At 37.3% G+C, this 144,179-nt stretch overlaps 1 protein-coding gene across 1 annotated transcript; it reads left to right on the top strand.

Moving 5' to 3' along the window:
- Nucleotides 1–25,780: 25,780 nt before the first annotated feature.
- On the top strand, nt 25,781–90,641 carry LOC128990303 (histone-lysine N-methyltransferase PRDM16-like). The gene is made up of 2 exons (XM_054412632.1): nt 25,781–25,996; nt 86,399–90,641. The coding sequence occupies exon 2, from the start codon at nt 86,421–86,423 to the stop codon at nt 87,870–87,872; it is 1,452 nt and encodes a 483-aa protein (XP_054268607.1). The 5' UTR covers nt 25,781–25,996; nt 86,399–86,420; the 3' UTR covers nt 87,873–90,641.
- The last annotated feature ends 53,538 nt before the right edge of the window (nt 90,642–144,179 follow it).

Raw genomic sequence — 144,179 nt, 5'->3', positions numbered from 1 at the left:
TCATCGCTGTCATCTGATTATCATTAGACCCAACTGGAATGCAAATAACAATACTCGGAAAAGGGGGACCTTAGAAGACGCACTTGGTTTGAAGACAATCTTTCCCCTAGGTAAGTGCACTCCTCTGGCATGTCTTGCATGTCGCTCCTCAAAATCTTTCCCAAGCAGCAATCAATCAACAAGGCCGCATCAATCTTTACACTCCGTTTATCAGGACTGCAAGCTCTAGGTGGTCATAAAGCACGGCACGGGCCCCGTGCATATATCAAGTTAAAGGGACCATATAAGGGTCTGTTATTGGAGTATGCACGAGCACCTCCTTATCGGCATTGTGTTGAGACAGCCACCCACGCGGGCGACCCCTGGTCTGAGATACTGCAGTATCTCTCAAATGAGCACGACCGGGGCTTCCCTACCGCAATCCCGGGCGAAATGCCTCTCTCTAGATTGGGTAATTAGGTGATTGGACTTGGGAATCTTCACTGCAAATACAGTAGATCATCTTCGTATGAAGTTAAAATCTTTCTTAAGCAAGAATTACGATTTTTCATACTAGGATGTTTTAGGCTGTATAAGAAATTGATGACCGAAAGAAGAGGTTTCGATCTCTGGAGAGAAATTGAGTTGGCCCTTAGTGTATTTCTATATCAGAGCGATGAGTATATTCTGCTCTTGGCATTTTAAGTTCTTAGTAAATAAAAAGTTTACACTCAAAAGTGAAAGTTCAGTCTCTTGAAAGTCGTCACTCGTTGTTTAAAGGTTCTTCAATTGGTGTTCACAAGGTTGCTTTTTAAAACTTGAAGCAAAAGGGATCAATTCAGAACACGATGTATTTCAATCCTTTTGTCTGGAAAACACATTGGTTTTCGAAACTATGCAGGCATGGTTAAACAGATTCAATGTAGATACTTCTATCCAACACAAGTAGACTTCCCACCCCATTGTAAATTTTGAAGCTCGTATTTCGTGCCTCGTTCATGTCCGGTGACAGTGGGGGCTAGTGTCAAAAATTTTGTTTCTATTATTTTAGAGCTTCTTAATTTAATGATGTATAATAGAGGATGAGTTATTGTTTATGATTATATCGTTTTATTTAGTTAAACGGGGTTTTAAATTATTGAAATAATAAGAAACAAATTGTAAACAAAACACGACCTCTACAGTGCACTGGACAGAACAGACGATGAAATTGGCTTCAGCTGTTCTATAAGAATGGGAAATCTACAAAGGGAGTATGTTTTATCTACTATGGTATCTACTATGTACTATGTTTTATGTTCTATTTACTATGAATTCTAATATCTCAGAAAGATAGAGGCAATTTTACTACCTATAGAAAATTCGAATAAAAACTGTATGCTTTCAAGGCATCTAGTCATTCCACGTAAGGTAACAGAAGGTTTTGAGGACGGCCCAACTCTTTTCGGTACACAAACTTCCAGCTGTCTTGAATTGCCTCATCCAACAATAATGCAGTTCTGATGAGGATGAGGAGCCTCCTTCCAAAATCTGGTCCGAAATCTCCACTTAACACTAACAATAGTATTATTACGAGCAAACTCTAAAACACAAATTTAATGTCCTTGTTTTATAGCAGTCAGTAAACAGGGTTTGTTAACTCAACTAAGCAACGGAGACAAAACATAACCTTGTCAAAACAAACTTATAAACTCCCCTTTCCAATTTTGTAACAAGCATTTGTATGAAATCACGGAAACAGACGTACCAACCGTTTAGTTTTGTACCATTCTTATTGAATAACCCTGTATCCAGTAACACACTAAACGAGTAGGCTAATATTATACTACTAGCGAGCAGGATCAGTTTCATACAACCTCTCACGTGGAGTTTGAGTGAAGAGAAGTATGAGTGATTGATGCACGACGCTCAAGCATCATCACACCATCTCGAGCTGCAATTATGCGAGACTTCATTAATAATTAAGTGCTAATTGTATGCAGATTAAATCTCATTGAAATATGCATCCTATCCTCATCAACAACCCTATTAGTTTTACGATGAGACGCAATATATCAAAGTATATGTCATAATACGTCATTACACCGTCATCCGATACCCGTAGAGAATGGGATGTGTTGAAAATGTTAAGTGTTTGAAACATGTTATAAAACCAAGGTGGGAGGGTTGAAAGTGCATTATTTTTACCAGGGAAACGTACTGAAGTCTTAAACGAGGTATGTACAATTATCTCAGCTAATACCTTTTGAATCAAAATGTCCTGATAAATAAAACGTCATGTAAACCGTAGTTGGCTTTGTTTTGTACAGTACCTAGGTCAGAGGAATATTTAAAAAGAATAAAAACCGATTTGCCAAAGTGGCTTAAGCCATTCAATTTATTTTTTTATTCTAGGCATCAAACCAGCCTTCTTGCACCTACGTCCGAGCCGCCAACCAATAGTCAACACACTAACGATTCCATTTCCAAAATATTTTATTATTACAAATGCTGCAATCGTACTAACAATTGAGTTCTGGACAAGTTCCAGCGTCTCCACCCACAGTGTGCTCTGGCAGGTGGACGATTAAGAAATAAAAGACATTGGTAGCACAGGAAGCTGAGAATGTGAGGTGGCGTCTGACTTGTGATGCGGGCACCCGCACACACAGACACATACACGAACACACACAAACACGCATGCACCTGTCCTGTGCGGTCACTTGGGCCGTCTGGACACAAGAAACTACGACCACAGTCCACAACATGAGGGTAAAGCTGAGAAGACACCTGCTGTAAGCTGTCCAGCAATCCTCTTTTCTGACTTACAACTAATGACGTGTGATTATTATGATTCACTAATGACTTTTGAACATTTGATTTTTGTTAGATGGATTATTTAAAAAAATCTGGTTGAACGGGAGTTGAAGCGGGACGTCCATTACTAAGGTTTCCAGAAAACCGCTGATTAATGTATCATTGATGAGGTAAAAGAACAGTCTGAATCATTCACAAGTCACTGCATGAGCTTACAAAATTAATTCAACTACCTTTTTACTCCATGTCTTTACAAATTTATCAATAGCGTTCATTGATTTGCTGTAAAAAGGTGGACTGACTACATTTCTAAACAATATTTCTTAAAACACGTATTTCTTTTGCACAATAGTCTATGATGAATTTTAATCTTTATTTCTTATATCATTGGTTTAAATTGCATATGCAATTGGAAAATATTTGATCTTCTCTTTCGTTGTATATGTATGTAATTTATATTTTTGCGTTCTTGTCTGGCTATAGTGTTGACTGTGTTATCTGGAGGTCAGGGTAAGAAAAAAACAATACCAGGTTTTGGTATGTTCCCTTACAATACAAATCTATAGCATTATAATTCTTGAATGAAGCAAAAAAAAACGTCAACTCTCACAACATCGAAGAAAAAACCTGGGTTCTAGAGTCTTTCCCACAGCGCCAAGACCTGTTATATGAAATATACAACATTGACAGGGAAAAGCCGCGAGAAAGCCACTCGTTAGGCCATGATAACCACGGTGTCCGCTGAAGATGTTCTTCGCGGGTACATCGCCGCATGTCCATAAACCAGATCCCATTAGAGGATGACGGTGACGTCGCCGCCCTAGAAGGCATGGCGAAGATGAGTTGCTTAGATTAGCAGTTGGCTCAGCAACAGGCGACACCGCTCTGACTAATAAATCGCAAGTAGTGAGCATTTCTACACCTTCGGACAATCGACAAGGGCTAAATGAAACATAAATCGGAGAGACGAGAGGGTACATTGTAGTGGTGAGATGACGCCGTTCGTCTCCCGCAACGAGGCCTAGATGGAGTTATTAGCTCGGCCTGCACTCTGCTGTCTGCTCAGTCTGCACTCAACGTGGGAAAGGAAATCTCTCCACACTGTTTACGCTTTGGTTTCAGTTTTGCTTCACATAGGATGTCCATGAGTCTGACATTGAAACAAAATATTGTGATGTCTTGACTTCATTTTGTGGGTCAAATTTTGATTAGGTGACAACAATCATTGAAATATATTAATTGATTCAGGTCTTTCTTTTTCGTGATGGAATTATCAATGTAATTCTTGGTTTGTCGGTTACTCAAAATTAAACCAATATACAAGTAATTATTTTTAGTAATTGTGTTTAATTTTTATTTAGTGATGAGTAACAAACGAACCAAGAATAACGTTAAAATATATTAAACGTAACCCACATTTTTCTGAATTTAAATTGTTTGTAAAATCTAAAAAAATACTTACTTATATTGGAGACATTGTCAAATTGATGTACTTTAAGGTAATTCTAAATTTACAAAAGAACAATTTCATATAATTTTTTTTTAATCTTACAAGCGCTTTTGAAAACTATGTTTTCATCTTCAGGGTGTGTTGAAAACTAATGAAATAAATATTTACTTTTTGTATTAGTTTCCAACACAGACCCAGATGGAAACATAGTTTTCGAAAGTACTTGTGAAATAAAAAAAAGATTACATTGGCCTTGTAGAATTACTTTAAGTACTTTAAAATTTAGAATCACATTAGGCCTACATAAAAAAATACTATAGTTAAATTATTATTGTAAATAGTTTTTTCAGGTTTAAAGGAGGTATTTTTTTTAGTAACACTCGATTGACTTATTTATTTATTACAAATAAAAACACCATAAGCACAATATGTTGAAAACAGGATGATCGTTAATATTATCAGGCTAAGGAAGTATTGTTTTATTTAATATTTATTGGAAACAACACACAATTTTACAAGAATCAAATTCCTAAACACACGTAAATGCAAAACTGTGTAATGAACATAGAAATTACAACTTGTGTTACATGCGAATACACGAATGACTCCATAAAATACTGAAAACCTTACAGATTGATAAAACTTTATATTAAAACTTTATATGAACTTTTTGAGGGAAAAACTAATACTATTAGCCACAGTTATGCATTGCGACATCAAAGACTAGTTAAAAAACAAATTCAATCAGGTAAACGAAATTGAAAAATAGACACTATTCAGCAGTATAGAAGGGACGCGGAACCTTTTAAGGTGTTCAGCGTGAATGCTAAATACTGTATTTTAAATATTTTCAACACCATAGCATCCAAATACATCTTAATCAATCCTAAATATTTTACTCAACCAAGAAAACAGACAAAATAACCTGTACACCGAACCTATTCAACATTTTAGAGACACCTGTGGCGGTAGCGGGTCCAAAGTGGCGTTTAAGCCGGGTGTGGGTAGAGATGGCACTCCTATATTTTATAAGCTGACAACTGAATGAGAAGCGCCCACTGCGCGCCGAAACACTCCGACTTTCATGTTTATGTATTGCGACTGGAAGGATGTTCTGCGCATGTGTGGACCGCGCAGCCGCAGCTTCTGCGTCGACTCTCTGTGCAAACCGACACCGACAGTATAAATAATTGTAATGTGTGGTACTCTTTATTTGTACTACAACAATTAATCAAGCACTACTTTTACTGGTCTACTTTTACTGGATAGGCCCATACACGAACACCTACCGTAATGAAAATGTTGAATCCTTAAATATTTCTTCTTGCAAAAAGGGGAAATGCAGTCTCTAGCTTGGAAATATAGAAAAAGATAATTTTTTTAGCTTTTACAAAAAGTTTAGTCAATCAATGTTTAGTCGGTAGCTCAGTATGACGATTCCATGTATCCATGTACAGTAGTAGTGTGTTCATGTGACGGTGCTTCCTCTAGTATTTATTTATTATTCTGGTCAGTTTTGTGATAAATCGGCTCACTCCTTACTTATCTTGATATTATGCATGCATAGGCAAGAGGCCTATATGAACAGGCAAATGAATCCCTCAAACCACCTGTACTTCTCAAGGCAGATGAACAACCTCTTTAAAAATCCTCATCATAACTGTCAATTTAACCAAATGCACAACAGTTAGTACTAATAAAAAGTGCCCCTCTGAAGTGTATCATTAGGATAAAAATGACTTGACAGTTTTATACTGTACTTGTATGTTGTTTATTTAACACTTTCGAATTCCAAATTCATCCGTAACTGATATTTTTCATACTTTATCTTGCTTTAATAATTATATTCTTTATTTAGCATGAAAATGAATTTAAATATAATGAAACAGTACCTAAGAAGAGTCTCCGATTGGGCCAAATGAAGACCGGCGGGACTGACTAAGATCAAACCCATTAAAACCTTTTATGTCTACCAATCTTATATTTTGAGGAATTTCTTTAAACGTACCTACATAAAAGAGTTAATTTGTTTGCAACTAAGGTAAAAATGTAACCATAAACTAAAATCGGAACCCAAAATCTTCACTCTTATCATTAGTGAGCTTCGTTCGGTACTTCGTTTGTTCAGCTGCGTATAACATCGTTTTTGGATGCGCAACCCAATTATATTCAAGACAAGTTACAAAAATACCCTAATGAGACTCGTTTGTTCGTGTAAAACACTATCAGTCTTCATAATGCATGCAATTTTTTATAAGTACGGCTTTTAAGCTGATTAATTAAGCTCTATAAGTGTGAAATCTATAATTTCTTAATGAATGTTATTAAGTGTTACATTATATGAATTCCATCTATAAACTGGTTTATATGTGATTAATTTAGGCTATTGATTGTATAAAAACAATCCTGAGAAAAACAAGATTGCGTCAGATCGGGAGGCAGAGTTTTGGGAGGGGCAACTCCTGCTTATCTGACGTTAATGGAGATTTCATTCGTATTAATTAGGTTTAGCTCCACAACCCAACCACAACGAGCCTCTTAATCATTCATCAAAAGTGGTTCGCCGACGATTGCCAACGTCGAACTGCGAACGAGGGAAAGGCTCGAGCACAAAAAAGATGGCAGATAACTTTTTATGTCCAAAAGTTTGTTGGAGAAACAGGCGATGCCTACAGATTTTATGGGAACCTTGCAAATATAATACCACCATCATGCACTGAACGAAAAAAGCACACATAATACTAACGTAAGTTTTCCCGTAGCAGGTTTTTTATTCAAAATCTCAATGCACATTTGAGTGGTAGGCTTACATCAGATCCTGATGTTCATTTTTTTTTTATCTTTCACCACTACACATTTCTATTAAATTACTGTGCGGATATCGTCCAGGTCTACGGTTATTTATTTAAGTGTTTGCAAGCTCTGATGATTATGCATCGCAACGTAAAATGGTACCCATAAATAATTGAATTGTTGTATAATTTGGACTACTGACCTAAGAAGCCATGGCATAAACAGTTATTAGAGTATTACTATTCAAAATGGGGGCGCAACTGCTTAAGCCTACCAAGATCCATATTCGGGTGTACATAAGTGTAGAATTGAGTGATATGCATTGAAGAGCTTTTTACTGACTCTGACGTGCTTTTTATTTAGTAGGGTGTTTTCTTGAGCAAAATTAGGCACTTAATCGATCAATACATGCTAGAAAAGACCAATAGTTCTGTTACTCCATGAGTGTACATCTTGCACTCTTATACACTTAAGCTTTCACTCATTGTGGTGATAAACCCGTCGAAGCACACGTCTAGTTAGCAGGTTATTGTAAGACCCGGAGGCTCCTTAGATCATAGGTCGTCCATTCATGCACGTTCTGATACTATCTGCGCCGAATTTGCGCAATCGCCGCCCCAGTTGCTCCACAAACCACAGGTCACTTCGCACGTGCCTGTTGCGCCCACAAAACTTGCGCACCTTCTTTGACTAATGTGGTGCGATTTGTTTTCAGAATTCCATTCATATCTGCCCACCAAAGGCCCGCCTGCTGGACTTGCGTTGGGCGATCTTGTGCCTGAGTTTAAACAGTTCATGTTTATGGATAAGATGCCGTGGGTCATGGTCTAGTTGCGGGACTGTATGTTTGGATATGCAAATCGTCGGGTTAATAAGTGTCGATGTTAAGTGGCGATTTAAATACTTGCGATAGAAAGCTAAATAAGCCTTCAGTTATCTGCTAATATTACGTTACCTTTCATTTATGTAATTAAAAGAGTTATTAGGATTTGAACGGAATGCATTTTTAAATAATAAATGTTAAATAGCTTCTTGATCAGCATAGTATGTGTTATTAATTACATGAAAGTACAAAAAAAATACGTCAAATAACACTTGTATAGTATATTTACACTTATACTGTTAACTCACAAGACGGAAAATACACAAAAATACAAATACAAAAAAAATGGTAAGTGGTGATCTATTTCGATTGAAAGTCCTACCTATTGGATCTGATGATGATTGGATTGCATCTTCCATTCAACAAGTGGTTAAATCCAACATGCAAATGACATTTCTACTTGTCTACATAGTTGAACTCAAAACTTCACTCTAAAACCGCAAGAAGTCCTATACGATTTCACTTGAGTGCTCTGGAAGATTGGAAGATTTCGCGTCTAAGGACCTCGAGGTTGTATCCAGGTTCATTAGGCAGCATCAACTCCGCGGCCGAGGTGTTAAATAACAATGATCTTGAGGCCGCTGCCGGCCAAACTAACCAGAACTACCAGGCGATTATTTAGAAATGCGCGAAACACGCGGGGGTGTAAGTAATGGTAGTCCGGCGGCGCTGGGCTCGGCTGCCGACATCGGATCATCACACAATGTTGAGATGGGCGGCATCATCACACTGTTGAGATGGCCGGCATCATCACACAATGTTGATATGGGCGACATCATCACATATCACTTGAGGACATTCAGCATATGCTTTGCGGCTAAAACCAGTTAAGTCAGGCTAAAGTACGAAACGTCCTGTTGTGAAGAAAGGTCTAAAATATCCTTTCACACGCATGGATGTAAACATGATGGCTACCAACGTCATTATATTGTACTGTACTTAGCACCGCACTTGTGTGAAAATACGAGCTAGGTTACCTCTACTTTAAAAGCCTTTGATTCCTTAGACGACTAACTGTTTGGCAGACAAAATCCAGAAATTTGGTGAGCCCACATGAGCAGAGCATAGAAGTCGGAGTCTTTAACTAATAAGCCGATGAGAGGTTTACATAAAGTAGAGTTTTAGATACCGTTTCTAATGGAATCTTGATTCAAATATTTGGGCCTCATCTAGAGCATTTTAGATCAGCCACAGAAATTAGTTACGGTACTTTCAAAAAAGTAATCTTCTAATCCAGGCGACGCTTTTCTGAAAATCAACCTAAACTGAAACTTGATTCCTCTAGACTAAGCTTGCTATAGGAGCTTGCTATGTGTCTCTTTCCGTTAACATTCTGGTACCAACTGATTGGGTAAATACTTAAATTTTGGAGGTTTGCTGGATACATTCTCCTTCAAAAACAATGTTCTGCAAATATTACCACAAATTACCCAACGTACAGAATATCTTTTTACAGAATACATAATTATAAATCTCTGAATCATTTCACTAGGAAAGACTGTTATCAATTGCCCTTCTAAAGCCCTCAATCAGCACTACCTGTTGAAAATTTACCACAGTACTTATTACCAATGAATCATTAGTACTTACACCATAATTCAAATCCACCAAAATTTAATCTTTATTCTGCTAAACTTTTAACTTACATGGATCTCTTTCAGTCTTTCAGATTTTGATTGCTAATTGGATTGTGAGTGAGCCAAAATATCTTCACTCCAAAACTTTACCATACTTAAGTCCAAAAAAACTTTCAAACACATCCAAAGACAACACATTTCACAGAGTAGAACAGTTGAGAACCCATCATCTTCCAAGGACGAACTGAAGACTGCAAAACCACCGCTCACCCTGCAAGTTGTTGAACGCTAGTACTTCCACGAGCCTACATCACGATACATTCCAGTTACTGGAGGCTCCAGAACACCCTGAGTCGTGACCGGTGGCTCACCAGTGGCTCAGAGGGCGGACGTCACTCCAGCCCATAGCGACTCCCATGGTGATTTATGTAAGTGCATTGTCTGCAACACACGAGCTGTATTAATTGGTGCGCCTAAAACATACCACGGTGGTCGTGGCTGCACACAATGGTTCTCGTGCTAGCCGTCCAGATGTCTTCACCATCCTTCCGGTCTTTTGTGCTACTCGATTGTTTTCTGTGTCGGCATCATTGAATCTGGAATAGCGGTGATAACTTATATATGTCTCCCACGAAGAAACCCATACCTGTGTAAGCAATGCACTAGGTGGGAGTTAGGATGTACCAGAGTATTGCATTGCAAAAGAAAGTTGTATACAATTTTCAAATAGGACGGGTGGGTTTATTTGGTTTATCCATGTTGGGTGTATTCATGATATTGGATTGTGCGAGTTTAACTTTTGTTTACTAAAACAATATTAGGAACGATTAAGCTCTAGTCTTGCCTAATGCTAATCAATAGTCCAATGGTGTCAGGGATTCATAGCGTTCCTAACACAAATGACATTTGGGTCTAGAATCGACCTCACTTACAATTTAACATGCAGCCATCAAATTTAAAGGCGTGATTCTATGTTCAAGATAATTTCGTAAGATACTCTTCTTTCCTTTCTTATTTTGGTGTAGTCTCGAATCACTTAACAAATGAATAAGAGGTTAATTTATCCTAAATTGTGTCTTGTGATTCTGGTACCACCTCAAAGGGTGGATGGCTTACGTTTTTGTGCTTATCTCACCTCCTTCTGTCTAAATAATGTTCGTTTGTGTGTTCGTGTTAAATGTGTTGACAACCTCGATATGAGTGAAAATTAATTGATATTTTACAGTAGACAAGGATCAGAAGAAACCGACAAAGAAGCCGAAACGATCCTCCACCCTTAGAGGAGGTATCAGAATTACAAGACGCAACAAAGGTAAAATAATATTTTATTTATACTTTACTGCAAAGAGATTTAGCAAATTGCTTTTGTACCCGACGATTTGCTTAGCCAAACATACAGTCACCCGCAACTAGACCATGACCCACGGAATCTTATCCAGAAGATAAACTAACCATTTAGCCATGAACAATTTCGTCACTTTTATAGTATTTGAGCTATGCAATAAACAAAACTTTCCAGAAGTATGTCATGCGGAATAGGTACACAAACATGAAAAATCACATCCATACACTAAAGGTAGAAGGAGTTTATGACTTTCAGTTTTGCGGCCAGGATTTTAGATATACAGTATGTTTGATCATTGAAGCGTTCTTACACTCAGTTACCTGCAAAAAGGATGTGTATTTGAAAACATTTAGATACATAGAATATTTTTGAATAGCTTGGTTGATAATTTCAATCGACGCGTTATTATCCTTTTTTTAGGTAGGAATTACGAAAACCTTTTAGTAATTCTCTCCAAATTGTGGTATCATCTTCCCCACAAGATCATTCCACATTCCCTGAAGATTACTCCGCGGGGAAATATATCGGAGACCATGATGAGAACTTCTGCGAGAACTAAATCTACTACACTCTAAAACATTTTCAAAGTATTTCTACCGGGAAAGTTTGGAAGAAACATTCTCTCATCCCCCAATTGAAAAATTCACTGTCTTCCCAACTTGTGAAACTACCTAAGCCTTCAGGGTTCACTCCTTGAACCCTGAAGTCCCTTCACCGATAGCCGCCCTGCACCTCCCACAGCGACCGGCCAATAACCAGGGCAGCTCGGCAGCAGGGTGACACCGGGGGGTCGACTGCTACATATTGTGACTCGCGATTTATAATTACCAGCAGCGTTTCATAATTTCACGCTCCGGCATCGCTCGTTGCTGCAGTAATCGTCCGGCTGGAACGTTGTCGTGGTCAACAGCGCGTCGGACTGTTACATTAGTAATTAGAAGGTAGATAACAGAACGTTTGCGAAATGAACTGCCGTCAAACGTGACAGTTTTGCTGTATCTGACCAGTATAATGGTACACCTAAAATTTCTTTAGAGTGGGCAAGCCTGTGTTTTTGGGGGAGTTAGAAAATATTTCAACCCTTAATCTTCAAGACGTTCTGCAAGTTACTGGAAACTTCACTTTTAATAAGCCAGTGGCTCAGTCCGTAACAACAAGTCCATTACAGCGATGTCTCGGTTCGTCCTTTGCTTTGCTTGGTTCATCCCACGCTTATGCCTGAGGCCTATGTGAATGGACAAACGCTAGGTAAAAAAAAACAACTAAAAAATGTAGATCCTAAGTACTATTTTGCATTATTTCCCAACATACTTATTTAATCCATATAATCAATTTAATACCCTATCCAACCTTCCAGCTCGAAAATGTCTAGTCTCCCCCGAGCAACAGTTACCATAAACTCCGGTTTCCAGTTAAGCGAAAAAACGTGAATATAATTACTGCAAGTTTCAGTTTCCAAACCACCTGGAATTGAATAGACAATAACAATAACGCAGCTATTATATCTTGGGCACTGTATATCTCATAGGGTCGCCGTGCGGTATGCGGTGTGCACAATATAGGCCAGCAACACTGGCATGTGTGAAGCAACCGCGCTATCCGTAGCATCGCCACGATCGCGGCTTATTTGTATCCTACATATATTGGCAAGCCTGATACCATCGCGCTACTATACCCGCTCGAATTATGTCAGTAATTAAAGATTCTATCCCGGTGCGCACTTTATGTCTTATTACGACTACTGTGCGGTAAATATCAAATCGTGAAATTCGTTAGCCGTTATTGCTGCTTGTAAATCATCGCAACGATATCGGCCTCGCCGACGTGACCTTTGGTGTTTATTTCCAGTCGTGGTTTGCGGCTTTCGGTTGGAGAAGACACGTGTTGATAAATTTTGTGAAGCGAGAGCAGGGCTCTGTGATAACTTGGACAAAAACATAATAGCATCTTTTTAACAAAACACGTGTATGAATCTGGTTAGAAACGTCAATTTTCAAACTCATAGCTGGGTAGCTGAGTAGTTGAACTCGCTTACTAATCAGAAGTTCGATCCTGTGAAAAGTCAGTAGCTTTGTTATGGTTTGAAACTAGAACCAGTTTTCCATTATCATTTATATTTAATGGTTTTAGATAACTTGATCAGCATCGTACGTGTTATTAAATTACCTGAAAGCACAAGAAATACGCCAAACAACACTTATGATAAAATATTTACAATACTGTTTACTCACAAGACGGTAAACATATAAAAGATTCAATAGGCGAATTATGACCAAATTAGCTTATTGATGATTGGAGTGTCCAATCGAAATCGATCACCACTTACCGTCTTTTATATGTATTAACCGTCTTGTGAGTAAACAGAATAAGTGTAAATATATTATTATAAGTTTTATTTGAGGTACATTTTTTGCTTTCAGGTGAATGATTTTGGCTAAAGAATCGTCTTAACGGTTTCAGTAACGAAACTATCATAATCACTCATTTAACATTACTCGTCTTTACAATAACCGCACAAAACTAATCTGATAGTAACCGTTCTATAATGAAAGTAAGCTCTTGCTCACACCAAGTGAAAATAATAAGAATGAAGGCATAAGGTGGTAAAACAGTAAGAATAACACGAACTATTTTCTCTGAAATGTAATCGTTGATAAATAAAGGAATTCGACTGATTTCGTGAATAGAGAGAACTTGAGGACCTTTATCTTTGAAGTACAGGTTCATGTCCGGCCAACCACTAATGGAGTCAACCCTTACACAACCAATTGATTCGATGGTTGGAAACCAATAACCAGTTATTAAAACCACACTTCAAACTCTTTTAACCTAATATTAATAAAATTCCAGAACTCCTAAAACTGTTTCAGGTTCTCAAAATCGTTAAAGCTTAGTGAGGAAGCCGTTGAGATACGATATTTCCAATCGGAATCTTGACCAGTCGATGGACCGAAGTCCTCGGGATAGGTTGTGCAACCTCCTGTTGGGCAAACTAGACCAGGATGTGATGACCGTCATCGGTGGTCGGATTTATGCCGTCAATAAAACCACTATTAACTAGAATTGGCCGGGGTAAGGTACAGCAATAAAGATGGTATCGGCGGCACGGGGGACAGAGTAGTCTCGAGTCGAATACAAGCAGGCAATTATACCTGGGATGTGCAATGGCTGGGATCGGTCATAATAAAATCACGCATCACCTGATAGCGGTCCAAGTGTGGAGTGTGTACAATGCTTACTCGATGCGGCTATGGCTTAGAGAATTGTGTTATAATAAAATCAGATAAAATTAATTATGGCCTCATCAATTTGCTTAATCCATCGAAACAACATGTTGAATACAATATCTAACATTGCATATGAATTGGGAGGTGATTTATTTTTTTAGATTTTTTGTTTTTTAACTTAAATGTTTATCCCTAAATTCCCTACAAGCAAGTTGACATGTTTGTGATCTTGATGGTGCCACATAGCATATAAATGATGTGGGTGAAAACTCATACACTTCCTCAAATATCTTTGATCTTCAGGAAAATATTGTTTGTTGGCACAGTTTTTAAAGGGATTCACTTGATGAAGTGAATCAAGCAAGTGAATTTGCTTTTTATTGTAAGCATATTTTGTCTTCTCTTTTTGTTATTCTTTATGTTTTCTAGTATGATGCTCCTTAAAATTGTTACTATCCCTCTATTTTTTCATGGATTTTCGTCACACCTGTAAAATAAGGTGTTGATTAGGAAACACCCAACAACCCTAACTGGTTCTCAGTTAAAACCACCTGTGAACAAAACCAAGCTCACTGACCTCCACGGCTGCTCTTGTAACGCAGCGAACTAAACAAACAATGTAATTTGGTGAAGAAGAGCATTAAACCGCGAAGATCCTAATGAAAGGGAAAGCGGCCACAGGCGATCACACTGTCTTGAAACGCACAAGGAAGATTACAATACAGGAACCGCAAATTATTCTGTTAGGAGGTCCCCGCTGGAAGCGACTGCGGGACAGCCATTTAGACAATAATTGGTGCAAAACGGTCTTGCGTAAGCTTCTAGGATCCCCAAGGTTTTATTTCTCAGTTCCCTTTCCTTTGGTCAGCAGGAAGCCCAGTTTGCACCGGGAAAAATCAGTGTTGAATGGGTAAAGTTTTTGTGGTCAGTGTTGGGTAATTGAATCGTTATAGAAAACTGCCTCGGTAATGATGATTATTGTGGTTTAGTCAATTGTCGACTGAAGATATTTGTTGTGAAATTTAATTTTAGTATTATGAGCATTTAAGAACTTTTATAAGGTCTAATTTTTTTATCTAATATTATTAAAATACGGATCTAGTTGACCAAGGACAAGTGGCTCCAGTTTCGTACCAGTGGCAGATTTAGAACAGCCACAAGGGGGGAGGCGAACCGGGGGGTCTGGAGGGTTCAGGGGTACCTCCCTGAAAAATTGGTTTAAACTTAGTCTCCAAAATGGCAGTTTTATAAAAAAAAATGTCCAAAAATAGTGTGACAAATTATTTTAGATAATGTATATATGCACTACTGTATTACATGCAGTTAAAAATATTCTAATGTATTTCTGAGGGGAGCGGTCGCCCCTTCGCACCCCTCTGGATCCGCCAATGTTTCGTACTATCAAAAAGCTCCTGACTTTTCTCAGGATCAATCCAGCAACTACTCTACTAGGCAAAATTAACCCAGCTTTATCTTCAACCCTCACCCAAAGTCTAATTCACTACAGCTAAATACACCGGCTATAATACCATCATAACCATGAATCTTCCATATTGAATGCTTCCCAAACCGGTCCATCCGATACTTCTCCTAAACAAATAGTCTTAAAAGTGTTAATAAAAGGGGATAAAGAGGCATTCACTGTGATGGGTGACACATGTCCGATGATTATGGGCATGACGTGGCAGAGGCAAGAAATCAACGTCAGGCAGAAGAATGGTGGTCGAAAATGGTAGCGGAGAGCGGCGTTGCGACGAGCGGCCCCTTGACCTGATGGTTCATTGTCCAATCACTGGGCATAGATCACCTGATCGACCGGTGGGTGCTGGGCACTGGGCACTGGTCAGTGACGACCTTGGGCAAGAGTGTGATGTGGGACGGATAGTGTTGGGAAAGGGAAAAAAATTTGTATACAAAATTAAGTTTCTCGAAGAGTTCAAGGGATGTTTAGTGAGACTTGAAATGCACAGAGGAAATATATTTCGAAATCAAAACTGCAAATCTTAGAACGTGTTAGTGTTAACTTGGTTTAATGGTGTACGAATCTATATGGACCACCTGGGTCGAGCATAGTCATTACTTTCTTTATTATTTTCCAATTATTTTATAATTTATTATGTACTTTTAATTTAGGTTGACTTGGTTATGAAGCAGTGTAAACTCCTTAATTAAAAAATATGTTAGTAATTGTTACTCTATTTTATCTTTGCAATTTACATTTGACTTTTTAGATCAATATTTAGAACTTTATGACTATACGTCTGTCGTATATACTGACTATATAAAATTAAATTTGATAATCCGGAAACGTTTCCTTAGTCTGTACTATATAATTGGGTTAAAGTACAGAAATTTGCCGTAAACGAGCAAAAAATGTAAAAATCTTTTTAGCACTTCAGTGAAAAAAACTTTATTTATATTTTGTTGTTTTCAAAGAACCTTCTTGGAGAATATCCTTTTTTTATAGCAGGGAAATTATAGGTACTGTATAGTATAGGGTCCTTAGCAAACTGAAACAAACCCAGACACGTTTTAATCGTTTCAGTAAAAACCATAATTCCCCGTTTGAAATCCCCATAAAAACACACTCACCAAGTATTCGTAACTAGCGTATTGAACAAAAGTGCTAGTTTAAAATAAATTCAACACTTCTGGAAAGTTGATGTATGTCCGCTCTATAGAACATGCGCAAACAAATCCTAGATGTCCCTTTGAATCAGAATCAGCTAACTGTCCGATATTGAAGAGTCCAGTTGAACCTCCTCGAACATCCTTGACCAGAGGCAGAGGTGACCCAGTGATCTATGTTGACGCATCACCTCTGCCTCCACCACCTCCACCCCCCGGGCCCGGCGGTCGTGAAAGTGGAGCTCCTGGCACAATTAAGCCATGGGTCAGGGGTCCCCACGATTGCGATGAGGCCCTTATTCAATAAGAACACAATACCCGTTGCGCAACCGGCTCTTTTTATGTCAAGTCCACATGATTTTAATTAGGCCTCAAATCGATGCGGTGGCCGCACTTTATTGATATTGTGGTGAGATAGCGAGGTGGGACTACGTGATCTATTAGTTTGGGCAGTAAGTAGGTCGCTGTTGTAAAGCTGAATTAAGTGTCGAGTGTTCGTCGAGTTAGCATCGTGGTTGCTACAAGTTAACAATTCATTATTAATTTGGTTTTCTTGTAATTGTAAATACACTGGGACACTGAATTAATTTAATTTACATCATTAGGTGATGAAACTCTTATCATTGCCACAATGTACTTCGCAGAATTCATAACTCTTCAAACAATAACCTTGATGAATTGTCGCTGTGCAATTACCATCTGTACTTTGCCTCACCATAATACTTATTAGGTTGGGGACGAACTGGGAGTACTTTAACCCACACGAGGCACACATTGTGTAGTTTTGTTACTGACCAACACCAGCTGTTACATTTTTAACCCAATTCCAAAAAGGCCAATGATCAAAGCATGCTGGGTATGGAGCCATCAAAAAGCTTTTGGCTTTTTTCAGGATCAAATTGACGATCTTCTGTTTAACAGGTGTCACAAAAACCACTATCCCAGGAATATGGGCACCATAGAACTACGCCAACACTCGGGACGTCATTATTTTGCTAAGCGTCAGTGACCTTTCGTATACATAAAACTCTTCCAACAATTTTCGTACAATGTCCAATTTACCATTGCCAGATTAATGGCGGGACAAATTCAATCTTACATTCAAGGCATCCATTCATATGGAATGTTATTACTCTGCTGTGTACACCATTACTGTACTACTTTTGTATACTATTTCATAGTCCCTAATAAAACATGTGATTCACTCTTGATTATATTGTCTACCATGCAACTTATTATTACATGCAACTAGTAAACATTTTAAGAAACCATGTTGAATCTCCAGTTAACATACCAAAACTTACTAATAATAAATTAAAAGAGAAAAAAATTATATAACGTTGGTTGGTTCGATTTCAAGCGAGATCGAATCCAGACCTAGTAGTTATTCGTCATACAATAATTCTGCCTTACAAAATATGAAGTACTAACCAGACCACTGTTTTATAAAGATCCCTAACGAAAAAAATTTAAATAATTAAATTACAATGCGTAGAAACCCACAAATTTAAAACAAAAAAAACAATAACTTCAAGATCACAAGAGGAGTGAGTACCTAGAGCACTTATAAAGATACCAACAGCACCTAAACTCCGTACCAAGCCGTTGTGGCATTGCACGTAAGTGCGTTCAGCTGCCCGGGCCCATAACCTAGCAAACTTATAGAAAGCGCATAATCCAAATTATTTACGGCTCGTACGAGCGCGTGGGCGTGACATCTTACTCGTACGAGCGTCTTCCAACTACTCGGGCAGTTTACAACGCGGCGCCCGTGAGATGTTCGCTTCGCCAGTTTGCATTTAAACAAGCTGTATTTGCGTTTCCAAATAAATTCGTGCCACGATCCTATGTGTTTCCCGGGCGTCTTGTCGGGCACCTAACGATCTGTCGTTTTTTAAATCGACTCCGTATAAACTAGAGACGAGTCCTTTCTAGAGGAATAGAAATCGGAGGGATGTTTACTGTAATTATGTTTGGTTTGATGTATATTTTTTATATGGTTTTATATTTAAAATCGCCCACAAACGTATTTAAATTTGGGGACTAACTGATTTTTTATTGGTTATTTTCTATGGTTACCGATAATTAGTCTTTAGAGTCCATTAAGAAAGTTGTTAAATTTGGGTTTCCATGATACATTTGCTAATTAGTTTTTACATGCACATTTTTTAACAATTATTTATTTACAATCTATTCTATACTACAACAATAAGTCAATTTCATCACAGTTTAACATGACCTAGTTACACTCCATCAAGTGCACTAACATACAAAAACTTATAAGAAATTTAACTAGAAACGATTTGGAAGGTCTATTGGATTAACCCTTTTGAGCCTATATGCTTCACTATTATCGAGGAGGTAAACTGCCAGGAAATTTTGATGGCTTTCTAATTTTCTTTGATATTTTTCGCTTCGTTTTTTCATTTCTTCTCTAATATAGGGTAATTTTGTATCTTGATAAATAGCTTAATTTGTGACAAACCTAGGTGCTTGTAAAATTTTTCTTATTGTTTTGGATTGAAATCTTGAACTATTTCTTTGTTTGAGTTTGAAGTTTTTTCCCAGAGTTGGATACCGTAAGTCCAAATAGGTTTCAATATAATTTTGTATAAAAGTAATTTGTTTTCAACAGATAGTTTTAACCAAAGCCAATAAGCCAAAGCAGATAATAAATTTCTACCAATAAGCCAATGAGCACATAAAAGAGATAGAACTGTAAATTAAAATCTCTGAGCAACTCTAAATTAAACGATTTTCGTATTTTGAGGAAAAACATTTTTTGATCAATTTTAAAGACTACATAAAGGTCAACTATATCAACTATAAAGGTGTACATTGAACCTTATACAATATTGAAAAAAGAAAATGACCGATTATGTTCGTCCTACTGTAGTGAAAACATGCGGTTGGAGCTCAGGTAGTTATTTGTTTGCTTTTAGTATAAAACAAAACAGTTGATGCGATTCCGATAAAAAATATATTGACTATTGTAGTTAATCATTAGTTATATTTGTTTATCGTCAAGGTATATAACATACTACAATTAGTGGTCACTGAACTATATTTTGACTAATGATATTATATAATATTATTTTAATTAAGGTTTCTCAAGTAGTTAGGCGGATAAATATTTATATTTAGTTTTTTTTTTTTTTTACGTAAAGAAGAGCTAGTTTCAAACATTCAAAACCTCGGTAACAGTGATTCATTAACAGTAGCAAAAACACGGAAAGCAATTTTAAAGATTATCTTATACAGGTAATACGACACTATTATTTTTAATTAGTTCGTCTAAAAGTTGGTTGCAGTGTGACAAAAAATATAATTCATCTCAAGAACCAACTGTGTCGTTTCAACCCTAGCTTTTTTTCCTAATAACTTTATGTAGTTTTAAAAACTATTCAACACTTCAGCCATAGTGATAAATATACAGCATGTTTCAGTAAAGCGTAGCGGGCTATGCAGATTTAGATTCTAATTGCAAAAATAAGTCGAAAATTTATAATAACTTTTTTCGATTTCGGCTTAGTTTAGCCGTAATCCACCATTTTGTATTTTTTTATAATATCTCAAAAACCCTTGGAGATATTTTTATGAAACTTGGTATAAACTTTGAGTCTACAGGTATAAACATTCTCCGAAAATATCTTTGACCAGGTTCATCAAATTTCAAAATGGCGGACCTAAAGTTTGTACCAAGTTTCATAAAAATACCTTCAAAGGGTTTTTGAGTTAATTATTATTTTCAAAAATTACTAAATGGCAGATTAGGGCTAAACTAAGCCGAAATAAAAAAGTTATTCTACATTTTCGACTTATTTCTGCATGCAAAATCTGAATCTGCATAGCTCGCTACGTTTTACTGAAACACCCTGACAATTGGTTGTTTTGCTACACGCTTGTTTCTCTATTTTATATCAAAATTGTATGCAGCTTTCGTTACATATTTTGATATTTTTCTAAAAAAAAACATCAACGTATCTTCCATTTCGAAATGAAATATGCTAATATATCAAATGCAGTTAATAGTGTGTATTGCAAAACAATGACGTACATCTATTGAGCTATCTTCATGGTATCGACTCTACTAGAGTACGTTGTGATAGAAAACGTCTCACAATCCTGGCACAGAGTCAGCAAACACGTTTATACGTCAGCAAAGACCACACAGCAAGGCATTGATACATACTAACACCTCTGTAGCCAAGAAGAGACAAAGCTTTAGAGGAAAAGATAATATTTCATTCAGAATAACAACGGCACACTAATAACACTAAATAAGACACTAAACAATTACACTAAACACTAATAAGGAAAATTGTCAAGTAGCTAGAGATCTAGAAGTAACTTTCTTGTCTGAGTGGGTGTTTAAAGTTGGTTGTATATTAGTAGAGTCCATAGACTTTAATATTGTGCAATTGTCATTTGGATAGATAATTAGAAGTACCTTTCTTGTGTAACTGATTATAGGTTATAGATAATATTGCGTACATTTATCCATTAGACTACGTTGGACCAAAGAAAATCATAACATAATGCACATCAGTGGAGAATCTATAGCAAGGGAATTCACAAATTATTTTCAAAGCAGTTCGCAATGAAGAGGACACAGGAATTGTACATTGAACATCTGATGGAACCAGAAGATGCTTAAAGAAGGCTCTTAGCATTTACTATTAAGATCTCAACGAAAAAATGTTTTGTCCTCAGACATTATTAACTTAATCTTGATATCCTATCTGTAATACTCAAATCAATTGTTTGACGAGATTCTAGCAACGCGTTGTTTAAATCCCCAACTCAGATATTTTCCAACCTACATTTATCCATACTATATTCTGTAATGTTTAACCTTATTGTGTGACGCAATTTTATTTATCAATAAAACTTTCTCTATTTATCAATTTATCTCTCATAATTGGACCTTAAACCCTATGTATGATCTTTAGAGCTGCAGGGATGTATAAATACAATCATTATCTAAAAATGAAAATATGTACAACATTACCTTTTAAAAATTATATCATTATAAATTATATCAATTATTTAAGATGGGGACACTACTAGGAGCGATTTTAACCAAAATATGAGTAAAGAATGACTAATGAGTTTAGGATGAGTGGCACGATCTTGTAGTCCTTAGTGACTAAGGCCGACATGTTCCTTAGAAGCTATTAATTAATAGCCCATACAGCCAATGGCAACTAAGGGACAACTAAACTAGGCAACTAATGCAAACTAACTTAAACTAGGCAAATTAGGGCAACTAATGGATCATAGTTTAGAGTGGAATCCGAACCACATTTTTGCCTTGTAATTAACGAATTGGTCTAATTATCTCGATGGCACTGTGGGTAGTCGTATTACTCACTAGTGCGGCCGTTAATCCACACCAGGGAGTACCGCATCCACAGCCCATACAGACATGATACGATCACCCTTATGGTGAAATAAAGGTGTAAACAGGGTAGTAAATAGAAGTCATAGATTTATTTATTATTTTGCTCATCACCTAAACTTGTTGTATGTTTTGTACATTATGCCTTTATTGCTAGCTGTTATCTCTTTTTGCGTGTTGTTTCTTGTTGCTTGTTGTTTCTCATTATTTAATTCTCTTTTATTCAATATCTAAGTTCCTGTTATTTTCTTGATATTTTTTTCTATTTTTCAATATCTAAATTATTGTTATCTTGTTAATATTGTATTCCCTGTTTTCAATATCAAAATAGTTCCTGTTATCTTCCAAGTTCCTGTTATCCTGTTAGAATGTTTACTTTTGTTATGGCCACTTAAGAGTTATCTATTGTTGTTTTTGTTGATTCTTGTAATGATCACTGTTCGTTTACTTTGTTATTTACACTGCCGCACCTTTGTTATGTGTTTTCTCTCTCAAGTAGTTTATTTTTGATACCTATCAATTGTTGCAGGTTTTTTTTCTTTTTCTCTTGTTAATTTTGTATTTTTTATTGCTCATGTTCCCGAGTTTTGCTTAATTCTTCTAATTTTGATTTCATCTCTGTTTGTTTTGCTCGAATATGCTACCTTAGAATTACTTTTGTTATTGCTTGCTTGCTAATGTACTGAATTGTAAAATGTATTGTTTGTAAAATGGTGTTTGCCGTTGAGAATAAATAAATAAAAGACACAGAGAAGGGTATGACAAGGTAATGTTGTCATTGGTACATTATCATCGATAATAACTGATTAATTCTCAAAAATAAACTTAAAAGGGTTTCTAATATGACATAATTTTGTTTATATAAATTTTTTTTCATAGTATTAATTATTAGATAATATTTCCCTCTTTAACCAAAACATTGGGCTCTTTTTTAATTCGTATAACATGAAAACTCATATCTAATTAGATTAAAATTAACCTGAATGAGATCACATTACTGTAAAAATATTATTACTTCCTCTAACATAATATTCATGTTATTATTATCATTAGAATAGGGGTTAAACTTAATTTAAGAAAGAAATTGTTAAAAGTGTAAGATATTGCAATTTCGTGTAGTTAAAACTATTGTAATTATTGAGGGAATTAAAAAGTTCATATTTAGGGTGATGATTATTGGAACAGTATTTTTTTTCGTAATAAACATTTTTATGAAATTTAACTTAACCACAATTGTTTACTACAGTGGCATGGTTAATTTTATATTTCGCAATCCCAGATGTTGCTAGTTTAAATATAGATTGAATTCACTGTTTAGAGTTTAGGAGTTTAGGCACCGTATAGCAATGGTTAGTGCGCCCAAATGTGTTTCTTATTGAAAAACATTTACACTTAATTAAACAGTATAAAATTAAATATTAAATTCTGTTAAAAAGATATAAAGGTTATAAAACTGTACGGGTTTAGTCCAAATTACAACTAATATCTGATCTATTCTGTTCAAGAATCTCAAACGTTTTCAATTAATTTCATTCCAATTATCTAATTGCATCGCTCTTAGCTACGAAATTAACCGTTTTAAACAGTTGTAAGGTACATAATAAATAAACAGATAAATGGTTATCAAGAACAATAAAAAACTCCAATGTAAAAATAATGTTTACCTTCTTTTTTAAGGCTTTCGGCCTAACACAGAATGTTGTTTATTTCTATAATTGACAGTAAATGATTTTTTTAACTTTCTTTTGGTGACATTAGGATTTAAGGAACACCTAACAAAATAATATTGCTGACATAAGTCTTAACTGTTCTTGTTGTAGGTGTTTTAAATGTATTTTAACCATTTGAATATTTTGATAGTAGAAACATATAAAACTAAACACTAAAGGGGAGACTGGACCTTTTATGTCTTAAAAAATTCAACTTTTGTTTTTCATGAAAACAATAAATAAACAAAGATAACTCTACATAGGTTTTCGCCCACACTATTCTTATGGCTTTGAAGTGTGTGTTGCAAAGCTTTAAGTGTGCTTTTCCGAAAGTTTTTTTTTAATCTTTAGGTACACATATTTTAAAAATAATAATACATAGAGATTTTAAACTTTGCATGCATAATTTTTGGTACTTTATGAGTACATTAAACCAAACTTCTGTTGATTAGTAATATTTTTTATATCCAAGATATTTTTTTATACTTTAAAATATGACATAAAAATTGATATTTTTTATAGTTGAAATATATTGTTCCCATATATTAAAAAAAAGGTGTTTAAGCATAAAGATATGGATCTGGATAATGGATGTACAAAATATCAGTATGATAGGTTCAGAGGATTTTCTGCTATATGTACTTATATTTATAGAGAATCTCCTTTTAAAAGCATTGAACGGGAAAAGGTACCGTCTCCCCCATATGCGATTTAACATAATGCCTATATTATTGTTTAAGCTGTATTGTATCGTTACATGTTAAGCCGGGATAAACTTGTTGAATTTTTTTTAATAGTTCCGTGGTCAAGCACCAAGACATCTTTGTCTGAGAGGAATATTATGATTGTATATACCAGTGAGCTTTGCTAGATAACTTAAAAATGCCAATACGATTTTCCAGTTTAAAACAATAAAAGTCAATCGTTTAAAAATTTGTATAAGAAAAATTAATGCTTATATACAAATATTGTTTGGTAAATTTTATCATTTATATAGCTTTTATTCTGAAATAGTTTAAGCTTTTCTACGTCCTTAAATACGATCTATTAACTCGTAAATGATTGCAAAGAAATAAATTAACAGATTTTAAACTAAAAGGAAACTTAATGGAATTTAAAAGGGGTGATTAGCACAAAATCTGTAAACTAACAGGATAGCTTTGATTATTCACGTAACATTATTTTATTGCAACAACAATATTCATATTTAATTGTAATGAGCAAACCCCATGTATACCCTTGAATTGTAATATACATGACTGGTTAAAAGCTCAAGGAATATTCATTCAAAGGTGATACAGAAACTCGCAAAATATATTTCACAAGTACAAGACATTAACGGAGAAATAGTGTAGGGATACAGAAATTTTACATTAATAGTACTAAGCATAGTATAAAGTGCTGTTATCATAATAGGTTTCTAAAAACAAATATTTTAGTTGCTAAGGATATAAAAGGAATGTAAAATAGTTTTATTTAAAAAATTTTAAGATTCACAAAGACAGGATTTTGTTTTAAATAAGAAGAAGTAGAAGAAGAGTTTGTAGTTCGCAAACCTCGTGACGCCACCGCCGCCACCGCCGTCCTGAGCTTGAGCTCCTCTCGCGGCGGCGGTCCGAGCTCCACTGAGGCCCAGCTCCTTCGCTCCCCCCACTTTCCATTTCATCGTTCAACCTATAGTGGCAATCTTCTCCGTCCCTATTGTGGCAGGATGACTGGAGATGACGAGAGAGAGAGACCAAGGAGGAGAGGAGAGAAGAGAGAGAGGCGCATGACAGAACTAGGGCAGTACTGCGGACCGTTGGGGGGGAGTTAGGAGGGAGGGGCAGTGTCCCTACCTCAAGAAAAAACCGAGTTTTCCCCTTCTAAATCACCGGGTCTTCGGCTCATTCCGCGGCCAGGAGTCGTGTGCCTCGCGTCAGAGGATGGAAAGGAAAAGTGTTCCAGGGGGTGTGTGGAGGGGGTAGAGTAACGGGACGTGCAGAGGGGGCAGGGTTCACTTGGTCAAGAAGAAATAAAAAACCGAATCGGATTAAAGAGTAAAAGTGGGAGGAGGGAGAGGGTAGGCTCGACGACCAGTATCCAGTAGTGTGCTGGGTTATGTGCGTTGACGTGGTTGTGGTAGATGGACGCGGTGGTGAAGTGCCAATGGAACTGAGTGCCAGTGACGAGTGTGCGTGACCAATACCCGGCCAGCTCCTACACAAGGTCAGCAAACAACAACAATACTTTGTTTAATAATAGGTTTCTTTACAATTAAAAATAATAAATGTTTGTAAGTGAACTTTAGATACAATTGTAACTAACCCCACGTGGTACGTGGCATGTCGAACATTTTTACAACATATTGTTCAAAAATCAAACATTTGTTCGGTAAGAAGTTTAATAGCAATATAATACATTTAAAAAATATCTGTCCTAAAATAAACCTTTTGTACATAAATGTATAGGATCAAAGTGAAATTTAAAATTTTAAAACATTATAAAATGAGTACAAACACGCAAGTAATCCTACATTTAACGGGCTCTTTGTCAGTTTAATAAATTGTTATCCGTTAGTGACCTGTTCAGTGCTTATAATAAAATATTACAGTTTCAAGGATGATACATTTTATGAAAGTGCTGGAAAAAGTTAAATTGTCACCGATGTTTAAAGTTGTATATTCATAAAAATTAGAAGAAGACTAAATAGCTTGAATAACTTAATGTTTAAAGTATTAAGACAATTTTAAAACAATCGAACAAATGATATAAACATGTAAATGTTTGATTCCCCGACATCCACTGATAAAAAACAGTGCTGTACAATATTTGTAAAAAAGTTAAGACGGCTTTTCTTAAAAAATATATAAAATTTTTTGAATAATTTATTATATAAATATCTCATAATAAATATTACATATAAATTTACCCTCTGATAATGCTTTGATAAAGATTGTTTTAAAATCATTTGTACTATATCGGAATCCCATCCCTTACGCACAAATGTATATCTTAATGCATAAACAACTTTTAACGAAAGTTTAGTTCTTAAAATCAAGTCAGATAGGCCTAAAATAGCATTTAAGTGATTGAATAATAAAAATAGACCCATTACAGTTTAACGGAAAAACCAAGAAATAATTTAAATGCCTGAACATTGATTTATATCACAGTTTTTCACCAAATTATATCCCTGTTAAAACTAATGTAAAAGACTGCTGTAACTTGAAATACTGTAAACACCGATTTCTTGCTTAACCGTTTGAATAAATTTAAATGTGTCAACGTTATTATTATAATAAACTTAAAATGTAATAACAATAGCTAAGAAGATATACCAACAGGTATTATTAACGTATAAAATGCGCCTCTATTCCCTGCAAAAAAACACATTTATTTCAATAGTTAAAGAATCAATAGTCAAGGGGTTTTTAATAATATGAATAAAATATTTGGACATAAAATGGATGGTTAAGTCATATTATTTTGAAATAAATAGGAGAAAACAAAAGTGCGTAAAAGTAAAGAATCCAAAATGTCGCCTAAAAAAAGTATCAACAAGAGACGAAAGTATTAAGTAGTTCTGTTAAATCTTACAATCAAAAATCTAAAATACATAATAAACCGTATTTATTTATTTCTGACGTTACGGAATAGAATGCATGTTTAAAACAATGTACAGACAACTATTTATATTAATTACTGTAATCTAAGTAAGGGTGGATTCCATCATATACTAATATGTAATATTTTCTTAAGTAAAACTCTTGTAAGAAATCACGCTTAATCAAGGTATTTTGACAAATATCACGGTAATGCTAAAATTATTGTGATTGAAATACGATATAGTTGACACGTTGCTTATGTAAAAATGTAATAAATAAAATAAATTACGAATAAAAACTCGACATTACAAAACACTGTAAACAATCTTAATAGAAGTTTTTATCCTCAAATATTGAATAAATTTACACGGGTTTGCTGAAATAAGTTTAAGAAAATTATAGAATAACATTTTTTTATAACTCAAATAGGCTAAGATTAAAAATGTTGTCAAATTAATCAATGGCTAGAAATATTCTAATTGTTTGCTATACAATTATTAATATTTTAACAAAAATACTTAGGGTGTATAAAATAAAGTAAATAAGGCTTTCGTTTTCTAAACGTGATAAACTTACATATATTAGTAAACGCTAACATTTGCATGTAGCTAAATTGGACTGAAATTCATTTACTTTTAAAATTTCTGTTCGTTTATCTTTTCTAGTAAGTTATCGCTTACACCTAAATAAAAATACATATTTCTTTATATTTGTAATTCAAAAGTAAATCTTCTAAAAAGGTATCGTATGTAACTTATCCTTTTACTCTATATAGCTTTAATACTTATATTAAAAATGTTTAACACTAGCTCTTTTAGTATGCCTGATGTAGAGTTGTTAAGGAAATGAAGCAAAATTAATCCACGGTATAATATTTTGGCACTACAATATTTAATTAAAATTTTTAATTAAACAGATTAATATTTTACCTTAGATCTACACACTATAAAGTTCTCTGAACCAATTTTAAGATTTCACTTCAACATACTGCAATACAAAAATGAAAACACCTATTCCCGTTACCGACAAACCGGGTTTGCTACAATTCACCACAAATGCATGCAAAATGCAAAATTCCCTTGCAAATCATATTCGAGTCAGCTGATCCGCTTTCCCGCCGTAAAAGCGTCTTCGTTTATGACTCCCGCTAAATTTGGGGACTCGTAAACATCCTTGTCCGTTGTACCCGGGTTTATGACAGTCACAATTATATCCCCTCCTCCACCTGTTCGGTTTATCGAGGGCCTGATACTGATTTACTGTCCGAATGTGGGTCGACGATTTGTAAACAATGGACGCATTTCAATGTTAGCTTAGTAATTCGAGTGACCGAAAGGTGTCGGTCGGTCCTTTGATCGAAAGTGACCCAACACCTTTGCCGTTCAGTGTTTAAATTGTATTGATATTTAGTATCATATATCAGTTTAGTAAAGGAAACAATTAAATTATCTAGTTTATTATATACTTTGAAGTAAGTTACGTATTTGTGACTATTTCAATCATGTATTCCAATAAACTTTGATAAATAATAAGGTACGATATATAATCTTATTGAATCCGTTTATATCACAACACGTCTTTATCCAAAATAGTATTATAATATTACTTTAGTTAAACCAAGAGAAAACTGGTAATAAGCGCAAGTTAAAACATATTGTGTCAAAAACTTAAAATGTGTTTACAATGAATATGTTATGTTATGAGATTATCATCTGAATAAAATGTAAATGTTCTTAGAAATATAAAATTTATTTAGCATCAATACTGGTTTTGAAATTAATATTTCGTGTTGTTAAATATTTCTAAACATTTTAATAAGAATACGCTAATGAGTAGGCCTATGTCAAGTTTGTAACGTATTTTTTAACAGTGAAACAATTTGACTTCGTACATCAGTTTACTTGAGCTTATGTGATAATCCTTCAAACAAAATTAGCAAACAAATTGATTTTCTATATGTGTATCATAATGCATTATGCAGCGTGTTCATTACATATGAAGAAAACATCTTTACCACTTGTTTTTTGTCATTCATTTTAAAATGTAATATTATTTGTCAAAATAGTTTAACTTTATTCCATTAACACGGAGGACCTTTAGTGTTAAAAGTTCTGAACTATTGAAGATGACGGGAAGTACTCTTGTTTCGGCATGATACATTATTCAATTACATTATTAGAAACAGGTGGCAATTTGAATATCAATTTATATATTTTGAAATCACCCGATTAAGCGTAGAATTCACGTATTAGTCCATATATTAAAATCACCTGCTGTTGAACCACATACATACTATTAGGCATATGAATATAATTTTGTTTTTTTAAGCCAAGAAGCAAAGAATTGAATATGCTTCAGACAAAAGATTATTGCATTTTAGAAATTAAGTTGTATACACGCAGAACATATATTTAACTTAAAATCACCGTAATATTTAATCATCACCAAAACCCATTACAAATATTATTAACATTATTATTAACAGTTAGAACTAACCAATACCAACACCCTATCCTGGGAACGAGGGCATGTAATATTTATTTACTAACTCAAGGGGAAATTAACCTTTTACTAATCATAGTTTCCAACGTCATGCAAAAGCTCCACAAGGTTTGTCTGCGGGTAAAGTTAGTTGATAATTGTAAATTCCAAAGTCTAAACTTCTCCAATAAACTGAATTTCACTTAACATTTTTTATTTTACAAGCTTCATAAATTGTGCCGTATGTATAAATGTAAAGTAATATCGGAAAACAATTTTAAGATAGCAATAAAATATATTTATATAATTATTATTGATTTAATACGAAAATTACCTTGTTACTTAATACTTTAAAGGAATAATGCTGTAGAAAGTAAAACGTTAAATCAAAACAAAAATTTTTAAAATCACATGTTTGGAACAACAAAAGCTCCAGTCTACGGAAGTCTCTAGATTGCCGTTTCAATTTTGAAGGCGCACGGAAATGAACGTTTCCGAACGGGACATCCAATACGTCATTCTCTTGAAGTCAATTCAGTAATTTAATTTTATTTTATTAAAGGATTTCCCAATGCTTTAATTTAATTTTGTTTCTGTTTAATTTTGAAGAAATTCATCAAGCTAGATCTAAATAGTATTGATACAAATATGTTTGTTTGTTCATTTTTATCGGTACTTTGAGTTGGTCAGTGCAGAGTTTTAATTAAATCTACATAGAATAGCTTGGCATTTATTGTTTTTCCTAATAGCAAATTTTAAATATTAAAGGAAATTTATACTGATTATCCTCCTGGGTGGTTACCTTGTGAGGAGTGGAATAAAAGGAGGGGCGACTTGGAAATTGTGACTTGGGGAGAAAACCAATTTAAAATACTAAAATCCAGGTGTCTATATCAGGCGAGTACCTTAAAAAACGCAGAAAACTCGCGAACAAAAATACAGTTTCCTTCTCAAAAGTAAACACAAAGATTTTATAGCATGAATTGACAAAACACAATCACATTTACTTCGGAACTATGTAATTAACCTATTAACTTAAAACTGTTAAAACGAAAGTGAAACCACTATATGGTATAAAATTAATACGATTACTAAAATTAAAGTACAAATGGTTTTTGTCTACTTTCATCAAAGTAAAAGATGTTTAATATAAAATATACTATATTATATATATCACAAGGTAGATAAGTTATATAATATCATTTCAGAATGTCGTATTGTTTAGAAGCCCGTTGATAATAAGAGGTGCCTAAATTACAGATTTTAAGTTGTTGACCTTTAAATTAAATGTATAATCTGTTATTATATATGCAATATTCAAAAGTTGTAGATTATAAATTGTTAAACCTTAAAATAAATGTATAATATTCTGTTATATATATAATATTCAGAAATAAAATTGAGTGATAGTAGAGTATGGTTAAAAAACTGTAAAAATACTGTATATTGAAACATGTTTACTTTTAGTAGCATTCATACGCTACTGTTACTACTAGCAAGTACACGACAAATACGCTACACTTAATCCATTGCCGATATCAAAATTACATATTGACACATGAGTAAAATGGTAAAACCGACTTCTCTTGTACATTATAATATCAAACATACGCTGCTCTTATACTATGTAGTTATACGTCGCAATACACACGCCGTACTGATCTCATTGTCACTTGTGTATCAATAAACTTTCCAGTACTTTCAATATAAATTATATAGCCTACTCTGCAGTCACACGCAGCTGCTAAAACAGATGCAAGTCGCAGGCGTGAGAAGTGCGGATCTTATTTTCAATGTAACATTCTTGAACACATACCGTTTAATATCAAACATACGCTGCTGTTATACGCTACAGTTGTTTGTGTAGTTATACGTCGCATATACAAGCCGTGGTGATCTCATTTTTGACGTCACCACAGACATGTGCAAGAATTACCTTTTCAGTACATTCAATATAAAATATACGCCGTAGCTACACGCTGTTGTTGCTTGTCATACGTCGCAGACACACGCAGTGCGTATCTTGTCGATGTCACCACGGACACATGTGTAACAATGACCTATCCAGTACATTCAATGCAAATTCCACTTTCTAGGTTGAAACTGAATAAAAAACACTTTCGTTTTCGTAGGAATGATTGATCCGTTGAGCTGCGCCGCTTTGCATTGGACTACTTTTGCATTGTCCCAGCAATGCCACCTTATATAACGTGTTTGAAGCAATGACCTCTACCGAGAGATGGAAATGTGGTTGCTACACACGTCCTGTGAATTACTGAAAACACTTCTTGCAAAATGGCGCGTTTCAACACTTTTGGTTGACAGGTGCAACGGAATCGTACTTGGAATTGTACTACATTAAGTATTGACCGAGCAGACAAATTTGTAATTGAGATTTTAACTGATTCAGTAATGTGCTCTTTCACAACACAAGAGCGATTTGCATTTTGTTATCTTATTAAAATTTTTTTTAAGTTTAAATTTATTTACCCATAAATAAAACTAGTAGATTAATTTCCTCAATTTGTTTTTAATTAAATACAGCCTATCGACTAATATTTGGCCAATACAACTATTTGATTTGCCTTTTATTCAATTTATGATTAATTTTTGATATAAAAATAACTTTTCAAGGGAACTGCGAACAAACTTCCAAACCATATTTAAAATTTATTAGTACATTGTTTGGGACACTGAAGTAATTTGTTTATACATTATGTTACCTTTACCGTCTCTCTCCTAATACCCAAGATAGACGGATTTATGGATAAATACATTAAAGTATATCAATAGATACGCGTATTTGGATAAACGAATGAGTGAATCGAACTATTTTATGGATGGATACATATGATCCATTGTAGCCACGTATAGATTATACGTGACATACATAGTATATACATAGGCATGGATATATAGATAGAAGGATATGTCGATGAATTGATTGATTCAGAATTTAGATTAATTAATTAGTTATGAATAGAGGAACGTATGTGTGGATTGGCAAATGTATACACTTTTTGTATAGAAGTATATGAAATATGGTTAGCTGCTTTGATGAATTTGCCTGTGGATGGACGAATTAATAGACGACTAGATGGACGTATGGATGGATGGACGTCCGGACGGACGTGTGGTTGGACGTTCGGGTGGACGTATCTATGGACGTATGGGTGGATGGATGTATAGGCGGATGGATGGACGTACGGATGGACGTACGGATGGACGTATGGATTGACGTATAGATGAACGTATAGATGGATGGACGTACGGATGGACGGATAGACGTACGGGTGGACGTATAGATGGACGTGTGGATGGATGGATGGACCGCAAGCAAGGACACCGGACAATGAGTTATATGAGTTGTGCAAGACGCGCCTCCACCTCAGTCGTCTGCAGTATTAATTACTAACACCGACCCACTTTCACAACATCAACCCATTGTCCCTCCATCCGATCTGCATTACAAACTTTACAAATCATTGCTTACCATTGGCCTTTGGTAGGAAACAAAGCGGCATGCATGATGTCGTGCAATCTTGCCCTTTATATCTTCATGCGTTTAGCATGTAGAACAGATCGAATGATTCATGTTGAACAGTTTTGATTGTAATTGAAGTAAGACTATTTAGTTCTTTTTTGGTTTGAGAATACTATAGTTTTAGGTTGGTTGAAATAGCGGTGCTGTAGCTTTTTGAAATTAAAATGTCCAAACTTTAGAAGTGTGCGTCATCTGTAGTCCTTTTGATTCTGGTCCCAGAAAAAAGACGTCAACTTAACTGGAAATACTATTTGATTGATTATTAAATTCTTATAACGATCCCTCCTAAAGAAAGTGTTTGACGAATTGAGAATACTCTAATATTATATTTGTTATACTATCCTTATTCCGTTATACATAAGGCATATACGTTTTATACGCACCGACGATTGAGTGATGGCGTCTCAATCATAAAACGCTTAATATAACCTTTCAATTTTGAACATATTGAAACCAAACAAAGACATTATAAATGTCAGCTGAAAGACAATTTAACAAATAATTTAATATTTATCTCAAACTATTAGTAGATTTTTTATGATAATTGAAATATATGTAAGAAAAAAGAGTAATTATTTCTTTTGGTAAATTAACTTTTTCTGAAATTCAATTAGTTCATCTGTTAAAGTATATGTGTACAAAACGGCTGAGTAATGAACCGAAAATCAAACATCTATTATAACCTACTACAGTGGTTAGTAAACTAACTCCCGTGTTTCATGTAATACACTTTCACACTAAACTAATTCAAATTTCCTTACCTATAATGTTTGATTTTCCTCATTCACCCCGTGTTTATCAACAAACCCAATACCCATGATCAACCGAAGCCATGTTGCGCAACTAGCAATATTCATGAATACCAGCTAAATGGCCATTTTATACCGTCCTTGGGTAACTAGAACACCGGAATATCAATCTGTAAGCTTCAGATTTACAGCATCCGATAGACAGCGCTTCCTGCGGTGATTACGTACAATCTTGTTCCATTACTACCTGACCTCCATATAGTAACCCGGTTGTAAATAACGAATTTAATTAAATCAGACGGTGTATCAGTTTCATTTGTTCGCTTTCATTACATCGCAGAACGTATGACGCGACCTTTCTGAGTTTTAATTGAAGGATAGGAGACTAATGGAGTCCACAATGCGTAGCCAGGTGAAGATCGCGACGTTTCCCGGTCATCCATATTCATTAGGGTCTTGTAAGTCGCCCACTGTGTTAAATGCTGCCTCCGCTACATCGGTGTCCTGGTTCTAATCAGGTCCAAGACTGTCTTCCTTGACTAGTTAACTTTCTGCAGCGTAAGAGTTTCGTAGAAAACATGTTGTAATCAAGAATAAATGTTAGTCTTCGAGGTATGTTTGTAGAGACATGTCCTAACTTTTATATGTTAGATCTTAGTGATTTAAAAGGTGTTCCGAATGGTATTAAGGGTTTCGACTGCAAAAGCCAAGTATCAAATATTAGGTGAATAAACTGTAATCTTAATCTACATTGATAGTATAGATTTGTGTTTCTCATAAACATTATGTTGTAGTTTCCGCAAATATATCCGATAGTATGATTAAATGTTTTGTGATGATTGAAAGGAAAATAAAAAGTGAGAGAAAACTACAAGTGTCTATTAGAGGAATTATTTAAATCATCGATTTATATCGAAACAAGATTTATTTAATATACGCTTAGGTTTATGGCTTTCTGTAAGTCTATTCTTATATGATTCTCCATAGTTTAGGAACCTGTTGGTACATCAATTTCAACCTTACAAAGGTTTGGGAGTTATGTGATTCGAGTTATAATCCGTGATTCTAATCAAAATATTATGGAAAATTATATTTATTATTAATTAGATGTGAAATCGTAATTTGTGAAGTGACTTTTTTATATAAGATTTATATAAGATATCTACTATGAGATATTGTTAACCTCTACTATTTCTCGACCATTTGTTTTTTGTGAAAAACTGCAAAGCTCGCTTGTCGGGTACAACGTGTACCCTTCACACAAAGTGAACCGACCTTTACGTGAATCTCCAACCCAGACCGAGACAATGTCGTCCTCAGACAAGAGTTTACACTTATCCGACCTTCGGACGTAACTGGGGCGACACGTCCGATCACACTTGTTTTGAAACCTGAACCCATTTCATTTGCATCACTCTCCGGACGTCCAGGAACGTTTATTGCCGTTTTCGTGTTCCTGGTTTTAATACTCCACGATTTGAATAAATTGTGGATCGTTAAGAGTGTTTGAATCTTTTTCTTTGCGAAAAGTAGTTTGATTTCTTACTTTCCTCATTGAAGCAGACATGATAAAAAGTATAAGTAAGTATATTCGCTAAGTAATAAGTTGTAATAAGTTGTATAAGTAAGTAGTAAGTTGTATATTCGCTGTAAAATGGTGTAACCGTTGAGAGGAAATAAATAAATAAATAAATGATGGAAGGAAATTCTTATCGAAGAGCTAGTTTTATTTGCAGGACTTAGTTTCATATATTTCATAATAGTTTCAAGACATTGTACGAGTTATCATGTTTAATATGGTTCTTAGATAGGTAAGCAAGATTTTCGTTGAGTATATAAACATTTTACTTACACCAAAAACCAAACTTGAGATACTCAAAATATTTATAAAAGTGTTCTTTGGGCTATGTTAAGATAAGCTGGTGGTTAATCATTCTATTAACGTTTTGTACCACAGCTTCATAATATTCTGTACGGTGCTAAGGTGTGGGAGATTCTACAAGATGTATCTGCTTGTATACTGCATAGTGTGGGGATTTCTCAGTTGCAGTTCAGTGTATATTGGTTACAACATCCCGTCTTCACTATTGGCTAAGTGTTTGCTGTATTTAAAACAATAGAGTATGTCTAATATGCCTTAAAACAAATCTAAGATTACTATATTTTTTGTCTGGCTTACTAGTATTATAAGTTTGTTGTTAGTTGGCTTTTGTCAAACGTATTCCATAAATCTATATTATTTTTATATTATACGTTGTTTACTTATTTATTTTAGTAATGATATACATAGTGAAATACAAGGAGACTTTAACGAATGGTTTAAGGGAATGCTCAGTTTTTAGTTGTAATATTATTCATTCTGATAGCCCCTGGACTACGAATAATGACTTACATAGGCTTACCTCCGTCAGTAGTCCAAAATTGTGTCTTATTTCAACTAATGTTGTTCAAAGCTTACATGTTTCGTTGCACTGCAACATCGTCGGAGCTGGCCAGTCTACCTACAACCGCTGCCGTGCCGTCTCATGATAGCGCTATCGTGTTATTTCGTGTTTAAATGTTTCGTGTTCCGTGTTTTGTTCTATGTTTAAATTATTTGATGTTTTGACAAAAAGCTCCGATGATGTTGCAGTGCAACGAAACATGTAAGCTTTGAACAACATTAGTTGAAATAAGACACAATTTTGGACTACTGACGGAGGTAAGCCTATATAAGTTTAGTTGTAATGTTTTTTTTTTATGTGAACAACGTATAAAAATAACCTAAATTCGAAAAACATATTGTAATATAAAAATTACTGTCTTGTCAAGAGCCTCTAACAATACAAAGGAAGTCAACTTTCTATTGCATAACAATTCAATCACAGCAAACCATTAACTATTAAATAACACTGACCATTTGCCTGATCACTAAAGTGTGACAGATCTTATGGAGTGTAAAATACGAAGCAAAACCAAGAGTTTACATAAGAACCACTGATATCCTTGGTAAGGACCAATTAAGGAGCAGCCACCGTGTCATTATGAAATGAATCGCGCTGATCTCCAAGGGCGCAGAGGTCATAAGTTAACTGCTGATATTTCGTTCGGCCTCGTTTCTCTGCTAAACTCGTTCCATAGACTGAACCGACGGTCGACTTGTGGAACAAGTGCTATGCTAGGTGAAGCCGAGGTTATATCCTAAAAGACATAGTGTCTTCCGGTTGTGAGGTATAAAAGGTTGCTTTTGGGACGTCGATGGTACACTATTGCTATCGAAGCTAAATATTGCCTTGAAACATTGTATGAAGCTTGGTTGATAGGTATTGGCTGATATTTAACAAGATATCGTTGCCATCCGATTTTTACCTCAATACAAAACCTGGGCATGTGTTAGGCTTGACTTAAGGATATATACCTATAAAATAATAGTAACTATTTCTTAGTATAAAGTTAAATTCTAACTTACTACCAATTCAAATACAGTAATGAATACATATTTGCAACGCATCGTACGGGTTCTTTTTAAAAACCAATTTTCAACCACTTTGTTATAGAACAATCTACTGCATTAGCATTAAGATCAGATAATAGAAAAACTACCTATACTCAAACGTACCTGAAATTTAAAAACTCATTTGATAAAATATGTAAGTTTAGCTTTTAGAAGTAATGTGTATAAACGCATCTGGGCTAGAGGCTCCTAGCTTCGTAGGATGTGGAGGTGAGAAACAATTGTCAAATTATATTGGGATCAGTAATGTATCCGCGTAGAAATAATATACTACGTATCTATGCATACGTGCACAGGGTATTTTAATGTGAATACGAATGACGACAACTAATATAACCGCCTATACAACGACGGCTAAAGTGGCTAGCTTTGGTTCCTCCGAAGGCTACTAAAGCTATTCCGACGGCTATAGCTACTAAACAGGCTATGGCTACTCAGATGGCTAAATTTAGCCCGAGAGAATAAGCCGCTGGCGAAGGTTGACCACTTTCCTCCTCCAATTTACCAAAAACAAGAGCACCTCTTTTTAGTCGACCGGACCAGTTTTTGAGCGTTTAGTGACCTTTTTGGAGGATGAATCGCTTGGCATGTCGACCGTCAAAACTGCGGCGTCGTCAGAATCCGAAATACTCTCTTGCGGCTTTGTCCCACCGCTCTTTAATTGTGCTGCAGTCGCCATGGTAAATTATGAAGACAAAAACGTGTCCTGAGGTTTCGGCCTTTGCCAAAGGGACAGAGTGCTAACATGTGTCAAAACTGCGGCTTCGTGTCACTGGCTTTTTGTAGTGTTAACCTTTATTGTCATTTCTTTGAGGATGATACGCTACCTCATTGTCTGGAGTAAGGAATGTTTAAAGGTCTTCCCGTTTGGGCTGGAGAAACATTAACGTTTATGGACGTAATATATACTTTATATTGCATAATAAAGATTAAAAGGAAGACACTCGTCAACTCTTTAATCTGTGAGAGGCCTATTACATAAATTTGGTTTTCTATCATGTAAATAGGTATTGCTTAAGTTTCCCAAACCGTTGTTAACCGGCAATAACCCATAACATTTGGTGGTTAATGGTTGGAAAGGACACATAAACATACATACGCTTCAAAACATGTCTAAGTTGTTTCTTATACACCAATAAAACCTATAATATCATACTTTGTGCTTCAAGTGTTTAGCTAGTTTCTAAATATTATTTGCATACAGGTTCATCAGCACCAATTCATAGGATTTCTGATTAAAGTTATGAGTTTACCTAGTTTTCCGATTAATTTTGCAGCCATTGAATTAAAATACATCCGTTCAGATAAATTTGAGAGGTACTTAAAACTCTTTAATTTTAATTTTTAGCCAACACTCTATTAGAATCAACATTAATAGTGGAGGTAGACATAACATTAAACACAAATCATTCCACACCATCAAATCCCCATTCTCACCCACTCAAAGCAGTGGGTTTACACACGTAATCTCATACACATGTAACATTAACCACTACAAGTACCACAACATGGTACGTTTATACGGCTCGTTTATAGTCTATAAGACGCCTTATGGGATTAGCGATTTCCCACCTCATCACACGATTGACTGTAAATTGCTCATTCAAGATATTACATAGATTACTGTATCATAAATTACTTTTGAGATTGTATTCCGGCTTGTAAATTAGGTAAACAAAGTCGCAATAAAGTTGTGTACGACGTAAAGATAAGTTTTAATGATGCGTGTCTTACTATTTCATCTTAAGGTGTTTATATAAATGGCAAGAGCAAAATAAAAAGTATTAGATTCACCAAGCAATGTTCAATTAATTTAGCTTCAACATATGCTAACTAAACTCGAGTCAATCATGTTAATACTTCCTAAAATACCTAAGTACACTTTTTTAGATGTAAATTTGCTTGTACAAAGCTCTTCATTTTACCATCTACATTATTGTAAATTGACAAATTGTGAAAAAAATTAATCTATAGTTTCATAGGTTTCTTTAATATTTTCCTCGGTCCTACAAGGAAGTTTTTCAAACAGAAATTACATAGTGGTTTTCCATAATAACTAAGTGCACAGTACTTTTTATTGTCAAAATGTAAAAAAAAACAAATTTTTAAACCCACTAGTCAATTAGATACCAAACAAATATTCTAAGAGGAACAATCATTTCAATGATACCAAACTGTAAAATAATATGCTTTGCAACAAACGTAGTATTCAAGGGGTAACTTTTATACGATATATGTTTTTTCCTACAGTCACCCGACAAAGTTGGCTTCCCTGTACTGTTTATAGTACAGAAAGCTGCTAATTGCTGCATATTTATACTTTGCCGTACGGTTTATACTTTGCCGCACGGTTTATACTTTGCCGCACACCAGGATTCCAACCAAACAACACAAAACAGCGTGGTTTTATCATGCACGTAATCCGTGTACGCTTGGAAATAGGTTGGCAACACTTAAAGATAATAATACTATGAACAGCTGATTGACTATTATAACTACGATTTAACCTGTCATTTCGTGTTTATAGTTTTGGTATTTCTGAACTTTCTGGACTTTTCTTTTAAACGTTTTTAAAACATTCCTACGGTCTTAATAAACAAGAAAATACCTTTAAAGCATTTTTTTTAGGCGCGGAAACCACTTCAAATTACAAAAACATACGGAACTATATTCTCAAAAGACGGAGCACATTTCTTGCCGAGGAAAAATAGCGGAGTGATACGGACCACGGGTACTACTTTCTCCAGGGCACCATTTGTGTAATTGTGTTGCTAGCTGAACCTAAAAACGTGTTGTTTAGTGTTTGAAAGACTAATTATTTATGTTTTATAGTGACTGTAGGAAAAATATAATGTGTAACACGAGTGAAAAAGGCCTTTGCTGCACTCGAGATCATTCCGCACTCGCCTGCGGCTCGTGCGTAAACATTGCTCTCGTGTGCAGCAAAGTGCCACTTTCACCACTAGTTACACAAATAACTATTTTATTGCTCTTATTCCAAACATTTTTTTAAGTTATTAGATGTTATTATTGACAAATGCAAAACAATAATGCAATTGGGCAAATTACAATGTTATTCTAGCTTTCAAAAATGACAAGTCTTACAAATATGTCTTCAATAAAACAATACTAGAGGTCACCCCGTGGTCGAAACTCTACCAAAAATATGTATTGTAAAAACTTATTTTCACCCCACGCTGTTAATAAATCATGCAATTGGAATTGCTTTAATTTGTTTTGATTTTCTGTTTATATTTCGTTACCACCATAGCAACCCATAAGGCCCATGTTATTTAAATTTTAAATTCATTTGTTGTCTTTATTTTAGAGCATATTTTAATTTATAAAGGGATTCTGCACATCTAGAGGCAAATATCTTCTAACAATATGTGTAGATTTTCCCTGCGATGCACACACGCTGAGAAAAAAAGGTTTTCAAGAAACGTGCCTGCCTATTTAAATATATGAGACGATAAAACCTCTAAATAACCAGTACCTGGTATAACGATTCCACATACCAGAACCACTCCACCACAATGTAATATACCATCTGGACATTCACTCGGACAATATCATAGTGGTCAGAAAGCCAATTCCTTCTGTCATAAATTTAATTATAACCACGCGTGGTATTTGCCCGTATCCGCGACTACAGACTAAGGCCTTGGTTCCCCATGAGTTATGGAGCCCTGCCCATATCTTCTTTCATTTTTCTTCCATTCACCGTCAGTGGGTGGTGTTAGTTCACGATTATAATAACAATGGCTACTATTATGAATTGTTGACATTGAAACTGCATCTTTCCCTCTCCTTGAGCTGTTTCTGCGTTCAACATTTACAGATTCCTTGATCTCGAAAAGTTGTTCGTTTATAGGTAAACCGGATTAAATTTGTTTAGAAATTTTTGGATGATTGTAAACATTGTTGATCTGGTAGGAGGTACTAATTGTTATAAGGAAATTTATTGATTCATTAGAAAGAATAGGTGTTAAAACAAAATATACATGATTTTGATATTTTCGAATCATTTCTTAATTTTGCTTACTTAATGTCAAGTATTTTATTTCTTTCTGTGGCTCAGATTGGAGTAAAAGCTATACTGTGTAATAATAATACGGACTTTCAGACTTTCAAGTTAAATTACATATAATAAAACGAATAATGTATATTACTACTGTTCACTACAAGATGTTAGCTATGTACATTTGATAGCAAGTGGTCGGTTTTGATTCGACACTCCAAGGTACTCAAATAATCTTCAGACCCATGGAGCGAACGACGAAGTGAATCTGCCATTTTGGTGTAAAACAAACAACCTCAACACCTTCATTTGAGGAAAATAACTTTCAAGAACTCATTCAGATATATTTTTAATGAATTTCAACACCCCTATCCCCACCAAAAACTGCGTACAAATGCATATATACATATTCTTTGAAAGTTTTCAGACCCTTCTAAACTCCCGACCGCCATTATGCAATGTAACCTAACAACGTACTGCGATGCGAGGTATGAAGGTACTCTAGTTAACAGCAAGAAGCCATATACGCCTCCTAGTCATACCTTCCCTTGACAGTTTAACAACTATCGTTTATTCTAGCAGATTTACTACTTTGAAAAGGCAGAGTCTACAGGTAGTAGTCTTCTGACATACATTAACAATATGGATATGGTTTATTGAACAATTGTGTATTCAATTATAGACTGTGCAGATATTGATTGTGTAGGTTTTACTAATTATGTATTGTATAATTACTTATCTCGATCCAAATAATTTACCGATATTAGGGCCGGCGCGCACTATCCCGACCACGACCACGACCACGACTCCGACTGGTCGGACACGACCAGTTTTATAATAGGAATAAATGGAACAGCGCGCACTGGTCGACTGGTCGGACCCTGGTCGGGCCCTGGTCGCACGACCAAAATTTTTCAGTTTGGTCGGGCCCGACCCGCTGGTCGTTGCAGCCAAAAATAGCACACAATGTAATGGGACGACGCGCACTACCCCCGACTTGCCTCCGACCCGACCAGTACACCACTTAACCCCCAGTATTCCTTGACCAATCAAACGGTGAGCACTAGTTTTTTGCGCCGGTCTCTGAAGTGACCCATTAGGTAAAATGTTGCAGGATTTTGACACTTTTGAAACCTGTCTTCATATTGACGTAGATCTTCATAAAATGTTGTAAAATGCCCTTTCAGACCTGACAGTTAACATTGGATATACCCAGTATAGTTTCTTCTTCCGCTTAACGTACTTACAATACAAATGCACCATAACAACTACTTCTTCAACAATCATCTTGACACTGAAGTTTGTAAATCATTCGTTGCCTTGGTCGGGTCGTGGTCGGGTCGTGCTCTGGTCGCATGGTGAATGACAACCACTGGTCGGGCGTTTGGTCGTGGTCGTGGTCGTGGTCGGGATAGTGCGCGCCCGGCCTTAGTTTCATGTAGTTAAGTTCAGAAGTATGTACACTTTTATGCATATAATTTTTCCTTAACTCAACATTAAACAGTGGGTTGGTGAATTTACTTGATGCAAAATGTTGTGTGGATCTTTCTAAATAATAAAATTACATAACAAAGCCACATAATAATCCCCAAACTACGATGGAAATCTACAGATGATCACGTGTGATTGACAGGCCAGTAACAGTTGCAGTTATGTAACCGTTACATCTACTCTCGTTGCTGGTTAGATACAGTTCTGCACGTCCATATTCATTGCGGTCCCAGTGGCTTTTTGCCTCTTGCATAACCTGTTGGATGACCCAGGCACAATGGAGCCGCCATAGTTCACGCCTTATACACGGAGGTAGAGCGAAAGTGCTGCTTTATATGCCAATTGGCTATTTAGTGTCACCCACCGTGCTTGTAGCTCCTTATGTATTTGGAACGCTCGGTTTTCTGTTACACTTGTATTCCTGTACGGTATGGTGAGAGATTTCCATAAATACATAGGGCAATGAGTCGTATGAGTGGTGGATAGTGTGTTATATTTTCTGTGAATGGAAAAAAAACTCGATCGTTCAATTTTGAAAAACGTTAACACATTTTAATTTGAATTATCCTCTGGACCTTCACCAACTTCTAAAAAAGGTTGTTTTAAAATATTCCGTTCATACTCGTCGTTAAGATACTAAAATAACCCTTATAACGTTTAAGAAAAAATACACACAATTAGTGACATATGTATGGACTATGAATGTTCAAAGTATAACCTTTATAACTTTATTCTCAGAATCAAGTAACTCATTTTATACCGATGGTTTTACGTAAATTCATGACTACGGCTGCATTTCTTAAGGCACTAAAGGGCAACGTATACAAAATGTCCTCCAATATGTCGATACGCTATCGTCAACTCTGTTACATCTGATACTATCCGTCACCCTTGGTGTTACATAAAGAGTCTTCAACTACACAAGATGCTTCGCTATTACCTAATTACGTCGTTATTTTGATGAAACTCCTTAAGAAGAAGTCATTACGACCTCCGCACCTGGAGATTACCTTCTAGTGTTGAGATGAATAATGAAGTGGAGACTTCTGCAGCGAGCAGCGGTGGTCACATCCTTAACCTGTGACCTGCTCCTTAACTCCAGCGCTATCCTCGTCCACAGGTGCGATTAGCCACGGATACTCTCCTGTCTACACATGGAGCTTACCTCAGACTAGAGTAGAGTGTAAGCTCATAACATGCTATTAATCGAGTAATGTGCCAGTTACGTCAATTGTCGAGGTTATTTGAAAGTGCATTTTTCTCATCATAAGTTTTAAGCTACAAAATTGATGTTAAATAATTAGACTATAAAAACCTAATAGTGTACTCTTTGTTGGCTTGATCAGAGGGAAAATATGTGGCGTATGACCAAATCATTAGGTTTTGAAGCTACGACCAGATAATTTCTTCTTCAGGAAGGTGTCCTGAGGGTGATGTCAACCCATCATGCGGAGACTTCACGCCGTGCCGTCTAGATTGTACAAACAGTCTGATTGTACATTAAGCAAGTGTATATCAGCAGGAAGATGTCCTGAGGGCGATGTCAACCCATCATGCGTAGACTTCACGCCGCGCCGTCTAGATTGTACAAACAGTCTGATTGTACAGTCAGCAAGTGTATAGCAGCATGAAGATGTCCTGAGGGTGATGTCAACCCATCATGCGGAGGCTTCACGCTGCGCCGTCTAGATTGTACAGTCTGATTGTACAGTCAGCAAGTGTATCTCAGCAGGAAGATGTCCTGAGGGCGATGTCAACCCATCATGCGGAGACTTCACGCCGCGCCGTCTAGATTGTACAAACAGTCTGATTGTACAGTCAGCAAGTGTATAGCAGCATGAAGATGTCCTGAGGGTGATGTCAACCCATCATGCGGAGGCTTCACGCTGCGCCGTCTAGATTGTACAGTCTGATTGTACAGTCAGCAAGTGTATCTCAGCAGGAAGATGTCCTGAGGGCGATGCCAACCCATCATGCGTAGACTTCACGCCGTGCCGTCTAGATTGTACAAACAGTCTGATTGTACAGTCAGCAAGTGTATAGCAGCATGAAGATGTCCTGAGGGTGATGTCAACCCATCATGCGGAGGCTTCACGCTGCGCCGTCTAGATTGTACAGTCTGATTGTACAGTCAGCAAGTGTATCTCAGCAGGAAGATGTCCTGAGGGCGATGTCAACCCATCATGCGGAGACTTCACGCTGCGCCGTCTAGATTGTACAGTCTGATTGTACAGTCAGCAAGTGTATCTCAGCAGGAAGATGTCCTGAGGGCGATGTCAACCCATCATGCGGAGGCTTCACGCTGCGCCGTCTAGATTGTACAGTCTGATTGTACAGTCAGCAAGTGTATAACAGCAGGAAGATGTCCTGAGGGCGATGTCAACCCATCATGCGTAGACTTCACGCCGTGCCGTCTAGATTGTACAAACAGTCTGATTGTACAGTCAGCAAGTGTATAGCAGCATGAAGATGTCCTGAGGGTGATGTCAACCCATCATGCGGAGGCTTCACGCTGCGCCGTCTACTAGATTGTACAGTCTGATTGTACAGTCAGCAAGTGTATCTCAGCAGGAAGATGTCCTGAGGGCGATGTCAACCCATCATGCGGAGACTTCACGCCGCGCCGTCTAGATTGTACAGTCTGATTGTACAGTCAGCAAGTGTATATCAGCAGGAAGATGTCCTGAGGGCGATGTCAACCCATCATGCGGAGACTTCACGCTGCGCCGTCTAGATTGTACAAACAGTGTGATTGTACAGTCAGCAAGTGTATAGCAGCAGGAAGATGTCCTGAGGGCGATGTCAACCCATCATGCGGAGACTTCACGCTGCGCCGTCTAGATTGTACAGTCTGATTGTACAGTCAGCAAGTGTATAGCAGCAGGAAGATGTCCTGAGGGCGATGTCAACCCATCATGCGGAGACTTCACGCTGCGCCGTCTAGATTGTACAGTCTGATTGTACAGTCAGCAAGTGTATATCAGCAGGAAGATGTCCTGAGGGTGATGTCAACCCATCATGCGGAGGCTTCACGCTGCGCCGTCTAGATTGTACAGTCTGATTGTACAGTCAGCAAGTGTATCTCAGCAGGAAGATGTCCTAAGGGCGATGTCAACCCATCATGCGGAGACTTCACGCTGCGCCGTCTAGATTGTACAAACAGTGTGATTGTACAGTCAGCAAGTGTATAGCAGCAGGAAGATGTCCTGAGGGCGATGCCAACCCATCATGCGGAGACTTCACGCTGCGCCGTCTAGATTGTACAGTCTGATTGTACAGTCAGCAAGTGTATATCAGCAGGAAGATGTCCTGAGGGCGATGTCAACCCATCATGCGGAGACTTCACGCTGCGCCGTCTAGATTGTACAAACAGTGTGATTGTACAGTCAGCAAGTGTATAGCAGCAGGAAGATGTCCTGAGGGCGATGTCAACCCATCATGCGGAGACTTCACGCTGCGCCGTCTAGATTGTACAGTCTGATTGTACAGTTAGCAAGTGTATAGCAGCAGGAAGATGTCCTGAGGGCGATGTCAACCCATCATGCGGAGACTTCATGCTGCACCGTCTAGATTGTACAAACAGTGTGATTGTACAGTCAGCAAGTGTATAGCAGCAGGAAGATGTCCTGAGGGCGATGTCAACCCATCATGCGGAGACTTCACGCCGCGCCGTCTAGATTGTATCGCCACGTTTGCCTCAGGACTGTTACACTCCACTTGCCAGCTTTCTACTTCCAATATCTGTCCGTATTATTATTTCATTTTCCACTCGATAGCTTCCCACTCCAGATGTCACTTTCTTCCGAACAAGCATTTAATTATGAGCGACGTTCGTCCGTCTTCCGCGCTAGTTGTGCAATCGCCGATGTCCAGCGCGTGTTATGCATTAGGCGTCGGTCGTTCCTTTGATCTCTTATCCGCAACTCGTGCAAGAAGCAGAAGCTAGATTAATTCTTGGAATAGCACAGCGTTTTTGACAACCCGCTAGTGGTGCTGATTAGTTGTATCACCGGATGTTAGGTTCCTGCTTTCATTTTATTTTGCATAATTTGTAGGCGAGAAGAATAAATTACCTACTAAGCGAAATTCATATTTGATTTATATATTGTTGACGTTGGTTCTGCTGGAACTTTCATAACCAGCTCGATAATATTGATAGTGATCCAGTTGCGTATTTGTTGTAGTAATTGATGCAGTTAGTGCACATGCACTCATACAGATAAAGCTAACACAAATACATTTCTTGCCTTACAAGCTGATGTGGACATTTCTTGTTGTATTACTAATACAAATGTTCTTTTGTTTCAGGTAAAATATACTATGAAACAACAGACGTTCTATGATACGTAAGTGGTTAATATACCTTTAACTGTAAAATTTTAGATGTGGAGTTACATAAATCCTTTTGGTTAAACAAAATTCAAGTTTCGCAAGCTTTGAAGTTTCACTAACGCACTAACCTATCCTGCCTTAAACGGAAACTTGCCCATTAAAACTAAAGTAGCCTAAACACCTTAAAGAATCAGGCATCCAAATTTCAGCTTTCATAAACGTGCGAGAATTTGAGGCATTACTTCCGACACGAAAAGTGTATAAAAGCACTTAATTTCGGCTCTATTCAAATATAATCCTCGAGGAGAAATCACCGGGATAATTTGAAGAATCCGCTTGCGTTCGTATAAAGTTTAATTTATCTCGGATGACAACTGCAAGTCTCACTCGTAAATGTTTAGTCCCCGTATATGGAACTGAGATGGGCAGCGTCGCTCCAGCGCGCCAACAAACTCGGGGCTTTATCGACAACGAAAGGTTAACCGTAGTGTAAGTGAATTCTATTGGTCGTGCCGTCGCGGTTTACCCAGTCTTTAGCGCTAATGTTCGGTATAAACTAGATTAAGACTCGTCCTTACGGATTCATTTATGTGCGAGATCTGCGCCAGTGGCTTCCGAGTTGACTGTTTATCTGTGGCGATTTGTCCGCTGGCTGCGCAGCTGCACCACAGGTATTGCAGCTTTCTACAACTTGACAGGGACATTAGATTCTCATCTGGTACTATCATGAGCAAATCGGTCCTTCGGAACAAAAGGTGAAGTTTCAGCCGACTGACGTTTAACGTTGAGCGAAGGAAACACCTAAGCATGCTAAGTGCTCTTATGTGACATTCCTTCGTGTTCAAATCGTATTTTATTTGTACCACATGCATTTTAAAGAACTAAATAACTTTTATTAGGTCACTTATTATAGAATTTCTCGTCATAAAATTCATTATTTTGTAATATTTGTAACCTTTCGTTCTTAATGCTTGAATTGAAGATTCATACTACACTTTGGGAACATTTTTTAAGATGACAAATCCAAATCCTATAAATCCTATATTCAAGTTAATTTGCTGAAGAAAGATTAGAATATTCAATTACATATTTTTTAAATGATAATACAGTAAACACTACCCCAATCTTAATCGCAGTACCTGAGTGATTTTACCATAGTGACAAAGCCAAAAATCGTGTTGAAAAAATACCTACCCAAGTGCAGATGAACTCTGCTCTCTTTCAACTCGTAGATTACTCAGCGAGAGTGACTCTATCAAGCCCACGCTGACATCAGACGCCAAGTGTCAAGTCGTTATCCAAAGACCACAGATTGGGCCAGGTCTTGGTCTGGGAGGCGTGGGCTGAGGAGTCAAGGTCCAAGGTCAAGTGATGGATCACAGCTGAAGCATCAATCTCCGAAATAAGGCGCCAATTCCGTCCTGAATACGATTACCACTTGATTGGCCATTGATGCTAGTGGAGTCAGATGTAAACACTAGCCTTGACTCTGCAGTTCGACTGATCTAGTTAGTCCGGATGATTAGGTGTTTTCGTGTTTATTTTGTTATTCGAATAGTTGATAACATATGGTTAACCTACTGGCTTTAATAATAGTTATGAACCATCCATGCAAGATCATAGTCTTTGGAATCAATTATAATCCCAAGAGTATGTGACAAACTCCTAGTCACAATTCGGCACGAGAAGTGTTATTTTGGTTGATAAAAAACTTTGTAAAACCATGGGAACATTAGTAGCCCAATAGACTGTGATAGAAAGGGAGTGATGAGTGGGGTCTTTGTTGTATATTATTAAATTAATAAGATCGTTGGTTTGATTGTACACATTACCATGTGTAACAGTGCTATACTAGATTCCATTATTGCATTATGGAACCTTTCTTAAAATACATAATCTGCTCAACGGAATCATAACATGACGATCCGCTTCGAATTTGCAAATCAAAATGTAGGGTGATTAAACTAGGCTTCTTTGGACGTCAATAATTTGTATAGGCTAGTAAGCTAAGCTAACAAATTTTTAGAAGATAAACAGCGTGTGAAATTTTTAATATTCGTTCTTCGTTTTTTTTTTTTTGGGAGAGTGACAGTCTGCCAGATCTAATTCACACCTTGAAACTCATTTTCTTCCTCTTACTCCAACCAAATATTACTTTAAAAAGTCATTTTTAAATCACGAAAATATGATTCTACTAGGATCACGTATGACTAAGCCTCCAACGTATATTTCCCCAGGTGCGAAATCGTCCTACCAGACGCAGACTGCGCGGTGAAGCGTAGCGCAGTTTAGCAGCGTCCGCGCAACGGGGACAATAACGCTCCAAAACAACGGACCGGAGGCGCAGTAAAATTAATTGTAACCGGAGCGTGCCATGCGGTAATGTTCTGTAATGCATGGTAATAGTACCGCCCGCTAACTCTCCGTGGCTTCCTCCTCTGGCCCTTCCCCAAGCTTTCTCGTCCCTGGTGACAACTATACTTCCTCGTCCTTGATTATCCCCTAGTTTTTGCCAACTGAGGTAAACGTTTGAGCTCTTCCTCTGGGCTTAATGACGTGTTTGGTTCTTCCTTTTGTGTCCTGGGCACTTTCTAGCTGCACTGATTTGGTAAACTCGTATGTCACTTTTTACAAGGGGAGCATTGTTTTGGTACACGTCATGTTTTAACCGAAGATGGTTGTACTATTTTTTTCTTGGTAAATGGCTAAATCGTTGATTCTTTTGTTTGAGTAAGGTTTTTTCTTAACACCTATATGCTAACCTAATTAGTTAGTTAGGTAATGTACAAGCTTTTGCTTAGGAGGTATGAGGTTTTAGAGCTCCGAGTTTAGTATCGACCTTTCCCCAGTATTAGTTCATAGCTCGAAGACTTTTAGTGTTTATAAAGTAAGTGTACGTAATTTTTGTTATACTAAATACTGTACGTACTATTACACTCGCTTACCAGTTTTGTTGTTTATCCATTGCAAAACTGTTCATCTAAGACTTATTCCAGTTCAGAGTGAACCATAGATGTATGATGGAGTGAACGTACAGCTTCTGCGAAGACACTAAGAGGGCCGGAAACGTGGATGCGAACCGAAAAGTCACTGCGATAAATTAATCGACAGAAGTGCCTCGCAGGAAATGTGTGGATTTAACACATTGGGTGCGGCGGTATCCATATGGATACCTGGAGTCCATCACGTAGAGGCGGCGGTATCCATATGGATACTTGGGTCCTCCTGAACTTCAATATTTTCCTGTGGCTCAGCCGTTTGATATTTCGAACTAATACTTTGTAGCCACCTGCGTTGACACAGTTGAATGACCGTGGTGACCTTGGTTTCTATTTTTGTCGCGTTATCAGTAGGGGGGGGCGGGATGGGGGTGGGCGAGCGCGCCACGTGCGTTTGTTTACGACCCTTTGCAGAATGTTTCCACGTTAGCGTGTAGTGGGTGACTTGCTTTTTGTTGTGTTGTAGGTTGGTAGTAAAATTTCCCCATAAAATCCCCGTCTGGCAAACTTAAAAATCAACTTTTTGTCCCGTCTTTCTCCCTCCAATTGTTAATACGATGGGACCGGCTACGTTCCAAGCAGTGCTGCTATATGTGAGTGTTTAGCGAACTACGTCGACTCTTGTTATAAAACAGGACATCACCGCACGTTATTTGCTATTCGTCATACCGAAATATGAAAGCCAATCACCCGGCAATCGGGTTTGTTCGACGCTGCGGGCTGCGCCGCACTGGGGCTACGCCTGCTGTTTGATGGCCCGCAGCGAACGTGTTAATGAAAGGTTAAGTCTAATTGGGTTAGAGAGATGGGCAAGCGATAACGCATGCTGTCGCGGCTAGAAAGTCATCAGCGAACAAAAGCTTTGGATAAATAGAAAGTAAAATCGCTCCATATTCGTCCGGAGAATAGCCGTGTTCGATCTCGCGGTAGAATAACATTCCTGGGGCCACGCTGTTTTCTTTGGCGGGAGGAGATCTATTGTGCGGCTTCCATGTCATCTTTGACTCACATCCTGCTGGCCGCCACCGGCAGCGAAAAGAAAGTCTATAAGGGTTCTGAACTTGCTCTTTAGGAAAGAAAGTAGTAGCTTTGAAAGGTAAATGGAAAAAGGAAGAGAAGTTGTAAGAGGAGGGTTGGAAAACTGAACTCCAAAATTAAACTAGATTCACATTCTGCTTGTCGTCACTGCGAGCGAAAAGAAAGTGTATAGGCTTCCGAACACATATAAAGTAGACTCTGAGGGAAACTCGAAAAAGGGAAGATAAGTTTGAAGAGGGTTGGACAAATTAGCTAGATTTACTATGGGTTCTCGGTTTGATGTTAGACTGTAGTAGGGTTTGAAATAATCAAGAAAGTGACAAAGTGAAAATCAGTTTCCTTATAGCTAAAACCCTAGTCTTAAAAAGTTTAATTATTACTACTGACCGAAAGTCACCTAGCACTCAATAGCACAGACCACCGCAACAGCACCGACACTCGTAACAATAGTTGGCTTGCAATTATAACACGATTTTCGAAGCTGTAAACGTCTTGAGCGGACAAACAGTAATTAGCAGTAAAACTACGGTTCTGCCGTCTGAGATTGCGGTCTAATGAGCCCAGTTGGGTGTTCGCCGCGACTCTGCCGGGGAAATGGTTAATTGTGCGTCCAAACGGAGACAAAATTACCGTTCAATTTGTCACAGAGGCTATCGCGATCGTCGTAATGGTCGAGCTGCAAAGGTCGATATGTCTCTGGCACGGATCGGCTTACGATTCTCATAATGTGAGATATCCTTGAAATGTATCTGAATGTTTCATCTGATTGGTTTTGTTTTTTTGTAAATTGCAACAAGTTTTCTTGGAGAACGATACCTTAACCGATTATTGAAACTAAACAAACGATTGATTGAAATGAATGATTGATTGAAGCTCACCTACTAATTTAATAATTTAAAAAAGGTTACCGATTCTGAAAAAATAAGCAACTTCTTCGCCCTTTCGAAACTTGGTCTAGCTCTTCTTGGTCATTGAGCTTACAATTCTAACATGGTCCTTCCTATCCATCTATTTAACACTCATCCTTTACTAATCTCCACCTAAAAATTCATCTCCAGCGTGTTTAAGTCGTACGTTTGCTTCAACTAAACATAGTTTTTTTTTTCTAGCAAAGAAATTTTGAATTTGAATGCAAATCCCTTTTAAAATTTGCTATCCATAATTTTTGATTGAGTATAACTCTTTCAGTGATATTTAGGGATATTATTGTCAATCAAACCATGTACCTATCATGAAATGAATCTTAAGTAACAAATATCTGTTAATCAACTTAGGCATATGTCTCATTGTTTCGTAATTTACCTTACAGATCGATTCTTCAAAAGCTTAGTAAGTGACGACTTCTTGCCATCCAGAAGAATCTCACTTTTCGAAATAATTGGATGGGTTGTTTAATCAAGTTTAAAATAAGGATGATGCAAGAAAATAGCGTATCGTCCTTGACTGGTAGCGGGCGGTCATCCGAAGTATTGCGAGTGAACCGCTATCATTTAATAGAATCTGAGGCGTCTCGTTCTGCGAGTTCTTCTACTCAAATTCACGGCCGAGGTCAACTGGCGATCTACCACGACTTAGAATGAGTAATTTATTTTTAATAGTCCACCACTTTGCTGGAGGATGATCAGGAAACTTCCATTTAGACAGAAAGCAACAAACTATACACTATGTATACATCTTACATTTTATATTTCAATCACCCACTGAAGTGAAGACTTTTCCTATCTTCGACTTTAAACATGCACAAATTGTTTATTGCGTTTGTGCATGTTATGTGTTTATAAGGATTTTTGAAGTAAGAAGTGAGACATACATTCAACTGAAATGAAAAATTTAATTTTGCTGGAGGAAATGTCAGTTAAATTATGTTTTATTTTTCACCGTCAAATTAGGTATCTTTGATATAACTGTCTAATAATCAGCGCTCGTATCTCCTTAGTTATAGTAAGTTCAAATTATTTTACCCTACGGTCTTAGTGCAATACATTTCGCGCCATCAACTTGCGTAAAGATACGCACGCTCTCATTTAGAAGACTCCTAACTACTTTTCACGACTAACTTTTCATCCTTGTTGTAAACAACACCAACAATCGCCAGCCGGCTTCTCTTTACGGCCACAATATTTCGTGAAATTTAAGCCTCGTCCGTGTTAATATAGAGAGAAAATTATGGCCTGGAGCGTCACGCGCGGATGTTCAGATCTCGCTTTATAGCAGAATAGAGAAAGGCCGAAGATGGAGCCTTGAGGTATTCCTTAGAAGCTACTAACCAAACTGCTCGTGCAGTGTGGCGAGCGAGCCCCGGGCTGAACAAATACCACGGCTAGATGGGTCAGCGGATACAAATGCTTTCACAACCTCTCATAACAATAAACCAACCATTTCCCTGGTAATTGCTCGATCAGATGTGAGGCGACAGGAAATCGACTTTCCGCGACTTCCTGCTCGTTATCGTCGCTGAGGGGTTCATCTTCGATCACCTCTTGCGAGTTTTATGAAAATAGTGGAGGAAGAAGGATTTTCCATAGTTGAACTTGATACCAACACAGCAGCACTAGCAACGTAACGTAAACACGTGGTAGATCACCACTAGGATGTGTCTATCATACACGCGTTGGATATAACGACAACGTAGAAGGTCGTGCACCCAACTACGAACACAGCAGAACTAGCAACGTAACGTAAACACTTGGTAGATCACCAATAGGATGTGTCTTTGAGACACACGTTGTATATAACGATGACGTAGAAGGGTCGTGCACCCAACTACCAACACAGAAGCACTAGCAACGTAACGTAAACACTTGGTAGATCACCAATAGGATGTGTCTTTGAGACACACTTTGGATATAACGATGACGTAGGAGGGTCGTGCACCCAACTACCAACACAGCAGCACTAGCAACGTAACGTAAACACTTGGTAAATCACCACTAGGATGTGTCTTTGAGACACACTTTGGATATAACGATGACGTAGAAGGGTCGTGCACCCAACTACCAACACAGAAGCACTAGCAACGTAACGTAAACACTTGGTAGATCACCACTAGGATGTGTCTTTGAGACACACGTTGTATATAACGACGACGTAGGAGGGTCGTGCACCCAACTACCAACACAGCAGCACTAGCAACGTAACGTAAACACTTGGTAAATCACCACTAGGATGTGTCTTTGAGACACACTTTGGATATAACGATGACGTAGAAGGGTCGTGCACCCAACTACCAACACAGCAGCACTAGCAACGTAACGTAAACACTTGGTAGATCACCACTAGGATGTGTCTATCAGACACACGTTGGATATAACGACGACGTAGGAGGGTCGTGCACCCAACTACCAACACAGCAGCACTAGCAACGTAACGTAAACACTTGGTAAATCACCACTAGGATGTGTCTTTGAGACACACTTTGGATATAACGATGACGTAGAAGGGTCGTGCACCCAACTACCAACACAGCAGCACTAGCAACGTAACGTAAACACTTGGTAAATCACCACTAGGATGTGTCTTTGAGACACACTTTGGATATAACGATGACGTAGAAGGGTCGTGCACCCAACTACCAACACAGCAGCACTAGCAACGTAACGTAAACACTTGGTAGATCACCACTAGGATGTGTCTATCAGACACACGTTGGATATAACGATGACGTAGAAGGGTCGTGCACCCAACTACCAACACAGCAGCACTGGGAACGTAACGTAAACAAGGGGTAAATCACCACTCGGAAGCACTGTAGCGGTAAACTAAGTGGAGAAGGCGTCAGAATTATTTATGGCTCTCGTGATTTACACGGGTCGTTACGTGAGTGTGTGTTACCTCCTTATGGTAATTGTATTGATTTAGAGAGTGTAAAAAGGAAAGACCTTATAAGTTTAATAGAGATCGTGATGGTGTAGATTAATTCTGAAATTAATCGTAATTTTCTACTACTTGTTTTATCACCTTATTGGTAGGCATTTAATATTCTTTGATGGATGAATATTATTAATATACGGATCAAACTAAGAGAAGAACTAATATCACACCAAAGTTATTCACATATCTCAATCAGTATATATTTTACACAACTGTACATATTAATTATAAGAATCTTGTTTGCTTTGAAGACTTGAATATAAATTATGTCAATGCACACCGCACCCCATAATACAACATGAAAATCATTTCCTCGGATCAAAACTAACCACAGTACCGATGAACACGTTCCAGACGGGCAATAATTCTATGTTATTTGGTGGGCAAATTGCAATCGCTGATCCTATAAGGAGATAGCATCTTCTGAGCGTCGGCAGCAAACTCGAAGCTCCGGTTACAACTACAACTGTACAATGAGGTCCATTTGGCGCGGCCTGAGGCAACTGTTGTAACAATTTGGGATATGCCGCACTTGAGGTAAATTGCAGGTTTTTAGCTGTGGTCTTTGATTAAATCACCGGGTCTGGGGTCGTGAGTAGACCACGCGCCGCTCGTGCCGAACCCGCCAGCCACATCGCCATCGCTGATTCATAAACACTCTCTCGTCTAGGAACACAACTCTGAGCAAACATTCGTTATAGTGACTGTGTATTTGTGTTTTACTATCTTACATCTTTCTATCAGTTTATTGAAGTACTGTTTGATTAGGAAACATGCATGATTCGTCTAAAGGTCATAGAAACGTGGTGACATTAACTTTAAATAATGTTGAGAGAGTTGGATTTTTCTGAAATAGGCAAAAATACTATCTCAAATGGTCAAAAGCATTTAGTGGGTATCACCAAAGGAAGAAATATTTTCTAACGATGGAGCAAAAGTTCTATAAGAAACTCTTAGGTGAACCAATTTTATTGGGCTTTAAAAAGTAAGAGCAATATCAGCAGTTGAAGATTTTAAGTTTTTTCAGTGTAATTTTTTTAACTTTTAATGCACATAAACTGGAGGCAAGGTAGTATCTGCAACACCTCGACTTCTAACCAGCAAGTTATCAGGAACTGCGGTACGCGAGACAATGGCCCCCAGTGGCGGCAGAGCCCTGGGCTTATGAAACCGAGAGTGAGAAATGGAGCCGGGCGTGCGTGGCCAATCGAATTAACGGGCTGAAGATGCATTGCGCAACGGGAACTCTCTTTTGCAACGGACCACAGTTTGACGGCCATTAAATTGAATCGGTCCGTAGTCACATTGATGTCTCCAAATGCCAAAGAGATTAATAGAAGTCCTATAGTTCGTCCTTCTTCGATATCTTCATCATTGTGAATGTTTCACCATTCATCATGTCTAGAGTGGGACGATATACATTAGGAGACTATTAGTGGGAATTTATAGATGTCATAGTACGGTGTCGTCACGATATATTAGACGCCGTATGGTCGGATTCCTTCTGGTGATATCCCTCTGGAAAAAACGGTAAGCTTCTTACAAGTTATGCTTTATTGAAGTGTTTCGAACCCAACCCCCTCGAAAACCAAAATCTTAAATTAGCCCCCACATCATCACGAGATGTTCAATCGAGCATTTTTCTGGCCCACACGCCGATCGAAGGCCAACGATGACCGATTTCTCCGAATATATTAGCTATAACTGTTATGAGCGACATTTGCCGAGCTCCTTTGAAAAAAGGACGTTTAGTTTTATAAGACCGCATGCCGATGTAAATGGCAGCTACCGTGCGTTAAAGAGAAGAACCTTGCCGAACAATGAGTGTTTGAGATGTGAAGTGGTCCCAAATTAAAATCTATTGCGACATCAACATTTCTATGCAAATACTTGGACGCGAGGGCCGGTCTGGTGTTCATCTGATAGGAGAAGCGGTTGCGAAGCGATGTGGCGTCTTGGCGGATGATTCGACCGCTGACCTTATCTTCTTACAAATGAGATCAACTCGTGGTCGGTTGTCCCTCTACTTCAAGGCGGTTGATAATGAGTATTGATAAGAAAGAATTCGGGTCACCAATGACGACCTTGTTGCTTCCGTACCCATCTATCCGTCGGTCGAACTAGTTTTCTATCCTACCAACCAGTCCTGCCATGACCTGTAGATCTACTGGGTAATTCCTTCATTAAATATTCTGCATCTCTCTGCACAACATTTATCTTATCCCTGCCATTATAAATTACAAATAAGATAAACGTGGTTTTCAAACTGTGATGAGATTTGTCAGGTAAGTTCTGCAATCTTATTCAACGAATCAACGAGTAGTGGAGTATTCGTGTTTAAGCTGAGTTTTAAAATTTTTATGGCGTGCTAGAGTTCTTAACGTGGCCAAAGTTCCTTTACCGACTTCAACCAAAATTTAATAGCGTAACCTTGAAAAACCTTATAGTATAGGAAGAATCGTGCTTCAAAAACTCTCATGGAGTAGGTTGAGGCCATTGATAAGCCCTATCAATTACCTAAATGACATGGCCCGTTGTAGTTAGGCCAGGTACCTCCAATTATCCTGATCATCTGCGTCCTCTATAATTCCTGACCGAATGATTGCACCATAAGAAAGGCCATCAATGGTTTAGTCGTTTGATTTGAGATACATTTACTCTATGTTATATTAGACGGATTTTTGTGCTCAAATTCAAAGTTTGGCCTTAGTTAAAGTAATATTATTTGGTTAATTTATTTTCATAATTTACTAAAAACTGAAAAATATGTATCATCATATTAAGTTATAAAGGAGTAAAAGCTTTAAAATGAATTTCAAATAATATTTTAATTAATACATATACATGAAGATAATAATAATCATATTACCTTTTGCAAGAACGTTTCGCAAAATTTTCTCCATCCGTTCACTAACACAACTTAGTGTTACAAGACGCTGCATTAAGTGTTAAGCAACGAAATAAAACAAATTAAGTAAGATATGGGCAGCCATTATTAGAACATCGGTTAGTTTAGCATAAAGTGTAGACTTGTCTTGAAACAAATTATGATTCCACAGACTATTCAGCTAAATGCAAATATAATTATCAAGCTTCTTCTTCTAAATTTCGTCCCATATTTTGAATCTATTCCAATTTCATGCGTAGGGCCTACTCCAATAATGTGGACACTCCCTCCATTAATTTGCTTGACTTTGGATGAAATTTTGGCACGCCACTCTGCTCAAACTCCCACTCTCTGATCGCCGCAGTTCATCACCCGAGGTGCGAATGGGCTATGAAGACGTCCCGAGTGGGTGAACCGTTCAAGATATGCCTGTCTTCACCCACTACTTCACGATATTCTCTACAGGCAATAAAGTTTATAGCTCATAAATCCTCAAGTAGCACTTCCCTCACATAACAAAATCAAAAGCTATGCTGAAATGGACATCTCACAGTTTCTTTTGGTGTAGAATTCAAGCGACAAAAGTGTGGTTTCACTAATGAAAGGTCTCTTGGGGATTTCATCATCATCGTCGGTTTGGCTATTTCAAGATCTAATTGCACCATATGTGTGTGTGTATATGGAAAAGACTAATGTGTTACTATTCTTTCGACTATATGATTACAAGAACAAATATTTTTGCTATTCTATGCAAATCCAAAGCCATCTGTTCCAACACTCATTAAAGTCTCCAAAGAATTACAGGTTTTGCAGTTTGCAACTACTGCATAGTCTCATCGAACATCAATGGTAGGCAATGAATTCCAAACAAGGTTGTTTTCCTGTTTGCTATAAATAACAAAACTAAAATTTAAAGCGTAAAAAGAAAGTCATTACAACCCTTCGTCCCCCCTCCGACCCTTCATTTTTGGCCTGCTCATTTTCACGAATAGTCTGCCGAATCCCTTCTTCTTTGTACTGTTTGTAGGGTTTGGTAAATAAACAAGGAGTACTTTCCACATCCAGGTCAACATGACGTCTTGTACAACTCCCAAACTCCATAGCTTATTTACTCGGCAACGTCCTGATTTCTTCCACATCTGCAGCCGACATAGACATCGTCCGCCAGATAAGGTAGCCACAGAACGACCTGATTATTACAATAGCACCAAGGGGACGGGAAGGTCTCGGGTTTATGTTCGTGTAACAATGTCTGATCAACATGTAGAGACAATGTGCTTTATGCCCCGTGACAGGTCGCTCGTTCTCTCCATCACTCCCTCTCACTCTTTTCTCGTCATCTCTGTCTTTCCTTTATCCATTGCTCATTGTGCTCAATGTCCAAGTCATTAACGTGTCCGATTGAATCGTTATTGTTCAATAATCTTCCGTTTCCTTGATTCCGTGTGACGCTACGGAGGAGTTGAACGTGCATTTCAATTGTGCTTCTCTGTATGCGACAGTTTGCTGATTTGTTTAAAGGGTCTTAAATGATTCAATTAAGATCTATATTGTTTCTCAGTTTGACTAGTTAGCTGCAAAACTGCTCCGTGTGTTAAGCACATTTATGTGCATTTAGGTTTCTTCAATTTTTTTGAATAATATTACTGCTAAGAAATTTCAGTACGTATTGTGATTTTTCTAATCCTAAACATTTGGAACATATGCTTTTTCTATTTAACTTCTTCATCCCAAATATTTCTTCTACTTCTAAAATGATCCATTCAACGCGTATTCCCAACTCAACCCTACTTTTTTCCATCCTTTACGACTACTATGATACATAAGGCTTCGTATAATCTGATTGTTATTGTATTTAGATTACCTACATCATTACATCTATCAATGACATTTTATTTTATTTACTAGGCTACATAGAATGTTATACGACTATCCCAGACTCCACTTACCGCAGTAGACATCTTTTACGACATACACTATCGATGTTTAATGGGGCTCCAGTAAATATCTATCGAGCGAACTACTTTTTGTCCCCATAGAGGAAGCCATAAAACCACCATAATAGTTAAGACGAGAAGTTTTCAATAATATAATTATTGGCGATTCCTGTCACGGCCCAATCGTTGCGGGCGAGTAGTCAGATGAATCTTAACTTTCCAATCAATTAGTTCTGCGATGACAATTGCAGAGATCGTGGAAAAGGTTTTGATGTTCGGTTAGTTTTCATATTTCCGTTGATTCGATCTGAGTCTCCTATTTCACGCTCAGATAAGCTTGTAATTAAATGCAGAGAAGGCGTGAAATGGGCTGTACCAGACCTCGGAAGGTAATTGTTTGCAGTTTACATAGATTTTGCATTGGATGAAAATTCTCTCAAGGCATAATCTCACTGGAAGTCCGTATAACAAACTTTGTCATTAGAATCAATATATTCCTTGTAGGTTCAGCAAACATGTTAAAAAAAACAGCATATTTCATCTGTCTTCTTCTTCTTCTTCTTCTATCTTGCCAACATATATGCATTTTTTTATTTATTTAGCCTGTAGAATGATATTAATTGTCAAATGTTATTCAGAATTTCCAGACTACAGGAAAAAAACCATTATGGAACTTATCTAAAATGCTGAGGAATAAATTTGCTTTCATACAAAATGTAACTTTCAATTTTTCTCGTAAGTACTGCATTTTTGGAAAAAGCTTCTTCTTGATGATGATTCTCTCTATACGCATTTTCTCTAACGGGCATATGTAATTTATTCCAACACGCCGTAATTATAATCTTCTTGCCCAACACCCTATTATTTTCTTTCCCATGAACTTGATATTCCTCACCCTAAAGTAACAGTACATTCCTTCCCGTGCAGTCAGGTTATCACAAGTAGTAGTGAGCATTTTAGCTATCGGTAATACGTCTGATTTACGACAGTAAATGCAATAAACCTATATATTCAGATCGCTACTTTTTATCTTGCAGAAGTTTTTCCCAAAGCACAGGATATTCTTCTGAAGTATATCCTTCCCTCAGCGGTCAGGTTGCCGCTCTCAGGACCGTGGGTGTACGACCGGTGTAACGTTTCACAGACGTGTTTTTGTCCCACATTTATGTAATGCCGCGAATACCATAACACGTCCTTGCTTGCGTCACCTCCACAAGTCTCGTCTATTGTTACTGGATAGGATGGACAGCGGCCTCCACACACTGGACACTGGTCTCGGTCTCATTACGTCATCTTTACACGTCAAAAATGAGGATTTACGCATTTAAGATCGTAATATTTCCATGAAATTAATTGATAATGACCATACAATTGGGTGGGCATGTTTATTCATTGCGTTAAACATTTATGTCGGGTAACCATTTGTCCGACAAGTCCTTTGGTCGTCAAGTCACTTGGTCGTCAAGTCACTTGGTCATCAAGAATTTTGACTGTCATTTTAAATTTAATATATAGTAGAAACTGCGGCTGCGTAGTAATTACATTTTGTTGGAAATAATGGCCCTATTTTATGCCCCTCATGGAAGGAAGTATTAAGAATCATGTAATTAAGATTTGTAGTAATTCCTCTAAGCGCTATTTTTTTCCTTTCTTAACGATTATTCTTTCTTTTGAATTCGTTTAATTTGAGTAATGGGCCATTTTCTTTAAGTTATATGTAATTTAATTTGTAAATCGATTCGTTAACATGGTATAGTCCCATGAGAAATTCATTAATGTAACTGTTCTTATAAAAGTACTTTAATTCAAACCCAAAAAACTGCATGGTAGCAGTTTGCTCGTCATGCTAATCTTAAGTTTTACAGCTTAGGTAGTTGGAAATATGGAGAATTTAATAAAATGTCGTAATTGGGTTTATGTATTGTTTCAGGTGTGTACTAAGCTCGATATGTAATGGTGCGGTTTGCAGCCAGTAAGTTGTTATTCAAATTTATCCAAACGCATGTAAACAAATGAATGAATATTTAATATTATTGTTATGTAAATGGTAAAGTTACTCTACTTAAATAGTATTTTTTTATATCTAATTAAATTCTGTTCAATATGGTCCTTCCATAAATTTAAAGTAAGCCTCTTTCAAAACTTCAAAACTAGAAATATATATACCGTTATTAAAATCCAATCTGGGAACTATTCTAAAGTTGTTAACAGTTGGGAGGTCTTCACACTCTGAAGGGTAACCTATTAACAGGTTCATTAACGACCTTAATGTTATACTGCACAGTACAAACGTGCTCTTCCGTCGTTAGCTAAAGACAGCTCATAAAACGTGATGTTATACATAAACATACTAATGAACAGAATAATAGCGAAACCGTATGATAGAAGACCTTAAAGTGAGACAGTTTCTTGAACACTAGAGGTATAAATTATCCTTGAGATAAATAGATTTTACATTGAAGACAATTTTTCCTCAGAGTATTAAAATTCTTACTACCTCCAATGGAAGAGAGGGGTTTGAAATTTAAACTGTGTCTTTGCTGGACAAACACAAAGCTATTTAGCAGGGTAAACTTGAAGCAAACTCTATGTTTAGATTTTTTTTCGTTGAAGCTTTTTTGTTTTGGCTTGAATTTTTAGTAAAAAGCCTTTTCTACAGAATGTGTGCCGTTTGTGTTTTGCTTGCCTGGTTATTTCATCTTATACGTAGATAAAAAATATATTAAGGTTCAACATTTGGTGAGTCGGTGGCTCAGTTGGTATAAACACCCTAAGTTGAGGCAGTCCAAGGCCGCACGGCGTATATCTAGTGCGGCCTTTGGCTGCCTCAACTTAGGGTGGCGAGGACTATAGCGTCGCGGACTTCGGGCCCAAGACAGAAGTGTCGGGGGTTCGGATCCTGGTAGATCTAGTAGATCTTTAGTCTATGTGGACGGGCAAATGCAAGGTTAAAAGAGGCTGCCAACCTTTAAAAAAAAAAAAAAACAAAAAAAAAAACATCACTTGGATCTTCTTTTGATAGTTTAATAGTTGATAATGCAAATGGTGAATAATTTTAATGGTTTAAAATTCCATTTATCTTCACACGAACTGCCTCAAACATGGAAATAACAATGAGGCAAAACAATTAAAACTGTTTCGGGATAGAACCATATTAGGATATAAATTGTAAAATACTTTTGGATGTCAAAATAAACGAAATAGGATTCTTGCGGTTCTGTTGAAAAATATTTCAACCTCATAACGGTAAACTAGAGCGATGAAGATGAAGGCGATCGCGTCTTCGTGTGGCCTTCATCCAAACACGGAATCTCCATATGGACCCCTGACCTGCTACGCCCACGGCGGATTTTACGACTTTATAATCAAGACTCGCCCATCAGACATGAGAGCAGTGATGCATCAGTGACCCCAGGACCCGGCGTAAAGCGGCTGAATTACTGCAATCGTAAACGCAAAAATCGGGCTTTCCTTTGTACTCTTTCGGTTTAATGCAGGTACTTCTTGAATGACTTATGTCACTGAATATTGAATTTGGAACTTTGGGTTCAAGGTATCATTGCCATTACTGGTTTCATAAAAAGCAGCACGAGTCGAGTTTATGGGGGGTTAATTGGATTTGATTGCTGGCAATGTGCATTATAAAAAGAATTATAAATGCATGTGGCAAATCGGTGTTGTTTGAAACCATATTGAAATCATAAATTGAAGTAGACATGGGTTTGGACGTATCTCTTTTCTTTAATCACCTGGGTTATTTATAAAGTTCAAAAACAAAAATATCCTTGGTTTTTGTATATCGGTTCTCTTGAAAGGGTTCGATCTGTCAGGACATATCATCCATACAGCGTGCTATGTGCAGGTCTGGGGGTGATCAGGCCAAAAGAGTCCAACTCTCTGGTCACCTTGTATATTGTCCCTCATGAAAGTCTTCTCTTGCAGATCTACCAGAAGACAAATCATCGACACATTGAGTGGGTCAGAAGTGGTTGGTCTGGTAGGACGTAAATCTTCCTGATCTTCCACTATTGCTTCTCTTGTACGTCTCCATCTGTCTGTGGACAAATCAACAACGCATTGTATAGGTCTGGAGTGATCGGCCCGGAAGGATGTCCATCTCACCGGTCATCTCGTAGATTACACTGATCATGTCTCGGCGCCTCCCACTATGGCCATTCTCGCTAACGTATCTGCCGCATTTGCATACACCAGATGTGGAATTTAAATCGCGCTTAAGACGAAAATAATGTCGAGCCGTCGTCGATCGCCAATTGTTTGGTGGAGCGAATCGATACATAAACTGGGGGATTTGTGGAATCTCAGCTTTTCTAAAACTCGATTCGATTTCCTTACAAAGACGCGTGCTGAATGAGAAATCTATTCAGATTGAGACCCACGCTTGAGATATTTTGCATCGAAACCTAAATGTCAAGAGTCCACAGACCATAATTTGCTGTTTGGATATATTTCGCGTCGATCACCCAAAGATGTAGGTGTCAAGAGATGCCTTGTCGGCATGTGAGTGCCTCGCAAGCTGCACATAAGAATGACATCTAATGATAATAGGACGGGAGAAATCTTTCGATTCTAAAGAGATGCGTCCTGTATCTTTGGAAGTGCCGTTTCATAAAGATAGTCTAAGTTGATATGTGATAAAAGTAACTTCTTCACGATGGAGGTATTTTATTTACAATGATACGGCCTTGTTTTATTTCTAATAAGATGGATCACCCTAAGCACCCACAACCTGTTGGTCTCTTTAGCAACCCTCTTCTCCAAATCCACCTGGACCATCGTACATTTACCTACATCCCGCACTCTAGAGTACGCAGAAAGCCGTTAATTTCATGAGTATATATTATTGAAACTGAAGCTGGCTGACTAGACTATGAAATTTAGATGTGGATATTGCCTTGACCTATAGAGGAGGAATGCACACCCCTCCCCTCCCATATTCCAGCAAGAGAGAGATACTCATTGGTCACTTGTCAAGGACACACAACCCCTCCCCCTGGACTCCAAGGTCGTTCGGTACCTGATGATTACTAGACGAGTTTTGTTTATCGAGCAATTATTGTTGCGTGGGGGGTGATAAATTCCAGTTATGGCGTTTTCTTTCACTGTTTGGCCTGATTTTTTGCGGTGGTTCATAGTGATGCAACGATGTTCGAAATTTTTCTTAGAACTCCAATCATTACCAATTAGTTCATTCTCTTTTGGAGTTTGGTTTATTATATTTATGATTTGACATTAGAATATTTAATCTTACATTATTCAATCCTCGCAGTTAAATTCAAACTACAAGCATTTTTAATCATCAAAATCTATTATCAAGTCATGCCCGAAATTTCATGAGAATTGATTCAACAATTCCTTTTGAACATTGTATCGACAAGCTTAATACCTTAGTATTTTTAAAATAGCATAGGTACGCTATTTTCAATTTTGCCGAACGTTGTGTACTTTTCCAAGCGGATTTTCTAGAAAAGAAACAAACCCGTCTATTGTGTCGTAACGAACCAGCAGTGGGTAAAAAGCAGTCTCGGCGCATATGCCGGACGCCGCAGGTCTCGCTGGACCTTTTGCGCATCTCAGGACCTTTAGCTGATGCGCCTCAAGGACGACCACGCCCGAGATCGCGCCAACTTTACGTCTAATCGTCATTTCCTTCGGCTTATGAAAATTGATTGCCTTGGTCGGACCTTGAGCTACATCTCCAGACAAGTTGCTAATTACTGGTAATCCTGTGAGTCCTAGCATCCTCATCCGAGAGCAGGAAGTGGGAGGATGCCCCTACAATGGTGTGTGTTTGATTGGCGTTTATAAATTTGTATTTAGATTGAAAGCATGCTTACTGATTTAATACATGCAGTTAATGTCCGTGAAGTTCTCAGGTGAATTAATTTTATGCATTAATTATGGTGAAGATTAAGATAAGGGTGTATCGATGCCAGAAAGTAAATGTATAGTAAATCAATTTTGGTGACAGCCCGCAAGGGTCGTGCATTAATTACGACAAGCCCTCAAAGGGTCCTAAAAAAATGTCCTTAGTTGTGCCAAGCCCAAGCCAGTTAAGGGTGAGTTTCCGGCAGAGGGAATGACCTTGTTTACATGTCAACCTAACCTCACCCAACCTAACCTAACCTAACCTACTCAGTTATATAGTCATAGTGGGCCACCACTTGGCTTAGTGGGAACGTAGGTGGATCCGTGGAGTATTTGGCGCAAGGAATACCAGACTACTTGACTTAGGTCTGTTGGCACAATTATTAATACCCACAAATCCAAATCTACCCTGCCTACTCCGTTTTCCCATCATGGTGTTCCTCAGAATTACAAAACAATAGCGATACCCTTTTCGTAACACAGATATCCTTGTGGACAATTCTTGACCTCGCGATAACTCATGGCAGCAGATAGGATCGTGGACGTGTACACTTGCCATCTAGCCTATTCCAATACGTCTGGGTCGCTATGGGTTTTCTATGTATCCACTGTTATGGCACAATAGGCCGTTAATGCAGTTTATAGACTGTACGCGGTGTGTACGACTTCTAGTTGGTAGTGTACATCTGTAAGGAACGACAGTGTATCTCACACCACTTTATATGAAAATTCCCTCTCCTACCTTTGCCACCAGGTCTGTAATGGATGATTGTAATGGATATTGTAACGGGTATATGTTTATTGTGTTTGTATGTTATAAGCTGTGTGTGTTTACGTCAGTTACAATTTTTCTAGTGTCCTTTATAAGAGAACGGTCCGAACCATTGTTTTCAATTATTTAATACCTCGATTTGAAATGGTGACCATACGAAAGCAGGTATTTTAAGCCAGGTATGAATGGTGATGAGTGTAGGATGAGTGGCGCGATCGTGATTTTTATGTTACTTCGATCTTGTTCGAAATAGTTTAACAGAACTCTACAGGTCTTGCTATAGTCTGCTAAAATATGTAGGCTATTTGTTAAGCAATCAATCTACGTATATGCCATTATTAAATAAAAAAGAATCATTTCTTTAAATTACATTTATTTTGTTCAAATTTTTAGAAGGTGTAATGTTTTAAAAATTCAATCAATTTTAAAACAAATACAACGTAACATGACTAAATAACAAAAATAAATTAAATTAATATTGGGTTGATTTAAGAATTTTTTTTTATGAGGGAAAAACAGTTAAGTAGTCGATGTATTTTACTCTTAGATCAAAGAAACTCTTGGCAAAATAAAATAAATATAACGACTAGTGTTAACTATGGCCAGATTTTAAGTCCATGTGAGCTAGTTTAACCTTGTTCACACTACTTGAAGTGGGTCAGACAAAATAATGGTACTGACGGAATGTGTTTTGGAAAAAAACTAAAATTTGTTAATTAAACTTTTCATTTTAATATACTTTTCATTTTTTTTATATACTCTTCATTTTAATATACTTTAAGTTTGTTTTTTTTAACTGTCTGGCTGTTTAGTTGAGTTAAATAACCATCATTAATTTGTTTCGTTTATATAAATTTGGTAAAACGGAATGAATTTACAAAAAAACTAAATAAATTACTTCAATAGTATTAGGAATGTTGTTTTTTCCTTATAAGTATATGTATTTTTGTATCAATAAAAATTCGATGAACGTTCTTACGCAAGGTTACTACATATTGGTATTGTACAACTGTATACAAGTTTGGATTCGTGATGATTATCTTCAGTATTGATGATTTAAAAAATTGTAAACATATTGCTACCATTTTGATAACAACTCCCGCCAATTCCCTAACGTGTCCGGGAACAATTTTACGGCTGACCAGTTCACCATAAAGCACACCATAGTGGACGTGGTCAGTTCTATGGTAGCCGTATAGTTAGCAGACCATATGGCCACCGCATAAATACCGTGGGCTGTAGCGTTGGTGGAGACTATATATCCAACATTTCTAATTATTAACAAAACACCATAACTTGAGCGACCTTCCTTGTAATCGATTCGAGCATCGCGTCGCATACATATGGCTGTTTGCGAACAACGTGGGCTTGTATTGCTCATAATATCCGCTGGAACATAAAGATAACACTATCGCGTGCTAGGCAGGCTTATGTCTTTAGGAAGTGTAAATGTACTGCTCGATTAGCTGATGGAAATCGCGATACTTCGTAAGGTGTGTAAGGCGGTTGCAAAAGTTAAGAAAGTTGTAATAAAATTTTGGGTTAGCATTTGTAAAATGTTATTCTTTGCACAATTAATTTTGACAAAATACTTAAGTTGTTTTTATATTGATGCAATATTTCTAATTTTTTTTAAGGAACAGTCTAAAACCTAGAACATTAAAATTTGATAGCATAATTTAATTCACAACACAATGACAATAATGCCATCTACATCCAGGATCAGTGCCAATCAGAATGAAACCTGCAGCCTTTAGATTAGAGGACAAGCACTATACCTACTCGGCTACCATTCTGTAATATATGCGATATTTAGTTTTAGATTTATCCAGACTCAAAATTATCAGTTTTCCAAAAGGTACTTGAAATTTAGAATTTGAAAATGCACTTAAGTAGGTTTGGAGAGGATAGGATGAGTTAACGTAATCATACCAACAATCAGGTAGGCCTACTACCAGTTTATTAATTGTTTTAGAGGTCGGTGACCTCGTTTAACCTTGAATCTTCCCGTCCACATTCGAGCAAATAGTAATCTTTTCGGCCGTGCAAGAAACGGACTAAGCAAAAGGGGCAAGCTGATAAAGAACAAAAATAATTAGAACTTATACACATCAGTGGCATCTTTGGGTAGCGAGCCCACAACATTATTGTATTGGAATAGTTCTTTCGCTCTATTTACTGTACCACTGACTCAACTGATTGATATACCAAGATGATTAATTATCAATTCTTTCCGTCCCCTCAAATCTTCATGTGTCTTCTCTACATCCTAGGCTCTAGTCTGGAACCATTTTACGAATTACTTCAGCTTATAATTAGAGCAACGTACCACTATCACGTAGCTTAACCCACCGGTGATTGGCTGGGTTAGAACCCATGATCTCGGGGGCTGAAACCTCGACTCTTCTATACCCAAGTTATCACTACATTGCATATTCCGTCCCCAATCTCCACGTTATGCGGTAGACACCAACAGGCAGCTGGACACACTACAAGGATTACAATTATTTATCGTCCTGTGCCGAGTTTATCACTAATTGAAAGTTGTGTTGGTTCGGACAATGGGACGGAGGCGAGTGGTCCAAGACCAGATAATGAACATGTAATCCTGTTAGTCCTGGACATTACCAAGCGTTGGTGCGGCGCACGCCCTACCTACTGCCAACTGTCACTACAATGTTGCCCGCAAAGTGTAAAGATTATACTCCGGGTGCTTAGGTCGTGAGCTAAGAAAGAGAACATGAGCTAAGGAATAATACAGTACAAATTATAGTACCCTACAATAATTATAATATATGTACATGTACCCAGAGAGCACAGAATAGAAACTAGCCTTAGTTTGCGTTGGCATGTTAGCATTTGGATCTGTTTTGCAGGACTAAAGTTACAAGTTATAAGTTAGTGTTTTGTCAGCTGGACTATTTTTGTGTCAACCCAAGTCTTTCAATAATTAATAGAAACTTTCAAAGAGAAAGCAGTCAAATCCAATAATGTTTTGAGGATATACCTGTTATCCAACCCCCGCATCCAATGTTCGAGACTCCAACCATTCAAAGTTCTTTATTAATTGCACGTAACTCCCCAGCTTAGTTAATTTCACACTGTTCCCAGCTTAAGTACGATAAAATATTGACAACTACAGGTGATTTGCTTTCTACTTTTTACACAAGTTGTCTCCTAGATCACATTTATAATTGCCTATGTGATATTAATCTGCCTTCATTCTAAGTAAACATACATCGTCCAATATAACGGATAATAACTTCACAACCAACTAACATACATTATTTACTTAATCATAAAAAATGCAAGCACAACCTGACACTATATACAATGTAGACATTTTAAATAATATATTAAAATTCGATAGAAGAAAAGAAAATGGTTTACCTTATAATTTATAAGATGTTCAATATTATAAGTTAGAAGAATATTTGACCTTATTTATTTATTTATTTATTTATTTATTTATTTATTCACGGTAACACCATTTATACAATAGTAGTTAAATAAAACACACACATACTTTGTAGTTGTTTTATAAATAAAACAAATTAAATACGTTTTATTTGTTGAGTGTTGAAGTTTTAAACAAATTACATAATATTATGGTCTAATAGTATGATGAACTCATGTATCTGAACGGTATTTCTATTACTAGGTAAAAATAAAAATAAATAGTATACTGACTAACTTATTAATTCAAATCAAAGCAAACATTTGATTTTTAATACAAATTAAATAAATAACTTCATACAGATATTTATCCAAAAATATTTTTCAACGATGTAAACTTTTGACATTTTGTAATATTTTATCTACTACCACCATATAGCGTAAATATTTTCCACGAGTCGTTACCTAAACGCTGCATACCAATTAGAGAAACAGGTCTAAAAGATTGCTGCCGTTCAAACAACTCGGGATACAATGTTTAAATGGTCGGTAGCGTGCTGCATAAACAGTGTTCAGTTTGCAGAACAGTAATAGCTAGCGGGTAAATGCTGTTAATGTTTTCTGTTACGCGTGCTAACTCTAAGTTTGTTATCAGTCATGCTCAGTTAACTCGTCATTACCATAAACACTGGATGTGACGGTCTGGTGAGGAATATTATTGTACTTGGCTTTACACAAGCGGTGCTGTTGTGCAGCATTACAATTATCAAGTAATGTACGATGTGTAGATACGATATGTATAAGAGTCAAAAGTAACCATGTGACAATGTATAATATTCCTGTAATAGCCTAGAGGTGTCTACGTAAGAAAATACTAAACTTCAAAATTGTTTTTAATAAAAACAAATAACGAACAAAAACATTTTATATTAGAAACAACGCTTTCATCATTGATAAAAGGGACAGGTTCCATCTCCAATCTATTCAAAGAATTTGAACGTGTTTAAAATAGCATTCCTTGACTGACGGAGAAAAGTTCTAATTTTGCAACCCTATTCCAAACTTTTCCTTCAAAGCAAGAGAGTCAAAACCATAGCACAGAAATAAATATATATTTTACGCTTTAATTTCAACAATCTGTTGAACAGCTCAAAGTCTTATTGTTACAGCTAATCCAATTCCACAAGTTTTCAAATGTTGTACAGTAGGCCTAGTAGCCTACTTCTTTCTGCACGTCAGCAAATAAATCTTCAAAAACACAAACGTTGCTTCAACTCGATTTCAACAGCGAGGAGCGAGTCAAAGGTCGCGAGCCGCATGTGTGAGATGAGCTGGGGTGAGATCAGGGTCTAAACGTGAGCTTCTGCGATATTATCCTGACAATATGGCAATTATGGTGGGCAGAGGTGACAAGATGATGCGGAGAGGTGACGGGGTGACGAGGGTGACCAGATAGGTAATGAAGAACTTTAATTGCGTCCATGAGCAATAACAAGTCCTCGTTAGGACATGCCGGGAAGAGCGACGCTCGCGGGAGTTTCTCGCGGTAAAAACTGGTCCGAACCGCTCCGACGTACAACTGGAATAATTGGAGATAATATCTAACGGGTACGTGAAACCGAGGACATCCATAATCCGCGAGTGTAGCTAAGTATAGGCGATGCTCTGATTGGTGGGTCTAGAGCCTAGGTGATGCAATCAGCTGCACGTCAGGCATAATGAATTTCATCGTTGAGGAAGGTTGGGAGTGGATTAAAATCTTAGGATTAATTGCTATATCATTGTTGCAAATTGTGACAACCTCTAGGAAATCGAAGATGAATGTAGGTGTTTGCTGTATAAAGCACCGTGTATCGTAATGGCAGCTAAAAGTTGAAAATATTAGCTCAGTATTTACTTTTTCTGTAGCGTTCAACTGATTTACCCTCATATTCACAGTGCCCCGTGAAAAGTATTCAAAACCTTATAAGAAAATATTTAAATCCAAATAAGTGTCTTATTGAACATATTTCGTTCCCTGCATACATTATTGGGAAATTTCCGGTGGCGTAAATATTTTTTCCAAGATAAATGCTTGTACATATTTTGATTGCGACGATCATAATCAAATCTATCTGTATTTTTTACACATTTATGCAATAAAAAATCTATAGGGCGCTCAGATCCAACCCTAGGGATTTCGAAAACTTAAATGAGTGGTAGTAATAAATATTTTATGTAAAAAACTTTTGATATACAACCATAGTTGGAAATTTTAATTGATTTTAGTGTTTTTTTTTAAAAAACCTTTTTGGAGACTTGAATGGGTGGTAGACATGAAGTCTCGATTAAAAATAGTCTTAGTATACAATAAACGTTTGGCTTTTTTAACTGTTCTATTTTGGGCACTCATGTACGTTTTCAAGTAAAACCTAAATTAATTAAAAAATTGGTCGAGTGGAGGTCACGACGCAGAGTTATTTCAGTACAGTATACCATAATTAGAAACTTTAATTGTTTTACTGTTGATACCCACGTAGCTATTCATACGAAACCTAAATGATTTAGAGACTTGAACGAGTAGTAGTCATGAAATCCCGATGCAAAGTCCCTTCAGTATACAATAGCTGGAACCATTGGTTGTTTTTCTCTTCATACTCATGAAGCGCTTCATACGAAAACTAAATGATTTGGAGACTTGAACAAGTGGTTGTCATGAAGTCTTGACGCAAAGTCCCTTCTGTATACAATAGCTGGAACCATTGATTGTTTTTCTGTTCATAATCATATAGCGCTTCATCCGAAACCTAAATGATTTAGAGACTTGAACGAGTAGTAGTCATGAAATCCCGATGCAAAGTCCCTTCAGTATACAATAGTTAAAACATTTGATTGTTTTACTGTTGTTACTCATGTAGCGCTTCATACAAAACAAAATTATTTGGAGACTTGAACCAGTGGTAGTCATGAAGTCCCGATTCAAAGTCCCTTCAGTATAAAATAGCTGGAACCATTGATTGTTTTTCTGTTCATACTCATTTAGCGCTTCATACGAAACCTAAAATGATTTGGAGACTTGAACGAGTGGTAGTCGTGAAACCCGATGTAAAGTCCTTTCAGTATACAGCAGATGGAAACTTTGATTGATTTTCTGTCCATACTCAAGTAGCACCTAATACGAAACCTAAATCATTTGGAGACTTGAACGAGTGGTTGTCATGAAATCCCGATGCAAAGTCCCTTCAGTATACAGCTGATGGAACCTTTGACTGTTTTACTGTTGATACTCATGTAGCAGTTCATACGAAACGAAACCTAAATGATTTGGAGACTTGAACGAGTGGTAGTCATGAAGTCCCGATGCAAAGTCCCTTCAGTATACAATAGTTGAAACATTTGATTGTTTTACTGTTGAAACTCATGTAGCTCTTCATACGAAACCAAAATGATTTGGAGACTTGAACGAGTGGTAGTCATGAAGTCCCGATGCAAAGTCCCTTTAGTATACAATAGTTGAAACATTTGATTGTTTTACTGTTGATACTCATGTATTTCTTCATACGAAACCAAAATGATTTGGAGACTTTAACGAGTGGTAGTCATGAAGTCCCGATGCAAAGTCCCTTCAGTATACAATAGTTGGATTGACCTTACAGCAAACTACCTGATAATGCTATTGTCCAACAACGTGATGCTGTCGTTACCCATTTACTGTGAGATCATGGTGGCGACCCACATGTTAAAAGGTCAGTGTCGAGTGGACAGGATCTCGCGCGTGCTGTTCCACCACAGTACGTGGCTTCCAAACTTCAATGTGGTCTGGTTTTATTTATCCTGTGTATATTTTATTTCAGACATAGTTACTCTTAGAACTGAACTCTTAGGATTTGATGTATAAAATAAATGTTTATGCTAATTCAACCATGATTTGAAAAAATGTCTAACCATAAGTAAAAGAATTCGTGACGAACTGTAAGACATGTTTATTAACTTACGAAACGTTTTTTTTTTATAATCACTTAAAGTTTCAACTTATTTTCTTTCTTCTTTATCGTGCAAATTATGAATGGTAAAAAGTTTTTTGTAACGTTACATCAATTTGCTAAGATAAACCGTAAATATTGTAAATCTTGATCGAAAAAAAACTTACTAATCCTCGGACAGTGGTTAAAATATATCAGTCATAGGAAGCCTACCAAGGAAATTTACATTTCAAACAAACAAATAAATTGCCGTTAATAAAGCTCTCCTTTTGAATAGTTTGGCAGGTTTTAATCATAAAATTTTGATACTCTGTGTCTTCTATGTATGTGTTTATTACCTCGTAGACAACTCACGAGTGATTAATTCATTCATTGTACCAAGATCTGGAGTTGAGGAAAGCTTATTACAGCAGATGGTGTTTCGCAACTAGTAAGACACTTCCTTGACCTTCCTCGCCCATTAGAACAGAAAACAGTATGCAAATAGGTAACCCTAGAGCGCACAGAAGACAGGAAACGCCAATCTGCGTATTCAAATTAGACTAATCCGGTGGGCAGAGGACTTCGTTACAGGCATTGTCAGTAGGCCATAAGTCACGGTAAAGAGCTCCTGGCTCCCAATATCCTTATAATTTGTAGACTCTGGACGTTCCTTGATGAACGTCGGCCATTTCAAAGAGCGATTCTGCCAGCCGTTTGATGCTGTCCATTAATATTATTGAAATGTGGCGGGTTACCCACTGACTTACGAGGGCTTCTGCTTTCGCCTGGCGTTCAACTGGTTTATCGAAGCCGCGCTAATAAACTAGGATTAAACTAAGATTTAATTAACCGTTTAACAATCGGATTTATAATGCCGGTTCCTTCTCACGATCGTATATTGGCCGATTTGCATCGATCGTTCTTAGTTTGCTAAACAGCTTTTACAGAGTTGCCGAATGGATAATCTCCATTCGGTGCGGTTCAGGTTTGGACTGTTATCCTTAGAGATGACTTCCTCATTATGGTTGTCTCAATAGGGTGTTAAATACTCGTAAACAACTAATGTGCGTTTGTTATGTTTATTTACAACCGGAAAACGGAGAAAGTAAATCCTCTTTCCAAGCAACATATAACAATACAAAATAAATTACGAGTGCCACTTCCTGTTGATTCGTCCTTGTCACGATCAAGCGCCGTTGCTGATTCGATGATCAGATGCTCCAGTGACCAGACTACCCCATCATCCACGCTACACCGCTGGTTATGTCATGATACTACCGTGGTTTCGGTCCGTTTCAAGGATTTTTTCGAAACAGTGATCATCATAATAGTTAAACTCCTTACTTATGCCCAATTTCATGCTTATAGTCAATCATTGACAAAGTGATATGATCCAGTCAGATGGCTCAAATCAAACCAGTGCTCAAGTGTTATTAACTGTTTTAATAAAATCCCATTTTGGACGGATCACAAAAATCCTAAATAATTCAAAGGTTTGACCATCATAGCAAAAAACTGTTGGATTGAATATACTCTTTGCATTGGAATATATTAATCTATTAACTAGTCATTACAAAAAATAAAGTTTTTCAATCAGTCGTCGTAAGGATACCAGATCATAAATCAACCATGAAATGTGACTTGATTCAAAGTTGTTGCCGTCTCATGGCTCAGCCTCCGGCCTGAATGTAACAGAGACTGGTAACAGGTGGTTGTGAGGCCAGGACTCTACGAAGCGTGCGAGGATGAAGATCTCTCTAACACGCGATGTCTAAGGAGTGCCAAGAACGTATGACTCTAGGACACCGAACACATCCTGCAACTAGAGTCCACTCACTAGTCGCTAGTCGTTCTACCTGGTAAGATGAAACTGCGGACTTCTTTCGCAAGTCACTCTTCCAAGCTAGAAGAATTTTGTAGAATATTTGTATGCATCACTACTTAAATTTCCAATGTTGATGATAACAAGTTTTCCAGAAGTAAATCCTGTTCACATGTATTGAGGAAGAACACAGACTAGAGAAAGTGGCTACTATACGATCAATTCTGAGATAAAAGGAGCTCCGAGCTGACCCCTCATGATCTTGCTCAGCTCGCTCAATACTCACGAGCCTTTAACAGGCACAGAAGAAATTACATGTACAACGTCCTGGCCATTTCACAGTTCATTGGTCAACACGCATCATCAATACACGAAGAGTAAATGAACATTCTCGCCAAGAAACAAAAGCTGGGTAAAAACTGTTCCTTGGAGGCCTACACACATGCAAAGTGGCATTGGACCTTGAGCCCCAAAATAGTTTGCTGACTGCTCAAAGTTGTTCACTACCAGTAGCTAAATTTGTTGCAAAAGACATATGGCTTGTTTGGGTATGAGAGGGATTGAACGTCAAAAGCAGTGTGAATTTGCATCATCGTTGCAAACATCGGAAAAATCATAAGATTTTGAACATACACAAAACCAACGAAGGAGAACATTGACATAATCAAAGGACTACCATACCAGATAGTGATTTATATTTTTTCGAACATTTCTTTTGAATAATTGACAAAAATCATCGCCTATGTCATAAATTATTCGCTGTTAATATTCACAATAAACAATATACAAGTCATCGCATTCTTTCGGTGACTATCAATCGGTGTAAATTTTTCTCACACTATGTTTTCACATAATCTCCATCACTGATTATCTATAGAATCAATTCCGCTACTGGCGTGGCGTGCGGTGCGTGTCGTCCGCTGTGTGGTTTATGGGGACCGCTACCACCTCGGACATAACCTATCTGATAGCCATCGCTGCGGACCGTTCATAATTGTGGTAGTAATGGAGACTCCGCTGGAAACTACTGTGAGGTCAGTTAATTCCCGACCCGGTTTGATATCGACTGTATTGATTTAAATTCGTAGATAAATTCCCGTACAGGGTTATCCAGTTTTGTGTTGCGTGTATAGTTTCTAATAGACAAACGTGCAAGTAGTAGAATTCATCGCTAATGCATAAAGTGACTCTTTTTTAAATGACCTATTGTTGGACTAGCATAAGGTTTGGGTTTGGAAAACGAGCTAGAGTAAAAAGAGCACGTCCAACCTTTGTGATGATACCCTTCGACATTCTACATATTTTTACACTAATTTACTCACAGAATCAAAATTTTTAAATAGTTTACTTTTGTTATTCTGCTCCCAAAATTGATTTTTTAGTTTGATGAAAAACGTCTAGCTGTTATCTAGATGAGTGTGGATTGTCAAAATTACTCCGCCATCACAAATACGAGAAAATGCAAGAGCAACACAATTTAAAAACTTAACTACAGTTTACGAAAATCCTTGAATCATCACGACGATTTTCCCCGGAAAGACCAGCAGACACACTTAATCTTTAGAATTCACAGTGGTTTTCCGTGTCTCCAGCTTATTATTTTAGCCTATAGAACAGAGAAATGTAGTGGTTGTAGTTGCGATTTAACGGAAAAAGAATTTCCTACGCACATCTCTGTCAACGACCTTCACTCCTTGACAACTGGACATTCAGTTCCAATCCACACGTCCATCGAGTCTTCACAGAAGCAGTTACTTTCCCCTGTGTTTACCAAGAGCTCATTGTGGTCATAATTGCTCTTCTTGTGTCTCGGTTCGCTTTACTTACATAATGTAATAACCTGTGGCCGTCGCGAGGATTCGCGATAATGAAGGCTTATTTACAACGAGTGTTTGGTCTCGGCGCGTGGCCAACTTTCTTCTCCTAGGCGGTGGTAATTATCTTGGCTATTGTGGTGCCGAATTTCGTGACGGCGGGTGTCCGCGCCCCGGGACAAGCGACGCGACGACCGGAAACTACGGAAGTGATCTGCTCGGGGTGTAGGAAGTGTCCGGGGAAGTGTTTATGTAATCGTTACAATTACTGTGTCTTCCCACCAGCAGGGAATGATGGAATACGACGAAATACGCCTGAAATCCACCTTGTATACCAGCGTTACATTAACATTTTAAAAATTGTTTAAGAACTTAGTTTTTTATTGTGAACATGCTTAAACGGGTAGCAACACTTGGGTTGCAAAATGTCAGCAGTTTGCAGAAATGGTTGACAAAATTTACTACTGTAATATTCTCAGAATTGTAAGAACGAAGATGAAAAGACCTAGGAGTTAAAGAAAAGGGTATTTTTTAAGGATAATTCTAAAGAACGTGCTATAAAAGATAAATCAAAGCAAGAAATTGTCAATGATTTTTCGAAATTTTTAGTAAACAAACCTTATTTACGTAGATCTATCTCGTTCGTTATTGAGTTCTCTCATTGATGGTTCCAGAAATTTAAATTACAGTTTACCTCATTCATGTAAATCTATCATCCCGTATTAGTACTAGTGTACGGCATAACTAAATTAATATGTTTGTGAGATGTCATTGGACATTTATATAAACTCATATGAATTTAAAAGTAAATAAAAAAAAAATAATAATAATAATAAATAAGTGAATTTAAAAGTATGCAAGTGTGTACATATTATTTATCCTATAATCTACACATATGATTGAAATCACCTCTACCGGGGAGTAGTTGCACAACTTATCTTACCTCATAATTTTCCGCATCAACAATAAATTTTAAATCATACACTACGGAACGGAAGTTTCAAAACCTAAATGAGGCCAATAGCGCGGGAGCGTCCGAGAATTGAAGTGCGCAACTCGTATCGGTATCGGCGGAAGAGGCGCCTCGGCACATCCCCTATTTGTTCTGTTTTCGAAACTTTGTGGGAATGTAGGGCGTGGGAGCTCCACCTGACGTAAGGAGATGACGCTGGGAACATCTTCGGTGGGAAATATGATGTGTACTTAATTACCGCCATTGTGCAAGTGTTGCCTCACTCTTGCTCTTCTTCTGTGATTAATCGGGCCAGATTACGAGGATGACTCTACGTTCGCGATCCTTTGTACCTTGTGATCGTCTGCCGGCCTTGACGCCGTCGGGAATATTTCACACAGAGACCGCATTCCTCGTTCCTTCTAAGGGCATGATTTGGCTCCGTATTTAGAGCTCGGTGGAATAATAAGTCCGAATTCGGTGGAATCGGTGGAATTTTAACTGGGATGAGGACAGGCTGTCTCGTTTGCGGGCGAAATATTACACACGATTTTCTTTGAGAATTTGGGGGTTATTTGTTTTCAGGTTTCTCATAAACTCCAAACTGAATGTATAATACTGCTTCAAAAGACAGCAAATTAACTAGTGTTATAGCAGATAGTTGTAAAATTTGTGGAAATATACTATTTCTAATGTAAGAATTATTATTCTGGTTGTATTCACCGGTATTATTTCCTTGCGAAGTAAACTTTGATTTGACTTCATAAGAAACAAAAACAAAAGTCACGTTTTCCTTTACTCACATGCCAGTCCGTACAAAACAAACAAATAGCTTATCAAAGAACAAACTAATAAATCATACGATAGTAAACAGTAAACAGAGACCATTACCTCGCTTTGACCCACATCAGCTTCCGTCGGTCGATGCAGAGGTGAAGTGTGAATAAGTGATGTGGTGAAGTGGTGTCATGAGTCGGTGACTCAATGATTTTCACGCTCAAATAAGCGTTTGCACAATCCAGACTCGAGTGGTCGACACCCGATACACTTCACTGATATTTTGTTGCGAAACAAATGCAGCTCACACAACCTAATCTTTAGAATGAGATTAAAAACAAATTCCACACTAAATCTAATCCATTAAGGGTGGTTTATAGAATAGAGGGATGTTTTGTTATCATCATTTAAATCCATTCTGTAAAAAAACGCCCAAACCAAGGTAGGTAACTTGAAAAAGCGTATCTCCTAATAAGGAAACCCGACTACAGAGATACCCATAACATTTCAACGCACCAATCAAAACGACGCAATTACATTTCCTAGCTATCAGTTAGCTGTCGCATGCTAAAACATTTGTATCACAAGCCCAGATATCTCCAGACGTAAACTAGTTTGATAAACAGTCGCACAGTGAGGAAGCAACCGCAAGAGCCGGTCTGGTTTATCGCGAGAGTCTAGTTTATCGAAGTAGCCAGACACGGTCGCATTGCTGAGCGTAAAGCTCGGTATATATACGAGGTAAAGGTTGGCAATTAACACGGTAGTGAAGAGTGTAGTGTGAGTCATTTACGTGGAGTACACGAGTACGTTGGTAACGATGCTGAGGCGCCGTGTCTAGCACTGTTAATGTATGTTGCGGGGTCCCACAAGGGTCAACGCTAGGGCCACGCTTCTTCTGTCTACACGTCGTGCGCTCTGCACGTGTTTATGCGATGAACTATAGAGCTTACTGAACGCAATGACACTATTTACGGCTGGGGGATGATTTGCCAACATATTTTTATATGGGTGCTAAGAATATATCACTGGCCAATAACGAAGTTTATCAACTGTTGTGTAAAGTGATTTTTATAGTTTTCGGAGTATGCAATTGTTTACAATGAGTTTTTTTTTAAGAGGTTGGCGGTTTCTTTTGGCCTTGATATACTCTTTCACATAAGCCTCGGGCTTGTGCGTGTAACATGATTCAGTACATCACAAATATACCTAATCGGCGTATACTTAATTAATTTGAGGTACTTGAAAGAATAGGTGGAAAGGCTATCAATGTTCAAAGTGTCTCAAAGTGTTTAATGCAATATGACTCAACGCTCTGAGATGATGAAGAATCCAAATTAAAATTTACAATTATATTTCAAATCATAAAAATTTCACAACAGTTGAGAATAAGTTTTAATTAAAGTGCAGTGCGTAGATAAATCATGAGTGCTCGAGTGCGACGCCGTTAGTCTTGACACGCTACACACGACTAACACGAGGTGTGGACAACGACCTTGACATTCCGTGGAGAATCGCAAAATCGCGAACCACGATCAGATTACGCTGTACATATATAAATGTAATTATGCGCTCAGGTGGGCCGCGCCTAGTTTCAAAGTTGAGTCTTTTTGTCGTGCTACGCCGTCTGCTGCCGCGGGGTTCGCTGCATATTCAGCGACTGCTGCTGCTGCTGTTGCTACTCTTCATGCATAACTATAACTCGTGTTCGCCGCCAGGGGGCCTGTCCTACCAATTACCTGAGGCACCATACGATATGACACGTTGTTATTGCGTTTTACACGTAAAATGACACGCAATTTAAACCCGTATCCAGTTTCACTATGCCCCGCTGAGGGTTATGAAGTGGCAGCCATTTTTAGGAGGAAAGATCGTTTGAAACTGTCGGTGGGAGATCACGATCAAAGACATACAATATAAGTAACGAGTAACATATATGACTATATAAAGACACTATATGAGCTTGTGAACGGGCACCTAATAGGTCTACCCTAAAATACCTAATAATACTGATAACCATTTGAGAACCATGCAAAGAAATTTATTGTTAAATTTGACCCTACTTTCTAGTGCTAAGAAATCATTCCTAATTTCACCTAATTTCTTTACTGGATGCTTACTATAAGGTAGGTGAACTTTCTCTAAACAGCAACCGACTCTATATTCCGTAGGAATTACCTACTTTTAATTGAATCGTGAATTTTGTCAACAGTTAAGTTCACAGAATTAGGTCACCAATCACTCAACGATGTTTAAATTTTCGGGGCAACCCTAAAAAAACCCGTAAAACAAATTATTTCCAAGTTGATTCAGTAAATTTCTTCAACGATTTATTAATTAACCTGATACAATTTCGCCCGCAACACTCCCGTTTGCTTAATCCGCCAGATGCCATTTCTCCTCTCGTCCGTCTCCTCGCCCGACACGCACGAGGTCCTCCCCCGGGGCGAGCTGGCATAATCCCTTGTCACTCGCTCCGTGATTTTGGAAACCGCTTTCTCGCCACTCTCTACCAAATTAGATGAGACGGAACAGATTCTGCGCAAGACAATGACAAGAAAATGACCGATCGAGTTGTCTTAGCGCTTCCTTGTTTTGGTCAAACAATTTAGCCACTAAGGAGTTTCGGAGGTTCGAGTGGTTAAAGCAATAGACGTGGAGAGTGTTACCATACATTATATTTACTTGCGCTATGCAACATCCTTACATACTCGGGATAGGTGTGTTGCTAGCATTGTGATTGGTGTCTCGGACTTTGTTGTTAAAGCAACGGGTTCGATGTCGGTCCTAAAGTCCTCAAATTTTCGACTTTCTATGTCGAATGCCCGACCATTGCATATTCTTTACACACCTATTGTATTGAGCATGGGTGAGTTTAACTAGACCACATGTTACTATTACTATACACGTCAATACATTTTGTTGCAGTGCGAGTCAGCTGATTGGCCGATTTCACTCCGAAGAAGCTACCGCACGCGGCGCGACCGTAACATCTGTTTCATTGCGCCGCCGAGTACGGGCAGAATCCCGATTGTCTCGCTTCCTTTCCCGTACCCGGAAACTGGATGATGCCCCATCTGCCGGCGGCGCCTGCAACTAGGCTTCCCAATCAACATACCGAGGATAATGAGCGAAGAATCCCCTAATAGGACGTGGCGTGCGCCAACTCGTCGTCCGTATATATCAGTGTATGTGGCAATTACAACGGGGAGCAATTCTGATCTAGAATGTGTGATGTGTTAATACGTGGAAAGGTCATCTGAGACTCGTACTTACGCAAAGCCAGCGTAATGAGCCAGTGACATTTCCTAGCCTGGATCCATCTGTTTGTTGGTCCGCTTTTTGCCGGGTGAAAAAGTTGCTTCGCCCCGTCGGGAGAGTACGTTCCTTTCGTGTCAGTTTGCATTCTAATTTGGAAGTAATTAGTCGCGTGGTCCTATGTTGAGCTGAATAATGGATTTTCATAAACCGGTAGTGAAATTTTGTTTAATTGAATCTTGTGGCAAATATGGACGAGAAATATGCTCAAGGGCATAATTTAAAAGATTGTCTGTTTAATTAGTTGTATTAAATACGGATTAAGAGATTATTCAATTAAGAAGTTGGACTACTTTATTTATCATGGACAATAATAATATAGAGTGCATGGAATGGAAGTACATTGCCCAATTCATGCTGTTGACTATACAACAGTTATATATTGAACGGCTTCAGCGCTACATTGAAATAATCAGGTATGTTAATTTGAACTGTTTGAATGCAAACGTTGGAAAATTCCGACGGGGACATTAACAAATAAAAAAATGCTGTAAACATTTTAAAATTGAACCTGCACTCATGAACCAGGATATATTTAAATCAAGGATGACATTAATTTAATTTGATTTGACCCACATTAATCAAGTCATTGTGTTTTCAAACCCACGAAAATATTTAAAACCTGAATTAATCGTCAAAAACTTAATGTTTACAGCTCATCTCATAGGTTTTAGTTAATTTTCGTGTTAAAACTATTTACATGAAAACCAAATAAATCAGTAGCCTAATGCGCCGTTTACATAGTAAGCTAGTGAGGAATATTTCCTAACATAGTTTACTAAATAATGTTGTAATATGACGAAAAATATAGTTCATCACACGGGAAATGTGTATTTCCTACCCTAATTTTCCGACCACATTTTCGGCTAGTAAACTTAGGCTCGGATCGAAAAGAATCACTTTACGCTCTAGTTATAAAATATACTGTATCGACACTACGACCTGTTTGTAGAATACCGAAGGAATGTATAATAAACCACAAGCTCAAAAAACCTTTTTTACAATAAATCACCAAAACACCTCTTGTTTTATTTTTAATAACCAAATCACCAACGCACCCATTCCATACACTTTACACTGACTCATCATTTCTACAGAGAGTGGCGGACGATCTAGTAACTATAACGGCTTTTACACTCGACCGGTAAACAAACGGTCGTAATTGACGTTCGTACGATCCTAGAGACGATTATCAGATGAGAGATAGGATAAGTGAAATACCAGGTCGTTCCTATCACTCGTCGCTCGTCGCTCCTTCAATTGATTACGATCTGTTAGTGACCTTTGGCCGGGGATTGAGCATTGTGTTGAAGTAATGGACGTGGTTTCACATCAGAAGCCGAACACCCACTCCCATCTCTTCCAACTATCTTACGTACCCAGCCAACATTGTGTTGAAAACTCCTGAGCCCATCTTGTAACACCAAGGAAATTAAAATTACAAGGTAAAATTGATAACTCCTGATTTGTGTCATAGATTTTAGTGATGGCAAGAAAATTGTCTGGGATTATATTTCTGATTTTTATCTACGATGTTTAATAGAAAAACAAAACATCATTATACAATGACAATGATAAATTAAAAAACCTTCTAAAATAAATACACTTGTACATTTTATACCGTTTGAGAACTAAATACAATATCAATAATACATGTACTAACGAGGGGTTTGTTGATAGGCTAGTGTCTCGCACTTCAGTGGAGGGTCGGAATTAATACCCCCGCATGTCTATAGAAGTTTAAGAAATTTGAACCAAATGATTTTAAAATATACTTGGCAAAAATTAATTTACGAAATTTTGCTGGCGTCAAAATTAACAAAGAAAAAAGCTAATTGGAGTTAAATTAGAATTTTTACATGAGAATCTTTAACTAGATGTAAATATCTAAAGATTCGTTTGTTTGACGATTTCGTTAATCTAAACAAAACCGTCAATTACAATTTTTTCCACTGTTACCAATCATTAATCCATCTTACGATGTAGGAGTGCTGAGAAACCTACAACAGGCACTAAATCTTATTCATACCATCCGACTATATTTCACTCTTACGACATAATCTTTCTCCACAGTAAAAACGATTTGCGCATCTGTCGAGTTGATCATATCCGCGACGTTGTACTCGTACGTGTGGATGTACGCAAATCATATACGTCGTGCGTCATAGTGATGGGACACTCACTAATTCACTCCTACACTAACATTATACGCTAGGATGCGCCGTGGCAGGCGTTTATCACAATGTCATGGTGCGTTGATATTTGTGCGATTATTTCCTCTGTTATCAACCAATCAGGCATCTGGTTCAGATTGATGACCAGCGCTTGAAAGTTGTCTTCTTCATTTTGGTTGGAGAAATGATTTATAGGCTATAAAATATTGTCAGATTTGAGTTTTAGGACAAGTTTGCTGTTTAAAGGTGTTAAATGGTCAAAGAAGTAAACGAATGTAGATTTAAACTAATCCATGTTTCACGTCTGCAGTGGAGCAGTAGACAAATAACTGTTTATGTCAGATGTAATTACAACCTGAAAACTAGTACACTGTTTTGTATTGTAAACACAACAATAGCTAAGGGTTGTGTAGGTGTAAATTGTGCTAGTAATCTTCATACAATTGTATTTCATTCAAATCCGTGGCTAACCTTGGTGTTCGCTGCGTTAACTATATTTTATCCAATCTAAAGACAATTTACACCACGTTATAGATGTAAGTACATTCAATGAACTTTACCCGGTGGGAAAATTACCAATAATGGTAGTATGATGGTTATAAGGTAGAATCACCCCGTCTACTTGTATAAATTGCACTCTATAGTTCATGGTTACTATTGCGCCTGCTTAGCCGGAAGGTACAGTGTGTTCGCGCAAACACTCGAAGGACGAAGTAAATACCTTCGATTATCATATTTGTTCCACTTAAGCCACTATAACATTCGTAAAGTAAAACTTTTATTAGATAAAACACAATGCAGATATAGATCCAAATTTCAATTACATAAAAATTATTAACACTACTACATACAAAAGAAATCTCTGGCTGACATTTTGATCGGTTTGAGATGACGAAACCGGAGAAACAATAAGATATACTGGTGCCAAGAGTGAGGAAAGTTGAAATATAGTGTTTGCAATGATGCCCCCGAGTCTTCTTATCAGTAGAACCTGTTCTGACGATTACACGTTTCTTTCAAACCGAGATTTGAGATAAGGACGTGATTACAGGCCAGACAATACTCCAGTGGGTCATATAGGTTGTGGGCGGACAGTGCTCCCGGGCTACTAGCCTGCTGCGGCCCTCCCTTAATTTCGTAATTGCTAAATTCCTTTCCTCGTGCTCGATATGTTTTAGTTATCCGACACGTTTGTACTGTAGATTGTCGATTTACTATGCATACTTGATGTCGTTTTGTTTTGCTAATCAGACCTTAACTTGGTAGTATGCTATGCATTCATAGATGGTTTTATGTTTGTACTAAGTATGTGATGGTTTGTTACAGGGTGCTGGCGTGACATAAAGTGATGAGTGTAGTGGACACAGCGACGGCTTGGTACAGCTACTACCCTCGCCTGTCGCAGCCCACTATGCGAGAGAAGGACTCGAGCCCCCGCAAGATGGTGTTGCCTACTAGTGGCCACAGTTCGCCCAAGCAAGCGGCCGTCTACCCTCTGTCTATCAGAGTGCCCGAGCCCCAAGATGACCAGCCTGCTGACGAGATGCCTTTTGACCTGTCGAGAAATACGAGGTCCTCCGGGCCCCACATGTCTCCAGCGGGTAGACCTCCCCCAGGACCCGCCGGTGATAGGGATGACGACCAGCCCTTGGATCTCAGAGTCGACCATAAGAAGTTGACACTCAGGAGGGACATGGAAGATGAAAATCAGAATTTGATTCTTCGGACTCCTTCTCCAATCGAGAATGGTCCTATGTCTCCCTCTGAAAAAGACGCTGAACTCCAACTGAGAGTTCGAGATAGAAACCCTAGTCCGGAGGTTCATAGCCCTAGAGCGTTGAATTCCTATCCCGTACTATTTCCTCCTCAACCGATCCACCCCATGATGTTGGAGATGTACCGAGGGGTAGACAAAGTTCCCAGGTTACCTATTCCCTATTCGACCGCTAGTCCGCCGGGTTACCACCACGGCCGTTCTTACCTCTTCCCCAACCCGTCGCTGCTCAACGGCCACCCGGCTCCACCCCCGACCTCTCCTCACTTCGACGTGATGCGTGCTCAGCACCCGGCACTGCAAAACTCCTCACCGAAGCCTTACCCAGAGGTGGCGTCGGGTGTCGGGGGCAAGCTCAACAAGGACCGGTACGCGTGCAAGTTCTGTGGCAAGGTGTTCCCTCGATCGGCTAATCTGACGAGGCATCTGAGAACGCACACGGGCGAGCAGCCATACAAGTGCAAGTATTGCGAACGCTCCTTCAGTATCTCATCCAACCTACAACGCCATGTTAGGAATATTCACAATAAGGAGAAACCGTTCAAGTGTCAGTTGTGCGATCGGTGTTTCGGTCAACAGACCAACCTAGACCGCCACCTGAAGAAACATGACGCGGACGGTCCGACGATCATGGACGACAGGAACGGCGGAGGGAGAAGTCCCTCGGTCGTGCATCCCAACTGCAGACCGCGGATGATCGGAGAAGAAGGCTACTTCGAAGAAATGCGGTCCTTCATGCGTAAAGTGAGTGCGGAAGAAAATATGACGATGATTCACAGAACAATCGTACCGCCACCTAGTTACGGGTTCGGCCATTCGCACCCGCAAGAGGACGTGGACGGGCGGAAACAAAGAGACAGTTTGAGTAGCAGTGACAAAGATAACTTTTCTTCGCGTTCCTCGACGTCTAGCATGGGTTCGTTTTTACCGCCGGCCTCACCTATGAAGGAAGGCCCTGGGTCACCAACAGATAGTCACCGGGAGGATGGGGACCGTGTGGAGGTGGCAGGGACCAACAACACTTGAGACCTTCATGGGTCAGAGAGCGAGTGCTAGTCATCCCGAGGAGTGTGCATACAGACTTACGATTTGTACCATTTTATCGTATTTTATTTAAGTTACCAAGTTCTATTTCTTCTTCCACTGTCCTTACTCTAAGTTTAAATCCTGCCAGAGCAACTTTAGTGCTCAATAATATATTTTCACATGTGTTCAGCAATTTAGGGTAGGCATATACTAAATGTTCTTTAACTTGGTAAGCAGCATTTCCGTTACTTTTGTCAGAGTATATAAGTTAATAAAATAGGGGTTTTCCAGTTCTGAGCAAAGCTGATCCTATATGCACCAAAATGTCTTCGATCAAGTACATACTTAAATGAATAAAAATATTTGTTGTTAATACAGTATCGAGAACCACTATGAGGCTTAAAATAAAACGATAACTTTACCTAAAATCTCTCAACATTGAATCTACCACTTATCAAATGTATACAGTATGCATTTTAATTAAGAAAAGTATTTCCCAAATAACTATAGAAGACAAAATTACATTCGGTAAGTAAAATAGAGCGTCAAATTTCTTAAATTTTTTCAGTGATATCACCTTTCAAAAAGCCGTAAACAAATTAACCACATAAACATATCTAGATCAACATTCGTGATTGAGTGAAATCCGGTTGAGCCCACCCACCATTTGGCGAAAGCAGTCGCCTAATGTATTATACTGGGCCCTTAACCGACAAATCAAAACCTGGCGGGGAAAGTGACCTCTTAGCAGCAACTTAATTAGACGAACTGGAAATTTGAGAGGAATCAATCCCAACAGCTGCTACTCAAGTATACACAGATTTCCCAGGGATATTGTGAGATTGATTAAATTAAAAAAAGGAAATAATTCCATAATTCTAAATAAACACTTGTAGCAAAGTGTATTTTAATTTATTTTCATCTCTAGAATAGATAAGTAAATCATAACATCCAAAATTGATTTAACTTTTATAATTACAAGTGCAAAAAATTTTATTGGATTTTATTTTTCATGTTGGATTTTATTGTTTATTGAAGTATATATCTATCTGATTTCAGACATTCAGAAACATCAGTGGTTTTAAGAAAGGGTAGAAAAATATTAAAAATTATTTCTGATTAATCTTGTTGGTTGCCCACAAGAAAACTTTGGAACTTAAGTTGCTGCCATTGCAAATCAAGAAGTTATAATAAAGAGTTTAATACAGATAACCAGTGGTGTACTTTTAATACAAAATATGTCAAATTAAAATATTTTAGAACAACTATAAAAGGCTACATTAAAATGTATTCGGAATTTCTTTCTTGTTTCTTAAGCATGTTCTTTGTACTGTAGTAATCAAACTGTGAAGTAAACATCTATATCGAATGTTTTTAATTAGATCTTGGGATTGAATTCCGACAAATGTAATTGTCAATGCCGCTTTATTATTAATTACCTTAATGTAAGTTTACAATAGTCATATAGTTCTTCCACAAATTTTAAATAGTGTGTACAAATTTTAAAGAATTGTCCCTAGCTTGTTATATATCTTTAGTGGTTTTAGTTTGTTGTTCTATTCTTTAAAACTTGTACTTTCTAGAGCCCTTTAATTACGGTAAAATTCTGACACCTTGTTAAATTTGATTGCTGTTATATTTTTGTTAGCTTTTCAAGTGTTTACTACATTCTACTTCACTTTTAAAATTATTATAGTTAAAGTTGGATCTAATTTGCTCTCTTGTGCTCTCTAAAAATTCAAATTTGTTCCTATTTTTATTTTATAAAAAGATTAAACTTAACATGGCTTATGGTAGCCAGGTAACTAAAATACGATCAGGTAATATGTTCCCTATGACAATTGAATGGACAAAAATGTGTATGAAAACTAATTTTAATGTTCTGTTTTTACGTAGTTTTAATGTATTCTTAGTTTTGTTGGAATGATAGCTTTATAGCTCTGTGATATAGTCTTGGTGTATTGTGTTATTCACTGACTGGTTGACCCATTTTTACATGTTGGTAACTGTTTTGTTTGTATCGATGGATTTTTGAAAAGAATAATTGCGTTGGTATGTCCTTAGCAATGACATTTTCTATGTCGTATGATTTATGTATGAATCGCTAAATACTTTTAAAAAGTTTCGTATAACGGATTGTTTTCATTTATAAAGACAGCGTCTTCTGGTTCCTCCCTCACTTAAGTAAAGTCGTCAAAAGGTTATGCCTTTTATTAGCTTAGTGGTAAAATTATACAATTTTAGAATGTATGCCTTCGAGGATATGATTGTTTAGATAAAAAGTAACCAATTCTAAAAAGAGCTTACACACGATCACCATTAATTCCACAATATTTTCAAATTACAAATTTAGAAGTTTTGCTCTACACAGATGAATCCAAGCTATACTGAAGTGAAAGGAATTGTTTTGTAAGCTACCGAACAGCAAAGTACTTTGTAAGAATTGAACATTCGCATGGAATTAAGTACAATTGAAAATGAAAATCATAAAATGTTACCATAACTGTTAGGGAAGGGTGCTTCTATCCCTAGTCAGTATACCACGCAACTTGTATATACAGAGAAAAGGTCGCGACATGTACAAACTCTAGGTATTTATTCAGATAAGATTTAATATATTGACAGTTTTGTAAAGAATTTACGTAGACTGTATAAGTAGTTTTCACTATATATATTTGTACTGCCGGACATTGTGAATGTCCTTTTATATGAATTTGTATACAATATGATTTTTTCGATAAGAGAATAAATATATTTAATATACTGTTATTCTGTGTGGTGATTTAGCCTTATCTTTGATACTAGTTGTTTTTGTCGACATTTGGTTTTTGGCAATCAGAAGTCCTCAAACATTTTCGGTACGAGGATAGTGTTAATAGTATTTATTTTATTGATCTTTTTGCCTGCGTTACAAAGATCACTAAATATATTTAGGTGGCTTCATAAATCGCAATGGCTTGGTTTTTGTTTAAAATTTCTTGGAAGAAACAGCCTAGGGTGCAACATCATTAAAACGTTCAAAATATATATTTTTTCATTTTAATTTTTATTTTGTTTTATTCCTCAGAATTTCCTCTTTAAATTGAAATATAACACTGCGATAGTTTTTGTTATCTCTAAAATTTAAATAAAAGTATAAACAATGTTGAGTGTTACAATGTAGTCACTTTTTCTTTTCATAGATTTCCTCTATTATTTTTTTTACTTTGTGGACACAAATCTAAAAACCTATAAGATATACAAGGACCAAATGTTTACACATGTTTATACAACCACTTACCAATTCCTTACACAGGGATTTGTATTATTTGTTAACCTAAACTATGGTATCTTTTAGTAAGAAAAATTCAAAATTGCAATATGTCTCATTATTTGCTATGACAAATTTATTTGTATGGATAATTTTAAAAACCCTGTGTACCCTGTGAACTAGACTATTTTTATTCAAGTAGAATATAGCCGTACACATAATATGCCAATGTATTATAGGTTTCAATAATTAATGTGTCATAAGAGACGCTATGGTGAAGTAAGAATCTCTTCTAGTTTAGTTTAGTTAAAAACTCCGCTTTTGACACAAAGTAATTTATAGACGCACACTCATAGGCTCAATTCAAACACTATTTTGAATTGGCAATGAATTTTAAAATAAAACATTACGTGTACAACTACTGATCAAATATTGTAATACCATATTAATTCAAACAATTCATTATAAAAAAAGAAGCTCTATAAAATATTGGTAAAAGAAAACCACTTTGATAACTAACTCTAACTGATGCATGGCTACGTATCATGCAGATTTAATAGGCAGTCACTATGGTGAATGAAAAAGTACACACTATTGAGCACACTAGTGAAAGGGGTTTATAGTTACAAACAAATACAGAATAATAGGTTATATTTGTTTGTTGGTATGAATGTAAAAAGACACATGATATAACAAAAACTGAAGTGTTACACCACCGCCACCGTTGAGTCCAGAATATAAGACTTTTTGCGAAAATCTTGTCACTAATACTAATTTTAACTTCATCATTGAGGGAATTTAACAAACGTATTGATTGAACATGAAAAGAATTAGTATATTATGACTGTCTTGTGTCTAGGAAATTATAAAATATTATCACCAAAACGTGTCTGTCTAAGATGAAAATTCCTCATAAATCTATACCTAATTCTTAAATAAATACATTGGTTCATGACTTTAATAGTTATGACATTTTCATTCAGTCAAGGCCATCTGATTCTCCAGGAACGCAAGAATTCCATTGAATATGTGTTCCATTGTTTGGAACTCAATTTCACACTCACAAGACTTAAAGTGTTTCAATCCCTATTTACACGTCTCATTATTACACATTCGTAATTAAATGTAACTCCTTAGTTACAACAAAGCTCAATGACAAAGAGTGATTGTTTTCAAATTTATCGTATTTTTTTCATAAATTTAAAATAAGTATCAATCCAGGAAGATTATACAACAAAATCTCGTTAAAATTGTATAAATAATAACATTTTAATTGTGTCTAATGTTTAACTATTTATTTTGTGCAACAGGTAAAATAAAATAGGAAAATTTGAACTAGATACATAAATATTTGGTGGATAGCGGGTGACTGCCTTACTATGGTCCCCTTATAATGCATAGTTTCGATTTGTTATCAAAGAGTTATCTTTAGTCAGTATATTTGTTGTAAAAGTTGTTGTTAAACATTATAAAATACAATTCTTTCAAAATTGAAGAATTGAACTCAACCTAATTAAATTATAACTACGTTTTAATAATTTAGTTTTATACTCTAGGTTCCCTTATAGAGATATTTTTATGGGTTCCACTAAAATTCTAAAACTACAAAACGCCTGTCGTTTATTTTAAGCGTATAATACGATAAAACTAGTTATATATATATATAGCAGATAATATGGAAAACAAAACATCAAGGTAGTGTATAAATCTGGACAATCTGGTTTATTCTTTATTGGAATATATACATATCAATCAATATTTTTTACCGACAAACATACCTAGTAATCAAAGCCAGTAGTGAAGTTAAACTGGGTGAGTTTATTGGAAAATGTCCACAGCATAGCATCATTGACTTTATATTATAATGTCAACAATAGCATCTAACGTTGTTATCTCAGTTTAAAAATAATTTTGAGGAGCCTTCCCCTCAACGTATGGATGGCTACAGATAGGCGTAGTTAGCGTATGATATAGAAATGTTGGTACAGTCAAATCAAATCAAATCAAATCAAATCAAATTATCTTTATTCACTTTATACATTTTATATACATGAATAGTGTCAAAGCATACAACATTAGTTATAAAACTTAATCTAAATGGCTTAACCATAAATTTGACAATTATTTTAGAATGGACAGCTAATTCATTTATGATTTATAAACTCATCTATACTATAGTGAGCCAGATTAATTAAGAATGATTTTAGCTTTTTCAAAAAATTGGGTTTGTTTTGATCTTTTTTTAGTAAGGCAGGCAAACTTCTTATGAATAAATTGCCAATATACGAAGGCTTCATTTTTGAAAGTTTCAGACGATGATGACTTTTTACAGTAAGATTTTTCCACCTTGTATTGTATTTATGGGATACTTCAGTGTTTTTATCTTTATAAACATGCCGAATAGTTTTAAAAATATACAAACCGTACACTGTAAAAATTTTCATTTCTTTAAAGTACTTTTTCACCGACTTCTTATTCTTAAATTTTTCAATAACTCTAATGGCCTGTTTTTGCAGTTTTAAAACCTTTTTCAAATTTTTTTGTGCTGTCCCACCATAAATTTCGATTCCGTAGCCAATATGACATTCTATAAGCGAGTGGTATATCAATTTTAACACAGCTTTATCACAGAGATAAGCCATTGATCTCAAAACAAACAAGCCTGAATTAATTTTACCAACCAAATATGTAATATGTTCATTCCAATTTAGATGTTCATCAATTATCAAGCCTAAAAATTTAGTTGATTTCACTTGATTGATCGGCTTATTAGTTATATTATTAGTTATCAGGCTTATTAGGCAGTTATTAGGCTTATTAGTTATCAGTTTTGGCACTATACAAATTTTACTTTTTAATAATCATGGATCTAAGGTGGTCTAGGATTTTCATTTTCTAGTGGGACACAAATAGCTCTTTACATAGGAAATCTCGACATCGAATTATGCTTATAAGTACTTATTATGATAATTGTTATAGGATTTAATCTTTGAAATAATAAAGTAAACATGTGACTTGTACTACACAGCGTTTTAGCTATATGAATTCCTTTCTATACAGAATATGTTAATATATATATATAATTAGTCGTAAGAAGGATTTCGAAAAATTTGTTGAAAATAAATAATATTACGATCAACACGTTTTCAATTAAGTGGAAGGAAAACTGTTTGAATCTTTGCTCTTTGTAGTATAGATTTAATGTTTAGTAATATGTGGCTTTTACATAATCCCAAAAAAGTTATGTTTACTTCATTTACTTATGTTATGTTTGTTTCATTAACTCAAGAACGCATTTAAACATTTTACAAGGAATTTTAAACATCTAATTTACAAAAGGTTAAACTATATCAGCATTCTACATATGATTAGAAAGAGTTACCACGTAAAAAAATGAAAGAGTAATCATAATGTGTATTTTAAGCTAGAATATTAATTATTCATACAAAATTGAAATATGTAAATTAAAACCTATTAAATAACAACGTATTAGCTTAGTTTATTACTGACTTAGTTTCAAAGTTATTCCAAACTTTGAGTTATACATAGTCTATAACTTTAAATAGTTTATTCATTTTATCTGCACTAGCAAATTATCTAATATGTCGACAATAATAACCGTTATAGAGTTTGATACAAACATAACATTGAAAATGTGGTTGGCATATAAATATGGCAATACAAAAATGCATTATGGCAATACAAAAATGCATTAAATTTATTCACACATTTTACACACGTCTGCTTGCACATTGAAAAATAACATTGTCTTCTTTGAAGGGTATATATACAACTCAACTGTTTCGCTACTTCCAAAAAACCTCATTTAAAAATATAAATTTGTGTTAATATCCAAAACCCATTTAATGGTTACAATGTAATTCAATAATACCAAATTTTAAAACAATCCAAGAAGGAGTATTTTGTTAATAATTTGAGCTTACGTTTAGATAACTTGACATGTAAAATATACATCATATAAAATCTTAAGCAAACATGTCAAGTGGTTTTGATAATTGTCTAAACTTTATAAACATGAAAGTAAACTAAGTCTACCTCCCGAAAAAAATCAAATGACTTCCACCATCTGCTCTCAAACGATAATTAATACAATTTTCTTCTTCTCGTTCGATATACTTTATCTTTAGAGGTCTGAATATTCCTGCCAGAAGTACAAGTTTCCAAATATGACCTGATATACCAGTTAAAGTTTATGACTGTGGTCGTTAAATATGATTGAAGGCAGCGGCAGTGAGTTGTCAAAATAAGGCTCTGTGACTAAGCGAACCTCTTCATTAGAAGATTCCTTGGAACAAGTGTAAATTCACTTGACAGGACGTTCATCCTGGAACAGCTGATTTGGCTTTGCGCCTCAATGTCATCTGGAAGTGTTCCTTGCTGATATATCATCAGCTGACTTGCACGAATGACAGGTTTTTATGTATATTCGTTGGATGGAAATTGCAGAAGAAGACGAGTAGGATAAGCTAATCGACGGTTACTTTTGGCACAGGTATTGTTAAATGTCTTTAATTAACTTTTAAAAAAATATTTCGAAGGCCTTAGTTTGGCTCAATACAAATTTTTAAACAGCTGTTATTTTAGTGTTTGTTATTAAAATTATAAAAAAAGGTATTTTATGAAAACGTTTAGGTAAACTTTAATTTTGCATTTAAATTGCCTGTCAAACGACACCAAATTGTAAAATTTAGTATACAAATATATATAACGATTTTTAATTGTAAAATAAGGCTAAGCTACAGCAGTCAGGTGCACCTAATTTTGACTTATTTTGCAAATAAAAATTTCCTGGAGTATGGCTGTTTATGTACTTGACACCATGTATAAAACATGACAAGAGGATAAGACTGCTTCCAACCTTTTTATTAGCTATGTCAGCATGTCAACCGTGGATAGTTTTTGTTTTTGTTTTCACAAATATAATTATTGTAAATAGTGTAGATAGTTTAGTTCAAGTAAAGTTTATAAAGCAACAAAACTATTTCTCAAAATCTAGATGTATGAGTTGGCCAGTTTTATATAGTTTGCAATGATGGGGTTCCAACTACGCCAACCAATTGTAAGCAGAAAATAACAAAGTCATAGTAAACTTGACGCCCCGCATAAGACCCTGGATGTTGATATCAAGTAAAATATAATAAATGAATCTTAATTTAAGACGATGAGGAATAAACCAATCACCCCCTCATCTTTCTGTCCCTTTCAGTGAGAAACCTTTAACAGGATAGTATGTTCTTCATGTTGTCCTGCATTGATGTGTTACTAGTGCACCTGTTGCTTGAATTTGAGCAATTGTGAAGTATTACGGGCGGTATTTTAAAACAAATAACGACTAAGAGACGAATACGAATCGACTCAAAGATTATGTAAATACTCACGATGTGCATAACAGTTCGAAATAATCAACATTTCTTGTAAATATCTTATAATTTTTCAAAAGCTGATATATTTTTTTTATTGTTTTCACAAATGTTTTCCATTCATAACCGCATTATGTTGTCCATAATAAAGATTATAAATTCTAAAAAAAACCTCATTTCTATTTCTTCTACTTGGTGGTGCTCTATGACTCTCCTATTTTTCCATAGTTTGCTAATCGGCTCTTACTGATTTTAATGATTGATCAAAAAATGAAACACAGAGTTAAGTCAGTTACGTTTTCTTTGCAACTATAACTAATTGCAACTAAAATATTACCAGCAATTAAACTATCCAGCTGCTCATAATGTAAACAAATATGTTATTTATAAGGATAATATGAGAACTTTAAAAGCCACTGGGGCAAAGCCCAAGGTACTTTTTCAAAGATGTATGGTCAGTTTGTAAATCTACACGCCTAGACGAACATTTTGGTATATAATATGTGGGGTTAAATCATCAAACAAAAAAGCCTTATTGTTCACAAAGTGTCATGTGGCGTAATAATAATATAAATATACTGTATATAGGTAGATAGATACTATACTGAGTTAGCCTGCAGAAGTCCTTAGCTACTGAACTAACTAACTCACTAAGTTAGTTTTCCTCAGTTAGTTAAATTAAGATAAGTGACAAAACTCAAGAAAATCATTGAGCTGTACACCTTATCGGTAGGCAATTTTTTTACAATCAATAATTAAATTCCTTAAAATAATAGTTCACTTTTGATGCGTATTATAAGATAAATAAGAATGAAGATAACTGGATGTGAATGTGTAACTTTGTGACTAAGATCAGCTGTTTCTCCAGCCACGATCCCAGGTCTAATGCTCAAATGCTGAGCCCTTACACCTTTACCGATTACTCTTGGTGTCCCCATGAGAACGAGGTGTCCCACATATTATTGTTTCCCAGGTCCAGATCAGCATGCGACGCACTCTTGCTACACGATGTTCATTAGACCTCTACGTGTGGGAACAACTGTAGCGACATGGAACATCCTGCAGAGAAACCACTGTCCGGTCACTTTCTACCGCATTAATCCCTTTTACAGAGTCAATCCCATAAGCGTGTAATTGCGAAGACATGCCTGCTACCTCAACTACCGTTTAATTAATTGTACTTTCCACATAAATGGTTTTCAATCGTTTTATAACAGGTGTCGAGGTGATTTACCCGTACCTGTCGATGGAGTCGGAGAGCGTCGCAAGTGACCAGAGTCTATAGCGGCTCATCTTGGAGTAATGGCTGCCTACACGTCTACCCTTGATCCACCATTGGGCAACGAGTCAGCTGATGTAAGCGGATTGGGTTGGAGTGTTGTTGTGGAAGATTTTACAGTATATGGATCGGTTTCGATGTATATGGTACCAGGATGCCTAATGTAAAACAAAAATTAGTGAACGATGAGTGATAAATTAATGTTGATAGCTTTGTTATTGATTAAGATCACTTGGTCCCTTGGCTAGAACTATTTATAAAAGCCTGATAATTAAGGAAGCTGGGTTCAGTTTTGAAATCAAATAGCTTCTAAATGTGTTAGGTGTGAGCCGGCAACTACCTGTCAACTAGGCGAACACTGTGTTCACTCAGCTATTTTGTAATTTACTTACATTTAATACACGTACATACATGTTTGATTGAAAGTGAATTAACAATTTTAACAAAATTAGATTAATAATCAAAACTAAATCATCAGTTTTACTTTTAAACATGATGCAACTTCGATCAATTGTATTTGAAAGTAGGATTGCTGTGATACAAATATATTTTTTATTTTAGGGTTCTGGGGGGTTATCCCCCTCACCATCCCTCCTATAGTTACCCCACTGCTTAACGTAGATACCCCAGTTGCTGCAACTACAATTCTAGCACAGTGACCATTGACTATTTCAGAAAGCCCAGAGCTAGCTCAGCGTAGATGACCAGTGGTTGCAACTCTAACCAATCTCTCCTTTAGCTACCACTGACTATCTCAGAACCCCCATAGCATGCTCAGCGTAGATGACCAGTGGTTGCAAATCCAACCAATCTCTCCTTTAGCCACCACTGACTATCTCAGAACCCCCAGAGCATGCTCAGCGTAGATGACCAGTGGTTGCAACTCCAACCAATCTCTCCTTTAGCCACCACTGACTATCTCAGAACCCCCAGAGCATGCTCAGCGTAGATGACCAGTGGTTGCAACTCCAACCAATCTCTCCTTTAGCCACCACTGACTATCTCAGAACCCCCAGAGCTCGCTCAGCGTATATGACCAATGGTTGCAACTCCAACCCAACTCAGCGACCACCGACTACCCGAGAACCCTCAGTGGCTGCAACTCCTCAACTCAGCACGCTGTCCACAATGACACTCGTGACCACTGGCCACGTGACCCAGTCTCGGACTCAACAAATCAATGCCATCTGATGTAGTGGTAATTACAGAGCCCAGGTCACGTATATGGCCCGACTCTGTAAATATGGGCTGCTCTACTCCTGTAATTTACAACGACAATACACCCGCTCCGATTCCTTCAATATGCATCACGATTTCGGTTTTATTGATTCCTTGCCCAAGGAGGTCCAGTTGTGAAACAGGATCGCGGACTTGGTAAGGAGGATGTTGTTCAGACGGATTTCCTATAGACTAGTCCCTGGATCTCCTTTCTTGCTGTAGTTCACTTTATATTTATCTTTGGGGCGATACTTTGATATCTGTCTCCACCCGATTATTGAACAATAGAAATAGATATTAGATCAAAAACCAAAGTTAAACTAATCAAAACCTTTCTATATCGATTGTAACACTCGATGATTTATGGAGTCGGATGCTATCCAAAGTCTTGCCCCTTTTGATAGTGGATTAGACATCACATTTCTATGCAACAGATTATACATCTAATATGTTGCCCATTTCTGGCATTGTTTTTATTAATTGTAGATAACTGGGTATTAAAAAAAATACAATAGTTGAAATAGTCACTCACTGAGTGACCTTCAGTCCATCAATCTTTTGATCTCTTTTTTTATACTGATAAAGTTTGTATGATATGAAAGATCCTATATTTTACAAAAAGTTGGCCTCTCAGTTTCCTTTGATTTAAAGGCTCGCCTATCCCATAGAAATATGTTAATTAATATAAGCCAGTTTTGTTAGCCCCCCTTTCCAATAAGATTTTTTTAAACTTGCCTCAAATTCATCAAGAGGAATGTGTTTTGTTGTTATATCTACTGTATAATCAAAGGTATTGTATTGTGGAGGTGTGGACTCAGGGTCCCAGCACGTCAGCCGAAGCTTATTTTGCATAGTCAAAGGTAATGCAAGGCAAGGGATTTATTTTAATACTCAGGTCCAGTGTTAAAAACATGCGGAGCATATATAATTTTATTTAATGTGATTAGGATTTAAACAGACTGGGACGGTGGCGTCGTCCTGTAATCCAGCTGCTAGGAGGTCACGAATTGTGGATATTTATAGGCATACACTGTGGGTGCAATACTCCCTGGTGTGGATTAACGTCCACACTGGTGAGTACTACGACTACCAGCAGTGCTATCCTGAAAATTAGACCAATTCGTTAATACCAAGGCAAAAATGTGGTTCGGATTCCACTGTAAACTGTGGTTCCCTTAGTTGCTATTAGATGTATGGGCTATTAATTAACAGCTGTGTCTAAGGAAATATGTCGGCCTTAGTCACTAACAAGACTACAAGATCGCTCCACTCATCCTACACTCAACTCCATTCATACTTGGCGTAAAATGCCTACTTTGTATGGTCACCATTTCAATTAAAAAGTGATACATGTAATATAGTTTTCAAGAGACAATTTATACCTGCATTAATTTATTGACTGACTGAAACGTGCTTTTGACAAGCATACAAGCATACAGGGTAAGATTTTAATTCGTTTCAAAAGAAACTACCAAGATTTGGAGGGAGAAAAAAATTAAGAAATTAAAAATCATTTCACTCTCTGGGTGAAGAATATAGGAGATTCACGACATGTATTTAAAATTATTAAGGTGAAAAAAGAAAAAAAGTTCAAAGGAAATGACAGACGTTATAAATAATCTGATCCGGCTTAATATATTCATAGAAGGTGATCAAAAAACTAAAAATTACAAACTACAACATGTTGTCATCAAACATAAAAACATGCAAAATGAATACAGTAGCCTATCTATAATAAATCGAACTGTAATAAATCTGAAAGACTAGATATTTTAACCTTACTAATTACATTGTTTGCTATGGTTTGCTAACATAGAGGGTAAGACAAAGATATACTTATTTATGCTTCATTTTAATTTCTTGATGTATCGCTTGTAAATTATATTCGCATAAAATTGAGTGTTTAATGGTTAATCCTTTTCCCTTTGAACAAGTCTAGACCTTGCTAACTTTCACTAAGGCTTTAAAAGATAAAGAAAGTCACACTAAAATTAAATATTGAAGTACCTAATATTTTACCAAGAATATGTGCAATGAATTTATCAGCATTTATTACGACATTTCTTTCGAAAATTTGCGTTTGGAAAAACAGTTTAGGGAAGAATTAGCCTATGTCACCCTACAGTAAATTTTGACTATTTCGTTTTTTTTATTAATCCTACTAAAAACACACTTGAAGTGTAAACAACTGCAATGTTACGTATTAGCCCAACACTCCCAGTGTTACTTTCAATTCACTGTTAGCGACTGGCTGAACATAATTATGAACTGTATATTTGAAAGCCCCCAGCTTCAACATGCTTCGTTCTACTCCATTAACCAGCCTAGGGATTTATGTCGAGGAATAAACCAAGGAAAGTGACTTTTTATACCTTTCCCCTCACTTTCATTGTACAAGTGCACTTATTCCTTTTTGCATACGATATTGTAATTCTTATAATACAAACAGTTTTGCAGATTGACAGGTATCACTGATTTACTCTAAAATTTACTTTTAAAAGTTCGCAGTTAAAGTTTTGTGAATTATGTGTTGTGTAAACAAAGATTTAATAAAATAAAATTTAATTAAATCTATTTATTATTTTAAAAAAATGTAATTTTTAAATCAATCTTTTACTTCATATAAATAGTAATTTTGTATTTATTTAAATTTACAGCTCTTGCTCTAACTTTCTTTTGGGGTTTTTCTTTTTTTTCTAAACCAACTTTTACTTATGTGTTGATAGATTTTAATTTTTTTGTGTTAGGTACTATCATGGCTAGAGAATGTTGTGTCGATGACCTTTCTTTGATTATGAAGCCTAAAAATTAGATTTTACATTCTAGGTAGCCAAAATGAACATCTCTAATGCTTGCTTGTACACCAAATTCTTCAAAAAATTAGTAATGTTAGTTAGTCTAGAAAAGGCTTTGGATCCAAAGTGACATTGGAAGTTTTTGGAATTTCCCGTGAAAATTAACTTCCCAGTTGTCAAAAATCTATCTCCACTTTCGAATTCTTCAAAGGTGGGACTTAATAGTGGAACACCTCTAGCAGAACTACACAGTAGAAATTTTCAATCACCACTACATTAGCTACACAATAGTGACCCCACACCCTGTTCTGTAACCGACGGAGTGCATTAGAATACGACCCCATGACTCACTCCAGGGACGTACTTACCATAATCATTGTTATCTAGGCGAGGAAAAGGTACTAATTACGTGTGGGCCGTGTTATCAGACGCATAAACCGAGCGACCTCACCACTGATAAGGTAATGAATCGCGAACCTATCGTGAATTTATAGCCTGAGTTTTATTAATTATCGAACAAGTAGAGCCATGTCGCCGTCTGCTGGTACCAGGCCAACACTGTTGGGATGTACTTGTAGTTGTACATCGCGACATGGATGTTGTCCTAGGTCCAACATCCAATGTAGTGCGGGCATTGCTGGAATTCAAACTATATTGTTGTTTTGCAATCAGGTGGTTGGGAAATTGTGAAAGCGTAAACTTTACTTTACATAAATACATTAAATAAACATCAAATGTTCAATAAATATCTTTTAAAAGAGAGTTTGAAATTTATGTGGGCAGTAACTTTGCTAACAGCTCAGAAATACTTTTAAGACATACCTGATGATCTTGAACAGTTGGACTCGTTTAAGAGAGTTCATTGAAAGTAATTATTGCATCCGCAGTCTTAATTATTCAGTAACCCCTTGAATAATACAGTTAAGGTGAAAACCTAAAGCTAACGAGGTTAGTGTACTGAAAGAACCCTAGTTTCCAAGTCGAAAATTGCAAGCTATGTTTTATATATGCTACTATGCATTTTAGAAGTAACAGATATTATAAGATGGAAAGTGTATTTACAAATGAGTCTCTGACGTTTTTTTTTAATAACGCTTACAGTTTTATGATCTAGTAGTCGTGCTTTGAATGATTGTGTTCATAATATGAATCAATTAAAACCAGAATGTATTTATGCATCAAAAGATGTATTGAACATTCTTTAAGGAAGTCTTCGGTTGTAGCGAGCAAAATTAGGAGGCTCACCTGGTACCATTTACAAATGGTTTCTTGCTATTTGATACCAGAATAACTTTGGGGTGTTGGTTCTAATTCATATTACGGTAACTAACCTTATATTTAGGATAATATTTAGATTAAAAGAACACATTTTTATTAACACAATGATTTTCAGGGCAATTTTCCATAGAAAATCACATATAACCTTAATCATTTGAATTTTGCAATATCCTCACTCTCACCTCGTAAGTTTTACTTTTTCAATTAATCTGACCTTCATTGCTATTTAACCTTTCCAAATTACCCGTTTCTCAGATCTGGTTTGCGATACTTGTTACTCTAATGCGTATATTTATCAACTGACTTTCTGTCTCAACTTGTCGGAAGATATAATTTAAATATCAGTTGCATTCCAGTTACAGACACGAGTAATCCGTGTAATTTCAACATGTTACCGGAAAACCTCGAAATGAAAAACCTTGGAAGATCAAAATTATATTCAAAATGACATAATTAATGGCCCTGTGAGGCAGCAAAGGTGGGATTCCGTGTTGGAATACCACTTTGGGCTATTATAAGTATTTAGTTCGTTAGTTGCCTTTTGATTGACAACTGTTGGTGTCTAGTTGATCTGGGCGTGTCTGCCTGTTGGTTTTTCGGTGTGTGGATTTTAAACATGGTGTACACCTGTTCTGTGGCCTAACCACAGATGTTGCCAATTATATCATATAAAGCTACGATAGAAGTCGGAGAATAATATTCATTAATGACTCCCGTTAACAAGATTAAATACTAATTCAACTGCCTATATTTGAACTACTTGTACAATATTTGGTTCTGTGAAGACAGTGGTTGATCATATAGTTGAGTAATTATAGTGTTAGTCTAAAAACCAAACGGTGACCGGTTGATTCAATACTAGACTCAGCTGTTCTCTGATAATTTGCCTTTTAATAAAGGTTGGTAGGAAATATTCGTTAGTCCTTGTCCGTAACAAAGCTACACAATGAGACTCACTCTTCTACACTCATCTGTCACTCCCATTTGGGTTGAAATGCACCCAGTCGTGCTCCCATTGTAATTGGTCACAATAAATAACATTTAAATAAGAACTTAAAGAATTATATTTACTCAATGAAAATACAAACAGGATTTTCCAAACAATGTTCACCAACCAATTACACTAACAAACAAGTCTAGTACGTAAAATTATGAGACACAATCGCAACGGTACTGGCAATGTCCACGCATGTGCTCAATTACAAAAAGAAATCTGCAAAATAAGATAACGACTTCCTGGTTTTTGTGAAACGTCTGGAACGTCTACAGAAGACCGTAATTATATAACAACAATTGTAACAATTAAAGGACGAGCGACTGACAGCGCGACGTGCCTTCTAGGGCAACTAGTCCGCATTTTTTCACACTTGTGGAAATAAGCCGCATAAACTATAAAGCGATATATAAGGGTAGGTAATTGCACGTGAGAATCGCTCTGTCATTGAGTCATTAGAAGACGTTCCAGAATTCTTTTTATTTGAGTTTCTAAAGAAACTCGTACTAGTTTCTCGTGTTAACAATACAAAGACGAAGAAATTATTCAGATTTTGTATGCATTTTGTACGTAGTTACGATTAAAGTTTGTATTGAAGCAGTAAATAATCTTTCAAACCAACACTGAACCAATTTAAAAGTAGGTACGTTATCATTTTTGAACCATGACGGATAACGAAAGCCAACAATCAACAGACAGTATCAGTCTTTTAAATCATCCCCTATGCTTGATTTCTTTCAATGTATACTCCAATCCAACCACTCAAGTTACAGTTACAAGCAGCAGTTGTGAAATGTAATAAACTAGATAAAATACAGTAGTAGTTATAACAGTTAAACAAATAATAATACAAACTACAACAACATAACTACATACACAAGGTTAGCAAGAATACACGAAACTAGTTTCTACAACTATGGGTACATTTATTTCGCAATTGAATTAATCATCTGATTTCATTTGTCAGTTGAATGCACCAGTTATTGGTAGACTATATTGGCTCAACCATAAATTTAGTCTATTATATCTGAAAAGTTAATGCTAGTACTATAATATGCTCAGTGTAATATACTCAACTTTTCTACATCTTTCAATGCTCATTTAGTAAATATTCTCTTCCTCATATTTGTTTTTTAATTCATTCCAAAGAGATATATAACGTTTGTAATCTACTTTAAATAACATTTCCAATTGAATAAAAAGTTAGAATTTTCCTGCAAATAAATGATCTAGACCAATCGGTGGTGAAACCCTGTTTATAAGGCGTGCATTCAGGTATATGGTCTAAGTGCTAGTTTGCTAGTTATTATTGCATTTCTGCCTTCCGTTCATTATTGCAGAAGATAGAGCAATTTGTTCCAAGTTGGCTTGTAAATTGAAATAATCATAGTGTCTTTGGTAGCAACCTAATCGATAGTTTGGAATATGATCAGAACAGATGAGAATTCCTAGTTATTCGTGGTTTTCGGAACTTTGTAGCACTCTGGACCATTTACGATTCAGCAATATGTTTAAAGTTTGCCTACAATCTCACCATTGGCCAATCTCCAGTAGATAGCCTTGCGGTTGGGGTGAGAGTCCGTGTACCAATGACAAGAGTATAACGAGGTGGGGAGGATCGTGAGTGCCTGAAGGTTCGATCCAAATACAATGATATCGATCACGGATAATCACACACGGCCAAACACACGCATTGGCTACCATTATGTATAATCGGACTACCCTGCTGGATCCGCAAATGATGGGTCTTCACCTAGAAGGAGACCATCTCTGGAGGGAAAGGGGATTAAAAATAGTTCCGGCATTCGATTTGAAGATTGTTTGCAATATTAGCTTTGCTGGTTATATTTAAAATGTTTGGCAATGTCAGGTGGAAGTAGTTAGTTGAAAATCGTAATTTGTAAAAAGTGCCAATTGATATCTTAGAAATATTTTGAAATTCATTAGGCCAAGCAGTGCAAAACCTTTCAATAGCTAAGATCAAAGGAAAAAAATACTTTTATAGTCACATTTAGAAAAAAATACATCGTGCATTAATTAAATGCGTATTTGAGTAAAAAGAAAATAGGCCGTTTTTAACTCCTCCCTACAAACATATTGGTAGTTTAATGGTTCTTATAAACCGACGAAATGTCTTTCGTACAAATCAATAAGTACACTGTGTTTCTCAAAATTTCAAAGATATTATCAGTTTAGACAAACAATTGATCGTCCTCTCAAACAAATATCCTTTCAGTGCTCCAACGAAAGACAGGCTTTCCTTCCCAGGGTTCCGTACCCAACAAACGTGATCTTCTTAGGAAACAAGACTAATACTGTGTATAGCAACAACATTTATAACAAAATATCGGTTTAACCGCGTGCAGTACCTCCTCCGTAACCTGTATCCAGTGTATTTTAATTTACTTGAGGTAAGTAACAGTCAGTGACCGCTAACTGGCTTTGTGTAAAATCTGCTTTTGGACAACCAACTGCTCGTCCTTGTAGACTAAGGTGACAGTATTACACCTAGGTCATTGCAGAACTCTGAAGAAAGCTATCACTAAGGTCCCACCCTCTACCGCTACCCTACGTGCCGCCACACTCCACCACCTTCGCAGACCTCCTCGGTCACCGTTACGAAACGTCTTTGTCACGTTTCGTTTTGTGGTCGCTCCGGCCTTCATTCGCTTTTTGCATCCTTCCAACAGGAATCTGCCACTTACTCCAGTAATAATCTGTAATTTGGCCGTACATAGCTCTGTTAACACCTCGTGTATTGTCACTATCGGTTTTATTGCTGATCCAAGGCCGCGATCGCATTGTTCCGACCTTACCCTCGGCGTGCCGTTATCTGCCAAGGCCGCCTGAGTCACACCGCTAGGGTGGCCTACCCCAGGGCGGAGTATTGTCATTGGGCAATTAATATTTACTGTCGTTATTATAAGGTATGTATTGTAAATTTGTATAGCCATATCATTTAGATAAACGTCTTGATACACACGAATTGGGTTATTTGGGGTGCAATTATAACTTGAATACTTTGGAACTGGCTACACATTCAGTTAAGAAAAATGACACAACGAAAATCCGCCTTTTGATACAATGAGTCAACTAAAGGAACTATAATAGACAGTTTTCAGAAAACCAAGACCTTTTAAAACCAAGTTTATACTTAATATTATTGCAATTATTTCGTGTTTGGGCTCAATGTTCTTGTTATTTGACTAAGGTTACATAAATGACGTTATTTAATACACTTTATGGTGATATACAAACAATTCCATCAACTATGCATTAAGCCTTGTGGGTAACTCATGGTCAAAACCCAGATTTAGGGGGTGGGACACCACCCGACCGTCCTAATCCGTCAGCCACCACGAATCTTTGCGGAAGGTATAGTCGTACCTACACCTATAATCGTTCTCGAAGACTTCAACGCGAGGTCGCACCGATGTCTCCCAATGTTTTCATTCGGCGGCAGGTTTAGTTACATTTCATACAAGTAAGTAAATGCATATATTACCAGAAAAAGGAAGTGCTGTATCCCACAAACACACAAATACAATAAGTTATTCAACTGTTAGTCATTACAGTATTAGTCTTTGTTGCTGACCACAATTCCAAACGTCATAATTTTAATATTTCTTTGTATGCAAGTTCTGCAGATGTTACTAGCCATGCCTTGTACCGTAGCTGTGGCTCCTGACAGTCCATTTGTCATGTATATTCCGAGAAAATCAAACAAGCCATCTCTCCTGAACCCGCGATCGTGATCAGAATACATTAAGTATCAAAACTGCATAAGAAGCTTATAATGGTTGTCCAAGATAAGAAAACATTTGTTTTTCATTGTGGGATTTTAAAATTATGTAAAATATTACCATCAATACCTTATTTTAAACCTGGAAATAAATATTCCTCCATATGGATTATTCATTATTCAAATAACTGTTTTTAGTTTTCCGCGCATACGAGGTTTGTACAAAGTATTTTCTTATTGAATTTGAATTTCCTTTCGAAATATTTTATTTTATAAGTATGGGTGGCAATATACATGAATCTACTAATTAATTGTTCTATAAATACAGTATGTCCTAAAATAAACAGCTTATAAAACTAAAACATGTATTTATTGAATATACACTGTAACACATTACATAACCGCTAAATTTACAGTTCTCTCATAACATGTTTATGACGGCTTGAAATAAAATGCTGTTTGAATTAGGTAATAAACCTGATGATATCTTAACACATCTGACAACTCCATTAATGTTTACTTCTTATTTAAGAGACTTAATTTTGGTTCCATTGATAAGTTAATCAGATCAATCTAGAACGCGCTGGCCTAAATGTGGTGTGTGCGTGTAATTTTGGTCTTGGAGGACGGGTTCAAGTCTTTACAGTTGCCTTTGGCTTTTAAATACGGTAATGCCGGGATCTAGGTGTTCCAGAGTTTTTTTCAGATTTAATTCCATCTTTATATAAAAATAAAGAGGCAATTCAATCAACTAGAACTTTGTTTTTGGTGAACTTTCTTCGCCTAACGACTTAGTAGCCTACTGCATATATAATTAAAAAGATCAATCTGATCAAATAAAATAAAAGTGACTTAACTGGAGGAGAATGTTTTATACATATTATAAAAAATGTTTCAAACTAGTTATGTCAAAGACAGTGATTTAAGTTTCAAATATACGATTTTGAACATATTTTTAAATCTAGGAACTAACTTTTTTAACTCAATTCATCGAACAAATTTTACAATACAAAAATAGAACTTTGCAAACTTATAACTTTCTTGTAGTTATGCACATACGACGAAATTGTTTTAATAAACCTCTCCAAAGGTTTAATCAATCTTGATACTCCAAGCAGCCTTTTCTAACTAAAATATTCACAAATATCCACTACAGAGTAAAAGTAGTGGATTAAAGTACTCTTTCTAATTCTACTTTTACTTCTCTATGTATAACATTCTATGATATACCAGATACATGTAATACCCCGTGAACATCGGCAAAGGAAGTGGGCGAGGGGCGCAATGAACAATATTGCCGCCTGCCAACTCTGATATTATTTATTGATGTCAACAATTACTACCTAAACGGAAACCTTGAAATCCCGCTGTTGTTATTAGATTTACAGAGCGGAGGTATCCCACGATTTATCGGGTCAGAGTATTTATTGCACTTAATTGCCGACTTGAACCGCCAACGTTACGCTCTGCACAGCGTTGATAACCAAGTATACACACGATTGTATGTGAAGAATGTGAAAGGTGAACCTCTACGTACATACACTGAGGGAAGATTGATACTTTACAAAATAGATTTGTTGTTATACAATACAATGTATGGTTACTGTGCAGTATCCGATTCCATCTGATAATGACTGGGCGACTGGACAATCGATCACTAGTATCATACATTTATAAGCTATAGGAGTAGATATATCGATAAATAGAAGGCGTAATGTATGTGTACATAATATCATCAAGTACAGAATATAAACAAGGAAAAAAGTTGTGGATAAATTTTAGGATCTCCGTAGCTAATATGAAGCTTCTTTACAAAAAACATGGTTTAAAAAAAATTCTACTAAATCATAAACGAGCTTATGATTTGTTAATCCAATATTAAGTTCGATAAGGATTTCAAGTTTTGATTTGACGAGAAATGGTTTTTGGTATTTTTTTATCTACATATTTCCTTATAAGTTCATAAATTTGGTGTTAAGTAAATTATTACTTTCTGATTACTTTACTTTACTTGCTATGAATTTTCGGATTCTTTTTGAGAAATATAACGTATGTAATTACTGTAAAGGTCCAAAGGACAGTCAATGTCGTGAAACATCGTAAAACATAGGAATAATTAATTGCATCCAATTCCTTACTACAAATATATAAGTAATCGTGAGTATTTTATATACCGTCGATTTAATAATAGTACTAATACTATTTCTTAGATTTGAAACTGTCTTCACACACGACCATTTTTATCCTAGGAAAGTGTTTAAGATAGGTTTTCCAAATAGAAAGTAGTTACTGTAAACATTAGGCTACCTTCATTTAGGTTAAACTGGGACGGGTGGCTTCGTCCTGTAATCCAGCTACTAGGAGGTTACGAATTGTGGATATTTATAGGCATGCACTGTGGATGCGATACTCCCTGGTGAGGTTAACTGTATCCCTGGTGTGGATTAACGTCCGCACGAGTAAGTACTACGACTATCCGCAGTACTATCATAGACTAACCAACACAAGACTAACCAACTAATCCGCAGTACTATCCTGAAAATTAGAATAATTCGTATATACCAAAGCAAAAATGTGGTTCATTCCACTATAAACTGTAGGTCCCTTAGTTGCCATTAGCTGTATGGGATATTAATTAACAGCTCTGTCTAAGGAATAAGTCGGCCTTAGTCAGTAACAAGACTACAAGATCGCGCCACTCATCCTACACTCATCTACATTCATACTTGGCTTAAAAAACCTACTTTGTATGGTCGCCATATCATTGAAAATGACTAATAGAAAATACCTATTGACAATGCTTTCTTATTTAACAAATTTACAATCGGTGTTCAGTCTCTTTGGCTGATAACTCTGAGTTATTTAACCACTACCATCCGTCTACAGCTGCTCTGACCTCTGCAGACACCTGGGATAACCAAACCTAACAACCGATTGTTCTGGTGGCCTCAAAGCCTCATCTGTGAAGATCAATATCAATCATTGTTGCGTCGGCGACGTTCTGAGGTGAAGAAGTGTTAGATAGGAGAGCGAAGTCGTCGAATGGTATATTTTTATTTTACTTTATTTTTGACACCTGATGTATTTATCAAAACTTGTAGTATGTGGAAATATTTGTATGCGTTGGAGTAGCATTGACGAGTTTTAATGTGAATTGGTTACCATAATATTTGCTCTCTTTTGTATTTCAATATTTTTATTGCTTTTTATTATTTAGATCCTAATTCTACAAGGGGATAGAACAGGGAACTGTTGGATTTGAATTACATCGACTACTTCTTCATCCAGATCCAGTCATTCATCAAGTTCTTGTTCCAACAGATATATACATTCTCATCCCGCTGCAATAAAAGAATGATGCTCAACAACCCACCCAATGTTTGCAAAATCCTCACCTACGTATTTTGATTTTATTCCACTGAACCATTTCGGCACGATAGTTTTGATAGGCTCCCCATACTTTATGCAGGTATACGATAATTTAGTTTCTTGTATATGGCAACACTGACTGACCCCGGGTCGCGGTCACCAAGTCACAGCTCAGTTCTAATTCACGCAGCAGGGTGTTCGACTGTTCGACAGCGCGGATGGATAGTCTCCTGATAAGGATAGCTATCCGCCAGCTGTTTGTACCCTTGTCCGCTTCTAATCTATGGCGTCTCGTGCTACGTTCAAATGCTTTTTCACATTCGGAACGGGAATGGAGAAAGTGTGTAAATTTGTCGCTTTTTCTGAGCGCATCCCGATTTATTTCACGTGAAGGAATTCCGCGCGGAACATCTCAAAGGGGTTTTCTGTTTTTAGGATTGTTTGAGTCCACGAGTTTTCACTCAGAACTTGGAGGATTCTTCACAATGTTTTATTCATTGTCAGGTTGTGAAACATGGGTATCGTACAGATTGAATACTTTTACGCTAATATATTTTCGTTATGTTTATCCTGCAAACTTCATAATACCGTTTCGATTTGTACCCTAAATATTCTTTGATATTTCCTCATAACATTCTTGTTGAGCATAATCTTAGTTCTTAGTTTATATCAGTATTCCTAGTTTTTACATGTGTATATAGTTAATTTGTTTTATAATTTAAAATACAGTTTTTGGTGATCGGATTTTACCAGTGCACCACAATTTACATGCATCATGCTATCACAGTGTTTTGGGAAAATTAAGGGAAAAGTTTCCCTGAGTCGATAAACTTTAATATTTTTATAGTAAAATCTTTTTACCATCAAAGTTACTCAGCAAATATTTTAATGAGTTGTGCCACTCTAAAAAAAAAAAATTGGGTAAACTCCCCAGCTCACCAAGTAGGTAAGATACCTAATTTTTAATTTGGTTGTAGATTTGTAAGATACCTATCTTACAGATAAAATCCACGGCGATGCTAAACATGCAAAACTACAAGTCCAAGTCCAAGTTCATATGATTGTGGCGACTAGCGCCACGTCTGGGGGAAGTGCCTGCTCGCTGGGAGCATATACTTCCGGTCTGCTGTGGGTCCAAGCCCTGGTAGCTCAGCTACCTGTAGACGTCAACGTCGTTCTGGGAGTTAGTCGTCGATCCGGGGGCGAAGCTGGGGAACATCCTCAGCGACCAGGTCCCTGATGTGTTCCCACGGAGAGTCATCCGCCGTCTCTTCAAGTCTCGCTCGAAGGCCGTCTACGAAGTCTCGGAGAGTTGTCACTGCCGTGGAGTCCCTGATGACGGAGTTCCTCACGTACCAGGGTGAATCTGTCGCCTGCCGAAGAGCCTTGCTCTGGACGACGAGCAGCCTCCGTCTAGCGGTTCTGCAGGTGAGGTGGTACCATGCAGGGGCTGCGTACGTGAGGACAGGCCGAAGCAGGGCCGTGTAGAGTCTGACTCTTGCAGCCGTCGACAACTTCCGTGACTTGAGCAGCGGGCGGATGGCGCCAAGACCTTTCCTGGCGAGGTCGCAGACCCTCTCGACGTGGGGAGTCAGGGTGAGTCGCTGATCCAGCAGGACGCCGAGGTACTTCACCCGGCGCTTCCATGGGATGTCGGCCCCGTCTAGGTGGAGGTGTTGACCATCGTCCTGCCTCCTCGACCTCGTGAAGGAGATGGCCTCACTCTTGTCAGCGTTGACTTTGACTCGCCACTTCGTCAGCCACGGCAGCAACAGGTCCAGCTGTCGCTGGACATACACCCTGGACATCCTCAGGTTGGCGGAGGTGGCAGTGAAGAGCGCATCATCTGCATAGAGCGAGAGCTGCACTCTCGGCGCCAGGGGTATGTCATTGGTGTACCACAGGTAGAGTATCGGCCCGAGAACCGACCCCTGTGGCACACCCGAAGAGACTGGCCGTGGTGTGGAGGTCGCCCGTCCAACGGAGACCCTGAAGCGGCGAGCGGTCAGGTAGCTCTTGACGAGCCTGTAGATCGAGCCGGGTAGAGGGGAGGACGCCAGCTTGTAGAGAAGTCCCTCGTGCCAGACCCGGTCGAAGGCTTTGCTCACGTCGATCAGGACTGAGGTCGAGTGGTGCTTCCGTTCCATCGCTCCAGCGATGGTGTTGAGGACCCGCCGCAGCTGGAGGGTGGTGGAGTGGCCCCGCCTGAAGCCGTACTGCTCAGTCCTGATCGAAGAGAAGAACTCCTCGGGGAATCTCGCCAGGATGATCCGCTCCAGCATCTTGGAGAGCACAGGCAGGAGGGAGATCGGCCTGTGGTTCTCGGGGAAGATGTGGTCCTTGCCGGGCTTGGGGATGAGTATGACATTCGCCAGCTTCCAGGTGTCGGGGAAGTGGGCCAGCCTCACGCAGGAGTTGAAGAGGCAGGTGATGACAACAATCACCCAAGCCGGCAGGTTCTTCAGTGCTGGAGTCCCGAGGGAGTCCGGTCCAGGGGCCTTCTTCGGACGGAGTCGAGCGATGTGGCCCTTCACCTCGCTGACGGTCACGTGGGGGATGTCCTCTTCGTCGGAGTCCGGCTCGTAGGTCTCTACGAAGTCGTCCACAACCTCGCAGAAGTCTTCGTCGTAGACGTCCGGGTGTGGGGAAAACTGGTCTTCCAGCGAGTCTGCGAAGGTCTCTGCACGGTCTTCGGGCGAGTAGACGAGCCCGCGTCCCCCATGCAGCGGCCTGTTGTGGGTCTTCGTGCCGCGCAGAGCCTTGGCGATCTTCCAGATCCCGTCGTTGGTGTCAGCCTGGCCCTCGACGAAGTCCTCCCACTCCTGGGACCGATGCTCAGCCAGCAGTCGGGAGCACCTCCTGGCCTGCCGGTTGAAGTCCGCCTTCGCTCGAGGGCAGCGGGACTGCTGGTACGCCCTCCTCAGGCGACGTCGCAGGGTGATCTCCTCCCGCAGCCCCTGGGGAAGTGGTGGGGGGGCTCTCGGGTCAACGTCAGAGCTGGCGGCAACCACAGTGTCCTGCAGCAGCGTTGACAGGTCCAGGACTTGCTGGTCGAGCTCCTCTGCTGTCTCAGGTGGCGGGGGAGGCGGTCGAGGGGCGTTGGCCAGGAGGTTGGCGAACTTCGCCCAGTTCACCCTCTTCCTGCGGACTGGAGGGCGGTCGGGGACTCCTCCCTGTGGCAGATCGATGATCACCGGGACGTGGTCGGAGGAGAGGTCGGAGACGACGAAGACTTCGACTGGGCCATCGAACGAGCCAGCCAGACCGATGTCCAGGATGTCAGGCGGGTGTCCAGCACGGGGGTAGTGTGTGGGGTCGGCCGGGGCAACCACGTTGATGTGAGGGTGGGCAGTGAGGTAGCGCCTGAGAGCGGCTCCAGTGAAGTTGCCTCTCCTGCAACCCCAGTCTAGGTGCTTCGCGTTGAGGTCGCCTGCCAGAAGCGCCGGGGTGCCGGGGGGCAGCAGCATGTCCAGGAGTCCGGGGTCGAGGCGTCTCGCTGGGGGGTTGTAGGCAGAGGAGACTTCCAGCTCTGCACCGTCATGCTGGAGGGCGATGGTCGTCACTTCGATGCCAGGCGGGAGGTTCCTGACGATCGGCCTGTGGGTGACCCGACGATGAACCAGTATCGCCGAGCCACCACTGGGACGTTGTTGCAGAGGCCTGTCTGTCCGGTGAGTGTAGTAGTTTCGGACGTTGAACCTGTCCCCACCGCGCAGATGCGTCTCCTGGATGAGGGCAACGTCAACGTCCATGTCAGTGAGGAGTTGTGTCAGCTCGTAGCGTCTGTCGGCAAGCCCGTCGGCGTTCCACGTGAGGATGCGAAGTCTACGCATGATGTTGGGTCAACTGGTCAACAAGTCGCTCGACGACGACCAACATGCTCCTCAGCGTGGAGATGAGTTGAGCCAGCTCAGACTGCTGCGACGGGCTCTTAGACGACTGGGCCGGGGTTGAGGCCGGCTCGATAGGCTGGGCAGGGCGGCTGGGCTGCGGGGCAGGGCTGCTGGGCTGCGGGGCTGGGCTGCTGGGCTGCGGGGCTGGGCTGCTGGGCTGCCGGGCAGGGCCGCTGGGCTGGCGAGGTGGGACTTCCAGGCGAGGGCGGGGAGTTCGCCTCACTCGAGGGTTCGGGGTCTCGGCCGGGGCGGCGGACTGCTCCACAGGAGGGGTGGGTGTTCGGGGTCTCGAGCCGGAAGCTCTGCCGCGGTTGTCCGGGTTCCGAGGAGCTCGACGACGTCTTCTGCGCTGAGTCCGGAAGCCCTCGTCATCGACCTCGGGAGCCCCAGGCGCCTCTTCGTCCACTGGGTCAGGTCTCGGAGCCGGTGGGTCGACCCGGCGCGGTTGACGGCCCGACGGTGCCGTGGACGATTTCGCCGCAGCCGCGTACGAAGCCCGTTGCAGATTCTTGTAGCAAGTGCAGCCCCTGTAGTTGGCAGTGTGGGCCTCACCACAGTTGCAGCACTTCGCCTGGGCTGCTGGCTCCTTGGGGCACTCGGTCGCTGGATGGGTGTCACCGCAGCGGACACAGCGGACCTGGCGGTGGCACTGGCCCGATCCGTGGCCGAAGCCCTGGCAACGGTGGCATTGAATGGGTCCGTTGGGCCGTTTGTACTGCCGTACTTCCACCTTGCAGTAAAAGGCTCGCCTTATTTCATAAACAGTGGACGGCAGGGAGTATCCTTCCGTCCTGCGGATCGTGAGGAGCCAGAGACCAGTCGGCATTCCTCGACGAGTCTTCATCATTTTCACTTCGGATATGTCGAAGTCGTGAAATTCCGCCATAATCTCATCTGGTGCTAGCGTCGGCGGCAGGCCCTTTACCACCACCTTGAGCAGCCGCTCGGTGCGTAGGGCGAAGGTGTGGAACGGTACTCGCTCTTGCTGCAGATACCGCTGGACGGCACGGAAGTGGGGCACAGTGTCCACCCTGATCCGCAGATTTTTCCCCGTGCATGAGGCGTCGAATTGGCCACCAACCAGTTGGCCGATGGCGACGGCGTGGGCAGGCCAGCTCCGCGGCATGTCCAGGAGGATAGGCGGAGGCCGTGGCTCGTTCCGCGTCGGGGCCGGATCATCCTCCATGTCGGAGTCAGCGGGTGTCTGGAAGGTGTCTCGGCCGGTTTTGCGGGCCTTCCGCTCGGCAGGAGGAGTCGGAGACGCTCGCCTCTTGTTGGTGGTCTGGTGGCCTTGAGAAACGCCGTTTTCTCCAGACGACGGGCAGGGGTTCGCCTGGCAACTGTTCCCCTCGCCGCCAGTGAAGACGAACGGGCCTCCGCCAGGGGTGGCAGTGGCGCTCCGTTGGTCGACACCCGCTCGGGTCACCGCAGCAGCGGTCTTCCCCCAGGCACTGATCTCCGTCCCCGTGAGGGGAAGTCCCGGGGGGGTGGAGTTGCTGGGCCGGGCGGCGACAGAGTTAGAGGGCCGGGCGGCGGCTAGGCCGGGGTGGGCTCCGCCGGGGGCTGGAGACATCTGGTGGCCTTGACTAAGGCCGTTTTCCTGGTCCGCGGGTGGTTGTGAAGCGAAGCTCCACACAGAAGCTGGGGGTCGGTCCGTATCCGAAGTCGAGTCCGTGGGCGATTGCAGGGTCGTAGTCGGGCCCGACGCGCGAGGCAGGGCTGCAGAGCCAGAAGGCAAAGCAGCGGGCGCATCGGGGTGGCCTTGTAAAAGGCCGTTTTGCGGCAGGTCGCAGCTCACAGTGAGAAACGTCACCGGAGGGGTCCCTGAAGTTCCGCCTGTATCCTCTTCTTCCATCACGAGTTAGAGATGTCCAATCTGTGCTGCGCTCCGAGGTGTTGCTCCTTCGAAGGCTGGCGATCGAATGCAAAACTACAACATCAGCCAATCCTGTTATTTAAATACTGTATCCCACTCCACTTCACTGTTTAAACTTTAAAGGCCCGCAAAGATCCCCCAGGGAGGCAATATTTCGGGAGCGAATCTATAATTACATTAGCAATTACCAACCTTGCTACCTCTATCTCGGACCGGTGAATCTTCCGCCCGTGTTATTGCTTTCTGTTAATTATATAGCGAGAGAAATCGGCAGAAAATTATTGGCCGAGTTGAATTAGGTGTTTAATCCTCGACCTATTACATTTCTATAGGTTTAAATTATACGTAATCGGTAGAGATGAGGGTCTGGACATTAATGCAATCAAATGTTAATTGAAAGATGGTTAACAGCGTGCGTGAGTGTCTATGGCACGGTCATGATCACATTAGCCTGAGCAATTGATGGCCCGCACGAGTGTTATATCGGGGGCTTCAACTGATTGTGGAGGTGGTCGTAGGGACTCTGATTTTGTGGTACATATGGGTGAAAAATATTGGTACTCTGATATTGATACGTTGATGAAAGTAAAACTGAATTCCACAATTAATCGTGAAATTAAACTCATCAAAGGACGGGTGAATAGTAAAGTAGACGTTTCATATGAAGTATTTTATTAATACCACTTCAATGAAAAACAACGCCTTGGCAAAATCTTTATTAACAAACTCAACGTGTACCGAGTGCAATGCCAGACTGGACAAAAAAAAGAATTTTCAGATAGATTTATTTCAAAATCCTCAAGTAAAGAGAAATAATTGTTACCGAAACAATGTAACAACGATAGCACTAAAATGCTGTAATTTGGGATTCAACTAGGTTATCCCATATGGTTCCACCCTCGACGAAAACATTTCCCAAACTTTCTATGTTTTTCAAATATTTAACTGATAAACCACAATAAAAAGCTATATAATTTCCCAGATTTCCAAAAGTGTATTAAGTTTATCCCGGAATAAATCAGTAACAACTGGTGACCGGTTTCTAAATACACTACCAGGATTTCGTTGACCGATTTGAACCTACGTAGTAGCTATGGCAAATGAAGGAAGGTATAAGCTTTATTTAGTTACTAATCATCAACAATGAGAAAATGCTCAATCCTAACTAAACTATGTATGGGACACTGGCCCATCGATGTATATAACTCCCCGAGGAGTTATATACATCAATGCACTGTCTTTTCAGGAACAAATCAATGATCAAAAATACAGGGTGATTCTAAATTATTGTTACAATTTTGAAATTCCATAAATGAAAAACCATACAACCTATCATCACGGGGGGAAGATCAATTGAAAGAGGAGATTCTAAAGTTTAGATTGAAATTTTTTTGGTAAACATAGTTGCAAAATTAGCCTCTAAAGGCATTATTAATTTTCAACTACGGTTTTAAATAAACTCATGGCTTAAAAAGGTATGAACACAATAGCAGTTAGTATAAAAACTAACCAGATTATGGCTAAAAACTAAATGCTGTATGTCCCTCCTCTGGCTGCACAGCACACATCCATTCGATGACTGAAGTTGTTCCAACATCTAAAACACAGAACACGTTTTTGATTTTTGAAGGTTTCCCGCAACTTACGACAACAACGACTGAGCAGAAAATAATAAAACTAATTGACCCCTAGCAATATTACTTAAAACTTCTGACAATTCAACGTAGCGTTAAAGTTTTGAGATTTAGAAAGGTAAAAGTGTGTAATTAATTTAAATCGTAGTTAAAATCTAAAAATGTATGTAGAGGCTAATTTTGCAACAATTTTTATCAAAGTGGTGTCAAACAAAACTTTAGAATATCCTCATTCAATTGATCTTCATCCCGTGATGATAGGTTGTATGGTTTCTCATTTTTGGAGTTTCAAAAGTGTAACAGTGATTTAGAATCATCCTGAATATCACCTGTCAATTTTATACCGAATTGTTTAAACCTTAGATATTTTATGCAAGTCAATTTTATCCCCCTTGGGTTATGAAATGTAACTCGTTATGGATTTTATCCTTGACTTTATTAGTTATACAACGTCCAAAAATTCTGTAGGATTATTCATATTGGTATAAAACCATTGACTTATTTATATACTTTTCAACTAAAAATCATTCCACTGGTATAGTTTTGATTATTTTTAATTTGGACTTATAGCACGTCGTAGTTAAGTCTGCTCCAGTGCTCCAGTAATCAACATAGGTTTTACTCATTGAACTCCCAGGATGTATACAGATTGCAGCCTTCAGTCAGGATCTGCCCCAGCATCCTGTCATTACGCTAACCTTTCGTGTGTTCCCTACTTCCATTAAACAGTTTCTATAAACAATAATTACGAACAGTATTCAACAACCAACACAGTATCATTCGTGCTAAAAACGGCTCCGAATGAAAATGAAGATTTCATCGACGTTCTCAGGCACAGATACGGTCACAATTAATGAACGTTTTTTATCGTTTTTAAATTTGGCCTGTCTTCATAAAATTGTTTCTCCACTACTTCCACATTCAAATCAAGGCATTGATAAATTAACAATTGTTATATTTGCCTAACAAAGTAACAAAACGCTAATTTTATTTTGGAGCATGATAATTTGTTCGGTGTTATTATAATTTCGTATAAAGAGCTTCAATTTATTGTTAAAGATCGTTATAAACTACTTTTCTATGAAAATCTGATTATATTGTTACGTAAATTTGCTTTCTTGGATCAAAAACACAGTACATAATAGTTACCACAAAATGGCGTAATCACATAATTTGTTTCACAGTTCTTACATACAGGTCCAACAAACATTACTTACGATTTGATTGAAGGCAAAATGCTGGCCAGAATAAACAAGCAGCAAAAATTGGATGAAGTAAAATTTAATGTCACCGAGGATTGATCATGGTTGTAAAATCAGGTTGTAAAATCAGCCGTAAAAGTGGATTGAAACCGCAATGATTATTGCAGTTTTTGGAATTGTAACGACGCATAATACTACACTCATTATACCAGTTTATGCAAATATTGCTCTCTGCAAAGGTCTGTTTTCCTTACCCAGTTATAAAATAACGGTTTGTGGCACTATTATTCTATTTCCAGCTCTTAATGCGGTTTTTTGCTGTGCTAATCCAGCCGTTCTTGTAAATGTAGGAAAAGTGGAAGAAATTACTATTAGAGGACAAACTAGCTAGTTGTACAGGGACGGGTGCTGGGCAAAAACTGCATCGATTATACCGCGCGTCCAGATTTGAACAGCATCCAAATAGACCGATGTTAATAACGGGTTTGTCTAGCCGACGTATAAATAATAGTTTCAGTTACGTCACTTGCACTCTCGCCTACCCGCTTCCTGTCTGCAGTTGCAACTAGAGCACCTTCGGGAGTCTGGCGAGATGGCACTTAACATTCATCTTAGTAAATGTAGCACAAGCTGATAAGTGTGCAAGTTGAGTGTGATCATTTTTGAAACAGCTAACAAAATAGTGGTTCAATGAGGTGTGTCAATCAAAGTTGAGTTTAAAACGGAACTAACACATCAGCCAAGACGAAATCGTGCATCTAACCACAAAGATCAAAGAGGCTTTGAAGAAAGTATACGAACACTGTAGTGCGCGTAAATGCTTGAAGATCCTGCCGTTTTTTATCAAGATAAAACATACCGGTGACTTAGATAGCTATTTAATGTAAAAAAGTATTTTTGCACTATTATATCGTCTAAAGTCAAAATACGGATTTTAATTGTTGATAAAATGTTTTTGCATGATCGGAAATAGGGTTGACCAACAAGCAATCCAACTACAACAATAAAAAGCTTTTAACATTAGCAATAATAGGTTTACATACTACTCGATGCATATAATAGCACGCAATTAGCCTATATAAATATTCAAGAGGTATTTTTCAGAAGAGGGCAGCCACTACTGGAGGCTAAAATTAATATTTTACAACCAATACATATCTGAAATAATCTAAACCAAAATTTGTAGTATTATTGCGTGCCTGTAACGCAAATGTAACAACTAGCTTCTACAAGCAGGACAATCATTATCATAATGATTAGAATAACCTACTTCGTTGATGATGATGACTTTTAGTGGTCCCTTCAATCAAATAAACCGTTTAGGTTAGGTTAGGTTAGTTCAAAAAAATTCTAAAATCACAAACCCCATTATTATTTCTTCAATTTTCAGAGGCCAATACAAAGCGGATAGTTTTCATTCAACTATGACTCTCTCAAAACCAGGTACTCACCCTCTTCTGAAAAAGACTATTCAAGTAAGCTACCAAGAAACGTGTAAGAGCAAAACAATTTGCCTAAATCAGTCAATTTGCCCGGAGATTGTGGCAAGGTCCCGAAGATTCCTCGAGGAGACGTCTTAATTGACAACCGGGACGTTTCTCGGTCAGTAAATGGCAATTAAACCTTAGGAACCTTGACATTTGGTTCCGAATATACGATACGAGAGGAGTCGTAGAGATACGTTAATTGGAAGAACCTTTTCGACGCCGCTAAGCGTAAAACCAAACACCGAAGAGGCGCTAACGATGATCCGTTTACGACGCCCGCCTTTAATAGTTACCTCGGCTCAGCTGATTTAAGCTGGATTTGCGCTTAACTTGTCCAACTAAGTGTCAATTTCGGTTTAATACTACGGACCACCCACGGTGTAATCTATAAGTTTACCTATCTACTTATCTAAGACCGACATTTTGTAAAATTGGTGTTTTCATGGCGTAGTAAAACTTTTACGGGAAAATCCTACGTGTAAACTGAGCTTCTTCGAACGACATCTTATAGATTAACACCAGTTGAATGCCTATGTATGTTAGTGCTAATAATTAGTTACTAGAACTACTTGGAATACCGTTTGAAAGTATTTTTTATTGTTGTCTATTATTATCAATTGTAAATGGATCAAAATGATGTCAAACTTTATATGGATCGTTAATATAAATTTACAATGTATTAAGATTTTTTGAATAGGTGAGACATTATTCACTGTGAGTGTTGTGCAAAATCCATAATTATATTTCTTCGCTCAGTAAATCCATTGGAATAAAATACCCAAAGATTCAAGTAACAAAAGCGTAATCGCAGAATATTTCTGATAGCCTTACACAATCATATCAAGTACGTATAAATTTTATGTTTCACAACTGTATAAATCTAAAAAGCTAAATCTATGTGGTACGAAACATAGTATTTGAACATAGCATCAGTTATATTTGTAATGTATCCTAAAATTAACGTTTTATAACCAATACATTTTCGAAGCAATCTAAATCAGACCTGGTATCATTATCGCAAAGGTAACAACTAGCTAGTACATGTAGTACAATCATTATCAACATGATTATAATAAACTCCTTCGCTGATGATGACTATCAGTGGTTCCTTCAGTCAAATCTGAACTCGGTCCGTTTTCAAACGTCGATTTATGCAGAGGATCTCAGAACGAGTCTATAACTCGAGCCAGACTTCTTCCAATTTAGTATATTTTACGATGCCGCATCGAATAACTCCATTGATTAAAATTGAGCAGAAGAGAAAACCTGAGCCGTAGTTTCGCAAGGTGTTCGGTTGCGCAAGTGGCAAAAAATGTAAAATGATTACTAATTACAAGAGTGAAGAACTTTCTAATAAAACGGAAATCAAAATAAGTGTGTTGACAAGAAAACAAATACATAAACATCACTGTAATTCAAGTATACGTGAATATGAATGAAGGCGGATAGTAAATCATTTAGGCAAAAGTTCATAGTTTGTTTTGGTGCTAAGATGAGAATCACTATTAAATACTCAAATTATTGAAATACTATCTTTTAAAATACGATTGTTTCTCATCGCAAGGAACCAAACACTGTAGGATTGTCATAATACACTGTTTGCCTACTGTACCTCATTAAATGTCAAATTAGTTGAGTTTTCTTGTTGAAAGAATCCTGGTGGACACATTTGAGATTTCAGACCCCGAATCGTTGTGCAACTTAAGGTCTTTAAAGACATTTGAGCTCAGTGATTAAGAAACTCCCGTACAGCACCCGTGCAAAATCACCCATTAAAGTATACCCAACGCTCATTTTCACGCTTAAAACACTTTTGACTACCAAGAAGAAACACATTGTTCTATGCTAACAGCGAAGACGCAACAAAGTTAGGCGTGGGAGGACGACGAACCGCCGCGCCTGATAAGAGTTCGCAGGGAGTGTAGCGAAGTGCGAAGTGTGAATGTGAGTGGGCTGTGATAGCCACGAGACTACGTGCAAACTGGCGTACAGAGAACAGTCATCTCTTCTCCCTGACGTTTATGAATCCGCGAATAGAGAGGTGTTAAGAGATTCGCTGTAACTCGACTGTCGGCAGATGTTATCTTTGACCCGGTGCCTCCACATAAACTAGTCTTTCTATTATTCTCGCTCCCCGTATTTCATATTTGCGGAGCGTCGGGGTCGTGTTACCGTACTGAAGGAGCGTTTCGCCTTCAGGTGATGAGGAGTGTCTGTGTAGAGCGTTGGAACCGTTAGTCCAGTCAGCCACAGTCTTCAGTTCAGCTGTGCCATAAGGTTTACCTTTAACCTTATTGAAAATTGTAAAACTTATGTTATCACACATTCTAAACATCCATACTTTACTATCAGTTGATTTGGTGGATAAATAATTACACATACTGCATGTGAAATACGCATTAAGAACTTCAAAAGCATACATTTGCGTAAATTGTTGTACACTTTGATTTTCTATGTAAGCGCTTGCCCCTACCTATGACTTATATGCAGCTTAGAAAACTCCTTGTTTAATCAATAGATTTCGTTGGTGATTTCCTTCATGTTACAAGGCAGGGCATCTTTACAACAAAACATGTTTATGCATGTGCTGCAATTCGCAGAACAAATTCCGAACAGAATTATTGTTTCCTACAGACAATCTGCCAAGCTGAGGAATCGGTATATGACCACAGTTCACATGACATAAACTTATACAATGTTATGAAATTGTATAATGTTTTTTGTAATATGTTTTTTAATTACGATAGGCTTAATAGGTTCTCCGGAAAAGTTGAAATCTTACTGTTTATGCAGAGGTCGTAAGCTCTAGATTAACCAGTGACCACAATTTATTCTTCATGGATATGATGCGTTAACTGAACGCTCCTCTGCATTATGAAAACGCTGATTGGTTTTTTAGAACTTTACTATACCGGGATTGCTTGTATTAGTTGATAATTAGGAGAATTTAATTGGTAACATTGTAAAACTTTATTATTTATCGTTAAATGTAAATTGGAATCGTGCCAATATTCAGGTTAGCTAAAAGTTTGTTGATAAGTATGATAGGTTCTAAGGTGGACTATATTGAGAATCACATTTAAAAAACATTATGGTTTTAACTTATAAAAAACCTGACACTGGCTAAATTTCATACCTAAATAGTAGATTTACAACGTGCCACACTATGCAGGTTGATCAACTCAGTTACAGGCAGATACAACTCAGTTCAGACTGATATAACTCAAAAACAGACTGATATAACTCATACAAGTCAATACTTACAAACCAATACAAATCAGTTACAGACCGATACAACTCAGTTACAGACTAATGCAACTCAGTTACAAACCAATACAACTCAGTTACTACGCAGCTCCCACACGACACACCATTAAAACTCAGTTACATACCAATAAAACTCAGTTGCAGTTCTGCACAACTCAGTTGCCGATTGTTTCACACTGATGCAACTCAGTTGCAGATGTACAAGCTCCTCCCATGTTATTGATGGTATCAGCGCCTCCGTGACCCGCCCGATATTGTTCCCCGTTCCTCATTTATAACTCTATTGAAGACGACACATTGTCTGCAGCCTCAGACGCCCTTGCTTCGTTAGCTCAGGTGTTTCTTAATGCTGCTTGTTCACCTTGCAAGCCCGCAGTTTTTAGAGCTCTGTTGGTCATGGGATGCACGCTCACTGTGTCCTTGATATTTCAGAGCACATCCCGCATATTTGTCACGTCATTAATGGATGAACATGGAATTGATCTTACTAATGTGTATTACCAGTAAAGAGGGGAAAGATTCCAGTTACATTTAGATGATGAGCATTTCCTTGACCAACCGTGTAAAAAACCACAGCAGTTGCATAAACCAAAGACAAAAACATCAATAGCAGAAGTGAGTTGATAAGAGGTTTAGTTTATAATTTTACTAATAATTTTTTTGTAGGTAAAATAAAGAAGGGATAAGGTTAAAATAAGGTTAAAGGCTAACGGAACGTTTACCTCTTTGCGAAGATAAATCTAATAGAGAAAAAGTTATCTTTACTACAAGAATCAAGTACTACTGTTTCCATCCTTCATAAATATAATGACATCTTACTCGATTGTAGTATAATCCCATAAAAAATGTAAGGCTTTGTACCAGAGAACTGTATTCAATAGTATATTAGTTAGACCTCATCTCCACATATATGTTTGAGCCCCCATGACCAACCCCATGCACCCCTTAAAACTCATTCTGTAAATTTTTAACTAAATTAAAACAAGTTCTACCAACAATTAATTCTATTCATAACAATGAACTATTATAGTATTATAGTTTTAAAATATACTCATATCTTAATTGGAATACATGAAGGACTTCACTGTTATTAAGGAAAATAATTCTAATAAACCCCATGTGAACACTAAAGTGAAAAAGGAATAAGGTAATCAAAAACATTTAATGTTTTCATATTATTTTCTTGAAATTATATCCATCTTTATAATAATTTTTATTTATATAAAAACTGTCTTGCCCACCGTTCCACAACGGCACCTTGCAGGCTCCGTTCCATGCTACAGCAACGCCGGAAGTTGGAACAGTCGCTGCTGAAACCGAAGACTTTTGCCAGTGTCAAATTTCAGGCGCCGTCCCCGTTCTCGGTAGCTTTGGAACCTTTCCAAAAACAGACAACAATCTTGTTACCTGCCTAAAATAAATAGTTGACGTGTTTACTAATTACAAAATGTCTCAGTAACACGTAACTAATAGCGAATGATTCGTCGTTAAACGAACAGTTTCAATTGGTTGTATTTGTTCGTACAACTTTTTAGATAAGGGTTTTGCAAAAAGTGGATTTGAGTGAAATGGTTAATGGGTAGTTAAGTAGCATCAGTATTGGCTTTCAACAACGTTAAACCATTGACTATATAGTCAATGGTCAAACTCATATAGAGCAACTTAAACGTGATTTATTTTTCATATGTATATTTTATTGATTAAAAGTATCCTCAGCTTATTTACGCTAAACATTATTAGGTTGTCTGTTCACGTTAACTGTTTACAATTTATTTTTAAAAGCTTAAAAATTAGATAAGAGTCAGTATTTGATAGTAACCCACATTATGACGTAAGGTGGCAAAATTTCATTCTTAATAACCTCTTATATAAATAAAGAAACGCTCAACTTCTCAAATATCACAAAGTAGCTTTTTTATATTCATAAGCATATTTTAAGAAGTCTGAGCTCAATATGAAGGATGACATTTTTGAATTATTATATTTTTTATAAAAATAGTCCACCTTAAACCCAATAACATTCCCACCATAAAAACTCGCATGGCTTCACTTACCACAAGGCATTTTGAAATGCACTTTTCTTCTGTGCCACATATTCCCACAATGGCGCACAGACAAATCGGATCGGGACCGGTTAGGAGTCCGTCGTATTACGTAGCAATTTCACACCTTTACAAGTGTATCATTACAATACCACCCGATATAATATAACATTGAGAGGTTATGTAACCTGATTTGCCACCAGATTGCAGCACCGCCAGATGGGCTGTGAATTGGATCAATTCAACCTCATCTCATTTGGAGAGCAAGGTGGTAGTTAGAGCGCGGGACTTCGGTCCCTGAGGTACCCGGTTCAAATACCGCCAAATCACTAATGGATTTTATCTAAGTGATAATGCCGCAACCCCTGTCTAGCCTGAAGTAATGTGAAAAACAATCCTGAGATCGTGCCATGTCGTCCCTAGGACCCTGCTAGAGAAAAAAGACTCTTCTCATTGGATAACAGTTAAAGAGACTGCTGGAAGATCTGCTGATGCTGAACACATCTTGCTACGTCACATCGTATGGGATTCCACTGTTTTCAAGGAGGAAGTAGACTGTAAGGAATTTACACAGCAGTTTTCTTTATTAGTTTTCCGATTATGAAACTCTACTAATTTGTTACAGTAGGAAACATTTAATTAAGTTATAATCGGTGAACTAATTCTCGCTAATCTATTGTCTTAGGTTGGTAGGTTGGTAGCCCTTGTTGTACAGATCAATCTCGACATAGTTTTTTTTTTTTTTTTAAGTGGAGAGCAAAAATAGAGGAGGCCGTTAGAAAATGAGAGTAGATCTATTGTAAAAAGTTGTAATTATAATTATCCGAGCACATCCATTGTAAAATATCACTTATATCAATCAGAAGTAATTAATGTTAAACAGAATCCAACAAAGATTTAGTTTGTCTGCAAGACAATCATTATATTTTCAAATACTTGCGAATCATAACCTCTTGCCTTGTGTTAAACAATTGTATTTACCTTTAATTTAGTAATTACTAGTTAGTAACTCAGACAATTTATTTTGTATTTCAGAACGAAGATCCTCCTTTTCTTCCCTAAGTATAGAGCGCTTTCCATATGATTGTATATGTGCATGTACATGTATCTCTAGCCTAAGAATTTACTATTGTATAATGGATAATCATTAGTGTAGGATGGCTAACTTGAATGAAAAATAAATAATTACATGGTGATTTAATCAGACTCTATTATTGCCACAGATCTTGGCTCTCGTCACTAAAACAAAACTAGGCCTAACCTAAATTAAAAATTAGGGCAATATGTCAGTACAGCATCGTGAATCATTCGTGTGTTCTAGTTCAAAACAAAAGCCTAGTTACTACATCTCCATTTGAAATAGAACACAGCTAGGTCAAAAATGTTTTAAATTTAAAACAATATTGTTTGAATAGAAACATAGGTTAGAATGGAATAATTCCAATTATCGATCGAACATTCATTTATTTACGTTTGCTACCTATATCATAGCTTATGTCTTATATCATTCTGCGATATAAAGCACTTAGAATATATTTCCTTTTTACAAACAATGTATGGTTAAAAGCGTTTTCTTTTGGATACCTAAGTAGATATTCCATTTATATAGACCAAATGTAGCCAATTATTTATTCAAACGTATCATACTGGGCCGATCAACTCATAAAGTGAGTTGATGCCAAAGTAATATAATCGGTAGTTTGGTATTATACCGACCACACCTAATAATTATAACGTATCCTAATCCAACCTAAGGGTGGACTAGGCTAGGTTAGGTTATGAAGATTTTGTTATTGAAACTAATTAAAATCTTATTTGGAAGTCGATTAATCGGTGTGGTATAATACCAAAGAACCTTATTTCCTCCTGACTTTTAACCCTTATAGTTGATGTAACACACATGAAACTACAGTGAACATCGCTAATCCATATTATTGGTCACCTCAATTTCCTCCACTCGCAGGATGCTTGATAGCGTCGTGCCTACTGCATTGGCTGAAGTGAAATTCGCTTATGATCGCATAAGCTGATCGTTTAACGGGTGCTTCGGCAAATGAGAATCTCGTTATCGTTGATTTTCTGCGCACTTCGTGGGTAGTAAAGTGATTGGTCTTCGGTGGCTGCTTAGTAGACCGGGGTAAGTGGATATTGTGAGAAAATTGTACAGAAGTGAAAACTGAAAATTAGGTTTTACTTTGTAGTTTAGCATGATATAAATTAACTATTTTATGTATTCTCTTAAATATGTTTCCAAAAGATAATCCGTTTCATACCAAACACGATTCTTGGAGTTATTTTTAACAAATAATAGTGTTGGGGGTATTCTTGAAAATGCCCAATATTATTTATTTACAATGTAGGATTGTCCACTGCTATACATAGCCTAAAATGTTAAAAGGCTTTAAATTTTACACACGAGCTCGTTAAGGTGCAATCGTTTGAACTCTAAAGTAAGTATACATTCTTATATGAATCTTAACCCAGGATATGGCAAATATCCAAATGTATGTTTCTTAAACACTAAAAGTTAAAAAAAATCATGACAATGGACTACATTTTGTGTTTATGATATGCACAGAGTAATTTAGTCTATTTAACAAATTACTCATGTTTTCTTTACGAAAACACGTACTTTATTTTCTATTAACTTTAATTTTATTTTGCAGTGATACTTAATTTCTGAGAGTAAATCGTTTTTGGAACTGAAAATGCAGTTTTCAAATATTTTCCAAATACACTTTCATTATTTATCGCATAGATCTACAAATGAACGCATTTTTATGTGGGAAAGAAATCTGAGAAGACAAAAAAGTGTCGGCGACAATCAGAAATGTGAGAAAAACTGTTGGGCTTACGACACTCGGCAGGTGCGGAAACGCTCGTAAGCCCCATATTAAGCGACGACAAAAAGCCCCAGCGACATCCCGTGCTGTAAACGGAGAAACCAGCGGTCGAAGCGATAAAGTGCTAGTATCTGCCGCTGGATCAGCCCGCTAAAGAGGGCATTTTGATGCCGATGGGACAGTGATAGCGCCCTTAGCCAACCAAGGATCAGCGGTGGCTTTGAGTTCAGACAACAATTAATAACGTGTAATGAGTCGTCCCGATAACATAACATGTGACTTCCGCTGACCGAAGATCAATCGTGCAACCTTCGGGACCAGTGGCGGATTTGGTGTTTACCCCGGCTTTACAAAGCTGGTTTCGTTAGACGCCTTCTAGGGGGATTTGGAAAATCGGGGTTTCCACCAGTTGCTGAGCTGCCTTACAACAATGGGATTTTGTTAATAATTCACTTTTGAGGTTAAATTTTCAGCTTGAAAAAGCTGGAGCAGATATTTAGATGAAAGTAGATGGATTGTGAATATACTACTCTCTTTGTTTTTTCCAAAGCTGGTCAATAATGCTGATTTGGTTTCGTTGGACGGTTTTCAGGAAAATATGTAAAATCGGGGGATGTTTGATGTAAGCTGATATTGAGCTGTCCTAGAAAATGGTGTTTTGTAATTGATTCAATTATTCACATAAATTCTGGAGCTGGTTTGAAAAATAAACTTATAAGCAGGTCGATAATTTATGAATATACTTACAGTCTTTGTTTTATTGTTTTGTTATGAAACCTTTGAAAATGGTCTTTAGAAACCCTACACTTGTAGACGTAACAGAATACAAACTGGATTTCAGCAGTTTCGTTCTAAATTATAGAGGAGAAATTATTAAAAAATCAAGCAGATACGCCCAGGAAGAGTATTGTGACTTTGGGGCTAAAAACTAAGACAATATCGTGAATGATTGTTTTTATGAGCATTTATACATGGGCCAATCTCGATTCCACAACTCAGATAAACAGTCCATAGAGAAAACTTGTAGAGAACTATAATTTTGTGTACGGTATAGCTATAACAATTGGAAATGAGTTTCCGATAGTATATCTCCAAAGTTAGATTTTAATAAATTTACTTAAACTCCATTAACTGATATTTTAAATAGCATGGTGGTATAATACACCTTACACCTTTATATACTTGAAAGGTAGATAGAAAGAACTTCCACAAGGATATATTGTTAAGATATAATATAGTTGTGAAAGAAAGTAATAAATCTTTGACAATTTTATTTTGTGATTATTTAGACATTGCATTTGGTTTTGTTGATACGTAACACCTAGTATTTAAATAATACTATCAAACAATCATCTATCAAGTGTGTAATCTAGATATTACGCCCAACATACCTGTATAACAAATCGATCGATCATAGGTAAAATCACAATTGAAACCGCAATAGGCTCGGCCACTCTCGTGCGGTCAAGTGGTTTGGCTACATAATTAGTACAAATGTCACCCGATCTGTCCCCGTCACACGTTTGTGTCGAAAGCTGCGAGACCGCAGAGCCGCATGCGGTCACCGCTGATCACTGACCGCAAGTCACCGCAATGTCCGCAGTCACCCTATATCTGCAGATCAGCTCACTGTGGCATCTTGTGAATCCTTAGACCGAGCTGTGACCGAGAATGGCTCGAAATATGAAGTCAGTGAGGGCTTCAGGTGGCGGACTATTATGGACATGTTCTAGTACGATGTCTTCATACTGGTTTACTGGTCATCATACTGGTCATACTTGGTAACAAATGGTTTCGGGACGCTTTGGGATTTGGGATTTGATGAGGTAGGCAAATACCTAAATTATAACAAGATTTTTACACTATCCCAGCCAACGCTAGGTAATCACCAAACAAAAGCCGTACAGAAAAATGTGGAAGTGAAAACGAGAAACAAAAACGTTTGTCTTCACGATTATAATAAAAAACACTTTCACTTCATTCCGGGCTATGGGATGTGATCCCGTTCTCAGGCGAGAACAAAATTTACATTAGGACACAAACCTAGCCAAAGCTGGAAAATCAAATAACAAGATTTGTACACGACCCCGGAAAACATCTAGAGAGCTATACAGTAGCAGTCAAAACAAAAACAATGGCATAGAATATAGACTATGCTCAAAACATGAAGGGCAAATAGTTATCCCTCTAAGTTGAGGATAATAGATAATATATATTTTTGGATAATAGTTTAGTTTTTTCGGTAGAAGACAAGCTATATAAAATTATTTTCAAAAAAAAGGATTGTATTTTTAAAATTTTCTTTTAATTTTAACGTAGTTGGTAGTAAGTAAATCTTCCAATATATTAGATACCACTTTAAATAACTTATCTTTGAGATTTTCTCATATATCCCACCTTTAAATCCTAGGGCGCTAGGGGAAACCGTCGTACGTATTACTTAAGGCTGGGCCTAGAGAGCCTAGGTATTATCACTTAGATAACATCCATAGGCGATTGATGGGATTTTTAACAGGGACCTAAGAATGTATAATTTAATTACTGTCTTCGCAAATGTTTGTATTTACATTTTTTAAGAGTGTTTTTTTTTTCATTTTCATTTCGTCAATGGTTAAACATATAGTTTAGTGTACGACTACGCACCCGACGATGGAGTATTCTCTGAAACGGCCAAATCTGGATTGTGTTAACCTACATAATTATTTACACTGGGTCTTTCACACAGAAAAATCAGGGACCTATGAGTCCCTTGAGATATCTAATAATAAAAACATGTTGTTTTGGACTAACATTACATAGTTTGAGTTTCTATCGTGGACGAAATAAATCAAATTTGAAGTATAATAAAAATGAATAGTAATTTTATGCTTAATTTTTAATTATTGCCTGGTTTGTGCAATGTCATTTTACCTTATAGTTAACCGTTACCCTAATACTAAGAACATATGCATTAACAAACATGGAACGAATCAAATGAAATAGCTTTTGGAATGACAAATTATACATTTATAAACTGCAATTATAACTGGAGCGAAATTTTTCCGTGTATTTAAAGACTGGTAATTAATAGTCTGATGTCTTTGACATGTCTTTAGTCAAGAAGTTGAGGTTGGTCCATTTACTTATAATAGGCGAAGATTGCCGATAATTGACGGATATCATCTGCATAATAACACGCCTTATGAAGACAGCCTTGGAAAGCTTTTTGTGTCTTACACGGATTCTTGTCAACGCAACTAAGTTGTATGCAAAAACGGTTGCAGGGAGGTGAAAGTCAACATGTTTTTAGAGTTAAAATAGCGGAAACCTCCATTTATTGAATACAGCACTGTGAATACAAAAAATACAACTGCATTTACTTACATGAACTTTAAAATGGCATTGTCCAATGAAGCAAGAGATAAAATGTTTAGTCTGTTTTCTGATTTTAAATGCGTTAACTTATGATATTTTTCATATTGTGTTGTATTGTATTAAAAAAATAAGTCGTACAGCATGCCTGTACCGGATGAGTTTGTTGTCAACAGGTATTGCTGAAGCCCATCTACATTTAAATTTATATAGGGTAAATACTTCAGTATTTCAATTTATCCTTATTTCACAGGGGCGTTTTACCACATGCATTGTCATCCCACTTATTTATTAAATTTCTCTTTCGTAATTCTTGAGGTTACCAAGACTGTTTTTGTATTTATGAAAATGAGTGGACATTTAAAATAGTTTTAATTGACATTTATTTTCCTTATGTTATTTCAACTTAATTTTTATTTTCATTACCCACATTATTGTTTAAAAATCGATCATTGTAAAGATGCCTTAATCTAATTAATTCCCCCTTTTCCTAATTTTAACAAAATATTATTCGAGACTTTATAAGATTTTATTAAAACTTCACTTAATTAAGTAGTTTCTAGTTTCTGATTGCTTGTAAGTTTTAAGTTTCATTCCCAGAATCAAAAGTAATTCTTATCATATTAGTTTAACTGTTATGACAATAGCATACACAAGCATAGAGATGTATCAACAAACGTGTTTGTAAAGCATTGCATGTGTGTGAATTATTCCACCTATTATACGTGAAGGCATGTAAACAGGTATGTAGCGTGAAGTATTTCACCTGCTAGGCGTGAAGGCATGTTCGGCCGCTTCTGTAGTTATCCGATAAAACCGGTGGTTTGATTTTAATTTCCTTAATCAATTTTAAGTTAAAAACTGTATATTTTTTTTAAACCCTTAAAACTAGCTGTGAAATAAGTGTCGGCAGTTTATTTTTTGCCATATGTAATTGTGTACACTGATAATAATATTTAATTTATATTTCAATTTATTAACAGTCTTTTGGTAATAAATTACAATCAAAATACAATCGTGTTACCCAATATTTAAAATAACCAAAAGGCAATAGAAAATGTTATAGTTATAAGAATATACAGAAAAAAAATGTTTTTAGTTTATGTATATTTTAAGAATTTGTATGTCTACATGGTACAGTAAAAGATATAACTTTGTAATTTTAAATAATTAAAAGCGGTATCGGGACGAACGATATTGTTACCATCGCGTTACTAGACACTGGCACACCACAGTATTATATTGTCTGTGCCACAATACTTCTCATATACGCTTTAATATTTACTTCCTATTAAAATATAATTAACCCAGTAACCTTAAAATTTAAACTAATTTACATAAAAAATGTTGGAATACATTATTGCCATCCACAAAAAGTAAATTACCAAAATCTTCAGTTCAACAGTATTATTTTGTTATTTTCCAGCTTACCCCGTTATTTTAAATTCATTTAATGTAATTTTTGAAAGATAACAAATAATTTCACAATACTATTATATCTCTTCGGGGGTCAAATATTGGTTACACAAGTGAAATCAAGAAAGCATCCACGTTCCAGAGATAAGGTGCGAAACTAATTTCAAGACAATAAAGTTTACGGCCAATTAAGGTTTTATTCCTTATGGTATGCCTGTAAACCCGTCTTGATGTGGCTTAATCCCACAAGCAAGTGTCGTAGGCCTTTCTGTACAACCGCAATAAACCTTAACATAACAGAGCACAAAATACAAACTATTCTTACATACTTTTGATATGATTGTACCGCGTAAATTCTTACCACTTCGTAAAGTGGATTTTTAAATGGGTTCTTTCTTGAATTGTCTTTTAGCAAATTTCCCATATAGGGAATAAGCTATTACCGTAGTACTCATGGTAAGACCTCGACCCGGGACCGATTTACTTTGTCCTTTTGAAGTCCCTAGAGGCCAAAAACAACATTCGTACAAATTCATATATATATATATATATATATATATATATATATATATATATATATATATGAATATGTATATATACCTATACAGTATATGTGTGTGTGTCCGTTGGCAAGATAACTCAAACAAAAATGATCCAATTTTGATTAGATTTGATATAAACGTGTAAACCAACATTTATTCGAACGAGTTCGCGAACCAGCATAATTGGGGCATTATGAGAGATTTTATGGGGTAAAATAGGGTTTTCCCCATTTTTCCCCTAAAAACACAAAATTTCACAACTTCTTTCCAAAACATTTTGTAGAGCTTTTAAAAAAAATAATTTAGTATATTGTAGCGTTATTATGCGCCTAGTGTTTACGGAGATAATTCCAAAAAAATTTAAATTTAAAATTATTTTGTCATTTCTAAGGAGATCAAGTCAAATGTTGTAGTTTGCTTGTTTATGAACATATTTTGATCAAATTTGGAAAATGCATTTATTTATTACTAAACTATTAACAATTTTTTCCCCTTCCTGTTGCGGCAAACCTAAGTAGGCCTACTCATTAAACTAATTATATTTAAATATGGAATAAATGTCATATTTTGAAGGATAAATTTTAGTGTAAATCCAATCAGGCAAATGGAAATTCGCTTAGTCTGCAGGTTTGCTGTGGCGGGGGTATTAACTCAAATATTAAACCTTTACAACAGAATAATTTACCTACTTGTTATCAGAGTTCAATCTTCCGACTACAAATACAGCTGAGGACCTCTGTAAGTTCAAGGTGTCGGAGAGTGTACTTGACAGGTATGAAGTACAACAACGGTCTACAGCCTGGCTACCGTCGTAGCTGTCAATAGTAGAATAAATACAGCGGGGAAAGGGCAGTAATTTTACTATTAATCACACAGTTAAAGGTGACCCATTGTGGTCTGGGCCATTAGAACCCCGGCCGTGTCAAATCCGGCGATAGAATTTGTTTTATTGTTGATAGCGTTGTAATGTACGATTGTGCAAGAGCCTTGCTCTCTCTGCCCTAGCTGGCTGCAGCGCGGATAGTCTTCTCAAATGAATATTGAGTGCAATATTACTTCTTTTTAAAACTGGCAAAGTGAAGAAATAATAAAAAAGTACACATCTGTGTATTAATTATGAATTTGACTCGTCGCGGAGTAAGAAATAAGACTAGTGGATGTATAATTCCAATTATTCGGCTGGTGTTTTTTTAGACAATTTTGTTTTTCAAATTCTGTTACACTATATTAAAGAGTATCGATGTACATCTTACCATACATCAACCACATGTTTAGTATGTATAATTAGTTTGACAAACTTTTTCCTAAAGTGTGAAAAGTGCACTCTTTTTTCAATACACATCAAGAATATGATTTGTATAGTGTTTATATTATTTATGCTTGCTTCTTCCTCTGAAATTCTATAACTATGCAGCATATGATTAAGGTACAACTTAAACATACAAACAATATTATTTTTAACAATAGATAATTAATTTTACATGTTGGAAAAAAAGAAGTAAGTTGGGATAAATAAAATTACTTAATATTTCATAAAGGATTTGGTGGAAATGTTACATCGTTTAGTTTGGTTTTCTGTTACACTATATTAAAGAGTATTGATGTACAGCTTGCATACATCAACCACATGTTTAGTTTAGTATAATTAGTTTGACAAACTTTTTCCTAAAGTGTGATAATTGCACTCTTTTTTCAATATACATCAAGAATATGATTTTTATAGCGTTTATATTATTAATGATTGCTTCTTTCTCCAAAGTTCTTTACCAATGCAGCATATGATTATAGTACAGTACAGCTTAAACATACAAACAATATTATTTTTAACAATAGATAATTAATTTTACATGTTGGGTATAAGAAGAAGGTTGGGATAAATAAAAATACTTAATGTTTCGTAAAGGATTTGGCGGAAATGTTACATCGTTAGTTAGTTTTAGAACAAAACATTTGCAAAGTTTTGCAATCATAAATCATACCTGGGATTTTTAGGTGGAAAGGCAATGACAATTTTACGAATAGTAGAAAACCGAGCATCGAGCAAGAAGCATAACAGCTTTTAATACTTTTTAATATTTTCTTATGAAATTGCGACCATACAAGGTAGGTATTTTAAGCCAAGTATGAATGGAGATGAGTGTAGGATGAGTGCCGCGATCTTGAAGTCTTGTTAGTTACTAAGATCGACATTCCTTAGACACAGCTGTTAATTAATAGCCCATACAGCTAATGGCAACTAAGGGACCTACAGTTTATAGTGGAATCAGAACCACATTTTTGCCTTGGTATATACGAATCGGTCTAATTATCAGGATAGTACTGCGGATCTCGTGCGGACGTTAATCCACACCAGGGAGTATCGCATCCACAGTGCATGCCTATAAATATCCACAATTCGTGACCTCTTAGTAGCTGGATTACAGGTCGACGCCACCCGTCCCAGCTTAAGATGATAAACTGAGAGCGGTAAAAAAATAAGCATAAAAAACGCAAAAGCTCAAAAAGGGCAAAATATCGTCTACTGAATAACCGCACAATTTGGGAATTAAAACCAGAATGGTGTACAAAGAATGGAAAACATATTAACCAGTACTTTACAGTATAAACATTATATTATAATTTTACCCTACATCGTATGCTATCAGATAGCTACTACCTTCTAAAAAGGAAATTATAACTGCTAATGTAAACTCAAAACACCACCCTGAAATGGAATTCCCAAAGCTTTCCTCCTCAGCTTCTCTACTACTAAAAATGTATAAATAAAAAAATAAAACCTTAATCCGAGTGTTATATTTTATCATTGTGTGTTAACCTGTAAACTGGGTTATCAGTGGAGTTAATATTGCACACCTAGTGGTTATGTAGGTCTCGGTGTTAAGGGGGCGGATCTGTAAAACTCCCGCCATCGCGCCCCTCCCTCCATTGTTACATACTATTGAGTATAGTTGCAAATAAATAACCTAGCACCAGCTGTTATTTCAATTGGTTATTTTGGTGCAAGGTCGTGGTTTTCCACCTCCTTTTAGTTGGTTTGTTGAGATCCAGTATCTGGGTGAGGAAATTAGAATGTGAAATGAATGAATTGTAACTACAGTAGTATAATATAGTATCTTTTAAGAGAAAGGAGGAAGAATACAATGCAAAGGTATTGCGGTTATTGGCTGTGTTTCAATAAATAAATGTATACAGTCCATAATCAAGCAACATGTATATAGTTTTAAACTTATACAAATTAGAGTTATATTTTCTATTTCGACTACTATTTTTGAGCAACAACAATACTGCCAACGCATTGATGATCTTTTAAATTGAAAAATTCGACAAAAATATTTTCTAAAATCGTACGTCTTATATCTTTGTTTTATTATCCAAATCTGCATTTGATCAAACTCAATTCATAGATACAAACCTCCAATTTGGTTCGATTAGTTTAAACTGTTTCCAGTCACAAGTGGTCGTTGTCTATAATCAGATCTTTCCTCCTGAAGTGTTAGTTTTACTCTTCAGCTAGTACATTTTTATAATTTACCTTCCACAGACTATCCTGCTACCAAGTGGCCTAACAATACTATATCCAGGTTACGTATTATTCCTGACTTACGGGCCCCCGTTGCAACCGCGGCGCTGCTAACTAGAGTCCAGAACTGACGTACAGCCACGCGTCGCCTGACAGCCAGCGACACGGCAACAATGAAAACGATCCGGGACAACGACAAATGTCACAAAACAATACCGATAAACAAACAGGTGCTGCCTAACAAGAAAGGTCGGATGCTGCATAAATAGTGTAAAGGAAACTGTCGATGCCTACGATAGTTGTCAGCGTTGTAAAAGGTCACATCACTAGCCTGTATGTATATATCTACATCCGTATCTCGGTACACGGGCGTGGCTCGGGCTGCTTCGATTAACCTTTGCCAACGAAACAGGGTATCCAATGCCACCTAGCCTCCTCACAGGCGCTGTTCCTCTGATCGGTAGCCTCGTGACGGTAACTGGCCTGTCTGCAGCCGGCAATTGCCTGTTAAATCTCTAAAACTGCTAACTGTGAAAGTACCGGCAAATGCAGGCTAATCCGCCGTGCTGTAGAATAGCGGACTGCTTTTCATAACAGAACTCGACAGAGAGGTAGGAGCGCAAGTCTGAAACGTGCAGAAGCTGCAAGAATGGATTAATAATGTTATCATTGCCTGAAAAACCAATAATGTTAGTACATGAATCTCGTAAAGAAATAAAATCATTAGAATAGGTAGGGACTATATAATCATCTTAATTAATTATGTTTACGCTACACTACACTATTTTGACGAACTTCCCACGCAAGGATTTAGTCCAGAAAACAGCTGTTTGCCGCAAGCTTAATCAAATGGGGTTTCATTGTGTACTACTGTACTGTAATGAGTTTTACCGGACACCAATCAGCTGATTATAATGTATTTGGGTGGCAATGAGTAGTTATAAACAAAAACATAACCTCTCTTAGAGGTTAGGACTAGTGATTTTTTGTCCTTTAGTTGGTGGTAATATATAAGTATTTGTACAGATTTAGTAGTATGGCGTAAACTATCGTACGCTACTCGTCCAAAATGTGTTTACCGGACTCGTATAGTAATCCCGTACTCGACTTCGTCACACTTGTCCGGCAAACACTTATTTTCAGGACTAGTAACATAATATACTATTACGCCACACTACATTATTTTGTCGAACTTCCCACGCAAGGATTTAGTCCAGAAAACAGCTGTTTGCCACCAGCTTATTCAAATGGGGTTTCATTGCGGACTACTGTACTGCATTGAGTTTTACCGGACACCAATCAGCTGATTATACTGTATTTAGGTGGCAATGAGTGGTTATAAACAAAAACAAAAAGAGTGGTTATTACTAGTGATTTTTAGTCCTTTAGTTGGTGGTAATATATAAGGATTTGAACGGATTTACTAGTATGGCGTTAACTATCTTACGTCACTCGTCCAAAATGTGTTTACCGGACTCGTATGGTCACACTCGTCCGGTAAACACTTTTTTTCAGGACTAGTAACGTAATATACTATTTTAGCGTACTGCTTATCTACATTGATTTGTTTAATTGGAGAGGGGATTCGATTACTCATATCAAAAATCATTTTATCAATCCCAATTTTACCCAAACTTAATCAATCTAGCCTACATAAATCATGTTACTTTTTAATTTGAAATATACAAATTTCCTATGCTGATACATAATAAAATTACCTCTTAACTTTGTTTCAATCTACTTTCAGGTACAAAGTAGGGTATAGTAGTATCATAACAATTTTTATTTTGTTAAACTTACCTTTATTACAGCTTTCAAGAGGTCATTCAAGGTTTATAGATAGTATTTTTAATAAAAACCACTCACAAACAAACGAGGCGTCAATATTTGATGTACAACGTTTGTATATTATCATTATCTGTCTTTTATCAATCTTTGAAATTTTGAATAGTAAAAACTGATTAAAAAACATAGTAACTTTAATAAATAAAAAAATATATAACTGGCAATCTTTTTTTCTTGGTGATTTGTCGGTGCTACGACCCAAAAACTAAATTCATCCTGAATTGCAATTACATATTCCATATAGACAAGTTCCTAAACCACCATAATCTATAACAATTACTGCATATTATTCCTAAATTAACTGTATATTATCAACTTTGCACTTGTCATTGCCGGGAGGCGTGGCTAAAGACGAGGTAAACTTCCTCTAAGTACTTTAATCTAGAAAGTCCTTGGTGGTAAGATATGCACAACCTGGTCTAGATACGATATAAAAACATGGTAGATTAGACTATGGTGATAATACGCGAGGTAATAATGGCAGACTTCCTAGAGCAGAGGTTGAGTGCCACATGGACCAAGAATCATACTAGGGTGACCATCCCTTGGAGGTTCTGCATACCATAGGAATGCCGACATAGTCTTCCGTAATAGCAACAGGGGTAGATTTTGTCCATTTTGTTAAAACAGACGAATATTATTAGTCAATGGTTGATTAAAGATGTAGCATGATTCTATTACTTGAATATATAGCAATCCCATATAACCCAAAAATTTCCAAAATTTCAATATATTAGGGATGTCACTACAATAAACTTTAAGTCGTCACTATAAGATTTTGTCATAAAGATTATGGTGTAAAACCTTTGACTATGAATACTGAATAGTTATAATTCCATTTCCGTGTTAAAAATGTAGCTATTTTAAAAATAAAAATTGAATGTATTTAAATTGAGCTATCGACAGAGCATGATAATATTTTTGTACTTGTTTTACTCAAGTTATCACGTTCACTGACACATATATTAATCTATATAAACTGTATACAATTTTGATAGGTTGGCGTTTCTTGGCCTCTGGCTGGGGACATCAAAATGAAAAAGTAAATCGGTCTTCGGCCTAGGTCTTAACCGTGCCACATACGGTAATAGCGGGTCGCCGGAATTTTATCCCCCTGGAATTTTACCCCCTGGGCAAAGCTGAGGTCACTATGACGTAGTAACCTGAGTGGCCAAAAGTTTGTTCGCGGCCGGAATTTTACCCCCGCGGATTTGGAAGTCTAATGAAAATAGTCAGAGCGTGATTAATTAGATTAGCGATACAAACCGGAATTTTACCCCCTGTCCATATAACCTTCGTTTAGGCAACTGAAGATGTACGGGCCGGATTTTTACCCCCGGAATTTTACCCCCCGGAATTTTACCCCCCGGAATTTTACCCCCTGGCTAATTTTATAAATTGAATGATTAATTTTCTTATTTCTGTTTTTAATTAATTGTAAACATTTCACTATTTAGTAGCCTATCTTTATTTATTTATTTTGTAATCTCAACTAAGTAAACAGAATTCGCTGTTTTATTTTGATCATATTAACCAACAGTTGGCTTCAAAGATCGAATCCTGACACTCGAATCTCAAAATTAATATTAAAACCCTGTTCGATTAGTTAATGTTACATATAAATTAAGATAGGCTACTTAATAATAAAATGTTTACCATTAAATTAAAACTGAATGACGATAATTAATCATTCTCACTAATTTATATATCTGGCCAGGGGGTAAAAATCCGGGGGTTAAAATCCGGGGGTGAAATTCCGGGGGGTGAAATTCCGGGCGTAAAATTCCGGGGGTAAAAATCCGGGGGGTAAAATTCCGGGGGTAAAAATCCGGGCCGTACATTCTAGGTTTTTATAATTTGATGTGTTCTGATTAAACTCACAACCGTGAAAATATATGTTTAATATGTCGCGAAACTCAAAAGTTCGCGGCCGGAATTTTACCCCCTGGTTTGTGACGTCACGTTTGCCAAGGGGGTAAGATTCCGGGGGGATAAAAATCCGCTACCCCGTAATAGCTACTTCCCTTTGGAGAAATTCGCCAAAACCAATACATCTGGAGAAAATGAGTAGAAAATTAACATAAAAAGAAAAATACTGTAAAAATCATTCAAAATTAATGTATATTTATTTACAAGCTTGAGCAATATTTTGTACACAAATGAATCATAAATAACACTTACGAAGCTATCAACCACCCACGTTATGTACTGATAGGTGTGCAAATGTACATTACAATCAGCGCAGAACAATAGTGGCAATAATAAACAGCCTCCGTTGAACGTTGTCGACTTCCTTATATACTTGCATGATAGCTGGTAAATCAATAAAACTAATGTAGTGGTAGACTGCAGACAGGCGAGTAATACGTCATCATTAACGTTTATGCTGTCGAGATTGTAGCGATCGCTCACATTCTAGATAAAGGATTTCTACAACTTACATCTTTGTGACTTTGTGGTCCCGAGTATGTTTAGAGTGTAATACGTGTAAAATAGTATAAGTTTAAGATTTTGATGATGATTCTCTAAAACCACGGCTGTGTTTGTTAGTTTTCGTGTGTTATTAAAAATGTTTTAAATATTTTGTCATCATTCCGTACCGAAAGTAGTTATTTTCGATAACAGCTTATATGAAAGAAAAAAGCTATTTCCCAAGCTCTAATTTAAAGAGTGGAAAAATGATTATCTCTCCATTTAACCACTACACACGCAAGTGTTTTGTTACAGTTTATTTCAATAACTAAAATCAGCTGTTTTCATTGTTGCACAATTTAAATAGATTCAGAAACACAAATCAGCTAGTTTTGCTGTGTTTTTAGGATAGTGTGATTTTGAAATTGCTATAATGTCATAATTCATAATGTCATGTACTATAATTCTTGACGCTCTTACGAAAAAAGATTCAGAGATGACTAATGCAAAAAACTTCCACCAAAGAAATCACGGGAAATGTATAAAGAGGAATATAGAAAGCTTACGGGCTGATACAAAATGCAGAATGTTGAACCAAATAAAGTAAGTGACGAAACCTTTAATAATGTTGATTTATCTGGTATCCACGTTATGTAGATTTTCAATGATTAACAGTGGTTTGTGGTTTGTTATGGTAGACTGATTTATATTGATATTTTAATTGAGAAATCGAATACAGTAGTTTTAATATTACGTGGTATTTACAGTTGTTGGTTTGGAATAAAATAAATTGAATTGAAATTGAATTGAATTGAAAAATTCTTTATTGTTCTTTTCAAATACAATAGGTACAATACAATACATACACTAAGGTTGTACATAAGTATTACATGGTATTGTATTTACTCTAATATAAACTAAAAACACAAATACCCTGTTCGTTGAATCAAACTCAGCATTTGTGGTGTATTATTCATTTTTATTGATTTTAAAATCATGGATTAACAGTTAAGTTACAATAAATAAAAGTACTTTCTATTTTACCTGAGCATGCTAGTGTCCGTCTGGATTATCGTAAGATGTGGTTAAATCCGTTCGTCAAAGTCCCCAGGGAGTTGTACCATTCACATCATTCTATATATCAGATTGTAATTCTTCCCTTTATGTCAAATCATAAATCTGAAACCAATAAATAGTACATTAGTACATTGACTTTGAATACAGCTGATCTCCGTTCATTCTATTGTGAAAATGTAAGATTTTTTGCTTCATAGCGTAGATGTCAAGTTTGTATACCACAGTACAAGTATTTTTTTACAAAGTACAGTACCGTTTGTTGTTTTAATAGTTGTAAATTTTCAGCCTCAAGAACACTTCCATAGTGAGATTAAGAGCATTATTTGAACCAAATAAATTCAGTACAGCTCCAGATATAAATACAAGTAACTAAATACCACTAAATCCACTTTTAACACTATACGCAATTTCTATTCTTGGATTATTCCTAACTTAACTTTGTTCCACTCAACTCAGAAGAACGAAAGTTTACAATAATTCTTTCAAAAATTGGGGGGGGGGGGTTTAAACATCTAGCTCTTCATCTGTGAAAGTCAACTCTTTGGCACATTACATCTCAGGGCCTAGTGTCATTTGCCTAAAAACTTTGACGAG

This window comes from Macrosteles quadrilineatus, unplaced genomic scaffold (genome assembly GCF_028750875.1).
Source record: "Macrosteles quadrilineatus isolate MER2022 unplaced genomic scaffold, UCM_ALF_1.0 Scaffold_3__2_contigs__length_128488019, whole genome shotgun sequence".
Taxonomy (NCBI): Eukaryota; Metazoa; Arthropoda; class Insecta; order Hemiptera; family Cicadellidae; genus Macrosteles; species Macrosteles quadrilineatus.
The sequence above is the reverse complement of the archived record's forward strand: the minus strand, read 5'-3'. Positions and strand labels throughout refer to the sequence as shown.

Bases quoted from the DNA above. Each gene is read 5' to 3' on its own strand.
- LOC128990303 (XM_054412632.1), top strand. From the start codon at position 86,421: ATGAGTGTAGTGGACACAGCGACGGCTTGGTACAGCTACTACCCTCGC.